We start from the raw sequence: 121,896 nt of genomic DNA, 5'->3' as shown, positions 1-121,896 counted from the left end.
AAGAAAAGAAAAATGCAAATATTTCTGTATATCTATTAACCATCGGAGTCTTTCACCTTTCACTTTATAGCAGCAGCCCTATTATTTTATTTACGTATTCCTTATTTCCATAGCGCGGGGTTCTTTCTTTCTTTTCGTAAAAAAAAAAAAAAAAAAAGCAAACTTCCTTGACGGAGAAGCTCCATTCTGTTTATTGGAGTTGGTAGCTTCTGGCAGAGGCAAAAAAAGCATGACAAAGCAGTTTTTATAAATTCCTGAGCTTCTGCATTTCGCCAGGCAGGGAAAGAGTTGAAGGCACAGCTGGGTCAGTGCTAAGTGTTAATAAAGTTCCTTGAAAAAAAAAAAAAAAAAATCTGCTGAACAGGCTTGGAGCAGAGATGGCAGCACAGCAGGAACAAGTGAGCAGCGTGTGTCGTCGCCATGTGCATAATGTGTTATCAATGACTTTTTTTTTTCAGCACATTCAGTTCTCATTCTTAAAGGGGTCCCGTCAGGGAGCTCCCACTGTTGTCTGATATATATGAAGGTTGTGCTGCTTGTCATTCTGAGCTTTGTTACCGAATGGGTCACTATTATGTAACAAGCATGCAGTCCTTAAACAGTCCTGCAATCTGATATGCAGGTGTTTGTTCCTGGGCTGGGGGGAGGACAGGGGTCTTTAATTGCTGTAGTAAGGATGAGGATGACAGTTCAGGATCCCATAGCGTGATCCTAGCCCAACACATTCCTTCAACTTGCTGTTATAATACAATACTAGGTTGCATAGCTCCCAACTGTCCCTGATTTCGAGGGACTGTCCCTGATTTCGAGGGACTGTCCCTGATTTTGAGGGACTGTCCCTGATTTCGAGGAACTGTCCCTGATTTTGAGGGACTGTCCCTGATTTCGAGGAACTGTCCCTGATTTCGAGGGACTGTCCCTGATTTTGAGGGACTGTCCCTGATCTCGGGAGACTGTCCCTGATTTCGAGGGACTGTCTCTGATTTCGAGGGACTGTCCCTGATTTTGAGGAACTGTCCCTGATTTCGAGGGACTGTCCCTGATTTCGAGGGACTGTGCCTGATTTCGAGGGACTGTCCCTGATTTCAAGAGATTATCCCTGATTTCGAGGGACTGTCCCTGATTTCGAGGGACTGTCCCTGATTTCAAGAGATTATCCCTGATTTCGAGGGACTGTCCCTGATTTCGAGGGACTGTCCCTGATTTTGAGGGACTGTCCCTGATTTTCAGCAATGTCCCTCTGTCCCTCACTCCCCCTCATTTTGATCTGATCTATATAGATGTATATCAAATGCACTTTTCATCTTTCAAAAAGTGTTTCCTGGCCCTAAACCTTTCATCCAAATTCTAAATTGCTGCATTTGTACATTTCATAAGCCAATATAAAGGAATAGTAATGGTTAAAAAAAAGCACTTTGTGGGTTTAACTAATCTTCTTCTTTTTTTAATTTATTTTTTTATAATTCTTCTTTGAGGGGGCATGGCAGGGGGCGTGTCCTATGCCTACATACTTTTGCTAAAAGGCGTCCCTCGTTTCCATCTCAAAAAGTTGGGAGGTATGATGTCGGCATGTGTTAAAACTCTAGTTAAAAAAAGATACAATATTATGTTGGCATTTGTTAAAAAAACAAAAAAAACAAAAAAAAAACATCTACAATATAATGTAGGCATGTGTTTAAAACTTAAATAAATAAATAAAAAAAAAATACTATGTAGGCATGTGTTTAAAACTTATATAATAATTAAAAAAAAAATACTATGTAGGCATGTGTTTAAAACCTAAATAAATAAATTTTAAAAAATACTATGTAGGCATGTGTTTCAAACTTAAAAATAAAAAAAAATACTATGTAAGCATGTGTTTAAAACTTAAATAATAATAAAAAAAATACTATGTAGGCATGTGTTTCAAACTTAAAAATAATAAAAAAAAAATACTATGTAGGCATGTGTTTAAAACCTAAATAAATAAATAAAAAAAAATACTATGTAGGCATGTGTTTCAAACTTAAAAAAAAAAAATACTATGTAGGCATGTGTTTAAAACTTAAATAATAATAAAAAAATACTATGTAGGCATGTGTTTAAAACTTAAATAATAATAAAAAAATACTATGTAGGCATGTGTTTAAAACTTAAATAATAATAAAAAAAATACTATGTAGGCATGTGTTTAAAACTTAAATAAATAAATAAAAAAAATACTATGTAATCATGTGTTTAAAACTTAAATAATAATAAAAAAAATATTATGTAGGCATGTGTTTAAAACTTAAATAATAATAAAAAAAATACTATGTAGGCATGTGTTTAAAACTTAAATAATAATAAAAAAATACTATGTAGGCATGTGTTTAAAACCTAAATAATAATAATAAAAAAAATACTATGTAGGCATGTGTTTCAAACTTAAATAAAAAAAAAAAAAAAAAACTATGTAGGCATGTGTTTCAAAGTTAAAAAAAAAAAATACTATGTAGGCATGTGTTAAAACTTAATAATAATAATAATAATGTTAATAATATAAAAAAAATATACAGTACTATGTAGGCATGTGTTAAAACTCAAAAATAAAAAATACAAATATATATTATTATTATTATTATTATTATTATTATTATTATTTAAGGTACTTATATAACGCTGTCAATTTACACAGCGCTTTACATATACATTGTACATTCACATCAGTCCTTACCCTCAAGGAGCTTACAATCTAAGGTCACTAACTCACATTCATATACTATTATTATTATTATTATTCTGGGTTTATATAGCGCCAACAGTTTGCGCAGCGCTTTACATGAGGGCAAACAGTACAGTTACAATACAAATCAATACAGGAGGGATCAGAGGGCCCTGCTCATTAGAGCTTACAATCTAGACGGGAGGGTCAAGTGGAACAAAAGGTAATAACTGTGGGTGGTGATCAGATGGAGAAAATGAAAATACAGTTGTTAGGTGTGGGTAGGGTAGGCTTCTCTGAAGAGGAGGGTTTTCAGGGATCGTCTAAAAGCTAATAGAGTAGGAGATAATCGGACAGATTGGGGTAAGGAGTTCCATAGGATTGGAGAGGCTCTGGAAAAGTCCTGGAGGCGAGGGTGGGAGGAGGTGCTGAGAGAGCTAGAGAGCAGGAGGTCTTGAGAAGAACGATTTGGTTGGTGTTTTGAGACTGGGTCAGTGATGTAGTCGGAGGCAGAGTTGTGGATGGCTTTGTAAGTAGTTGTTAGTATTTTGAATGTAGTTTGTTGGTTGAGCGAAAGCCAGTGGAGGGATTGACAGAGAGGAGTAGCAGACACAGAGCGATTGGTAAGGTGGATGCGTCTGGCAGCAGCATTCATGATGGAATGAAGAGGTGATAGACTATGTAGAGGTAAGCCAATGAGAAGGGAGTTTCAGTATTCGAGGCGAGAGATGACCAGGGAGTGAATTAAGAGCTTTGTTGTGTCATTGGTTAGAAAGGGGTGTATTTTGGAGATGTTGCGGAGGTTGAGGCAGCAAGACTTGCACAGTGATTAGACGTGGGGCTTAAAGGAGAGTTCAGAGTCCAGGATTTCACCTAGGACCTTGACATGTAGGGATGGCCTTATAGTTGTGCCATCAATTTTGACAGAAAGATCAGGGGAAGAGGTAGGAGGGGGAGGAAAAATGATAAGTTCAGTTTTAGATAGATTAAGTTTGAGGAAGTGGTGTGACATCCAGACTGATATATCGAATAGAAAAATAGTGATACGAGAGGAGACTGAAGGAGTGAGCTGAGGGGTAGAGATATAGATTTGAGTGTCATTAGCGTAGAGACGGTATTGGACCAGCTGACCCAGGGAGGAGGTGTAGATTGAAAATAGGAGAGGTCCAAGAACAGAACCTTGGGGGACCCCAACAGAGAAAGGAAAAGAAGGGGAGGAAGTAGAGTTGTAAGTAACTCTAAAGGTGGGATAAGTAGGAAGAGAACCAGAGACAGTCATGGAGACCAAAGGCGTGGAGTTTTTTGAGGAGGAGGGGATGGTCAATGAGTAGAAGTACAGAATAGTGTCCATTGATTTTGGCCATTAGTAGATTGTTTGTTCGTTTTAAGAGAGCAGTTTCTGTGGAGTGTTGAGGATGAAATCCAGACTGAAGGGGATCAAGAAGGCTATTATCAGCAAGCTGGACGGTCAGTAGACCAAACATTCAAGGAGTTTGGATAAAAAGGGGAGCAAGGAGATGGGGCGTAGGTTGGTAAGATTGGATGGGTCCAGTGAGGGCTTTTTAAGGATGGGGCTGACAAGTGCATGTTTTAGAGAGTTGGGGAAGATGCCAGAAGAGAGGGAGAGATTGAAGATGTGGGTAGAGACTATAGAATAGAGCCAGAGGGTGAATATAGCATTTGCGAGGGAATAGGATCCGGGGGCAGGTGGTCAGATGGCTGTTAGCAAGTAGTTTAGCAACCTCCTCTATAGTGGTGGGGTTGAAAGAGGGAAGTGATGATTGTACCTGTGGGCATGAAGTGTAAAGCGTTGAGGGTATCTGAACAGTAGATATCTCCTTGTGAATTGTATCAAATCTTCTGTTTGAAGTGATTGGCAATCTCCTGGGCAGTGAGTGAGTTGGTGGGTGGAGGCGGTGGAGGACGAAGTAGAGAGTTAAAGGTAGAGAAGAGTTGACGGGGATGGCATAATAAGGTGTTAATGAGAGAGATAAAGTAGGTCTGCTTGGCAGTGAGGAGGCAGGAATTGTATTTTTGAAGGGCAGATTTATGCTGGCTGAAATCTTTCTGGGACTTTGTCTTACACCACAGGCGCTCAAGAGCACGGCCATGTTTTTTCAGACTTCTAATGTCATCTGTTTGCCAAGGTTGAAGTGGTCGGGGCCTGATTCTGTGTGTAGTGAGGGGGGCCAGTGTGTTCAGGGAGGCTAGAAGTGAAGTGTTGTAGACAGAAGTGGCTAGGTGCAGGACAGGGGTGCAATTTTGTCATAGAGGTGGTCAGTAGCAGAGTAGAGAAGAGAAGGTTTTAGATGGTGTAGGTTTCTACGGGTAACCATTAGGCAGTTGGAGGGAGAGGAGGTGGAGGAGAGGGAGAGAGTGAAACTAATAAGGTAGCGATCAGATAGAGGGTAAGAATAGTGGCAGAGGTTGTACGGAGTGTATAGGTGGGAGAAAACAAGCTCAAGGGTATTGCCTTCAGAGTGAGTAGAAGCATGTATCCATTGATGCAGGTCAAAGGAGGAGGTTAGACTAATGCCGCGTACACACCGTCGGACTTGCCAACGGGACAAGCTCCGTCAGCATTTCCGACGGAAAAATTTAGAGCATGTTCTCTAAGTCCGTCGGAAATGCCGACAGAAATGGGGCATACACACGGTCGGATTATCCAACCAAAAGCTTCCATCGGACTTTTTATGTTGGAAATTCCGACCCTGTGTACGCGGCATTAGAGGTTTGGAAGTAGCAGGAACGTTAGTATTAGTAGGGATGTTGAAGTCCCCGAGAATGATAGCAGGGATTTCAGAAGAGAGAAAGTAGGGTAGCCAGGCAGAGAAGTCATCAAGAAAGGTTGATGGTGGTCCAGGGGGGCGATAGATCACAGTTATCCTTAGAGAAACTGGGGAGAAGAGACAAATGCAGTGTGCCTCAAATGATGAGACCAGGGGCCGGACTGGCCTACCGGGATAACGGGAAATTTCCTGGTAGGCTGGCTGCCCTGGGGCCTCTGTCAGCTAGGAGCTGTGAACAGGAGGCGGGGCTGGCTGAGGAAATTATCTCTGGCTGTGGAGTACAAGGGAGTACAAGGGAGGACCTGCTCTTCATCCCTTCCATCCACAGCCAATCAGCAGGCAGTGTAGCCCTCCCCCTTTTCAGCCCGCTCACATTTGACTGTAAGTGCTGGAGCGGTGCTGAATGGGGGCGCCAGGAGGGAGATACAAGAAGGTATGACTACAACAATACAAGTTCTGCAGAACACACAACTCTGGCTGAAAGGAAACCACAGGATCGTCTGGAGCACAGTTACATGTTGCTGGCCAGCTGCAGTGTCTTCCAGATATCTATGTGATCAGGCAGTGTGCAGGTTACCGGTCTGGAAGATGCTGCAGCAGCATTCTATGAGACCAGGGACACATGGCTGTTAACCATTTTAGCTTATAATCAGCTATTTAGCCATAGCTCTGTATGCACAGTTTGTTTGATGTTTGGTTTTGTTTTTGGAGGATTTACTGCTGGATCAGGCTAAAAGCTTCACAGCCCCATTAACTGGTTACTGTCCTCCACTAATCTTGAGCAGTTAAGTGTTTGTAAGAAAATGAGTATTTTGGAAATTGGATGTGATGCTGTCTTCTGTCACTTGCTTGTACGTTCAAAGGAAAATGACTGACTTAGTTACATAGTTACATAGTTAGTATATATAGTTACATGGTTAGTAAGGTTGAGTAAAGACACCAGTCCATCGAGTTCAACCTGAGCAAGTGTCTACAATTATCCCTATTTTTATTTAAGGTACCCATGTAGCGCTGTGTCATTTTTTACGCAGCGCTCTACACATATATCGCACACTCACATCGATTCCTACCCTCAAGGAGCCCACAATGCAAGGTCCCTAACATTCATATACTAGGGCCAATTTTGTGGACAGAAGCCAATTAACCTACCGACTTGATCTTGCGGAGCAGGTTTAAATAGAGTGGAGCAGCCCTGCAATACTATATATACCTGTATACTGACTTCAGCTTTAAATGCAGTCTCTGACCATCTCCTGAATCAATTAAGTCTGCAATTCCTAATCATCCCCTGTACTATGTCTGCAGTCTCTGACCGTCTCCTATAGTATGTCCAAGGCACAAGGCACATTCCACATTAGCAATGACCAAGGCACATCCCACATTGGCTATGGCCAAGGCACATCCCACATTGGCAATGGCCAAGGCACATCCCACACTGGCAATGACTAAGGCACATCCCACATTGGCTATGGCCAAGGCACATCCCACATTGGCTATGACCAAGGCACATCCACATTGGCTATGGCCAAGGTACATTCCACATTGGCAATGACCAAGGCACATCCCACATTGGCAATGACCAAGGCACAACCCACATTGGCTATGGCAAAGGCACATTCCACACTGGCAATAACCAAGGCACATTCCACACTGGCAATGACCAAGGCACATTCCACACTGGCAATGACCAAGGCACATTCCACATTGGAATCCCCCCTCCTCCAAAGGCAATCATTCATTGGGTGCAATATACAGTACATATAGTTGTAAAAATATACAGTGTGTATGTATGTGTGTGTGTGTGTGTATGTGTATATATATATATTACTATATTGGGGGGCAAGAAAGGAGGTGAGAGGGAGAGAAAAAAAACAAGGAGTAAGAGAAGGAATAAAAAGAGAGAGGAAAAGAGGAGAAAGAACAAAGAAAACGGGTGAGAAAGAATAAGAGAAAGAACAAGAAAGATGCATGGAGAGAGAGATGGGGGGAAAAAAACGATAAATTAGGATAGAGAGAGGGATAAAAGGGAAAGAAAGGAGAACAAAGAGGGTGGTAACATGTGGTACATCCTAAAATGTACCATAAGGGGTTTAATACTAGGGATGAGCTTCGAGTTCTAGTCGAACTCATGTTCGACTCGAACAACGGCTGTTCGCCAGTTCACCGAACAGCGAACAATTTGGGGTGTTCGCGGCAAATTCGAAAGCCGTGGAGCACCCTTGAAAAGTCTATGGGAGAAATCAAAAGTGCTCATTTTAAAGGCTTATATGCATGGTATTGTCATAAAAAGTGTTTGGGGACCTGGGTCGCGTGTTCAAACAAATTTTTTGCCTGTTCACATGTTCTGATGCGAACCGAACCGGGGGGGGGGGGGGGGTGTTCGGCTCATCCCTATTTAATACTGTACGTGTGGAAGGAACTCCGGGAGTGTTAAATGTCTGCAGATTAGGGGAGCAAGTTGCTTGCCTTGGGTGCTGACAACCCACAATTTGCCACTGGGCTGCTATGAAATTATTTCCAGGGCTGGTTTTCCTGCCCTGTCCGGCCCTGGAGAAGAGTGACAGAGAGGGTGGTGGGTGAAGTACCTGAAAGATGCTATGTGGGGCTAAAAGGATTCCAACACCCCCTCCTTTGCGTCTACTGGGTCTGGGGGAGTGATTCCAAAGAAGACCACCGTGGGATAGGGCAGCAGAAGATGCAGTGTCGGATTCGTGGAGCCAGGTTTCGATAATGGCAAGTAGATTAAATGAGTTAGCGATAAAGAGATCATGGAGAGAGGGGAGCTTGTTACAGACAGAGCGGGCATTCCAAATGGCACAAGAGAAAGGAAGTCTGGTCTTGGGAAGAAGAGAAATGGGAACTAGAATGTGTGCATTGCAGATAGAGGGTGTAGGGTAATGGGTGTGTTGAGTACAGTTAAATGAAGGAGGCCCAGGGTTTGGGGATACATCACCAGAGGTTAGGAGAAGCAGAAGGGTGAGGGAGGTAATGTGGGAGTGTGATTTATATTAAGGGACATGCCCCAGTGTCCTGGAGTTTTTTTGTGCATATGGATTTAGAATTAGCAGGAGTTGGTGAGTGCAGTTATAAGGAGAGGACAGAAGGGAGGGTGATATATATAAAGTGTGGGGTGGAGGAGAGGTCTGCAGGAGAGTTAGTTTAAGGATAGAGGACACAGCTGCCAGAAGGAGTGGTAGACAGTGCATTTTAAAACATGAAGGAAGAGCGGAGGGTTTAACTGCTTGCCGACCGGCTCACGCCGATATATGTCGGCAGATGGGCACTTACAGGCAGATTAACGTACCTGTACGTTGCCCTTTAAGAAGCGGTTTGCGGGTGTGCGTGCACCGAGACCTCCGTGAGCGTGATTGCGGGTCCCGCGAACCCGATGTCCGCGGGGATACCCGCAATCGTCTTACTGAGAGTAAGAGCGGGGAAATGCTAATGTATACAAGCATTTCCCCGTTCTGCCTAGTGACAGGACACTGATCACAGCTCCCTGTAATCGGGAGCGGTGATCAGTGTCGTGTCACACATAGCCACGCCCACTCCCACAGTTAGAATCACTCCCTGGGACACACTTAACCCCTTCACTACCCCCTAGTGGTTAACCCCTTCACTGCCAGTCACATTTACACAGTAATCAATGCATTTTTAATTGCACTGATCGCTGCAGAAATGTGAATGGTTCCAAAATAGCGCCAAAAGTGTCCGATGTATCCGCCATAATGTCGCAGTCAGGATAAAAATCGTTGATCGGGGCGTGGCCTGGACATGGCGAGGTGAGGACGCTGTGCTTCTGAGCTCCCGGCTTCATCCAGGCTTGCCGAGCCTACTATGCTCTGAAACCTACCCGGAGTGCAAGGCATGTACTCGAGGAGAAGGAGGACAAAGGGGAGAGGTAGATCAGCCAGACAAAGGGACTCTGGAGGAACTATAGACCACTTTCTTACTCAACCCCGGACTCTCACCCCAGACCCCAAGATGGCGGAACCGCGTGGAGAGACGAGCGGGACGCAAGGGAACAGATCGGCATCGCCGGCTGCCTCACTGGACTCGGACTCCTACTCAGATGTTCCGGTGGCTTTGCAGTCCGGATCGGGGACCCCCCTGTTGAATTCCAGGGGCATTGGAGGAGAAGCGGAGCTATGGGCACTGCTTAAAGCCCTCCCCACTAAGATGGACATAGAATCCCTCATCGAACGCCTGGAGACACAGCACCGCAAAGACATGCAAGAAGTGAAGGGAGAGCTGAACACACTATCCACTAGATTGACGGCGGGGGAGACCTCAGTGACATCCCTGGAAAAACGGGTTTCAGAATTAGAACACCTCCAAGAAGCTCATGTGGACGCTGCTACAATGCTCCAACTACACCAGGAAGAAATGGAGGACCGCAGCAGACGCAACAACCTTCGTCTGCGCGGCCTCCCAGAAGCGACGGGACCTGAAGATCTTGCTGCCACCGCGATCGCTATATTCCGCAAGCTTCCGGGTGATTCGCTCCCTCAAAACATGGAGTTTGACCGCATCCATCGAGCGCTGGGTCCAAAATCGCAAGACCCTAACAGACCGAGGGATGTTATCTGCCGCCTTCACCACTATTCCCACAAAGAAATAATCATCCGCAGAGCATGGGAAGCGGGAGATGTAGACTTTGATGGAGCGGTGGTTAAAATTCTACCTGACGTCTCCAGAGCCACCCTACAGAGGAGAGCTATGCTGCGTCCAGTGTTGGAGATAGCCCGCAGACAAGGAGCCACCTACCGCTGGGGATACCCACTCTCAGTGCTTTTCAAGAAAGGACAGAGATCATTCCAGCTACGATCCCAGAGAGACTTACCAGCCCTCTCTATATTCCTGGAGACAACCCCCATCCGGATACCGAACTGGCTGAGATTCCTTCCCCAAACTGGGGGACGGCCAGGCCCACACTCATCGCAGACAAACCCTCAGCCGAGGCCGCAGAGACAACGCCGGAGATCCCGTCCACCAACACCAGATGGGACACGTGAGTCATGAGGGGTCACTGTTCTCCCCTGAGGCAGGACGCTCAGTTTTGTTGTTTTTCCCCCTGTCAGTTGAGATACCCCCTGATCGAGACCAAAGTATGCCTCACGATTGATCCAAAAGACTGCCTGTCCCCTAACAGGAACACTTAAACAAAGCAGCAAGGATGATTTTACCCCTTCTCTCTGGGAGGAGAGAGTTTGAGATGTATAGGGACTGGCTTTGCCACATATATCTCTGTCCACCACCGAGCTCTCGTCCTTCATCCAGACAAGAGGCGGATGAGCCTGGAAGATTTGGGGGATTTGCCCCCTGGGGGACACTGGGTGGGGGGGTTGAAGGGGTGAACGCAAGGTTTACATATGTTAAAGTTGGTAGTTTTTTACCACCCAGGTTGCAGGGGGAGATGATGAAAGCCCCCCCCCCCCCCCCACTCTCCTAGTCCACTGAGATATCCGGGGAATGGTTTTTGTTTCTCCTACTACAGGGGTTTTGTTACTGGTTTCTATTGTTTTCTTTTATTTATGTTCTATTACAGCTAAAGGCACAGATAATTGATGCAATACTTTGGATGTCTCTTTACCACAGGCTGCAAATAGATATATAAGATGATGAGAATACATGATGTTTTTCTGAATATTAGAGCACGGGCTTAACCATGCCAAGTCAGCTGACCAGTTTAAATAATAACTCTAGAGTAAATGTCAAGTTAAACTAAGATAAACTGAGCATACAATACCTATTTAGATTTTCAGATAACTAGTGCAAGATGAAGAGCTGGAATTTACTATGACAGATACTCAATTTTGATGACTAGAGGCGCTAGGCCGGGGGGTTTTTGGGTTTTTTTTTTTTTTTTGACAACTACAGTATTCCACACCTTTGAGTAGGCCTACACGAAACCCTGAGAGTTCTTTCGCTTAGATACATGTCATTGAAATGCATATACAACCCGAGATCCTTGTCACGCTATCTCTAAATGATCTAAACCTACCCGAGACATATATGCTCCAACTGGCTAAACTAACCCATATGAAGAACACGGGGACTACTTATGTATCTCCTAGGGCCCGGGTTGGTCTGGATGGGCCGGGAGCACCCCTCTTTCGCCTTCCCCAGTCACTCCCCCACATAGGCCAGCACATCTCTCGACTGAGGTTCGTAGAGACGTGTAAAAGCAAGCTAATAGCTTGCAGTAGAGTTACCCTACCTACCTAACCCCCCCCCCCCTCTCCTTCTCTTCCCCCCCCCCCCCCCTTTTTTTTTTTTTTTTTTTTTTTTTTTTTTTTTTTCCCTCCCCCTCCCCATTTAGTGCTCTGGTTGAGGATGGACAGCCTGAAAGTATTTTCAATAAACGCAAAAGGCCTTAACACACCGGAGAAGCGACGTATTCTTATGAATGAGTTAAGAAGAGCCAATGCCGACGTGGCCTTCATCCAGGAAACTCATTTTAAAGAGAACAAACTGCCAGTCCTTAAAAATAGATCTTTCCCACTGACCTATCATTCTACTAACAAGACTAAATCTAGAGGGACCTCCATTCTCCTGTCAAGTAAAATACATTGGACCCTTAAGGCCTCTATGGTGGATAGGGAGGGCAGATACACATTTATTAAGGGTCTTATTGGAGATAAGCTCCTGACGCTGGCGACTATATATGCCCCAAATGAAAATCAGGACATTTTTATACAACACACCATTTCTAAACTGACCAAATTTTGCGAAGGCCAACTGATACTAGGGGGAGACTTTAACACACCTTTAGCTCCTAACGTAGATACTTCCTCAGGATCGTCTTCCATATCGATTAAAGCCCGTAAACACATCAACAAAACCCTACATGAGCACCAGCTCATCGACGTGTGGCGCCTCCAACACCCGGGTGAAAGGGACTACACGTTCTACTCATCCCCCCACAGAATACACTCAAGAATAGACTTCTTCCTAATTCCCCATAGCCAACTACATGCAGTTAGGGAATCGACCATAGGCCTAAAGACATGGTCAGACCATGCTCCGATAATGTTGTCTTATGCATTGTCGGACGTCTCTACACATAGGACTCCCTTCTGGCGCCTCAATGAGAGCCTCTTGCAGAGACCGGAGGTCCTAGAAGAAGTGAATAGAGAACTGACGAGTTATTTTCGCACAAACACGACAGCTGACTGCACCCCAGGCTCGATATGGGAGGCCCATAAGGCGGTTATCAGGGGGATATTCATAAAACACGGCGCACGGATAAAAAGAGAGAATGGGAAACAATTAGAGATACTTAACAAACTACACATCATTGAGTCGCAACACAAAAACTCACCAGACCCCCTAATAGAAGCTGAACTAAACTCCACCCGCAGTCAAATAAATGACCTACTTGGGTATAGGGCAAAGGCAGCGTTACAAAGATGTCGCCTCACTACGTATGAGTCGGGAGACAAATGTGGACGAATACTAGCCAGAGCAGTTAAGGATCTTAAAACGAAAACATACATCCCCCATATCAAAACGGCAACTGATAAGAAAGTCAGTTTACCACGTCAGATAGCTAACTCCTTTAAGGAATATTACGAAACTCTCTATAGCCTACCGTCCACACCAAGGGCACAATCGAGGATGGAGGCATACTTGTCCTCCAGCCAGATTCCCACACTGACACCAGAAGATATAGCGGATTTAGATTCCCCAATCACGCAAGAAGAATTGACATTAGCACTCAAATCTGCCAAACCTGATAAAGCCCCTGGACCAGATGGCCTTACCCTCCCATATTATAAAACGCTATTTCCCTCCCTTAACACTCACATGATATCCTTTTTTAATGCAATAGGACCCCAAACTGCATTCTCAAATGATACCACACGAGCACACATTACAGTCATTCCAAAAGAGGGCAAAGACCCTCTAATATGTAGTAGTTATAGACCCATCTCCTTGTTAAATACAGACCTCAAACTATTCACTAAGATCCTTGCGTCCCGTCTAACCCATCACATGCAATCTTTAATTCATCTAGACCAGGTGGGCTTCATCCCCACCAGGGAAGCTAGAGACAGTACAATCAAAGTACTAAACCTGATACACATAGCCAGCCAGACTCATGAGCCCTCAGTTTTCCTAAACACGGACGCCGAAAAGGCGTTCGATAGGGTTAACTGGGAGTATATGTTTACAGTCCTTAGACACATAGGACTGGGAGAGAAGATGTTGGGGTGGATCACCCAGATATACAATACCCCCACAGCTCAAGTCAAAGTGAACGGAATTTTATCGGACCCCTTCCAAATTAAAAACGGGACGAGACAGGGTTGCCCACTGTCCCCCCTACTATTTGCCCTCACGTTGGAACCGTTCCTAAGTAAAATTAGAAATAACCCAGACATCCAAGGCCTAAAGGTTGGAGGGACCCAATATAAGGTCTCTGCATATGCGGACGACCTGATGTTCTCCCTATCAAATCCAGTAATCTCTCTTCCAAATCTTCTTAAGGAATTTGAAGAATTTGGAAATATCTCCAATCTTAAAATTAACTACAATAAATCAGAGGCCATGGGTATAGAATTATCACGACCGACTCAACAAACACTGTGCTCTAGTTTTAACTTTAAATGGACATCCACAGCTCTGACATATTTGGGTGCTCAGGTCCCAGCAAACCTTAACCACGCCTTTAAACTGAATTTCCCACCCTTACTAGCTAAAACAGGAAACATACTGACGTCTTGGGGTAAAGGCCTACACTCCTGGTTCGGGAGATGTAATCTTATCAAGATGTGCATCTTACCCAAATACCTTTATTTATTACAAGCACTCCCAATCGCGATCCCCACATCATATTTTAGAAAGGTACACAGTCAATTCCATAAATTCATCTGGGCAAACAAGAAATCGAGATTACCACGTACACTCCTATCTATGCCCAAAGCTTCCGGAGGCCTTGCTGTCCCGGATGTGAGGAAATACTACCAGGCAGTACACCTGGGCAGAATTATAGACTGGTGTCGCCACCAAGACCTTAAATTATGGACACATCTAGAACAGGCCCAGGTGCAAATACCCCTGCAGGGAGCTCTATGGTGCCACGAACACCTCCGAGCACAAGACAGAAAACACCCACTGATAGGAACGACACTCAGAGTGAGCTCACAAACTTGCCAAGCGCAATCACTATCTTCGGCTAACTCCCCACTATACCCAATTATAGGGAACCCGCAATTTTCTCCAGGTCTAGACCCTCAGGTTAAAAATGCCATGTTGAACCTAAAACGCATACAAGCACGACACTTCCTGACGGGAGATTCATGGCCCTCCGTGGAGACATTAAGCAACCAATCAGGCCCATTCAAGTTGTCATTTTGGACGGCTGTCCAGTTGAGACACTTCCTTGCGTCTATACCTAACTCCCAAGAGTTCTCACAACCTCTAACGACATTCGAAAACTACTGCTCGGAGGAGGGTGCACTCGCAAGAACGCTGTCGATAATGTATAACCTCCTCATTAGCCCGACAGACGACACACATCTAACCTTTATACGTAAATGGGAGAGAGATTTGAGTTGTACATTTACATCGGACCAGATTCAACGTGTAGTAACTTTCTCGCTAAAATCCTCTATTTGTACAAAAATACAGGAAACTAATTACAAACTCTTGACAAGGTGGTACCTAACTCCTCAAGCCCTACATACCTTCTACCCGAACACCTCGGCACTTTGTTGGAGATGTCGGACGGAAAGAGGCACGTTGCTGCACATTTTTTGGTCCTGCTCAAAACTCTCACATTTCTGGTCTACCGTTAGAGCAACCATCCAAAAATTTACGGAATACGATATCCCTAACGACCCAGCCTTTTTTCTGTTACACGTTAATACTATATCAACTAAAAGGTACAAAAAGTCCATTGTGCGACACTTAGTTAACGCAGCTAAATCTTGTATCCCACTATATTGGAAAAAACAATCTCCACCAACCGTGGCGGAGTGGGTTCGGAGGGTGGAGGAGATTAGTAGAATGGAGGATCTGGTTCTAACGGCGAGACACCAGCAGGAAAAATATACAAAGACATGGGCAATATGGCAACAATTTATCTTATCCTCAGAGGGCACCACCCTTAGAACCGCCTAATAAGCTCACTTTTTCAGATAATGCTAAATCTGAGGCTGTCCTGAATCAGCCAGAGCCCCCCCCCCCCCCCCATCCACCCCCTGCAGACTCCCCCCCCTATTTTTTTTTTTTTTTCCGCTTCTTATCCCTTCCTTTATTTACCCCTTTATTTTTCCCGATGAATGTCTGTGATGTCCTCGGCTGCCCTTCCCCTCTTGGTTACTGAGATTCTGCCCAGGTGGGATAGGAGGCGAAGGGAAACCAATAGAGAGAAATGCTAATTGTGAATTTTATCTGCTGACCTTCTACTGTAGGAAATATTCTAATATATAAGATTATCCAGGAAGGTAAACGAATATTCCTCTCTTTATTTTCAATGTATGTATGCATCGTACTGTATTGTAATGTCTCAGCCCATGTTGGGCATGTAAAAAAATAAATAAAATCTATATTTGAAAAAAAAAAAAAAAAAATCGTTGATCGCCACCATTACTAGTTAAAAAAAAAAAAATTATGAAGATGCCATAAAACTATTCCCTATTTTGTAGACGCTATAACTTTTGCGCAAACCAATCAATAAACGCTTATTGCGATTTTTTTTTTACCAAAAATATGTAGATTATTACGTATTGGCCTAAACTGAGGGGAAAAAATGTTTTTTTATATATTTATTTGGGAATATTTATTAAAAAAGTAAAAAATGCATTTTTTTTCCAAAATTGATGCAAATTTTTTGTTTAAAATAAAAACCGCAGGTGGTGATCAAATACCACCAAAATAAATCTCTATTTTTGGGGAAAAAAAGGACGTCAATTTTGTTTGGGAGCCACATCGCACAACCACGCAATTGTGAGTTAAAGCGACGCAGTGCCGAATCGCAAAAAGTGCTTTGGTCTTTGGGCAGCCAAATGGTCCGGGGCTAAAGTGGTTAAACAAGGTCACCTGTAGTCTTTGTGTTTTTTTTTCCAAGGTGCTTTCTTGTGTTCCTTCGCTTTGTGCATTTGCTGAAGTGCAGAGTCAGAAGTGCTCCCAATTATAGAAATACCCCCACTTTGAGAAAGAACCCCCATCTGCCTTTCCCAAAAGATGCATAGTTAAATACTGCTAAGGATAGGGGTGTGTGCTTCTAATTACTAATTATCAGGGAGTTAAAAAAAAATGGCTGGCTATGCAGAGCAAAATTCTCACTTCAGAAACAGACTTATGGCCCGTACACGCGGTCGGATTTTCCGATGGAAAATGTGCGATTGGAGCGTGTTGTCAGAAATTCTGACCATGTGTGGGCTCCATCAGACTTTTTCCATCGGATTTTCCGACACACAAAGTTTGAGAGCAGGCTATAAAATTTTCCGACAAGAAAATCCGTTGTCGGAATTTCCGATCGTGTGTACACAAATCCGACGCACAAAGTGCCACGCATGCTCAGAATAAATAAAGAGATGAAAGCTATTGGCTACTGCCCCGTTTATAGTCCCGACGTACGTGTTTTACGCCACCGCGTTCAGAATGATCGGATTTTCCGACAACTTTGTGTGACCGTGTGTATGCAGGACAAGTTTGAGCCAACATCTGTCGGAAAAAATCCTAGGATTTTGTTGTCGGAATGCCCGATCAATGTCAGACCGTGTGTATAGGGCATTACAAGTGGACAGCTAATAAAGATAAGAAAAGGCCATAATTTAAAGGTAAGGCATATGGAGGAAACAAAAGGAAAGCAATGTGGACATTCTACAGATGGTTAAGCAAAGTAGCATGCCAGAGTTAAAAGGCATAAGGAAAACACTTTTCAGTATTGCGATGAAGAGATATACTGTATATCCACTCTATGGCCCTTCCTGGGGTCCCTTTCCACTCTGTGGCCCCTCTCTAGAGTACTTCTTGGCACCATAGCGACCACTGAGGCCCATCTAGCCATCTATGGACTTCTGTACTGCCAATCATGCTCTACTGTCCTCTGTGGAGCCTGTCATGGCTCTGTGGGAAAAGTGCCCCTAATAACCTTTTCATGGACCTTTAAGTGGGCTTTATGCAGGTAGGCATCACAGCTTCCTGATCACGTAACTTCAGTGATTGTCTCATACCAGCCACATGATCTGGCGTTTGTCCTGCTGGCTCCTGAACAAAAACCATGACCGGTCAGTGTTCTGGAAGCACAAGGTGAGTACATGCTCAGCAAACAACCTCAGACCGCTGTGGATGCATAAATGTGGTGGCTGGGCATTACTTGGTTGGGAAGAGGTTAACAAACATTATGTTGCATTTAGAGAGTGAAGGTGGAAAGTGTCTTTGTGAATGTACATTGTAACTGTATGTGTGATGAGAGTAGCTCCTATTGGCTACAACATAAAATTTGTTATAAATAACAATTGCGGGATGTAGAGTGTACAACAGGTGTCAGGCTTTCACAAACTGCCATTGTATCCCACCAATGCTGCATTATCTGGCCATCTCTGGGGTCCCTCTTTTCTCTCCAGCCCTCTGTGGGATCCCTGATGGTTCTCTGCGGAGTCCCTCACATCTTTTCTGGCCCTCTCGGAGTTCCCTCTTGATGATCCAGCCATCTCTGGAATCCCTCCTGGTTCTCTGAGGGGTCCTTCTCTACCTTCTGGCCCTCTCTGGGTTCCTTCTTGGCCCTACAGCCCACTCTGGGATCCTTTTTGGTTTTCTGAGGTGTCCTTCTTTGCTTTATGGTCTTTTGTGGGCCCCCTCTTAGCTCTTAGGTTCTTACTTGGACCCCTGTCAGCTCTAGAACCACCCATTCTTGGCTCTATGGCCTCCTATAAAGTTCCTATCCTCTCTACAGCCTTCCAGCGAACCCATCCTTGCTCTATGGCCCTTTGTGGGGCCTGTCTTGGATCTGTGGAGAGAGTTCTTTTTACACACATTGGAGTTAATTTTGTAAAATTGGAGAGTGCAAAATCTTGTGCAGCCATTTATAGAAACCAATCAGGTTTATTTTTATTTTTTTGTCAAAGCTTAATTGAACAAGCGGAATTTAGAAGCTGATTAGCTACCATGCTCAGCTACGCCAGATTTTGCAGTCTCTGATTTTGGTAAATCAACAACATTTTGTTGTGTTTACAGAGTGCAGATACAAAGGATCATCACAGATGTAACTGTGTGTGATGTGAGAAGCTCCTGTTGACTACATTGGAATATTTGTAATAGATAACATTGCTGGGTGAGAGCAGGCGGGGAGGACAATCCAGGTGTTGGCATTTCACAAACTAGTTTCCCACCAATGCTGCGTTATCTGTCTCTCTCTGGGATTCCTCTTTACTCTCCTGCCCTCTGTGGCATTCCTCCTGGTTCTCTGGGGGGTTCCTCTCTACTTTGTGGCCCTTTCTGGGGTCTCTTTTGGCTCTCAAGCCCCCTTTGGGATCCTTATTAGTAGTCTGAGGGATTACTCTCTACTTTCTGGCCTGCTCTTGGGTTCCTTTTGGCTCTCCCGCCCTCTCTGGGATCCTTCTTTGTCATCTGAGGCGTCCTTCTCTGGTTTCTGATCATTTGTGGGGTACCACTTGGCTCTAGAACCCTCCATATTGTTCTTCTTGGTTCTACACCATCTGTCAGGTCCCTCTCCACTCTACAGCCTTCCATTGGTCCCATGTATGCTCTGTGGTTCTTTGTGGGGTACGTCTTGGCTCCGTGGAGAAAGTGTCCTTTTTTACACACATTATGTTGTGTTTACAAAATGCAACTGCAAAGTATCATCCTGAATGTAAACTGCAACACTGTTTGTGATGTGAGGGGTTCCTGTTGGATATAATGTAACATTTGTAATTAATATCAATTGCTAAGCATGAGGGGGATGGGGAAGACACAGCAAATATTGCTGTTTCCCAAACTAAAATAAGAATCTCCCCGTCTATTGAGCAGCGGCAAGTCCAGAGTAGGAAACAGTAGCTACAGTGGGTGGGGCAACTGTCTATGGGCCCTTGAGGTCAGGGACCCCAGCTGTGTGCTCAGAGAGCAGGGACTCACTCTTATATTTGCAGCCAGTTGCACAGAAAGTGTGCCCCCCCATTATGGTCATATGTGGAGTTATTGTCTGTAGCATCTCCTGATAGGTTAAACCTCCATTCTGTGTCCATCCTTCAGGTGGTGTCCCTGCAGGGGAAGGTGTGCCTGGTGACCGGAGCCAGCTCTGGAATTGGGGCTGGAACTGCCATCCTCTTCGCTGGCCTGGGGGCCCGACTGGCCCTAAATGGAAGAAACCAGGAGAAGCTGCAAGAGACAGCCCAGCGCTGCGAAGAGATCTCTGGTCTGAAGGTGACGTGACATGTCATATGTACTCTATGTGTTTACACTGTGTGCGTCCTTTATTACGGTTTCCTCATCTATGCCCTCTGTGTGTCACATTGATTAGTGTCTCCTTATCTCCCTCTGTGTCACATTCATTAATGTCCCTCATTGCCATGGTCAGATTTTGTCACCATCGGTTATCTGGTTATCAGACATTTTTTCTTACAGCCCTTCCTGGTCCCTGGGGATCTGACAGATGAGAAGGTCCTCCAGCGGATTGTAGAGGAGACAGTCAGTCACTTTGGACAGCTGGACGTGCTGGTGAACAGCGGGGGGATCCTGGCAATGGGAACGGTGGAGAACACCACACTGGAGGACTATGACCGTGTGATGAACATCAATGTGCGGTAAGGAGAAGCACTCTTCCAGTATGGTAGAGGGGTGGTATGTCATATGGGCGGTGTCTATGTGATATAAAACATTGAATATCTTTGGTTTCAAATATTTACTAATTCCCCAGAATTCCAGAGAGAAACATAAAGCATGCAACAGAAGATCAAGAGCTGAGATGGGAACCATGCAGGGCCATAGAGCCAAAGGCGGACTCCACAAAGCTCAATACAAAGCAAAAAAGAGATCCCCATGGAGGGTGGCATAGCTGAAAGGGTCCCCTCAGAGGGAATAAGAGCCAAGACAGACTTTACAAGGGCCACAGAACTAAGAGGGACCCCTCAGAGTGGGGCCTGCACTTTCCCCATTATTTACAAAACAGGAAGTGAGTGTTTATTGTAAAATAATCCCCTTATCTCTGTACTTTTCCAGGTCGCTTTTTTATCTTACTCAGCTGGCAGTGCCTCATCTCATCAAGACCAAAGGAAACATCGTCAACGTATCCAGCGTCACAGGCCAGAGATCGGTGAGGGTTTTCTTGCTCCTCTATAGGAAATACAGTAGATAAGAGATGCAGAATATTCTTTTTATTTGTCTTCAGAGGTGAGATACTGCATAGCAAAGAATAGTTCTTCTATTATGTGGCTTTTTGTGATTTACCTTCCAAAATTTTGGTTAACTCCTTTCTCAATTGCGAATTGAAATAAAGTCCAAAAAAGTGCTGAAATGAAAAAAATATTAAAGTGAAAAAAATATATATAAATCCAATCTTGAATGAAAATCAACAATAAAAAAAACTATATAGTGAAAAATATAGATTTAAATGCACAGTCCTATGATATGTTCAGCAATATAAACTTATTGGTGAAAGCACAAAGTTCAGTGCAAAAATGTGCACAAAAAATTTGTGGTGAGTTTGAAAAGTGAAGCGGTGATCCAGTACAGTGCTCCAGAATCATCCACCGCACCCCTGTGAAATGGACACTCACTGGAAAATCTGGCAGCCGTTACAGCAGCAAGAACGCACTCTGTGTGGATCCGCCATCTGTTGTGGGAATGGCTGTTCAGCAACTTGCACCATCCAGATGTAGCTGTGGTAAATAAAGCTCACCAGGAGACAGATGAGGTCTCCATACTGTAGTATTTATTGGAGTTGTATGTTACAAGCCAAAATAAAATGAATCATAAAAACATATGACAATAGGTGCCACTGCCGGCCAGGTATCGGACAGTGGCCTTACGTCAGCACTAGTGTCTCCTTTCCAACGCGTTTCGTCCAATAGAACATTATCAAGGGGTCCTCTAGTGTAAGACGTCAAACTAGTTTATATAGCCTCTCAAAACTGCTCAAATTATGGTGTCTCCTTTAGAGAAATTGCAAACAGGAAATGATCCATCTGCCATTTTGCTGGCAAAAGGCCGAAGGATCACTTCCTGTTTGCAATTTCTCTAAGGAGACACCGTGATTTGAGCAGTTTTGAGGGGCTATATAAACTAGTTTGATGTCCATCACTAGAGGACACCTTGATAACGTCCTATTGGACAAAATGCGTCGGGGAGGAGACACTAGTGCTGACGTCAGGCCATTGTCCAATACCGGGTCGGCAGTGGCACCTATTGTCATATGTTTTTATGAATAATTTTATTTTGGCTTTTAATATACAAATCCAATAAATACTACATTATGGAGACCTCATCTGTCTCCCAGTGAGCTTTATTTACCACAGCTACATCTGGATGGTGCGAGTTGCTGAACAGCCATTCCCACAACAGATGGTGGATCTACTGCGTGTTTTCTGCTGTAACGGGAGCCAGCTTTTCCGGTGAGAGTCCATTTCACAGGGGTGCGGAGGATGATTCTGGAGCACTGTACTGGATCACCTCTTAATTTTTCAACCTTTATATGAAGAGGGCAGGGACAGTCAACCCTTGGCACCGCATCCCATGCAAAAATACACAAAGGAAAGGGGAGTGGGGTAGAATTACCCCTGGGACTTTAAAGGTGCTTAAGTACTGAGGTATAAGGAGTAAAGAAAAAAGTGTATGCAACGTCTGACCGTATAAAACAATCTTTTATTAAATCTATTTAATACATAATGTCAAAAATTTAAAAACAAATCTCTCAATATTAAGATCCAATTTAACAGAGGCAATGAAGGAAACCACTTAATAGATACCACTCGACATGTTTCGCTCATTTGTGAGCTTCATCAGGAGTTCTGGTACATACGTGGTATACTGGAGGTAAGAGAAACAAAGTATATATCAAGTAATGAAAAAATGAAATAATTTATAATTAAAGAGCACACAGGTTAGAACAATTGTTGCATACATGAATGAAAAGTTCAATCAACAAATTTTAAACAAATATTGATAGAGTAATTAATTGATCAACATTAAAGAAAATATAATAAATAAATCACAATGACTATATATGAAATTCCAAACAGCAAGAAACACCACTGCTGAACTATTAAATAATCATAATCAAGACAAACTTACCAAGCCACTTTGTAAAATGAAGATAAGAAAGCATTTATTGTCAATAAATGAACGCAATGAATAGCATTCACAGAATTGGACGGGTCTCCCTTGTCCAGATTTCCCAGCAAGTATGGTCACAGAGGGGCTACATAAAAACATATAGCCTAAGCTAGGAGTTAGATAGAAAAGAATTATATATAATATGTGTATGAGGTGAAAAATGGGAGTAGTTTGTTAGAACACTTTGGATATACGAAGAAAATCCAAAGGTCAAACAATAATTACCTTATATTGGATCAAGAATAAGTTGTTGGGGGCTAATAAAGCCTTGTAACAAAGATCAATAATGCAGCTGCTTTGGAGTCCCCCTAGGGTGACACTCAGCACTGACCAATTGTTGGCAATTCATAAGCAGAAGATCAAGAATGGTACAACAATAGTATGCTGCAGAAAAAATAGAAAGTAAATAAAAAAAATATCAATAAGCATGTTACCCACAATATGGTGAGTTGCTTTGATAATAGGCAGAATTGGTGCATAAAGTCAATTTCCTGAATCAGCGAATGGACGGGCATACAGGGAAGGGGAGAGAGAGACACATAGCCTCCCCTTATCACCGAGAGGCCACCGACAGACAATAGCGGCTGATAGCCGCACTATATAGTCCCATCCATCTCGGCGGCGTCTGACGTCACCGCTGGGATGCGGACGCGTGGTGAGGCATTCCACACAGGCGTGTGAATACCAACAAGCGGTGATGTGACGTAGGATACGTCCAAATCTTGGTATTGCGCAGGCGCCAGGGATCCAAGCGCCAGCCGTGCGAGTGTACGTAATGCGCATGCGCCGAAGCCGGAGACAAACAACAAAGACGTATCTATCCAGCTAAGATACCCTTCGCGCCATCTTGGCAAAGGGAAAAACAGACATCCAAGGAGTAAAAAAATAAATAAAGAAAGAAATAAATAAATGAGGAAAGGTATACCTGTTAGATTATCTTTGAAGAAAAAGAAACAGAAATTTAAGGAGTGAGAAAATATTAACTAAGAATCAAATTTCTTCATTTGAAAGAGACATAGGAGAAGATAGAATAAATGCTTTTCTCCTATGGCAAAATGGAAACTGCTAGTGTTGATGTCAGTATAACTACATTCAATATTGTAGTGTCAATGCAATGAAGAATAGATAGGGGTGTAGAATGAGTATAGACTCTTACCTCCAGTATACCACATATGTACCAGAACTCCTGATGAAGCACACAAATGAGCGAAACATGTCGAGTGGTAGCTATTAAGTGGTTTCCTTCATTGCCTCTGTTAAATTGGATCTTAATATTGAGAGACTTGTTTTTAAAATTTTGACATTATGAATTAAATAGATTTAATAAAAGATTGTTTTATACGGTCAGACGTTGCATACACTTTTTCTCTTTACTCCTTATACCTCAGTATTTAAGCACCTTTAAAGTCCCAGGGGTAATTCTACCCCACTCCCCTTTCCTTTGTGTCTTAATTTTTCGAGTTACCACCAATTTTTTGTGCACATCTTTGCACTGAACTTTGTGCTTTCACCAATAAGTTTATATAGCTGATCTTATCATGGGACTGTACATTTAAATCCATATTTTCACTTTATTGTTTTTTTTAATTGTTGATTTTCATTCAAGATTGGATTTATAAATAGTTTGTTTACTTTAATATTTTTTTTTTTTTTTTGCATTTTAGCACTTTTTTTTTTTAGACTTTATATCAATGTGCTTTCCATTTATAACACAGTATTCACATTTCATTGCTGTTCGTTTACTTTTGGCGCTACACGCTTTTTTTTCTTAAGATTATTTATAAGTTTGGTGTATTACTTCTCTGTGTCAGCTGCCGCCCCACCACAGATGCACCTTTTTTATTCCTTTCTTGTTTCACACACCCCAGCTTCATCACATAGCTCCCATGGGTGACGCCTCATTCTTTATTACAGCAAACAATGAAAAAAAAAAAGTGTTGCTTGTAAACTAAGAACTGTCACAGCATTCTTTCTGCTGAAGGTTCTGTCCATCATGTCAGTGGGAATTAGGTCTGCAAACCACAGCATGATGTGATCTATTGGCAGACCAGGGCAGTGTCATATGGTGGGTGGTGGTGTGCCTTGGATTAAGGCCCATATTTGGGAAACTTTAAAATGATCCCTTGCAGTGGGGGGTGCGCTACAGTAAATACCTAAAAAGGATCAACAGAAGTCTGCTGCAATACCCGTCACACCATCGCAATGATTGGGGGTGAAGGGTAAGGTCTAGCACTTTGAACAATGCTGTCAGTCTAATGCCCGTACACACGATCAGATTTTCTGACAACAAATGTTGGATGTGAGCTTGTTGGCGGAAAGTCCGACCGTGTGTACCCTCCAACGAACATTTGTTGGCGGACTTTCCGCCAACAAGTGTTGGCTAGCAGGTTCTCAAATTTTCCACCAACAAAAACTTTGTTGTCGGAATTTCTGATTGTGTGTACATAAGTCCAGGGCCGGACTTACAATTGGGCTTGACTGGGCTCAAGCCCATGGGCCCCGTCCAATAGGGGGCCCCGCAGGCAGGGCCGGATCCACGGCAAACACCCGCCTGCTAGCCAGCCCGTTTCGTCGGTAACGCTGCTTATTTCATGGCGACCGTTCAGGCTTGTGTTTACTTCCACTTCCTGATAGCGGTGGAACGCACCAGAGGGCGGACGTGATGTCATCAGCCAGAAATGATGGCCGCGTTGGCTCCCATGTCTTGCATCATTTCCGGCTGATTACATCACATCCGCCCTATGTTGCGTTTCACTGCTACCAGGAAGTGGGAGTACACAAGCCCGATCGGTCGCCGTGAAATAAGCAGCGGTGCCGGCGAAACGGCTTGCTAGCGGGCGGGAGTTTGCCGCCCCCTGAATGTTAGAAATAGTGGGGCCCCCGTACATCCTACCTGACGGGGCCCCCTTCGACCCGGTGGCAAGTGACACCCTGCATCCCCTGACAAGTGACACCCTGCATCCGCTGACAAGTGACACCCTGCATCCCCTGACAAGTGACCTGACAAGTGACACCCTGCATCCGCTGACAAGTGACACCCTGCATCCGCTGACAAGTGACACCCTGCATCGCTGACAAGTGACGTGACAAGTGACACCCTGCATCCGCTGACAAGTGACACCCTGCATCCGCTGACAAGTGACACCCTGCATCCCCTGACAAGTGACACCCTGCATCCGCTGACAAGTGACACCCTGCATCCCCTGACAAGTGACACCCTGCATCCGCTGACAAGTGACACCCTGCATCCGCTGACAAGTGACACCCTGCATCGCTGACAAGTGACACCCTGCATCCGCTGACAAGTGACACCCTGCATCGCTGACAAGTGACACCCTGCATCCGCTGACAAGTGACACCCTGCATCGCTGACAAGTGACACCCTGCATCGCTGACAAGTGACACCCTGCATCGCTGACAAGTGACGTGACAAGTGACACCCTGCATCGCTGACAAGTGACGTGACAAGTGACACCCTGCATCCGCTGACAAGTGATGTGACAAGTGACACCCTGCATCCGCTGACAAGTGACGTGACAAGTGACACCCTGCATCCGCTGACAAGTGACACCCTGCATCCACTGACAAGTGACACCCTGCATCGCTGACAAGTGACATGACAAGTGACACCCTGCATCTGCTGACAAGTGATGTGACAAGTGACACCCTGCATCCGCTGACAAGTGACACCCTGCATCCACTGACAAGTGACACTCTGCATCCGCTGACAAGTGACACCCTGCATCGCTGACAAGTGACGTGGCAAGTGACACCCTGCATTCGCTGACAAGTGACACCCTGCATCCGCTGACAAGTGACACCCTGCATCCGCTGACAAGTGACACCCTGCATCCGCTGACAAGTGACACCCTGCATCGCTGACAAGTGACGTGGCAAGTGACACCCTGCATTCGCTGACAAGTGACACCCTGCATCCGCTGACAAGTGACACCCTGCATCCGCTGACAAGTGACACCCTGCATCCGCTGACAAGTGACGTGGCAAGTGACAATCCGCAATGTGTGGCAAGTGACAATCCGCATCTGAAGGCAGGTGACGTTGGCAAGTGATACGCTCAGGCTCCGACTGATTCTGCTTATGGTGAGTATAACTATTTTATTTTATATAACAATGTAATAATAGAAATATTGCACTTCAATCATTTTTTTATGCGATACGGCACTGCGTCAATTTAACTGACAATTGTGCAGTTGTGTGATGCTGTACCCAAACACTCAGCTACTCTCAGCACCGCTCGGGACTGCGAGAGGACCCGAGAGCCGCCGAGAGGACCCGAGAGCCGCCGAGATACAGAGGACTCTGTATCTCGGCGGCACCATTTTTAAACTTCAAGACCGCAATGACAAGGCTGCAAATGACAAGGCTGCAAATGACACTGGGGCAAGGCTGCAAATGACACTGGGGCAAGGCTGCAAATGACACTGGGGCAAGGCTGCAAATGACACTGGGGCAAGGCTGCAAATGACAAGGCTACACTGACAAGGCTGCAATGACACTGGACAAGGCTGTAGATGGACGCTGTGCAAGGCTGCATTAATGGACATTTAAATGTAAGTTTTTTCCTGAAACCTCCCTTCTAAAACTGTTTTTCCTTAAAATTCCCTATTAAACTTGGGGTGCATGTTATACGCCAGCGCGTGTTATACGCCGATAAATAGGGTAATGTATAGAAGGTAGGGCCCGAAAGTGACTCAAGCCCAGGGGCCCCCACCACCCTAAGTCCTGCCCTGCATAAGTCTGTCAGACAAAAGTTCACGCATGCTCGGAATCAAGCAGAAGGAGCCGCACTGGCTATTGAATATCCTTTTTCTCGGCTCGTCGTACGTCTTGTACGTCACCGTGTTCCCACGTTCATAATTGTTGGCCAACATTTGTGTGACCATGTGTATGCAAGACAAGTTGGAGCCAACAACCTTCGAACCTTTGTTGTCGGAAAGTCCGATCGTGTGTACGTGGCATAACACTATGAGCAGATTGGCATCGGTGTCAGGGCCCCTCATCTTCATCAAATGAAAACCTAAAACATATAAACAGGCAATACATTCCATAGATGTTCATTGTCTAGTCTATTCTGGAGTCAGAAAATGTCACATACCAATGGGGACTAGGGATGGGCTTTATGTTCGGGTCGACCCCCACAACCACCGGGCAAGGGTTGTGGGGATGAGGCCCTTCTCCCCATCAACATGGCGACAAGATGCTTTGGGGGGCTACCTCAAAGCACCCTCCCAATGTTGAGAGCATGTGGCCTGGTACGGTTCAGGAGGAGGGCCGCTCTCTCGCCCCCCTCTTTTCCTGCGGCCTGCCAGGTTGTGTTCTCGGATAAGGGCCTGGTATGGAATTTAGGGGGACCCCCACACATTTTTTCGAGTCCCATAGACTTCTTTTTGCATTGATCCATGTCTCCTGGGGCAGGACCCAGGTCCCCAAACACTTTTTTATGACAATAACTTGCATATAAGCCTTTAAAATGAGCACTTTTGATTTTTCATGTTCGAGACCCATAGACTTTAATGGTGTTCGCGTGTTCGAACAAATTTTTTGCCTGTTCGCATGTTCTGGATGCAAACCGAACCGGGGGGTGTTCCCCCAAAGCACCCTCCCAATGTTGAGGGCATGTGGCCTGGTACGGTTCAGGAGGGGGGGCGCTCTCTCGCCCCCCCCCTCTTTTCCTGCGGCCTGCCAGGTTGCGTTCTCGGATAAGGGTCTGGTATGGATTTTTGGGGGGACCCCATGCCATTTTTTTAAAAAATTTGGCGCAGGGTTCCCCTTAAAATCCATACCAGACCTGAAGGGTCTGGTGTGGATTTTGAGGGGGGCCCCCACGCCATTTAAAAAAAAAAAATTTGGCGCAGGGTTCCCATTAATATTCATACCAGACCTGAAGGGCCTGGTATGGAATTTAGGGGGACCCCTACGCATTTTTTTTTTTAATTTTGGTTCTGGGTTCCCCTGTGGGGAAATTCAATGCCGTTTTTATCAATTAACTTTTATGTGTATTGCCAGACCGACAATTCATTATAGCTGGCACTAGTGATAGTAGTTTTACATTACTTTTTTCCTTTAGAAATGTCATTTTGCTGTCAGACTGTTCTAAACATGGGAAACATGCGCCACTTTACAGGCATACTATAGACACCCCCCAGGTACGAAATTTAAAGGAATATTACACTTTTATTGTTTCACTTTAAGCATTAATTAAATCACTGCTCCCGAAAAACCGTCCGTTTTTAAAACTTCTTTTTGCATTGATCCATGTCTCCTGGGGCAGGACCCGGGTCCCCAAACACTTTTTATGACAATAACTTGCATATAAGCCTTTAAAATGAGCACTTTTGATTATTCATGTTCGAGTACCATAGACTTTAATGGTGTTCGCGTGTTCGAACTAATTTTTTGCCTGTTCGCATGTTCTGGATGCGAACTGAACCGGGGGGGGTGTTCGGCTCATCCCTACTGGGGACCTCGGTCTCTGCAACAGTCCACACGCGAAGGCACAGCCTAATACTGCTTGACACACCATGACAGCTAAACCACCATTCTCTATGCTTTGGGTTATAAAGTAACATTTGTCAGGGGAAATGCTTTGCTTCCTTTAGACCAAAACTGCTGCAGTCTGTGGGCCGACTTATTTCATCCTTATTAACCGCTTGCCAACCAGTGCAGGCCGGTATACGACGGCACAATGGCACGGCTTGCGCAAATGCGCATACAGGTACGTCCCCTTTAAGATGGGGCGCGTACTCCGTGACCATGCCCGCGGGTCCTCAATGACTCAATGTCCGCCGGTGTCCCGTGATCGTGTCACGGAGAGGCAGATCGGGGAGATGCCTATGTAAACAAGGCATTTCCCCGTTCTGCCTAGAGACATGAAACATAACTGCTCCCTGTCATCGGGAGCAGTGATCGCTGTCATGTCAGTGGTAGCCCATCCCCCCCACAGTTAGAATCACTGCCTAGGACACACTTAACCCCTTCATCGCCCCCTAGTGTTTAATCCCTTACCTGCCAGTGTAATTTACACAGTAATCAATGCATTTTTATAGCACCGATCGCTGTATAAATGACAAGGGTCCCAAAATAGTGTCAAAAGTGTCTGATGTGTCCCCCATAATGTCGCAGTCACGATAAAAATCGCAGATCGCCACCATTACTAATAAAAAAAAAATAATAATAAAAATGCCATAAATCTATCCCCTCATTTGTAGACGCTATAACTTTTGCGCAAACCACTCAATACACGCTTATTGCGATTTTTAATTTTTTTTTACCAAAAATATGTAGAAGAATACATATCGGCCTAAACTGAGAAAAAAAATTTTTATATATATTTTGGGGGATATTTATTATAGCAAAATGTAAAAAAATATTGCTTTTTTTCAAAATTGTCGCTCTTTTTTTGTTTATAGTGCAAAAAATAAAAACCGCACAGGTGATCAAATACCACCAAAAGAAAGCTCTATTTGTGGGAAAAAAAGGACGTCAATTTTGTTTGGTTGCAACGTCGCACGACCGCGCAATTGTCAGTTAAAACGACGCAGTGCCGAAATCTTCCGGGGCTGAAGTGGTTAATGGCATCACGTTGGTGTGTTGGATTAAGTGGATATGGAAAGGATTAACGTGGATCACTTTCTAATCCGGGTAAATTTAATTCTGAAAAGCATGACCTTATCCTCTGGAGAGCTCTAAAAAAACGATGCTTTGTAAATGTCACTGTAGAAGTTTTACCATGTATTCTCCCGGCAGTACTCCTTTCCCTGCGTTCTCCCCAGTCATACTCCCTTCCCCGGCAGTACCCCTTTCCTCATGTCCTCCCCGGCAGAACCCCTTTTCCAGTGTCCTCCCCGGCAGTACCCCTTTCCCCGTGTCCTCCCCGGCAGTACTCCTTTCACCGTGTCCTCCCCGGCAGTACCCCTTTCCCCGGCAGTACCCCTTTCCCAGTGTCCTCCCAGGCAGTACCCCTTTCCCCGGCAGTACCCTTTTCCCCGTGTCCTCCCCGGCAGTACCCATTTCCCCGTGTCCTCCCCGGCAGTACTCCTTACCCCGTGTCCTCCCCGGTAGTACTCCTTTCCCTGTGTCCTCCCCGGCAGTACTCCTTTCCCTGTGTCCTCCCCGGCAGTACCCCTTTCCCCGTGTCCTCCCCGGCAGTACTCCTTTCCCAGTGTCCTCCCCGGCAGTACTCCTTTCCCCGTGTCCTCCCTGGCAGTACCCCTTTCCCTGTGTCCTCCTCGGTAGTACTCCTTTCCCTGTGTCCTCCCCGGCAGTACTCCTTCCCCCGTGTCCTCCCCGGCAGTACCCCTTTCCCTGTGTTCTCCTCGGCAGTACCCCTTTCCCAGTGTCCTCCCAGGCAGTACCCCTTTCCCCGGCAGTACCCTTTTCCCCGTGTCCTCCCCGGCAGTACCCATTTCCCCGTGTCCTCCCCGGCAGTACTCCTTACCCCGTGTCCTCCCCGGCAGTACTCCTTTCCCTGTGTCATCCCCGGCAGTACTCCTTTCCCTGTGTCCTCCCCGGCAGTACCCCTTTCCCCGTGTCCTCCCCGGCAGTACTCCTTTCCCAGTGTCCTCCCCAGCAGTACTCCTTTCCCAGTGTCCTCCCCAGCAGTACTCCTTTCCCCGTGTCCTCCCCGGCAGTACCCCTTTCCCTGTGTCCTCCTCGGCAGTACTCCTTTCCCTGTGTCCTCCCCGGCAGTACTCCTTTCCCCGTGTCCTCCCCGGCAGTACCCCTTTCCCTGTGTTCTCCCCGGCAGTACTTCTTTCCCTGTGTTCTCCCCAGCAGTACTCCTTTCCCTGTGTTCTCCCCGGCAGTACTCCTTTCCCTGTGTTCTCCCCAGCAGTACTCCTTTCCCTGTGTCCTCCCCGGCAGTACTCCTTTCCCTGTGTTCTCCCCGGCAGTACTCCTTTCCCTGTGTCCTCCTCGGCAGTACTCCTTTCCCTGTGTCCTCCCCGGCAGTACTCCTTTCCCTGTGTTCTCCCCGGCAGTACTCCTTTCCCTGTGTTCTCCCCAGCAGTACCCCTTTCCCTGTGTCCTCCTCGGCAGTACTCCTTTCCCTGTGTCCTCCCCGGCAGTACTCCTTTCCCTGTGTTCTCCCCGGCAGTACTCCTTTCCCTGTGTTCTCCCCAGCAGTACTCCTTTCCCTGTGTCCTCCTCGGCAGTACTCCTTTCCCTGTGTCCTCCCCGGCAGTACTCCTTTCCCAGTGTCCTCCCCGGCAGTACTCCTTTCCCCGTGTCCTCCCTGGCAGTACCCCTTTCCCTGTGTCCTCCTCGGCAGTACTCCTTTCCCTGTGTCCTCCCCGGCAGTACTCCTTTCCCTGTGTCCTCCCCAGCAGTACTCCTTTCCCTGTGTTCTCCTCAGCAGTACTCTTTTCCCTGTGTTCTACCCAGCAGTATTCTTTTCCCTGTGTAGGCTGGGCTGGCTGCCAGCACCATAGAAACCAATGGATGCTTAGCAGCCAAGAAACTGCACCATTTGTTACTATGAAACTGATGTCCAGCCTAACCGCACCATAGAAATATATGATGCTAATTTTGGGGGACAGCATCCAGGCCAACCCCAGCATTTAGAAGGGGACCTTCTCTTTTCTGTCCAGACCTGCTGCACCTCCCGCCCAGCGCCTTGCTGCCACCATGGTGAAAGTTGTAAGACAGAATAGAACAGGGTTTAAAATAGGAGCACTGATGTGTGTGTGCATGGGGGGGGTTACGCTATTCTGATGAGGAAGCTTCTAATGTGAATGGGGGACACTGATCTGAGAGGGAACTTCCAATGTGAATGGGGGACACTGATCTGAGAATGAGCTTTCGATGTGAATGGGGGACACTGATCTGAGAAGGAGCTTCTGATGTGAATGGGGGACACTGATCTGAGAGGGAGCTTCTGATGTGAATGGGGGACACTGATCTGAGAGGGAACTTCCGATGTGAATGGGGGACGATGATCTGAGAAGGAGCTTCCCATGTGAATGGGGGACACTGATCTGAGATGGAGCTTCTGATGTGAATGGGGGACACTGATCTGAGATGGAGCTTCTGATGTGAATGGGGGACACTGATCTGAGAAGGAGCTTCCAATGTGATGGGGGACACTGATCTGAGATGAAGCTTCTGATGTGAATGGGGGACACTGATCTGAGAAGGAGCTTCCAATGTGAATGGGGGACACTGATCTGAGAAGGAGCTTCCAATGTGAAGGGGGACACTGATCTGAGAAGTACGCTTCTGATGTGAAGGGGGACACTGATCTGAGAGGGAACTTCCGATGTGAATGGGGGACACTGATCTAAGAGGGAACTTCCGATGTGAATGGGGGACACTGATCTGAGAGGGAACTTCCGATGTGAATGGGGGACACTGATCTGAGAGGGAACTTTCGATGTGAATGGGGGACACTGATCTGAGAAGGAGCTTCCAATGTGAATGGGGGACACTGATCTGAGAAGGAGCTTCTGATATGAATGAGGACACTGATCTGAGAAGTACGCTTCTGATGTGAAGGGGGACACTGATCTGAGAGGGAACTTCCGATGTGAATGGGGGACACTGATCTGAGAGGGAACTTCCGATGTGAATGGGGGACACTGATCTGAGAGGGAACTTTCGATGTGAATGGGGGACACTGATCTGAGAAGGAGCTTCCAATGTAAATGGGGAACACTGATCTGAGAAGGAGCTTCCGATGTGAATGGGGGACACTGATCTGAGAGGGAACTTCAGATGTGAATGGGGGACACTGATCTGAGAAGGAGCTTCCGATGTGAATGGGGGACACTGATCTGAGATGGAGCTTCTGATGTAAAGGGGGGGGCTCTGATCTGAGAAGTACTCTTCTGATGTGAAGGGGGACACTGATCTGAGATGGAACTTCTAATGTGAATGCGGGACACTGATCTGAGAAGGAGCTTCCGATGTGAATGGGGGACACTGATCTGAGAAGGAGCTTCCGATGTGAATGGGGGACACTGATCTGAGAAGGGGCTTCTGATGTGAATGGGGGACACTAATCTGAGATGGAGCTTCTAATGTGAATGCGGGACACTGATCTGAGAAGGAGCTTCCGATGTGAATGGGGGACACTGATCTGAGAGGGAACTTCCGATGTGAATGGGGGACACTGATCTGAGAGGGAACTTCCGATGTGAATGGGGGACACAGATCTGAGAAGGAACTTCCGATGTGAATGGGGGACACTGATCTGAGAAGGAGCTTATGATGTGGGGGGGTACTCTGATCTTAGAAGGGGCTTCTGATCTAATGGGGGTACACTGATCTGAGAAGGGGCTTCTATTTTGAAAGGGGTACTCTGATCTGAGAAGGGGCTTCTGACGTGAAGGGGGAATTCTGATCTGTAAAGGGGGGGACTCTGGTCTGTAAAGGGAGCTTCCGATGTGAAGGGGGTACTCTCATCTGAGAAGAGGCTTCTGATGTAAAGGGGGTAATCTCATCTAAGAAGGGTCTTCGGATGTGAAGGGGGGACTCTGATCTGAGAAAGGAGTTGTTTGATGTGAGGGTATTTCTGAGTCATTCATTTATAATACAGATTTTTTTGGTAAAATATGATGTGATGTGATCATCATACTTAAAACAAGTTTAGAGACCCCGGCTTTGATCCCGGCCCCGGATCGATAAGTGTTTGTTTCTTCCCACACTTCAGCTGGGGAGTTTTGTGCAGCAATGTGATGGAAGTATTTTCTTTCTTTACAGAAATGCAGTTTCAAAAGTTTCCTTTGTATGGTCGGTTCCCTTTGATCTATTAATCCAGTAAACCAGCTTGACATCTGTCTTCTGTCAATTAAAATAATTACCCCTTCAGGGTGAATACAGACTAGCATTTCTTTTACAGCAGCTTTCAGAAATCCAATTCTTCTGGTTGGTGTGGCTCTGTGATGACACAAAGGTGTAGAACAGGTTTTGGAACTTGAGATAAACCCGTCAAAGGTGCCGTTATTCCACTCTCGTAATTATCCAACCTCAGCCTGGTCACTGATTTGTGTTCCAACCTCAGAAGTTCTTCACCTTGTAACTGTCTCTCCTTGTCTGGGATTTTGTATTTGTTTCTGGAATATAGTACCAAAAGGGGGTGCCCATAAAAAAAAAAGAGCAACAAATTATTTAGAGTGGTTGTAAAGGAAAACGTTTTTTTTTTTTTTGTTTGTAGATCGATCCGGGCTCTGTGCCCGGCTTCAGTTCCTCTCCGCTTGCTCTTACAGACATGGCTGAGAGCAGCAGTAGCCATTGACTCTTGGCTGCCGTCAGTCAAATCCTCTGAGGAGGGGGTCAGGGTCGAGCTGTGCTGCATGTGTCTATGAAAGCACACAGCCTGGCTTGGAGGGGGGGGGGGGCACACAGAAGAGAAGGAGAAAATGGGGACCCCAGAAAAGGAGGTTCAAGACCGATCAGGTAAGTATAACATGTTTGTTATTTTAATAATAATAATATAAAAATAATAATAATAAAAAAAAAAAAAATCAGAATCACTTTAATTATATCTAAGTACTTTAAGTCCTCAGCCCTCAAGAGAAAAAGCTTTACAAAAAAAAATACTTTGACATCACGTGGGGGCGGTGCCACCAAGTGACGTTGCCAAGTGGCCCCGCCCCTTACCTATATAAGAACTGTCAAAAGGCGGAGCCTGCAGTTAGCGGTTAGCCTTCGTGATGGGCCAAGCTTTTCTTTTTTTTTTCTTCTTTCTTCTGGTCCGGTGGTGGTGGTGGGCGTCGTGGTTGACGATGGATCTACATCGGGTGACTTTATTATTATTTCTTTTAATAAAGGAATTGTCAAAAACTGTTTTTTTTTTTCAATTTCTTTTTGACACTTTTTTGGTGAATTGGTAGGGGTACTCATTCACATTGGGGGGGGGGGGGGGGATCTGGGGGCTCCCTTGTTATAGGGAGGCTTCCAGGTTCTGATAAGCTCCCCACCCACAGACCACCACAATCACGGCCCAGGCTTGTCTGAAAGAGGCCCTTGCCCCCATCAACTTGGGGACAAGGTGCTTTGGGGTGGGGGGCAAAACACTCCCCTATGTTGAGGGCATGTGGCCTGGTACAGTTCAGGGGGGGGGCGCTCGCTCTCCCCCCCTTTTCTGGCCTGCCAGGCTGCATGCTCGGACAAGGATCTGGTGTGGATCTTGGGGGGGACCCCACACCGTTTTTTTTTTTTCTTTTAATTTTTTTGGGAGTGGGGTTCCTCTTAAAATCCATACCAGACCCAAAGGGCCTGGTATGGATTGGGGGGAGGGGGGGGGACGCCCACGCCACTTTTTTAAAAAACATTTTTCTATTGCCGGCAATGGTATTGTATTGCCAGCAATTTAAATGTCATTTTCTTTTCTTTATAAATGGCGGTTTTGCAGCAGCAAGTTCTATACATGGTAGAGATGCGCCACTTTACAGGCAGACCCCCAGGCACGATATTTAAAGGAATTTTTCATTTTTATTGTTTCACGTTAAGCATCATTAAAATCACTGCTCCTGTAAAAACAATCTTTTTTTAAATTTTTTATTTTTTTTTGCATTGAGACATGTCCCCCAGGGCAGTACCCAACCCCCATACCCTTTTTAGGGCCAATAGCTTACATAGAAGCCTTCAAAATGGGAACTTTTGATTCTTCAAGTTCGTGTCCCATGGAGTTTAATAGGGTTCGCAGTTCAGTTCTGAACTTTTTCCAATTGGTCTTATGTCTTTTAAACATTGTCTAAATAAAAAAATGTGTTTTATTCAAAAATACTGATGAATTGACATTCCCTTATCATTTTATATATACACCATTAAAGTCCCGAGGCTAGTTACCTCAAAGTCCATTTTCTATAAATCCATGTTCAGGAGTTCTGGTGCGAACCGAACCGGGGGGGGGGGGGGGGTTGGCCCATCACTAGTCCTTAAGTGGGTACTCTATCCAAAATTTAATGACAGTTCTACTTTAATATATTAAAGTCACACCAATAGTTGTGTTTGGTCTTTTTTAAATCAACAGTTTTCCATGTTGATCCCGCCGTGATGATCCTTGCTTCTTTTATGAGGTATTTGTGCTCCTGCACTTTCACCGTGTCCACATTCTTCTTGGTGGAGATAATAATTATTTATTTATTGCAGGTACAGTACTTGTATAGCGCTGTCAATTTTACACAGCACTTTACATATATGTTGAACATTCACATCAGTCCCTGCCCTCGGGGAGCTTGCAATCTAAGGTCCCCATCTCACATTCATACATACACAAACTAGGGCCAATTTGGACAGGAGCCAATTAACCTACCAGCATGTCTTTGGAGTGTGGGAGGAAACCTCCGCAGACACAGAGAGAACATGCAAACTCCAGGCAGGTAGTGCCGTGGTTTGGATTCAAACGGATGATCTTCTGCTGGGCAGAAGTGCTAACCACTTAGTCACTGTGTTTCCCCATGCCATGCTAACACACATTGTGAAGGTATGGACCAGAATAGTCACCATTTATGAAGCCAGGATAGGCAACTGGCACTAGAGCTTCTGCATGTAGACCCGAAGGGGCTGAAGGAAGATGAATGTGATACACAGTGCTTAACGCGGAATTTCAGACACACTCTAACTGAGCCTAAACCTACTTCCACCCCCATTCTAAGACTATTCTAACTACCCTGTGAAAGAAAAAGTCTACCTAATCTGAGGACTTTCTCGTCTGGTCAAATGATAGGGTCCCAGCGCCAGCTTTAGTGTAGAGCAGTGGTCATCAACCCTGTCCTCAGGGCCCACTAGCAGGCCAGGTTGTATGTATTACCTTGGAGAGATGCAGACTAGAATACTGCAATCACTGAGCAGCAAATGATATCACCTGTGATGTATTTCAGTTATCTTGCAAACCTGGCCTGTTAGTGCGTCCTGAGGACAGGGTTGATGACCACTGGTGTAGAGGACAATGGCTATAGAGCCAGGGTGATGATGGCACCCATAGTCTTACTATGGGACATCCGTTGTTGGCTGTTCCACCTCTACACTGAAGCCGGCGCTGGGATCTGATCATGTGACCAGACTGGAGCGCCTTCATCATAGATCATAGGGTAAGTATAGACCTCTTTCCTTTTACAGGGTAGTTAGAATAGTATTAGACTACCCCCCCCCCAACTCAAGCAAACCACTTCTGGCTATGAAATGCTTCCACAACATGGCATTTAAGGAGCTTAGGGATATTAGGGCGAACAACAACACACCAGACTTACCACTGTGGACCTATTTCCAAGTCCGCAGTTACCATAACCATGCCTCCAGAAAAAAACAACTTCTGCAGACAGACGACCGAATTGGAGTCAGTGTGCCTGGAAGGTGACCCCCTACCAAAAGCTTCCTCAGTTTCTATTCAGAGAGAGCTGGTCCGAGGAACTTGGATTTAAATCTAGGATAAGCAATGGCAACAGGCTTGTATTCTTACTCACAAATGCTCTCTCAGTACTAGAATGCAGGAAACAGCATATAAGCTCCTCACCCACTGGTACGCCAAACCAGTGAAATGACATGCCTGGTTCCCGCTAACCTCTGACCCCTACTGGCAGTGCCAATCTGATAAAGGCACCCTCTTTCACATTTGGTGGCAATGTCCAGTACTTTTCTTCATTCTGGTCTAAGGTTGACCACTTCAGCCCCGGAAGATTTGGCTGCTCAATGACCAGGCCACTTTTTGCGATTCGGCACTGCGTTGCTTTAACTGACAATTGCGCGGTCGTGCGACACTGCACCCAAACGAAATTGATGTCCTTTTTTTTCCCCACAAATAGAGCTTTCTTTTGGTGGTATTTGATCACCTCTGCGTTTTTTTTATTTTTTGCGCTATAAACAAAAGAAGAGCGACAATTTTGAAAGAAAAAACACATTGGGGGTTATTTACGAAAGGCAAATCCACTTTGCGCTACAAGTGCCTTTGGAAGTTCAGTCGCTGTAGATCCGAGGGGGACATGCAAGGAAAATAAAAAAGCAGCATTTTAGCTTGCACATGATTTGGATGATAAAATCAGCAGAGCTTCCCCTCATTTCAGAGCTTCCCCTCAGATTTAAAGCGACTGCACTTCCAAGTGCACTCGTAGAGCAAAGTGGATTTGCCTTTCGTAAATAACACCCAATATATTTTACTTTTTGCTATAATAAATATCCCACATTTTTTTATTAAAAAAAAAAATGTTTTCCTCAGTTTAGGCTGACATGTATTCTTCTACATATTTTTGGTAAAAAAAAAATTGCAAAAAGTGTACAGTGGAACCTTGGATTACGAGCATAATCCATTCCAGGAGAATGCTCGTAATCCAAAGTACTCGTATATCAAAATGAGTTTTCCCACTGAAGTCAATGGAAAAGAAAATAATTTGTTCCGCATTGACTTCAATAGGATGCAATACCGCATGCGGCCAGAGGCGAGGGGGGGGGGCACCGGAGAGCCTCAGAAACGGCTAAAAAGGCCCGAGCACACTTTGGCTGACCTTGGCAAACCTCAGAAAGACTTCCTACTCGAGATTTGCCGAGGCCAGCTGTGCTGTCTCGGGCCTTTCTGTGCATTTCCGAACTACGCCGATCGGCGACGTTCAGCTCTGCTCGGCTCCGGCGCCCCCCCGCCTCAGGCCAAAAGCGGTACTGCACACCGCTTTGGCCTGAATCGTGTTCGTTTTGCGAGACAACACTCGCAAACCGAGTTACGATTTTTAAAAATATAGTGCTCGTATTGCGAAACGCTTGTTACTCACAATCCGAGGTTCCACTGTATATTGATTGGCGCAAAAGTTACAGTGTTTACAAAATAGGGGGATAGATTTACAGCATTTTTATTATTATTTTTTATTTTTTTTTTACTAGTAATGGCAGCGATCTGCAAATTTTTATCAGAACTGCGATATTGCGGCGGACATATCGGACACTTTTGACACATTTTTGGGACCATTGACAATTATACAGTGATCAGTGCTATAAAATGCAGTGATTACTGTGTAAATGTCACTGGCAGGGAAGGCGTTAACACTAGGGGGCGATCAAGGGGTTAACTGTGTTCCCTCACTGTGTTCTAACTTTAGGGGGAGGGGACTGTCTAGGAGGATAGAGAGATCGGTGTTCATACATAGTATGAACACACGATCTGTCTCTACTTCCCTGAAAGAACCGGGATTTACACACACAGATCCCGGTTCTCCCTCTGTCACGAGCGATCGCGGGTGCCCGGTGGTCATCGCGCCCGCCGGGCACTTGCATCGCCTCCGGGCACACGCTGTGGGCGCCCCTGGTGGCAGAAAGGCGAAGCGGCATGAAGTACCGTCGTTTCGCCCAGCCGTGCCATTCTGTCGCAGTAAAACTGCGGCGGCTGGTCGGCAAGCGGTTAAAGGAATTATCTCCCAGATCACGGAGACAAAGCTGAAACTTGATGCGGCATGTTGCCTGCTCCATATCACAGATCTCTCATTCAAGAAATATAAAAATTCCTTGAACGCAGCCAAATCCCATTCCACTTTTCTGGGAACCCTCCCGCATCCCAACAATTCAGGACCGGCTGTGTGAAATGAAAGATATATCTGTGAGATGGAGGAGACCAATCAACTGACAAACTCTGACCGCTACCACAAAACCAGGGCCCCCTGGTTTCTGTTCAAATATTCCCAGGCCTATGAAGTCCTGAAAAATATACATTAAGAATAAAGAAATGATCCCACCCTGTGAAGGAAGGATCTCTGGACAAACTATAGAAGCAGGGCCGGTACAAGGCAGGGGCGGGAGGGGCACTTGCCCTGGGCGGAGTCTTTTAATAGAAGACTCAAAATCTATAACTACTGCTGCTTAACTATAAACTTGTAGTTGTAACTGTTTTAATGATGAAAAGCGGTTTATGTTAGGAATAAGGACGTACTCCCCCCCCATCTCCCTCCCTGTTGCTAACTCTTCTCCCCACTTCTTTCATTTTTCACTAATCTACTATCGACCTACTGAAGGTGCTCTCTCCCTTTGAGTTAAACTCTAGAGACTTGAGCAATATCCTTTCAGTTAACCACTTCAATAACGGGCACTGGCAGGCAATGGGGATGGGCACTGGTTGGCAGAGTCCTGGGCACTGATTGGCATTTCCCTGGTGGTCTAGGGTGGCATACCTGATGGTCCAGGGTGGTGCCAATCCCTGGTGGTCCTGGTGGCATCCTGGTGGTCCTGGGTGGGCATCCGAGGGGGGGGCTGTGCTGATAAACAATCAGCACAGATCCCCCACCCTGTCAGGAGAGCAGCCGATCGGCTCTCCTCTACTCGCGTCTGTCAGACGAGAGTGATTAAAAGCCAATCAACGCCTCTTCCTGTTTACATCGTGATCAGCCGTGATTGGACACGGCTGATGACGTGGTGAAGAGCCTCCGTCAGAGGTTCTTTACCAAGATCGGTGTAGTGGTGTGTCTGACTGACGCCCCGATCCACCGATCGCCACGAGATGCAGTCGTTGTGGGTGGACGTCATTTGACGGCTGGCAGGCTAGAGGTGGTTAAAGAAGCTTTTCACTCAAATCACTCACCAACTTCAATTATTGCTTAAAAGACTTGTTTACTTATTAATAATGATATAGTTCATGTTATTCATGCAAGCCACCGTATTGATTTACCGCATACATGCTACTTACTGACTTGGAGCTGCGACTCCACATTTGTACTTTCTCTTCAATAAACGTTGATGTTAAAAAAAAAAAAAAAAAAAGAATAGTATTAGAATGGAGGTAAGAGTAGGTTTAGGCTTACCGTATATACTCGAGTAGAAGCCAACCCGAATATAAGCCGAGGCACCTAATTTTACCACAAAAAACTGGGAAAATTATTGACTCGAGTATAAGCCTAGGGTGAGAAATGCGCAGCTACTGTAAGTGGAAAAGAGGGTCAACAATGCCCATTTGCAGCCTCACTGTGCCCATTTGCAGCCATAGGTCCCCCGAACTTCAAACTCAGTAGTTAAGGGTTCCTAGATGCCCCCCTAGCTGTAGCCAAAATTTGGGGTCTCTGGACCCAAAAGGTCCTGAAATGACATTGCTGCAGATGGACACAGATGACCAAATTTGGGGCCCCGTATCTCGGGGCCGCTTGGTGCTAGGAACCCCACGTTTGTGGTGCAAACCCAGTGGAACTAGCACTACAACATATCCATGCTGGGGTTCCTAGCACTAAGTGGTCCCGAGATACGAGGCCCCAAAGGCGGTTCGGAAAATGTCATTCTCTGCTGAAGAAAAGTGCTTGACATTTTCCAAACCAAATTTGGGGCCCCGTATCTTGGGGCCACTTAGTACTAGGAACCCCAAGCTTTGGCACCTGGTGGCTCAGAGATACGGGGCCCCAAAATCAGTTCGGAAAATGACATTCTCCGCTGCAGAAAAGGGCTTGACTCGAGTATAAGCCGAGGGGGGCATTTTCAGGACAAAAAAAAATGTTGAAAAACTCGGTTTATACTCGAGTATAAATGGTAGTTAGAATTTGACTGTAATTCCAAACCAGTAAATCCATGAAGAACACAACTACAAATAGATACAGAGATGACAAAACAATCATCCAAACTGGCATTTGATTATCCATGTGTAAGCCTTATGCCGCGTACACACGAGCGGACTTTACGGCAGACTTTGCTCGGCGAACTTTTCGACAGACTTTACGACGGACTTTCTGAATAAACGGACTTGCCTACACACAATCCAGCAAAGTCCGTTGAATTCGTATGTGATGACGTACGACCGGACTAAAACAAGGAAGTTCATAGCCAGTAGACAATAGCTGCCCTAGCGTGGCTTTTTGTCCGTCGAACTAGCATACAGACGAGCGGACTTTTCGACCGGACTCGATTTCGACGGATTGATTTAAAACATGTTTCAAATCTAAGTCCGTCCAACTTTTGAGAAAACAAAGTCCGCTGGAGCCCACACACGATCGAATTGTCTGACTAAATCCAGTCCGCCGGGCAAAGTCTGCCGTAAATTCCGCTCGTGTGTACGCGGCATAACTACTATTACACTTGGGGGGTTATCTACTAAAGGAAAATCCACTTTGCACTGCAAGTGCACTTGGAAGTGCAGTCACTATAGATCTGAGGGGGACATGCAAGGAAAATAAAAAACAGCATTTTAGCTTGCACATGATTGGATGATAAAATCAGCAGAGCTTCCACTCATTTCAGATCTACCCCTTAGATTTAGAGCGACTGCACTTCCAAGTGCACTTGCAGTGCAAAATGGATTTGCCTTTCGTAAACAACCCCCTTGGTGTACTTAATGAGAGATGAAGTCAAAAAATGTACATTTTCAAAGAATAATAAGCTACATGTTGGCCTTTTCAAATCTCCCCATATTTTCCAGTTCCCGGGCGTCCTGGCTTACTGCATGTCAAAGTCAGCGGTGGATCATATGACCAGATGTGCCGCTCTTGGTAAGTAGGATACAATCTCTATTTAAACGCTGAAAATTTTCTTCTCAGTCAAGGAGAAATAATCCTAAATATGAGATGTGCTTGTGGTTAGTAGTGCACAGATTGTGCTTGAAAATTCCCTCAAGATACAAATGGTAGATAATTCAGTGGCGGCCCATCCATAGGGGGCGCACGGGTGCTGCCCCTCCCTTCCCAAGCAGTAAAAAAAAAAAAAAAATCACGAGATTGCAGACGAGGTGCTTCATTTGCAGGCTTTTGTCCCACCTTGCGGCGCATTCCATTGCGCAGGACAACTTCCGCCAGACGCCCGTAGTGTGTATCACTACGGCCGGGTGCTTTGATTGACATTGGCACCGCCCTAGGACATGGGCAGTGCTTTCCATCCGAGTTACATCACTTCCGGTTTTCCCTGTGCCAATGATAAACCGAAAGTGATATCACAGCTCCGTGGAACGCATGGCCCGAGCGGAGACAAACAGAGCAGAGGAAGCATGAGATATTTAAAAAAATATATATATATTGTGTTCTTACTGGGTGAAGCCAGTTATACTCCTCAACCCACCATCCAGGTCTCTTCCTGAAAACTATTTCCACCTGCGGGACAGCTAGTCCAGCGCCGGTTGTTGTTCTTCTCCAGTTAGTCACCTTCACTCCCCTCAATCCAATGTTGGACTTCTTCTGGCTCCTGAGAGTTTTGAAGTTTTAGTAGCTAGTCTTGCCTAGGGCATAAACTAGACTAGCACCTGCCCTGGTCTTGGGGAGATGCCATTTGGGCAGGATGGACCCTCTATCCTGATTGTCTGCCCACACCCCTTATCTGCTCCACCCTTCTGTTGTACAATTGTGCTTATTGATAGTGATGTCTGATGGGGAGGTTGCATGTCCACATCCTTGGAGGGCCATAAAAAAACCTTCTATAAACTGTCCTGTTTACCAGTCTGTAAGCTGCCAACTGGGCTGTACCAGTCTGTAAACTGCCAGCTAAGGTCTTTAGGATACCAGCTTATATGTCTGAGGGACCATTGTACTGTATATCTGAGTTTATTACTTGCTGTAATTTTTGGAAAAAGAGTATGTAAAACAAAGATCTGATTTTCAGCATATAGTAATACCTCGGATTGCGAGTAACACGGTTTACGAGCGTTTTGCAATACGAGCCAATCCTTTTTTTTTTTATTCTGACTAGATTTGCGAACGTTGTCTTGCAAGACAAGCAGGATTCAAGCCTCTGGGGTGTGCAGTACCACATATGGCCAGAGGTGCGGGGACGCCGGTGACGCTAGGAGACGCTCCGTCTCCCCTCACACCCCTCACATTTTTGTAAATATTTTCTTCTATCTTTTCATGTGATGACACTTTGCTACAATGTAAAGTAGTGAGTGTACAGCTTGTATAACAGTGTAAATTTGCTGTCCTCTCAAAATAACTCAACACACAGCCATTAATGTCTAAACCGCTGGCAACAAAAGTGAGTACACCCCTAAATGAAAATGTCCAAATTATGCCCAATTAGCCATTTTCCCTCCCTGGTGTCATGTGACTCGTTAGTGTTACAAGGTCTCGGTGTGTTAAATTTGGTGTTATCGGTCTCACTCTCTCATACTGGTCACTGGAAGTTCAACATGGCACCTCATGGCAAAGAACTCTCTGAGGATCTGAAAAAAAGAATTGTGGCTCTACATAAACATGGCCTAGGCTATAAGAAGATTGTCAAGACCTTGAAACTGAGCTGCAGCACGGTGGCCAAGACCATACAGCTGTATAACAGGACGGGTTCCACTCAGAACAGGCCTCACCATGGTTGACCAAAGAAGTTGAGTGCACATGCTCAGCATCATATCCAGAGGTTGTCTTTGGGAAATAGACGTATGAGTGCTGCCAGCATTGCTGCAGAGGTTGAAGGGGTGGGGGGACAGCCTGTCAGTGCTCAGATCATACACCGCACACTGCATCAAATTGGTCTGCATGGCTGTTATCCCAGAAGGAGGCCTCTTCTAAAGATGATGCACAAGAAAGCCTGCAAACAGTTTGCTGAAGACAAGCAGACTAAGGACATGGATTACTGGAACCATGTCCTGTGGTCTGATGAGACCAAGATAAACTTATTTGGTTCAGATGGTGACAAACGTGTGTGGCGGAAACCAGGTGAGGAGTACAAAGACAAGTGTGTCTTGTCTACAGTCAAGCATGGTGGTGGGACTGTCATGGTCTGGGGCTGCATGAGTGCTGCCGGCACTGGGGAGATACAGGTTCATTGAGGGAACCATGAATGCCAACATGTACTGTGACATACTGAAGCAGAGCATGATCCCCTCCCTTCAGAGACTGGGCCACAGGGCAGTATTCCAACATAACGACCCCAAACACACCTCCAAGATGACCACTGCCTTGCTAAAGAAGCTGAGGGTAAAGGTGATGGACTGGCCAAGCATGTCTCCAGACCTAAACCCTATTGATCATCTGTGGGGCATGCTCAAACGGAAGGAGGAGGAGCGCAAGGTCTCTAACATCCACCAGCTCTGTGATGTCGTCATGGAGGAGGGGAAGAGGACTCCAGTGACAACCTGTGAAGCTCTGGTGACCTCCATGCCCAAGAGGGTTAAGGCAGTGCTGGAAAATAATGGTGGCCACACAAAAATATTGACACTTTGGGCCCAATGTGGACATTTTCACTTAGGGGTGTACTGACTTTTGTTGCCAGCGGTTTAGACATTAATGGCTGTGTGTTGAGTTATTTTGAGGGGACAGCAAATTTACACTGTTATACAAGCTGTGCACTCACTACTTTACATTGTAGACAAGTGTCATTTCTTCAGTGTTGTCACATGAAAAGATAGAAGAAAAGATTTACAAAAATGTGAGGGGTGTACTTACTTTTATGAGATACTGTACGAGTGCTTTGGATTACAAGCATGCTTCTGGAACAAATTATACTTGTAATCCAAGGTACTACTGCATTTGGCTTCAAGATTCGGTCTATAAAGTTTTCTTAAGCAAATATTTTTTTTTTCAGAATCTGTTGTGAAGTTTTAGACTTGGAGATCCTACCATTTTACAGCACTTCCTATTGCAGGCTGACAACACCAAACCACTGCCCCTTTCGGTTAGCAGCAGTATTGTCAACCTGGGGAGCAGACAATTTCTTTTGTTCCTTGGGCTGCCTATTCGGTCCGGAGGAAACCTAAGCCAACCACAGGCAGTCCAACGACCCAACCGAAAGAGTCTGCACAACAGGCTGATAAGACTATTGCTAATTTGAGAGGTTGCAGCTTAGCATTGTCAGCCTGTAATAAGACATATTGTAACTGAAAGGATCTACGGGTAACAAACTTTACAAAAAATTACTAAAAAAAAAAAAAAAAAAAAAAAGCTTAAGAAAATTGTGTACATTGAGACATGATGCAGGTACAAATAATAGAAGTCTTCCATTATTATCACATTTACGGTGTTTTCCTTTTATTCCAGAATTGGCCAGTAAGCAGGTCAGAGTCAATGCCGTTTGGTGAGTAGAATTATTTTTATGTTGCGAGATGTTCTATCAACATACACTATATTGTCAAAAGTATTGGAACGCCTGCCTTTACACACACATGAACTTTAATTGCATCCCAGTCTTAGTCCGTAGGGTTCAATATTGAGTTGGCTCCGCCCTTTGCAGCTATAACAGCTTCAAATCTTCTAGGAAGGCCATCCACAAGGTTTAGGAGTGTGTCTATGGGAATGTTTGACCATTCTTCCAGAAGCCCATTTGTGAGGTCAGGCACTGATGTTGGAAGAGAATGCCTGGCTCAAAGTCTCCGCTCTAAATCATCCCAAAGGTGTTCTATCGGGTTGTGGTCAGGACTCTGTTTCTTCACCCGAAACTGGCTCATCCATGTCTTTATGCACCTTGCTTTGTGCACTGGTCCGAATCATTTGGTGGAGGGGGTATTATGGTGTGGGGTTGTTTTTCAGGGGTTGGGCTTGGCCCCTTAGTTCCAGTGAAGGGAACTCTTAAGGTGTCAGCATACCAAGACATTTTGGACAATTTCATGCTCCCAACTTTGTGGGAACAGTTTTGGGGATGGCCCCTTCCTGTTCCAACATCACTGCACACCAGTGCACAAAGCAAGGTCCATAGATGTTTGTAGCGAGAAACATTTGTCATGTAGTATTGTCTCTACTCGACAGAACGATGACAAACTGAAAGGTCACTGTATCTATTTAAAATGACTTGTGCCTCTCTTTAAAGAGCTAAAATGGCATTGCCTCTATTTAAAAAAGCTAAAAATGTTAAAGTACGCAAGAAATGTGCTTAGGTTTTTGTGTATCTTTCGTTTTTTTCACCCTAATGCCCCGTACACACGATCGGACTTTCCGACAACAAAACCGTGGATTTTATGTTGGAAAGTTGTTGGCTCCAACTTGTCTTGCATACACACAGTCATACAAATGTTGGCCAACAATTCCGAACGTAGTGACGTACAAGACGTACGTGATATCTCCATTACGAACGCTAGTTTTACAAGACCGAGCGCTTCCGGCTCGTACTTGATCCCGAGCGTGTGTGGGCTTTTGTCCGACGGACTTGTGTACACACGATCGGAAAGTCCGACAACAAACATTTGTTGGCGGAAAATTTGAGAACCAGCTAGTCAACACTGGTTGGCGGAAAGTCTGACAAAAAATGTTCGATGGAGCGTACACACGGTCGGACTTTCCGGCAAAAAAGAATTGGGGTAGTCCTATGTAGAGCGAGTTTGCGTAGTCGAGTCGGGAATTAATGATTGTTCCAACTACTGCTGCTTTGTCTTCTTCTGGCATGAAGGGGATGAGTCTACGTAGCAGGTGGAGGAGATGGTGAGATCCACTGACAACTGATCCTATTTGTGCATCCATTGACATTTCTGAGTCAAAGATGACTCGGAGACTCTTGGCTTTGGTGCTTGGAGAGCTGGTCTGTCCAAAGATGGTGGGAGGTGTCCATGGGGTCTTAGTTTTGGAGTTTTGGTTTGTGAGTAGGAGAAGAAGCTCTGTTTTTGATCCGTTGAGTTTGAGGGAGCTAGTGGTCATCCAGTCGCCTGTCAAAGTGAGGCATTTTTCTAGTCGCTGATGATGGCCTTTTTTTCGGTGATGCAAAAGTAGAGTTGAGTGTCATCAGCGTATGAGTGGAAGCAGAGGCCCGATATTCTGATGATATTGAGGAGTGGGCGGATTGTGATGCAATTACAATCAGAAGACTCCGAAAATAGAAGTAGGAGGAATAATGTGCTAGCAAGGGGGATCCCAGAGATGGTCAGATATGGTCATTTCTAAGGAAAGCAGTAACTGAGATTTTTAACCAATTGTTGGAGAAATCTCCGGATAACTGGATTGAATTGGATTGGGTACACAGGGTCCCCATGGCTCACAATTTAGACCAAACTACCCCTTGAGATGTCTTATGCCGAGTTCATTTTTTTAGAACAAGGGAAGACGTAATTAGGGCAGCATGGCAAAAGGGAACAGCGGGTTTTGAAGGCGTGGAGATACAGATATATTCAGATCTGTGCAGCCATACAAAGAACAGACACCGCCTGCTAAAACCCTTACTGGACTTGCTACGTTCCAGGCAAGCTACTTATCGATGGGGGTACCCACTATCGTTGCATATTAAAAAAGAGCAACATAGTTTTAACTTATACGATCCTAATCAACTACCGGACTTGTTCAGGGCTGCACTGGGACAAAAATTTGGCCCTGGACTTCATCCAGACCGGCCCAGGGCACAACACATCAGGGTACGGTACATCAGGGCACAGCACATCAGGCCACATCAGGGTACAGAGCCCAGCACATCAGGGCACAAGGCACATCAGGGCACAAGGCACATCAGGGTACAACACATCAGGGTACAACACACCAGGCCACATCAGGGTACAGGGCCCAGCACATCAGCGTACAGGCCACATCAGGGCACAACACATCAGGGTACAGGACATCAGGGTACAGAGCCCAGCACATCAGGGTACAGGATATCAGGGTACAGAGCCCAGCACATCAGGGTACAGCACATTAGGGTACAGGACATCAGAGAACAGGACATCAGGGCACAGGTCACAGTACATCAGGGCACAACACATCAGGGTACAGGGCACAACACATCTGGGCACGTCAGGGCACAGTACATCAGGGTACAGGACATCATGGCAAAGGACATCGGGGCACATCAGGGCACGGGGCACATCAGGTCACGGGGAACATCAGGGCATAGGACATCAGGGCACAGCACATCAGGGCACGGGGCACATCAGGTCATGGGCACATCAGGGCACATAGCACATCAGGGCACGGGGCACATGACACATAGCACATCAGGGCATGGGGCACATCAGGGCATGGGGCACATGGCACATCAGGGCACATCACGGCACGGGGCACATCAGGGCATGGGGCACATGGCACATCGGAGCACATCAGGGCACGGTGCACATGGCACATCGGGGCACATCAGGGCTCGGGGCACATTATGGCACATGGCAAATCAGGGCACATGGCACATTATGGGGCACATCAGGGCACATTATGGGGCACATAGCACATTAGGGCACATGATGGGGCACATTATAGGGCACATCAGGGGGCACATCATGGGATCTTACTAGCCAGTATGCAGAGTAGCACAGTAGCACAGGAAACGTCTGTCTGTAGTAAGTTCTCTCTCATGTCACGCAGTGCTTCTCGCTTCCCGGCGGCCCCTCCTCTCTTCTCGTCTATCCCAGATGATGTCACAAGCCAATGGGGATAGACGAGAAGAGAGGAGGGGTCGCCGGGGAGCAAGAAGTGCTGCGCGACATGAGAGAGAACTTACTACAGACAGACGCTTCCTGCGCTACTGCGCTACTCTGCATGCTGGCTAAGTCTCAATCTACCCATCAGGCGCCAGATGTCGGTGATTGACTGATAGATACAGTAGCCGAGTACCGCAGATGCGGCTGAAACCGGCCCACTCTGAGCCATCGGCCCACCGGGAATCTCCCGGTAGTCCCGATGGCCAGTCCATCCCTGGACTTGTTTCACTTTCTGGGTACAGGACCTACTGAAGTTCCCATATGTACAGAACTCCCAACTATGGGGGATTGGGAGCTCCAACAGCAGAGGAGGCCACAATGGAGAGAGAGGGAGTTCTCCCAGAATGCCCAGGCAATTAGAGAAGAATAGAGAATGAATGATATAAAGGGTCCCGCATCCCTTAATATTGACTGATTTGATATTTTGATATTTTTGTTTTTATATTGCTATCATATGAATTTTTCTTGGGAGATAAAGGTAATAATAAGGAAAATGTATACCATAAATAAACAATGGAAGTACAGATATTGTGGTAAAATTGGAAAACCCACCTGCTCAGAATGGACTATAGTTGTAAATGGTTATCATATTTAGATGAATTGAGTATTAAGCCTGGAGTGTGGGATATCATATTCTGGGGTCTATTAATGCGCGTAATATATATATACTAGTGATTAGAGATGAGCCGAACACCCCCCGGTTCGGTTCGCACCAGAACCTGCGAACGGACCGAAAGTTCGCACGAACGTTAGAACCCCATTGACGTCTATGGGACTCGAACGTTCAAAATCAAAAGTGCTCATTTTAAAGGCTAATTTGCATGGTATTGTCCTAAAAAGGTTTTGGGGACCCGGGTCCTACCCCAGGGGACATGTATCAATGCAAAAAAAACTTTTAAAAACGGCCGTTTTTTCGGGAGCAGTGATTTTAATGATGCTTAAAGTAAAAAAAAAAAAAGTGAAATATTCCTTTAAATATCGTACCTGGGGTGTGTCTATAGTAGGCCTGTAAAGTGGCTTGTGTTTCCCGTGTTTAGAACAGTCCCTGCACCAAATGTCATTTTTAAAGGAAAAAATCTCATTTAAAACTGCTTGCGGGTTTAATGTCATGTCGGGTCATGGCAATATGGATGAAAATCAGTGAGACAAACGGCATGGGTACCCCCCAGTCCATTACCAGGCCCTTTGGGTCTTGTATGGATATTAAGGGGAACCCCGCACCCAAATTAAAATAAGGAAAGGCCCTATATACTCTGAACAGCAGTATACAGGCGGTGCAAACAAGACAGGGACTGTAGGTTTGTTGTTAAGTAGAATCTCTTTGTAATTTTGAACGGGTAAATTTTTAAAGCGTTTAGCTCCAGCCAAAAAATCTTTTTTAAGCTTTTTGGAAAACATAGGGAAGGGTTATCACCCCTGTGACATTTGTTTTGCTGTCTTTCCTCCTCTTCAGAAGATTTCACCTCACTTTTTGTCCCAATGAAAAATGTTTTTTGAAAATTTGGGTTTTTTGTGGAACAAGGATTGGAAAGCATCAGTGGAAAGGAGAAATTGTTTTCCCATATTAACTCTTACAGGAGAGAATTTCCCTTCCTAGGGGTAGATTTCATCTCACTTCCTGTTGTCTCCTTCCGTTTGCAAGTAGGAGTCGTTTGTAAGTTAGATGTTTGAAAGTAGGGTCCTGCCCTATATACTCAGCAGAAATTTGGGCCTTAGGTGTTGCTGTGGCCACAACACTGTAAGCCCTCACAGGGCCCTGCTGTGAAATATTAGATCAAGAATTGTAATTACATGCCCCTGTTGAACAGGAGCTGAAAAATTAGGCCTTAGGCACTGGTGCTGGTGCCACAACACTGCAACCCCTTACAGACACTCTAGTTGGAACGCAGGAACGAGCCCTGCTGCAAAGTATTGCATCAAAAATTGTAATTACACGCCCCTGTTAGACAGGGGCAGAAAAATTGGGCCTTAGGCACTGGTGCTGGTGCCACAACACTGCAACCCCTCACAGACACTCTAGTTGGAACGCAGGAACGAGCCCTGCTGCAAAGTATTGCATCAAAAATTGTAATTACACGCCCCTGTTAGACAGGGGCAGAAAAATTGGGCCTTAGGCACTGGTGCTGGTGCCACAACACTGCAATCCCTCACAGACACTCTAGTTGGAATGCAGGAACGAGCCCTGCTGCAAAGTATTACATCAAAAATTGTAATTAACACGCCCCTGTTAAACAGGGGCTGAAAAATTGTGCCTTAGGCACTGGTGGTGGCGCCCAGAACCAAAAATGTTCTTACAAGCTATCAGCGTGATGATTGAGGAGGAAGAGGATAATTACTCAGGGATAGTCACTCAGCATCAGCATAGGCAGTCTTTGAAGGGATCTGAGATTTCAAAAAAAATTATTCGGTTACATCAGCATCAGGTGCTTGGTAGCTGGTGGTGATCCAAGACTCATTCATTTTTATGAAGGTCAGCCGATCGACCGAGTCGGTGGACAGACGCACCCTGTGATCGGTTACCACGCCTCCAGCAGCACTGAATGTGCGTTCCGAAAGAACGCTGGATGCAGGACAGGCCAGTAGCTCAATTGCATACTGTGCAAGCTCTGGCCAGTGATCCATCCTCAAGACCCAGTAACCCAGAGGATTTTCGGTGGGAAAGGTGTCCAAGTCTGATCTTGCCCCTAGGTATTCCTGCACCATGTAAAACAGACGCTGGCGATGGTTGCTGGAACCGATCATACCTTGGGGCTGCGGACCAAAAAATTGTCTGAACGCATCGGTCAGACGGCCACCTTCTCCACCGCTCCTTCTTTGACTGACCGAAGCCTCAGCAACACGTTGTCCAGAAACAGGAGTTTGTAACCTCCCAGTCTCTGGGAACGCATTGCACAGACCTTTCTGCAAGGCCTCCCGAAGATGTTTCATCCTCTGCTCCCTCTGCGATGGCAAGATAAGGTCCGCAACCTTACCCTTGTAACGTGGATCAAGGAGGGTTGCCAGCCAGTATTGGTCCTTCTCCTTGATACCACGAATACGAGGATCCTTACGCAGGCTTTGCAGGATCAGGGAGGCCATGCAGCGTAGGTTTGCTGAGGCATTCGGTCCGGAGTCCTCTGGGTCACTAAGGACGACATGGTCCGCAGCCACCTCCTCCCAGCCACGTACAAGTCCATGTGTTTCTTGGGACTGATCCCTTAAAGACTGCTGCTGATGCTGAGTGCCAGGCTCCACCTCCATACTGACACAATCTTCCTCCTCCTCCTCCTCCTCCTCGTCCTCTTCCTGTGTGATCGGCGGGCACGCAGGAACACTGTCTGGATAAAGGGGGCCTTGAGAGCTAAGGAAGTCCTCCTCTTCCTGCCTCTGTTCTGCCTCAAGTGCCCTGTCCATTATTCCACGCAGCGTGTGCTCCAACAGGTGGACAAGGGGGACAGTGTCACTGATGCATGCACTGTCACTGCTCACCATCCTCGTGGCCTCCTCGAATGGTGACAGGACAGTGCATGCATCCCTGATCATGGCCCACTGGCGTGGGGAAAAAAAAACAAGCTCCCCTGACCCTGTCCTGGTGCCATAGTCGCACAGGTACTCATTGATGGCCCTCTGCTGCGTGTGCAGCCGCTGCAGCATGGCCAACGTTGAGTTCCACCTGGTGGGCATGTCACAGATTAGGCGGTTCTTGGGCAGGTTAAACTCCTTTTGGAGGTCTGTCAGCCGAGCACTGGCATTATATGACCGGCGGAAATGCACACAGACTTTCCTGGCCTGCCTCAGGACATCCTGTAAGCCCGGGTACCTGCCCAAGAACCGCTGCACCACCAAGTTAAGGACGTGAGCCAAACAGGGCACATGGGTCATTTGTCCCTGTCGGAGGGCAGAGAGGAGGTTGGTGCCATTGTCGCAAACCACCATTCCTGCCTTAAGTTGGCGTGGCGTCAATCACCTCTGAACCTGCCCCTGCAGAGCTGACAGAACCTCTGCCCCAGTGTGGCTCCTGTCCCCCAAGCACACCAGCTCAAGCACCGCATGGCATCTTTTGGCCTGCGTACTTGCGTAGCCCCTTGAACGACTACGGAGCACCGCTGGTTCCGAGGAAGAGGCCATGGAGGAAGAAGAAGAGGAGGGGGTGGAGGAGAGAGGTGTGTCACAATCAGCATTTTGGAGGCGTGGTGGCGGAACAACCTCCAACACTACTGCATCTTGTCCTGCATCCTTCCCAGCTGCCAGCAGAGTCACCCAATGTGCCGTGAAACTTAGGTAACGTCCCTGTCCATGCCTGCTGGACCATGAGTCAGCGGTAATATGCACCTTACCGCTGACCGCCCTGTCCAGCGAGGCATGGACATTGCCTTCCACATGCCGGTAGAGAGCCGGAATCGCCTTCCGTGAGAAAAAGTGGCGTTTGGGTACCTGCCACTGAGGAACCGCACATTCCACAAACTCACGGAAGGGGGCAGAGTCTACTAACTGAAAAGGCAGCAGTTGAAGTGCTAGCAATTTTGCCAAGCTAGCATTCAACCGCTGGGCATGTGGATGGTTGGGAGCAAACTTCTTTCGGCGGTGCAGCAGCTGGGGCAGGGAAATTTGCCTGGTACAATCTGACGTCGGTGTACCAAAAGCAGATTGCCCACAAGTACTTGGCTGTGACACACCTAATTCTACACCTTCATTTCTCTCACTGCAGGTCTCAGAGAGGACTGGAGGTCTAGTGGGGTTGGAAATCTCAGCTGATGAGGAGCAAGGAGAGATCCTCTTTGTTCTTTGGTGTGGGTCTTTTAGATACGCTTGCTAACGAACTGCATGGCAGGTCAACATATGTCTGGTCAAGCATGTGGTACCCAAGCGGGAGATGTTTTGGCCACGTGAGATACGCTTGAGACATATGTTGCAAATAGCAGCGGTGCGATCTGATGCACTCGTCTCAAAAAAGGCCCACACCAAAGAACTTTTTGAATAACGCGCAGAGACTGCAGCGCCCTGCACATGTGGAGCTTTGGGGTGTGATGCAGTCAATGTGCTGCCCTTAGGCTGGCCCCTGGAGGGCATCCTGCCTCGTTGGTGATGTGCCGCCTCCTCCTCCTCCTCCTCCTCCTCTCTCCTATCAGGCACCCACGTTGAGTCAGTGACCTCATCATCCCCTCCCTCCTCATCACTGGAGCAAACCTGGCAGTATGCTGCAGCAGGGGGAGCATGACTGCCAGATTGCTGTCCTTCTTGGGCACCCCCTCTGTCCGTGCTCATGTTACTGCCTTCATCGAGCTCAGTATCATCATCAGAGCCTTCCAAACGCTGGGCATCCTCCTGGAGCATGTACCCAACACTGTGGTCAAACAGTTCGAGGGAATGCTCATGAGGACATGGTGGAGCTAGGGAAGGAGTCACTGATGACATTGAGCTGAGGGAAGAGGCCGCTGCTTTGCCAGACAAAGCACCCTGGGCATGGGTGAGAGAGGATGAGGAGGATGAGGACGGCTTGGTCATCCACTCGACCAAGTCTTCCGCATGTTGCGGCTCAACACGACCAGCTGCCGAAAAAAAGGCCCAGCGTGTCCCATGGCCACGTGCTGATGAGGATGCACCGTCTCCGTGACCAGCACTAGACACAGAGCCTGCTTGCCCTCTCTTATTGGCTTGTGACTGTCTGCCTCTCCTTCTTGGCCTTCCAGACATACTAATGGCCTGTAGCTGCACTAAGCTGGGATAGAACACCAGTAATTTTCTTCAGGTAGCTTTATATACTGTAACCAGACAAGCCTGCCTGTCAGTAGGAAGATAACAGGAACGGATCTAGCTGTACACTGTGAGCAGGACGCACTGTACTAAATGTAAATAGTCTAGCTGCCTGACCGTGGTACTAATAGGATCAAATAGAACACCAGTAATTTTCTTCAGGTAGCTTTATATACTGTAACCAGACAAGCCTGCCTGTCAGTAGGAAGATAACAGGAACGGATCTAGCTGAACACTGTGAGCAGGACGCACTGCACTAAATGTAAATAGTCTAGAAGATAACAGGAACGGATCTAGTTTTACACTGTGAGCAGGACGCACTGCACTAAATGTAAATAGTCTAGAAGATAACAGGAACGGATCTAGCTAAACTGAATACAGTGTATATATATATATATGCAACACCTGGGATGCATATATATACACAATACACTGTAAGTGCAGCTAACTGACTGACTGTTCTGCCTAATCTATCTAACTCAAATCAAATGACACTGTCTGTCTCTCTCTCTCTCTCAATGAACGCTGGAACACACACTACACAGGGCCGCCGTGCAGGCGGCCTTATATAGTGTGGGGCGTGTACTAAATCCCCTGAGCCATAATTGGCCAAAGCCTCCTTGGCTTTGGCCAATTATGGCTCTCTGTTCAGGCGGCGCTGTGATTGGCCAAGCATGCGGGTCATAGTGCATGCTTGGCCAATCATCAGCAAGCAATGCACTGCCATGCCGCAGTGAATTATGGGCCGTGACGCGCCACACGAATTTGGCGCGAACGGCCCATATCGTTCGCAATTCGGCGAACGGGCGAACAGCCGATGTTCGAGTCGAACATGGGTTCGACTCGAACACGAAGCTCATCCCTACTAGTGATGGAAGAAAAAGCGTGATTTATAAAGTAGAGGTATGAAGATGACCAGGAATGCACAGGGGTTAGTATTACATCTCAACTCCTTTCTTGCTTGATCACTTTCCCCTTTTTTTCTTAAACGCCTGTCCTCCGGTGGGAGGAAAGATAGAGGTGTTTCTTTTTTTTTTTTCCCATTTCCATTCGGCGACCCGTCTTGCTTTCCCTCCCTCTCCTCTCTCCAGGGTGTAAAAATGACAAGGATAACTCTGACCTCGTATAATGTGAAAGGGTTAAATAGTCCGGAGAAACTGACAAAATTACTTGATGAGCTGGGGAGATTGAAAACCCACATTATTTTCCTCCAGGAGACACACTTTAGAAAAGATAAAATCCCTAGACTGGGAAACCATAGATTTCCGACAGTCTATCATCATGGTGCCTCGCAGACTTCCAAATCAAGTGGGGTTTCAGTTCTCATCTCAAAACAGATTTCATGGAAGGAACAAAAAGTAATTTCTGATGAAAAGGGTCGCCTATATATTGTTAGGGGCAGGGCTTTTTTTCTCAGAAAATAGGTGCAGGAACACCCTGCTCCTGAGTCACCCTTCGTCTCTGCCCCCTACCCACCTCTGGGCACTGTCTCTTGGCTCCAACCCTTACCCACTTCCCAAAATTGTCCCTTTTAGAGAATACAAAACCAAGTATCATTTTGTGCTACTAAGTAATTTGTATGGAATTTGATAGACCCCACCCTAGCAACAGTAGACCCTCCAGAAACAATAGATCCCCCACACAACAACAGACCTACCCCCCCCAGCAACAATGGGCCCTCCCGCAACAAAATACCACCCCAACAACAATAGACCCCACCAGCAACAACAGATCCTCCAGCAGCCAGCAACAGTAGACCTCTCCCTCAATAGTAGATTTTTCCCAGCAACAGTAGACCTCTCCCTCAATAGTAGATTTTTCCCAGCAACAGTAGACCCCCTGCCAGCAACAATAGACCTGCCCAATAACAATAGACCCCCCCCACACACACACACAAAAATAGACTCCCAACAATGACAACAGATCACCAGCAGCCAACATCAATAGACCCTCCAGCACACCCCAGCAATCCTTGCCAATAAATACATTCAGTTGTGGAGGTGCCAGAACTGTGTTCCCCCCGCATGCTGTGTACACACGACCGGAGTTTCGACGGACTGAATCATGTCAGACTTTTCGATGGACTTTCGACGGACTGAATCATGTCAGATTTTTCGACTGACTTTTGACGGACTGAATCATGTCGGACTTTTCGACGGACTTTCGACGGATTGAATCATGTCGGACTTTTCGATGGACTGAATCATGTCAGACTTTTCGATGGACTGAATCATGTCAGACTTTTCGATGGACCGAATCGTGTTGGACTTTTCAATGGACTGAATCATGTCGGACTTTTCAATGGACCGAATCATGTTGGACTTTTCGATGGACCGAATCATGTTGGACTTTTCGATGGACTGAATCATGTCGGACTTTGATGGACTTTCGACAGACTCCCGTCAAATCGGACTTGTCTACACACGATCACACCAAAGTCCGATGGATTCGTACTTGATGACGTACGACGGGACTAGAATAAGGAAGTTGATAGCCAGTAGTCAATAGCTGCCCTAGCGTCGTTTTCCATCCGTCAGACTAGCATACAGACGAGCTGACTTTTCGACCGGACTCGAGTCCATCGGAAAGATTTGAAACATGTTCCAAATCTAAAGTCCGTCAGATTTTCGACAGAAAAGGTCTGCTGCAGGTCCGATGGAGCCCACACACGGTCAAATTATCTGACGAACAAGTTTGGTTGAAAAATCTGGCTGTGTGTACACCGCATTAGAGGTAGAGCCAAGATTCCTTCTTGGAAAGAAAAAAGTGAAAGCGATGCTACTATGGTATATTTAAGGATTGTTTAATAAGAAAATGAATATGTGAAATAGTAAAAAATGCATATTGGTAATATGAAGATAAGAAATATAATTGATGTGATATATTAGATAAAAGAAGTCCTATAATATAATTGTAATACTGATTTCATGTATAGAAATAAAGAATTTACATTATAAAAAAAAAAAGAACAGTTTTGGGGATGATCCCGTCCTGTTCCAACATGACTGCACACCAGTGCACAAAGCAAGGTCCATAGATGTTTGTAGCGAGGAACATTTGTCATGTAGTATTGTCTCTACTTGACAGAACAATGACAAACGGAAAGGTCACTGTATCTATTTAAAATTACAACTTGTGTCTCTCTTTAAAGAGCTGAAAGGGCATTGCCTCTATTTAGAAAAGATAAAAATATTAAAATACAAAAGAAATGTGCTTAGGTTTTTGTGTATCTTTAGTTTTTTTTCACCCTAATGCCCCGTACACACGATCGGACTTTCCGACAACAAAACCGTGGATTTCTGTTTCGAAGGGCGTTGGCTCCAACTTGTCTTGCACACACACGGTCACACAAATGTTGGCGAACAATTACGAACGTAGTGACGTACGGTACAAGACGTATATGATATCTCCATTACGAACGCTTCCGGCTCGTACTTGATTCCGAGCGTGCGCGGACTTTTGCCCGAAGGACTTGTGTACACACGGTCGGAAAGTCCGACAACAAACATTTGTTGGCGGAAAATTTGAAAACCTGCTAGCCAACATTTGTTGGTGGAAAGTCCGAAAACAAATGTTCGATGGAGTGTACACACGGTCGGACTTTCCGCCAACAAGCTCACATCCAACATTTGTTGTCGGAAAAACTGATCGCGTGTACGCGGCATGAGATAAAACAAACATAGGAGGAAAAAACTCATACTTTGCTAAGCAATATGGAAAGGTTTGATTTTTTTTTTCTCATAAGGTATTTTGCATAAATGTTTAATTTGGTAAAAAAAGTATAAATATCTTAACCACTTCAATACCGGGCACTTAGACACCTTCCCGCCCAGGCCAATTTTCAGCTTTCAACGCTGTCGCAATTTGAATGACAATTGTGCGGTCATGCTGTCTGTACCCAAACAAATTTTTTATCATTTTGTTCCCACAAATAGAGCTTTCTTTTGGTACTTGATCACCTCTGCGGTTTTTATTTTTTGTGCAACAAATAAAAAAAGATTGAAAATTTTGAAAAAAAAACATGTTTTTCTTTGTTTCTGTTAAAATTTTTTGTAAATAAGTACGTTTTCTTCTTCAATGACGGGCACTGATATGGCTGCACTGATGGGCACTGATATGGCGGCACTGATGGGCACCGATGAGGTGGCACCAATGAGGTGGCACTGATGAGGTGGCACTGACGGGCACTGATGATGGGCACTGATAGATGGCACTGATGGGCACTGATAGGTGGCACTGGTATGCGGCACTCATGGGCACTCATAGGCGGCACTGATGGGCACTCGTAGGAGGCATTGATGGGCACTCGTAGGTGGCATTGATGGGTAGTTATGGGTGGCACTGATAGTTGGCACAGATGGGCACGGATGGGCACTGATAGGTGGGCACTGATGGGCACTGATGGGCACTGACAGGTGGCACCGATGGACACTGATGGGTGGCACTGATGACACTGATTGTTTGCACTGATGCCCCTAAGGGTGGCATTGCTGGGCATCACTGCAACATAATGGTGCCAATCAGTGCCCATTTGTGGGCACTGATTGGCACAGATTGGGCACTGACTGGGCACATGTGGATGGCCATGGGGTACATACCTGGCCATCCACATGTTGCCCCTTCCATGGTGATCCTAGTGGCGATCCCTGGTGGTCCAGTGTGGTGATCTGAGGGGGGGGGGCTGCGCTGATAAACAATCAGCACAGACCCCCCCCCCCGCGCCAGGAGAGCCGACGATCGGCTCTCCTCTACTGGCGTCTGACAGACGCAAGTGAGGAAGAGCCGATCAACGGCTCTTCCTATTGACATCGTGATCAGCCATGATTGGACACTGCTAATCACGTGGTAAAGAGCCTCCGCCGGAGGCTCTTTACCAAGATCGGTGTATCGGTGTGTCACACTGACACACCGATCGCCGCGATGCGCGCCCCGCGGGAGCGCGGCGGCATGTTATCCTACTGGACGTCATATGACGCCCAGTCAGGATAACTGAACCACCGCCCGGCCGTCATCTGCTATGGGCCGGGCGGGAAGTGGTTAAATAGGGCTATTAAGGAGCCTGATCCACAGCATCATCTAAAGGCCCGTACACACGATCGTACTTCTTGACAACAAACATGCAAATTACCTGTTTTAAGGAAAAATCTGACCATGTGTACGCTCCATCGGACAAACTTTTTCATTTTTCATTGGACAAATGTTCGCTGTGCAAACAGACAAACTTTCCGGCAACAAAAGTCCTATGGTGCAAAATCCTATCCTATATTTAGTCCAAAGTACAAGCACGCATGCTCAGAGCCAATGCAAAAGATCAGACAACAATACAGAAGTTGACCAAAGGGTGGCGGTAAAGAGCTGAAAAACCACGTGATTTGGTGAAAGTTGGCTGAAAAAGTCCTGCCGTGTGTATGCATACCAAGTTCAAGGCCAACGCCCTTTGGACAGAAATCCACAGAAAAGTTTGTTTGAAGTCCGATCGTGTGTATGAGGCTTCAGATAAGTAAATTTGTCCAAAAGAGGATACATTCCTTGGAAAATATATATATATCTTTTTATGTATACCATTATGTATTTTAAAATCGATGAAATCAATTTTTGCAAGATTTGTTTTGTTGGCTAAAATTTTGTCTGGGATGCCATATATCAGAAGGCCGTGATCATGAAAGCTTTTGCATCATTCTTCCCTTGCATGTTCTGGCTGACAATGTTTCTGCTTCTCTTCCAGTCCCGGGGTGATTGTAACCGAGGTTCACAAGCGGGGTGGAATGAGCGAAGAGCAGTACCAGGAGGTACGTAGCTGGAGGAGCTTTCACTCTCTATGATAATTAAGAAACATTCCATTTTTGTCGAGGGATTATGTGGAGCACACTATGGTGGCTGTACCACACCTCCGCGACTGGATGCTATTGGATGCAGAGAGAGAGATGGGAACCAGATCTGTTATTCTATTTTTTTTTTACAGATCATAAAAATAGAAATGGGATGGGCACTGTCACTGCTGATTGTAGTGGAAAAATAAACCAAAAATGAAAAGTTAGAAAGTGGATAATTGGCACTGATAAGACCAGTGGCGGCCTGTCCATACGGGGCATATCCTAATCTGTGCATCCGGTCTCTAATCTACATACAGGGTACCGGACACATGGATTCCAACAGGGTTTTTTTTTTGTTTTTGTTCTTTTTTGAAGCACCTGATTAGAGCCTGAGGGTCTAATTGGCTAAAAAATAAAGGGTGGCAACCCGGTTGTGTTACCATAGTGAATTTTATATTCACTATTGTCTTCCTGATTCTCCTCTCGGCCAATCAGGAAGCGGGTCCCTAAGACTCGATTAGCCAGGGAATCCTAGGAGAAGCAATGGCCCCGGAGTGAGATCCTTGTCATCTGGCATCTGAGGTAAGGAGGCCTCTGACCGCCACTATCCCATCCGTCTCCTGTGCGGGGTGATCAACGCTATCCTGTCCAATGCTATCCTGTCCGATACCCCCCCCCCACGTGCGATTGGGGGGGTATCGTTGGTTTGACCCTCCCCCAAAATATTGAGCACCAGCCGCCACTGGATAAGACCTAAAAATAGGCAATCCCCCATAGTTCAAATTCCTTTGTGTTTAAAAAAACTAAGCTGAACTCCAGACAGATATAATGCCGCGTACACATGAGTGGACTTTTTGACCGGACTGGTCCGATGGTCTATCCAACGGACTTTCGGCGGACTCTCCCAACAAACGGACTTGCCTACACATGATCACACCAAAGTCCGACGGATTCGTACGTGATGATGTACGACTGGACTAAAATAAGGAAGTTGATAGCCAGTAGCCAATAGCTGCCCTAGCGTGGGTTTTTGTCCGTCGGACTAGCAAACAGACGAGCGGACTTTTCGACCGGACTCGAGTCCGTCGGAAAGATTTGAAACATGTTCCAAATCTAAGGTCCGTCAGATTTTCGACCGAAAAAGTCTGCTGGAGGTCCGATGAAGCCCACACAAGGTCGAATTGTCCACCGGACTCGGTCCGTCGGACCAGTCCGGTCAAATGTCCGCTCGTTTGTACGCGGCATAAGGGACACAAATTAATGTAACGCTGCAATTATTTACACATCACATTTATACAACATTAACGCTCTGCATTTGACCCGATATCTTCATCTTGCAATATAGGGAGCCAGTCAGTTGTGTTGCAGTGTTCTAACAAAGGACAGTGGGCTAACAAAGGACATGATGAGAGCAGCGAGAAGAGCTCATCTTTCTTCTGCCTCTCTGCCGTTTGCTGGCCAAGGTGGGGGAGGGAAAAGATCTGTAAGTGTAGCTGTGTAATTCACAAGACTGGATGGACGGAAGGACAACTCTACTGGCAGATAAAACAGCTCCTACAGATGTATTCACCTGATTTATATAGCTGTTTGCCTAGAGTTCAGCTTTAAAACTCTTTTTGTTTGTTTTGGAGCTGGTGCCGCTATTGGAAGATTTTCTTGTTTCTTCTCTCCTATTGCCTTATCCTTGATCTCTCAGCTCTCTGTTCTCGAGTCTTGGCATTGACCTCACAGCTCCTTCTCTCCTTGTCACTTGGCACTAATGTCTCAGCTCCTTCTCTCCTCATCTTGGCATTGATCCCTCAACTCTTTCTGTCATCACCTTGTCCTCTTCCAGGTCTTTTTTTCTCCATGTGCCTTGGCATTGATCTCTTTATTCTCTTCTTGTGTCTTATCCTTGATCTTTGGCAATGATCTCTCAGCTCCTTCTCCCTTTCCGGTGTCTTGGCTCTGACCTCAGGGCTCCTTCTCTCCTCGTGTCTTTGCGCTCCCCTCTCAGCTCCTTCTCTCTTTGTGTCTTGGCAGTCTTCTCTCAGTTCCTTCCCTCCTCATGTCTTGGCTCTCCTCTCTCAGCTCCTTCTGTCCCTGTGTCTTGGCTCTCTTCTCTCAACTCCTTCTCTCCAGGTGTCTTGGCTCTCTTCTCTCAACTCCTTCTCTCCACGTGTCTTGGCACTCTTCTCCCAGCTCTCCTTCTCACCTTGCTTCTTGACATTGATTTCTCAGCTCTTTCTCTTTGTGTGTCTTGGCATTTTTCTCTGTTTTTCTCCCCTTGTGCCTTGACATTGATCCCTCGGCTCCTTCTCTCCTTTTGCCTTGACCTTGACTTTTTACCTCCTTTTCTGCTTGCATCGTGACATTGATCTCTCAGTTCCATCTCTCTCTGCTTCCAGTTCCTGAAGCGCACAAAGGAAACACACGCTCTGGGGCGTCCTGGCAAAGTGGAGGAAGTGGCACGGACAATCGCTTTCCTGGCTTCGGATGCAGCATCTTTTATCACTGGAGTCACCATGCCCGTGGATGGCGGCCGTCATGCTATGTGCCCACGATAGATCTACAGACAACAGAGAAAATCGTGATATGTTTCCTCTAGGGTTTATATCAGTAGATGTGCAATTAATAAATCTCTAATTTTCCATAAATCGGTCTGTACAATCTCTTTAATATTTACCACCTTTCTATCTGTCTGTCTGATTATTGATGAGGAAGCAGTTCACCAATGGAGCATTGTATACTTTTTATACTTATGTTTATAACTATGTGTCCAATAACAACTACCTGTTCACTTAATTTAGTCGTCAGTCGACTCTTCATCCATCCTTGCACTGACTACTTTCAAATTTTACCTGAATGCTATGCGTAGTGAAGAAATGAGTAGCCTCAGAGGAGGAATGGTACATGCAGAAGTGTTTGAATTTTATATGGTTAGAAACATCAGAATTTTCACTGCTGATATCGAAATCACACACACTTGTTAATAAAGAGTTAGGGTTCATCAATTTATGCCCAGCTAAAAATGGGTTACAGCCCACTCAGTAACATGCTTTCCTCTCCAATCAAGCTATGTTCCCTGTCTTAGCAGGGCCCTGATTTACCACCAGCAATGGTTATGCTGGCTGAGGGTCTCTCCCACCATCCGAGTGCAACAGGAATGTAACGGAGTACCAAACACCTGAATTGTGTTGGAACTCCACCATCTTAAGCTGGCCATACACTATACAGAAAATCGGCCGAACCCATTTTCGAAAAACGAACGTTCGACCGTGACCGCAAACGATCGTGCCATCATATAATGTCCGATAATCTGTTCAGTGGACATGAATAAATAATTTTGTGTTCGTTTTTTTACATATACCTAGTGCAGGCAGTTCGGACGGGAAACACATTAACCTTGCAATTTATCGTACGTTCGGCAGAAATTTTCCAAACATGCCGTTCGTTTTTTTTCCACAAAAACGTCATAAACGATTATCGATTTGTACCCACTAACTTGCCGAAAAACGAACGAAGTGTCCATACGAACGATTTTTCGGCCGATTTTTCGTATAGTGTATGGCCAGCATTAGTTACTCGCATGCTTCAAACCAAGGGCCCAACTCCAGAAATAAAGGAATGTCCACACAATCAGTCTTAACTGGAACACAGTGCTCTGTTCTTTCCCATACATGAGTGCACCTTCTCCTTCTACCTTTATTTATTTATTAAAATGCTTAACCTACGCAGTCTTACCCGAAGACCTCGATGCGCAAAAACAAAAGGACATTGACATTAAAAAAACCTTAAGAGAACCAACAAACCAGCATAGCAAGATTCAGAATAAAAGACAGGGAGTCTGTCCATCACACCCCAATTAAAAATTAGGTGACTCCAAGAGCTTGTACAAAAAGTACACGTACAGGGCATTACAGTAGTCCAATCGACTGCTGATAATGGCATTGACCATGGCGATCTTGTCAGAGTCTGCGATAAAGCGAAAAGTCGACCTCAGGAGTCTCAGGTAGAAGTGACATGAACTCACCACCTGATTTATCCGAGGGCGCAGGTTCTACCTGGTTAAAGTATAACACTGCAGTCTGAATTCAAATGTAACACTGAGATGCCAGCTAGGACTTCCATACTCCTCGGTTATAGGTTCCCTTTGATAGGTTGTCCTGAATGGGGGCCTATACTGGGTCAGCCCCAAAAAACGCACTCCACTAATTATACCCTACAGAGTGTCTTGTAGGCCATCTCTTCCTATCAACCTCTCTTCCGACTCAGGTTAAGAAGATAAACAAATTCAACCCATAATGCATGCCCAGGGGTGGAGTTTCCCCTAATGGGGTACTAATTCATGCTTACACCCTCTGTGGGCCTGCCTAGTGTTCACAAAGATAACCTTCAGCCATGTCCTCCTTTATCCTGCCCCATCATTCTTAAAGGATCAGCTGTTCAAACAGTATAGCAAGTTGAAGTTGTCCTTCAATTTACCCTTCCCCATTGACTCCAATGCATTTTTCAAAACTGCAAAACGTTGCTGAAACATCTTAATTTTTTTTAAAGAAAAAAACTTGCTTGCTCCTAGTATCTTATTGCACTTGAGGAATGTTACGGCATTGTCATCTTACCAATATGCTGAATACAGATAACATAAATACAATACACATTCCAGAGATATACACATAGTGATAATCAAGTAGAATGGAAATGCCCACTTGTCCAGAAGTGGTTCTCTTGTTTTTACAGCAACCCACACCCAGGCCGGGGGGGGCGGGGAATTTTTCCTATGTCACCTTGTCATTATGCCCTATACAGAACTGGTATTTTGACATTCAGTAATCTTGCAATCACCTATTTAATAGCTACAGCCTAAATAGTAAAGGGCTTGCGTGCTACAAAAACAAAATTCCCCTATCTTCAAATAATATGATGACAGCTGCTAGCACTAATCATGTCCCATACTAACGCGTGAGATACAAAGAGATAGATAAATCATGACAAAGTTGATGTGCCTATAAAATCAAATCCAAGAACTAAATAATAATACATAAGCGACTAACGTTGTCATACAGCTTACAACATCGTGTAACGTGAATGAACACACAATTCATATAATAGAAATATTGATACAAAAGTGATCCATAAAGTGCTCAGGTGCATATAAGTCTGTGATACTCTGACCACCCAAGGGTCCTTAATACAGAGATAATAAACGTGACTTGATAGGTGACTGTGAATATAGCGATCTGCGGCAGTGATTACACTCAGGTGCTCCCCACCCCAAGGTAATGGTAAGGTAATGGCCGCTCACCTCAGAGTGTGTGACCTCACATTTAAGCTTGGTCAATACACACTTGTGAATCATCAACACCGATTCCAGGTCAGGTTGCAAGGTCCAAACACTGCTCAAAGCTATAGCCTCCTCATATAAAAATATCAAAAAGAAACTTCCATAGAGGTGATACTGTTTTAAAAGATTTTACTTACTGCAAACAAAAGCCCTATTATAGGGTACTCACATGGGTCTGGTGCGTTAGTGCACCACTCTATAGCATGCCTTAAATCACACCAAGCCATGGATGAGATCGTGGGTTCCTACTCCATAAGACAAACCAGCTGCCTCCTGCGCCGTCCAGTCCCCTCCCCTACGCGTGTCGATACAAGGGAAATGTCATATCTTCATCAGGGTGATGCTAATTGGACGGTGGTGCTGTCTGTTAAATACCTGGCAACGTCCATTTTCCTGCAGTTCAAAACATATGATTTTCTTGCATGAACATGTCCGGCATTAGTGTAGTGCAAGAACTTTCAAATGCTCATAAGCGTAATTCCTCTCGCTAAACTACCCTAACAGGTGACACCAACAGAACTGTCTATGCTCCTTTCTGCTAAGTATAAGTAACTTAAGGGCTAAATCAGCCAGAAAACGAGACCGCAATAAAGATCCAGTAACTGAGACCATACTGTGGTGGTGCACCGGGAGGAGACATATGGATCTGTAAGACCTCCAGGTGGGCAACATATAGGAGGGGCATGCACCCAACCTCTTCACAATGCCCCCGGGACACCAGAACAGAGGGTCCTGGCATAGACAGATATATATCATATTTAAAGACATAGGCACAGGCCAAGTAACCTTCAGCATTACCATCGATATGTAAGGGGTACAGCCACTGGGCAGGCCCTGCCGCCCCACCCTCAAACAAAAATAGGAACTGGCGGGGCAGGGAGGGAGGCTAAAAAGACAGTGGGCGTACAGTGTGCAGGGTCCTCACCAGGCATCGCCATGCAGGGCCAGCACATCAAGAGCCAATTCTGGCCTAGGTGTTGTAGAGGTACCAGGGGCCAGGGCCTGTCTGCAGACCTCCGCTGTCCGCAGACCGGTCTCCCCACCCGCAATCCAAAAAAGATGGCGGACAGAGGAGAGAGTCACATATGGCAAATCATAGTAATCACTACTAAGTTAACTGAGCCTGGCGGCACAACTCAATGAGGACATGTCCCTGGAGTCCCCCCTCCCCTGCTGAGCATCCCTCAGGTGAAACCACATGGTTGTCCAAGTTAGAGACTGCAATATGCCGACCCAGGAGACCCAGAAAGTCAGTGGATAGCAGAGGCAACAGAGACACCATTGGGCCTTAAACTGTCTTACCCGCCAGATCGATGCAAGGAAAAGTCAGGCTTGAGAGGATGTTGGGTGGGGCCTAGGGCCCTCTTGGCTAGAGGGGCAAGACCTGGGTCGTCGGATCCATTGCTGTCTCAGCATGAGAGGGCCAGGAGCCTCCTGGGTGAGTAGATAGTCATACCAGTTATGCGCGCTGATAGCAGGCTTGACGATAAAGCTGAACAGGTCAGGGAGTTGATCTGGGGAGCGAAGGTAGAATTCAGATCCCTGCTTCCGCCAAATTAAATGGAAAGGGTGGCCCCCAGCGGTAAGTGGCTTCTGCTTCACGGATCCATGAGTGCCTGGAGACATCTGGGTAAATCCAGATAAGAGCTCAGTCAAAGTCAATAGGGCCCTTCGACCATACCAGATGTAGGATGGATATCGCTTGGTGGGTCTGTAGGAGCACGGCCTTGGGAGGATGGGGCAGGTGCCCTAGGGCCTGGCACACTGTGAACCCTGTCCAGCTACAGCTCAGTAGTACCATGTTTGGCCAAGACCTGATTCAGTATAGCTGTCACTGTGGCACAGAGGTCTATGCCCATGGGGGCCCCCGGGATGACACGGAGTCGAAGATTATTGCACCTGCTCCGGTTTTCTCCATCATCCAGCCACAGATGAAATTCCACAAGATGGCGGCGGAAGGTATGATGTTCTACCTCTAGGGTGGTGATGCGAGCATCTGCAGCATGTGGTGGAGGACTCCAGATCTGTCACCCGTTCCTCTACAGTGTCCATCTGCTGGCAGATATCATGCAGCTCCCTTGTAAGGGCATTCACTTTAGAGGCAGCCAAGGCCTGGAGGTCCTGCTTAGTGGGCAGGCCCACAACTATGTCCCAGGGGGTTCCCTGTGAGCAGCCACCTGTCCCTGTCGAGCCCTCCTACTCCAGCCGTGTATCCGGGTACTGCATATCTGGGGACAGTATAGGGGAAAGCGGCCGATCCATGTGTAAGTCTCCTGCTGCTGGAGCCCTTGCCTGTGTGTTCCTCTTACTGGTAGTTGCGGCGGCACTCACCGGGGTGACTCGCAAGGATGCCATTTTGTTCTGGGCTGCGGAGCAGGAGATGGCGTTCTGTCTCAGAAAGTAGTGGGTTATCTCGGGCCCCCTCAATTCCCCCGGTGGTCAGCGGATACTTTCGGTCCCCCGACATGTAAGTAAACTTGGCCTGTGCAAACTCAGCCCATGCAGAGTTCCAGAAAGAGCAGGCTCACTTTATGTGCCCCTCCACAGACACACATACTGACCTTCACTCTTTTGCCAATCCGTTCAGTCACCGTGTTGTGAATAAAGCGTCCTGTGTAAGCTCTGAACAGGGATAAGCTTTGGGTTTGGGTCAAACACATATTCATTCTGAACCCATATAGTTTGCAGTTTGGGGATTAGCCAACCAAACTGCCAGTTAACTTTGAAGAATCTTCAGGGGCTGTTTGTAAAAAAACCATCCTGTGTTCCTGGGTGACGTCAGTGACCAACTATGGTCCATCCTAGGTTCCTTGGTGATGTCAGTGACCAAATATGGTCCATCCTAGGTTCCTTGGTGATGTCATTAGCCAAATATGGTCCATCCTAGGTTCCTGGGTGATGTCAGTGACCGAATATGGTCCACCCTAGAATCCTGGACGACGACAGTGACCAAACATGGTCCATCCTAGGTTCATGGAAGACGTCAGTGACCAAATATGGTCCCATCCTAAGTCCCTGGGTGACATCAGTGACCAAACGTGGTCCATCCTAGGATCCGGGGAGATGTCAGTGACCAAATATAGTCGTTTCTAGGTTCCTGGTGATATCAGTGACCAAATATGGTCCATCCTAGGATCCTGCGTGTTGTTAGTGACCAAATATTGTCCATCCTAGGATCCTGGGTATCGTTAGTGACCAAATATGGTCAATCCTAGGATCCTGGGTGTCGTTAGTGAACAAATATGGTCCATCCTATTATCCTGGGTTAGGTCAGTGACCAAATATGGTCCATCCTAGGATCCTGGGTGACGTCAGTGACCAAATATGGTCCATCCTAGCATCTTGGGTGATGTCAGTGACCATATATAGTCCATCCTAGGATCCTGGGTGAAGTCAGTGACCAAATATGGTCCATCCTAGGATACTGGGTGATGTCAGTGACCAAATATGGTCCATCCTAGGTTCCTGGGTGATGTCAGTAACCAAATATGGTCCATCCTAGGTACCTGGGTGATGCCAGTGACCGAATATGGTCTATCCTAAAATCCTGGGCGACATCAGTGACCAAATTTGGTCTATCCTATGTTCCTGGGTAATGTCAGTGACCAAATATGGTCCATCCTAGGATCCTGGGTGTCGTTAGTGGCCATATATGGTCCATCCTAGGATCCTGGGTGACGTCAGTGACCAAATATGGTCCATCCTAGGTTCCTGGGTGACATCAATGACCGAATATGCTCCATCCCGGGTTCCTGGGTGACATCAATGACCGGATATGCTCCATCCTGGGTTCCTGGGTGACGTCGTGGGTCATTGAGGTGGCAGAGAAAAATCAACTGACTTTGCTGAATTGTATTTTTTTATTTTTTTCATTGGGACGTGTCCCCCATGGCAGTGCACAGATTCCCATGCCCATTTTTAGGAGAAAAAGAGACTGTAAACTCACATATATTTGAAGCTTCCTGATGACGCAATTGGTTTTGCGAAACGCGTTGAGGCTGCTGGGAAAGAACACAACGTCACTACGTCACTTACTGCTGGGTGAAAACGAGGCTTGCACCACACGCCGGGCATAGGAGATACACTACGACACCTTCATCCATTTAAACTGCCGGATAAGCTTGGTGCCGGCTTATGAACACTAATATATGTGAGTTTACAGTCTCTTTTTTAAACTTTTATAAATAAACAGTGTTTACATATTGCTCAATGATCGCTGTTTATTTTTTAATGAGGACGGATATTTCTTGCACATATTTTCATTGGGATCAGCATAGACAAGCAATCCGAGTGGAGTGGTTATCCCTCTTTAATGAACCAAAGGTGTGCATACACCATTATCTGGTGAGTGGCCAATCCTTATGGTGGTGGTGTCACTAAAGTGGTGGAAAAGTCACATGAAATCACTGATGTGGGATTAATATGTACAGAAAACAGCATACTCACAGTGGAAGGTCCACACTGGGACTAATTAGCTGGCACATTTAATTTACCAGCAACACTGGAAACTACAATATAATATTGTGATTGATTTTTTGATTGTGTTAATTGGATGTATACGGGATGTTATTTAGTACAACGTTAAGATACAATAAGTGTTATTTATACATGATTTAAATGCTTGTAGATCGTGAACAATTTTTTCACTGTCTCAAATTATTTGATATTTTTCTCATTTATACCAAAAGTGGGGTATTTATTAATATATGATAGGGGTTAGCGCAGTCAACATTCTTTTCTATTTTGTACAGCTTGCCATCAGCATTTTTCCCTCCCGGTCCCGGCTCCAATGTGTCCCCACAACATGGCAGATCAGCTCCTCCCGGTCCCGGCTCCAATGTGTCCCCACAACATGGCAGATCAGCTCCTCCTGGTCCCGGCTCCAATGTGCCCCCACAACATGGCAGATCAGCCCCTCCTGGTCCCGGCTCCAATGTGTAACCCACAACATGGCAGATCAGCTCCTCCCGGTCCCGGCTCCAATGTGTCCCCACAACATGGCAGATCAGCCCCTCCCGATCCCGGCTCCAATGTGCCCCCACAACATGGCAGATCAGCTCCTCCTGGTCCCGGCTCCAATGTGCCCCCACAACATGGCAGATCAGCTCCTCCCGGTCCCGGCTCCAATGTGTCCCCACAACATGGCAGATCAGCTCCTCCCGGCTCCAATGTGTCCCCTCAACATGGCAGATCAGCTCCTCCCGGTCACGGCTCCAATGTGTCCCCACAACATGACAGATCAGCTCCTCCCGGTCCCGGCTCCAATGTGCCCCCACAACATGGCAGATCAGCTCCTCCCGGTCCCGGCTCCAATGTGTCCCCACAACATGGCAGATCAGCTCCTCCCGGTCCCGGCTCCAAAGTGTCCCCACAACATGGCATATCAGCTCCTCCCGGTCCCGGCTCCAATGTGTCCCCACAACATGGCAGATCAGCTCCTCCCGGTCCCGGCTCCAATGTGCCCCCACAACATGGCAGATCAGCTCCTCCCAGTCCCGGCTCCAATGTGTCCCCACAACATGGCAGTTGCTCCTCCCGGACCCGGCTCCAATGTGTCCCCACAACATGGCAGATCAGCCCCTCCTGGTCCCGGCTCCAATGTGTCCCCACAACATGCAGATCAGCTCCTCCCGATCCCAGCTCCAATGTGTCCCCACAACATGGCATATCAGCTCCTCCCAGTCCCGGCTCCAATGTGTACCCACAACATGGCAGATCAGCTCCTCCAGATCTCCCGGCTCCAATGTGTCCCCACAACATGGCAGATCAGCTCCTCCCAGTCCAGGCTCCAATGTGTCCCAACAACATGGCAGATCAGCTCCTCCAGATCTCCCGGCTCCAATGTGTCCCCACAACATGGCAGATCAGCTCCTTCCGGTTCCGGCTCCAATGTGTCCCCACAACATGGCAGATCAGCTCCTCCCGGTCCCGGCTCCAATGTGCCCCCACAACATGGCAGATCAGCTCCTCCCGGTCCCGGCTCCAATGTGTCACACAACATGGCAGATCAGCTCCTCCCGGTCCCGGCTCCAATGTGTCCCCACAACATGGCAGATCAGCTCCTCCTGGTACCGGCTCCAATGTGTCCCCACAACATGGCAGATCAGCTCCTCCCGGTCCCGGCTCCAATGTGCCCCCACAACATGGCAGATCAGCCCCTCCCGGTCCCGGCTCCAATGTGTCCCCACAACATGGCAGATCAGCTCCTCCAGGTCCCGGCTTCAATGTGCCCCCACAACATGGCAGGTCAGCTCCTGCCGGTCCCGGCTCCAATGTGCCCCCACAACATGGCAGATCAGCTCCTCCTGGTCCCATCTCCAATGTGCCCCCACAACATGGCAGATCAGCTCCTCCTGGTCCCGGCTCCAATGTGTCCCCACAACATGGCAGATCAGCTGCTCCCGATCCCGACTCCAATGTGTCCCCACAACATGGCAGATCAGCTCCTCCCGGTCCCGGCTCCAATGTGCCCCCACAACATGGCAGATCAGCTCCTCCCAGTCCCGGCTCCAATGTGTCCCCACAACATGGCAGTTGCTCCTCCCGGACCCGGCTCCAATGTGTCCCCACAACATGGCAGATCAGCCCCTCCTGTTCCCGGCTCCAATGTGTCCCCACAACATGGCAGATCAGCTCCTCCCGGTCCCAGCTCCAATGTGTCCCCACAACATGGCATATCAGCTCCTCCCGGTCCCGGCTCCAATGTGCCCCCACAACATGGCAGATCAGCTCCTCCCGGTCCCGGCTCCAAAGTGTCCCCACAACATGGCAGATCAGCCCCTCCTGGTCCCGGCTCCAATGTGTCCCCACAACATGGCAGATCAGCTCCTCCCGGTCCCAGCTCCAATGTGTCCCCACAACATGGCATATCAGCTCCTCCCGGTCCTGGCTCCAATGTGCCCCCACAACATGGCAGATCAGCTCCTCCCGGTCCCGGATCCAATGTGTCCCCACAACATGGCAGATCAGCTCCTCCCGGTCCCGGCTCCAATGTGTCCCCACAACATGGCATATCAGCTCCTCCCGGTCCCGGCTCCAATGTGTCCCCACAACATGGCAGATCAGCTCCTCCCGGTCCCGGCTCCAATGTGCCCCCACAACATGGCAGATCAGCTCCTCCCAGTCCCGGCTCCAATGTGTCCCCACAACATGGCAGTTGCTCCTCCCGGACCCGGCTCCAATGTGTCCCCACAACATGGCAGATCAGCTCCTCCCGGTCCCAGCTCCAATGTGTCCCCACAACATGGCAGATCAGCTCCTCCAGATCTCCCGGCTCCAATGTGTCCCCACAACATGGCAGATCAGCTCCTCCTGGTCCCGGCTCCAATGTGTCCCCACAACATGGCAGATCAGCTCCTCCAGATCTCCCGGCTCCAATGTGTCCCCACAACATGGCAGATCAGCTCCTCCCGGTTCCGGCTCCAATGTGTCCCCACAACATGGCAGATTAGCTCCTCCCGGTCCCGGCTCCAATGTGCCCCCATAACATGGCAGATCAGCTCCTCCTGGTCCCAGCTTCAATGTGTCCCCACAACATGGCAGATCAGCTCCTCCCGGTCCCGGCTCCAATGTGTCCCCACAACATGGCAGATCAGCTCCTCCTGGTCCCGGCTCCAATGTGTCCCCACAACATGGCAGATCAGCTCCTCCCGGCTCCAATGTGTCCCCTCAACATGGCAGATCAGCTCCTCCCGGTCACGGCTCCAATGTGTCCCCACAACATGACAGATCAGCTCCTCCCGGTCCCGGCTCCAATGTGCCCCCACAACATGGCAGATCAGCTCCTCCCGGTCCCGGCTCCAATGTGTCCCCACAACATGGCAGATCAGCTCCTCCCGGTCCCGGCTCCAAAGTGTCCCCACAACATGGCATATCAGCTCCTCCCGGTCCCGGCTCCAATGTGTCCCCACAACATGGCAGATCAGCTCCTCCCGGTCCCGGCTCCAATGTGCCCCCACAACATGGCAGATCAGCTCCTCCCAGTCCCGGCTCCAATGTGTCCCCACAACATGGCAGTTGCTCCTCCCGGACCCGGCTCCAATGTGTCCCCACAACATGGCAGATCAGCCCCTCCTGGTCCCGGCTCCAATGTGTCCCCACAACATGCAGATCAGCTCCTCCCGATCCCAGCTCCAATGTGTCCCCACAACATGGCATATCAGCTCCTCCCAGTCCCGGCTCCAATGTGTACCCACAACATGGCAGATCAGCTCCTCCAGATCTCCCGGCTCCAATGTGTCCCCACAACATGGCAGATCAGCTCCTCCCAGTCCCAGCTCCAATGTGTCCCCACAACATGGCATATCAGCTCCTCCCAGTCCCGGCTCCAATGTGTCCCCACAACATGGCAGATCAGCTCCTCCTGGTCCCGGCTCCAATGTGTCCCCACAACATGGCAGATCAGCTCCTCCCGGCTCCAATGTGTCCCCTCAACATGGCAGATCAGCTCCTCCCGGTCACGGCTCCAATGTGTCCCCACAACATGACAGATCAGCTCCTCCCGGTCCTGGCTCCAATGTGCCCCCACAACATGGCAGATCAGCTCCTCCCGGTCCCGGCTCCAATGTGTCCCCACAACATGGCAGATCAGCTCCTCCCGGTCCCGGCTCCAAAGTGTCCCCACAACATGGCATATCAGCTCCTCCCGGTCCCGGCTCCAATGTGTCCCCACAACATGGCAGATCAGCTCCTCCCGGTCCCGGCTCCAATGTGCCCCCACAACATGGCAGATCAGCTCCTCCCAGTCCCGGCTCCAATGTGTCCCCACAACATGGCAGTTGCTCCTCCCGGACCCGGCTCCAATGTGTCCCCACAACATGGCAGATCAGCCCCTCCTGGTCCCGGCTCCAATGTGTCCCCACAACATGCAGATCAGCTCCTCCCGATCCCAGCTCCAATGTGTCCCTACAACATGGCATATCAGCTCCTCCCAGTCCCGGCTCCAATGTGTACCCACAACATGGCAGATCAGCTCCTCCAGATCTCCCGGCTCCAATGTGTCCCCACAACATGGCAGATCAGCTCCTCCCAGTCCAGGCTCCAATGTGTCCCAACAACATGGCAGATCAGCTCCTCCAGATCTCCCGGCTCCAATGTGTCCCCACAACATGGCAGATCAGCTCCTTCCGGTTCCGGCTCCAATGTGTCCCCACAACATGGCAGATCAGCTCCTCCCGGTCCCGGCTCCAATGTGCCCCCACAACATGGCAGATCAGCTCCTCCCGGTCCCGGCTCCAATGTGTCACACAACATGGCAGATCAGCTCCTCCCAGTCCCGGCTCCAATGTGTCCCCACAACATGGCAGATCAGCTCCTCCTGGTACCGGCTCCAATGTGTCCCCACAACATGGCAGATCAGCTCCTCCTGGTCCCGGCTCCAATGTGTCCCCACAACATGGCAGATCAGCTCCTCCCGGTCCCGGCTCCAATGTGCCCCCACAACATGGCAGATCAGCCCCTCCCGGTCCCGGCTCCAATGTGTCCCCACAACATGGCAGATCAGCTCCTCCCGGTCCCGGCTCCAATGTGCCCCCACAACATGGCAGGTCAGCTCCTGCCGGTCCCGGCTCCAATGTGCCCCCACAACATGGCAGATCAGCTCCTCCTGGTCCCATCTCCAATGTGCCCCCACAACATGGCAGATCAGCTCCTCCTGGTCCCGGCTCCAATGTGTCCCCACAACATGGCAGATCAGCTGCTCCCGATCCCGACTCCAATGTGTCCCCACAACATGGCAGATCAGCTCCTCCCGGTCCCGGCTCCAATGTGCCCCCACAACATGGCAGATCAGCTCCTCCCAGTCCCGGCTCCAATGTGTCCCCACAACATGGCAGTTGCTCCTCCCGGACCCGGCTCCAATGTGTCCCCACAACATGGCAGATCAGCCCCTCCTGTTCCCGGCTCCAATGTGTCCCCACAACATGGCAGATCAGCTCCTCCCGGTCCCAGCTCCAATGTGTCCCCACAACATGGCATATCAGCTCCTCCCGGTCCCGGCTCCAATGTGCCCCCACAACATGGCAGATCAGCTCCTCCCGGTCCCGGCTCCAAAGTGTCCCCACAACATGGCAGATCAGCCCCTCCTGGTCCCGGCTCCAATGTGTCCCCACAACATGGCAGATCAGCTCCTCCCGGTCCCAGCTCCAATGTGTCCCCACAACATGGCATATCAGCTCCTCCCGGTCCTGGCTCCAATGTGCCCCCACAACATGGCAGATCAGCTCCTCCCGGTCCCGGATCCAATGTGTCCCCACAACATGGCAGATCAGCTCCTCCCGGTCCCGGCTCCAATGTGTCCCCACAACATGGCATATCAGCTCCTCCCGGTCCCGGCTCCAATGTGTCCCCACAACATGGCAGATCAGCTCCTCCCGGTCCCGGCTCCAATGTGCCCCCACAACATGGCAGATCAGCTCCTCCCAGTCCCGGCTCCAATGTGTCCCCACAACATGGCAGTTGCTCCTCCCGGACCCGGCTCCAATGTGTCCCCACAACATGGCAGATCAGCTCCTCCCGGTCCCAGCTCCAATGTGTCCCCACAACATGGCATATCAGCTCCTCCTAGTCCCGGCTCCAATGTGTCCCCACAACATGGCAGATCAGCTCCTCCTGGTCCCGGCTCCAATGTGTCCCCACAACATGGCAGATCAGCTCCTCCAGATCTCCCGGCTCCAATGTGTCCCCACAACATGGCAGATCAGCTCCTCCCGGTTCCGGCTCCAATGTGTCCCCACAACATGGCAGATTAGCTCCTCCCGGTCCCGGCTCCAATGTGCCCCCATAACATGGCAGATCAGCTCCTCCTGGTCCCAGCTTCAATGTGTCCCCACAACATGGCAGATCAGCTCCTCCTGGTCCCGGCTCCAATGTGTCCCCACAACATGGCAGATCAGCTCCTCCCGGTCCCGGCTCCAATGTGCCCCCACAACATGGCAGATCAGCTCCTCCCGGTCCCGGCTCCAATGTGTCCCCACAACATGGCAGTTGCTCCTCCCGGACCCAGCTCCAATGTGTCCCCACAACATGGCAGATCAGCCCCTCGTGGTCCTGGCTCCAATGTGTCCCCACAACATGGCAGATCAGCTCCTCCCAGTCCCAGCTCCAATGTGTCCCCACAACATGGCATATCAGCTCCTCCCAGTCCCGGCTCCAATGTGTCCCCACAACATGGCAGATCAGCTCCTCCTGGTCCCGGCTCCAATGTGTCCCGACAACATGGCAGATCAGCTCCTCCCGGTCCCAGCTCCAATGTGTCCCCACAACATGGCAGATCAGCTCCTCCCAGTCCCGGCTCCAATGTGTCCCCACAACATGGCAGATCAGCTCCTCCCGGTCCCAGCTCCAATGTGTCCCCACAACATGGCATATCAGCTCCTCCCGATCCCGGCTCCAATGTGCCCCCACAACATGGCAGATCAGCTCCTCCCGGTCCCGGCTCCAATGTGTCCCCACAACATGGCAGATCAGCTCCTCCCGGTCCCGGCTCCAATGTGTCCCCACAACATGGCATATCAGCTCCTCCCGGTCCCGGCTCCAATGTGTCCCCACAACATGGCAGATCAGCTCCTCCCGGTCCCAGCTCCAATGTGCCCCCACAACATGGCAGATCAGCTCCTCCCAGTCCCGGCTCCAATGTGTCCCCACAACATGGCAGTTGCTCCTCCCGGACCCGGCTCCAATGTGTCACCACAACATGGCAGATCAGCCCCTCCTGGTCCCGGCTCCAATGTGTCCCCACAACATGGCAGATCAGCTCCTCCCGGTCCCAGCTCCAATGTGTCCCCACAACATGGCATATCAGCTCCTCCCGGTCCCGGCTCCAATGTGCCCCCACAACATGGCAGATCAGCTCCTCCCGGTCCCGGCTCCAAAGTGTCCCCACAACATGGCAGATCAGCCCCTCCCGGTCCCGGCTCCAATGTGTCCCCACAACATGGCAGATCAGCTCCTCCCGGTCCCGGCTCCAATGTGTCCCCACAACATGGCATATCAGCTCCTCCTGGTCCCGGCTCCAATGTGTCCCCACAACATGGCAGATCAGCTCCTCCCGGTCCCGGCTCCAATGTGCCCCCACAACATGGCAGATCAGCTCCTCCCAGTCCCGGCTCCAATGTGTCCCCACAACATGGCAGTTGCTCCTCCCGGACCCGGCTCCAATGTGTCCCCACAACATGGCAGATCAGCCCCTCCTGGTCCCGGCTCCAATGTGTCCCCACAACATGGCAGATCAGCTCCTCCCGGTCCCAGCTCCAATGTGTCCCCACAACATGGCATATCAGCTCCTCCTAGTCCCGGCTCCAATGTGTCCCCACAACATGGCAGATCAGCTCCTCCTGGTCCCGGCTCCAATGTGTCCCCACAACATGGCAGATCAGCTCCTCCAGATCTCCCGGCTCCAATGTGTCCCCACAACATGGCAGATCAGCTCCTCCCGGTTCCTGCTCCAATGTGTCCCCACAACATGGCAGAATAGCTTCTCCCGGTTCCGGCTCCAATGTGCCCCCATAACATGGCAGATCAGCTCCTCCTGGTCCCGGCTTCAATGTGTCCCCACAACATGGCAGATCAGCTCCTCCTTGTCCCGGCTCCAATGTGTCCCCACAACATGGCAGATCAGCTCCTCCCGGTCCCGGCTCCAATGTGCCCCCACAACATGGCAGATCAGCTCCTCCCGGTCCCGGCTCCAATGTGTCCCCACAACATGGCAGTTGCTCCTCCTGGACCCAGCTCCAATGTGTCCCCACAACATGGCAGATCAGCCCCTCGTGGTCCTGGCTCCAATGTGTCCCCACAACATGACAGATCAGCTCCTCCCGGTCCCAGCTCCAATGTGTCCCCACAACATGGCATATCAGCTCCTCCCAGTCCCAGCTCCAATGTGTCCCCACAACATGGCAGATCAGCTCCTCCTGGTCCCGGCTCCAATGTGTCCCCACAACATGGCAGATCAGCTCCTCCAGATCTCCCGGCTCCAATGTGTCCCCACAACATGGCAGATCAGCTCCTCCCAGTTCCGGCTCCAATGTGTCCCCACAACATGGCAGATTAGCTCCTCCCGGTCCCGGCTCCAGTGTGCCCCCACAACATGGCAGATCAGCTCCTCCTGGTCCCGGCTCCAATGTGTCCCCACAACATGGCAGATCAGCTCCTCCAGATCTCCCGGCTCCAATGTGTCCCCACAACATGGCAGATCAGCTCCTCCCGGTTCCGGCTCCAATGTGTCCCCACAACATGGCAGATTAGCTCCTCCCGGTCCCGGCTCCAATGTGCCCCCACAACATAGCAGATCAGCTCCTCCTGGTCCCGGCTCCAATGTGTCCCCACAACATGGCAGATCAGCTCCTCCCGGTCCCGGCTCCAATGTGTCCCCACAACATGGCAGATCAGCTCCTCCTGGTCCCGGCTCCAATGTGTCCCCACAACATGGCAGATCAGATCCTCCCGGTCCCGGCTCCAATGTGTCCCCACAACATGGCAGATCAGCTCCTCCTGGTACCGGCTCCAATGTGTCCCCACAACATGGCAGATCAGCTCCTCCCGGTCGCCGGGTAGTCACCATCCGGTTCAGCTGGTTTCCCCTTCGTTGCTATCCACCTTCCTTGAGACACACCCCAGACCAATCTCAGTGGAGTACAGGTCAGCCTCTGTTTATACACACCTCTGGCACTGGTATTGCTCAAGCTTTTTATCCTTTATCAATAAACATTAAGCTTATTACAAGAGGACTATGTGTGGTTCACATAAGTATCGGTTTCACCATTGACTACATTTTTTTTTATCTTAAGGAATGTTTGCTGCTTGTTCTATTTGTCATACTCTCCCAGGAGTACTTCCCAGCCGCTACGATCTACAATACTGACATTGACTTTCGCTCTTCATATAGCAATTTGTTGCTCTTCAGCAGGCACCTGATTTCTTTCGCTTCTATTTACATATCAATGCAGGTTATTTACATGTAAAACACAGGGTCTGCAGGGGGGCCATCTATACAAGGCAATAGGCAGAGCTGAGAAGCATTAGTAACAGAACTTCACACTGAGATATCGAGACACAGCACGGGACTAAAGGGAATTTCAACTGGGATAATTGGCAAATATGAGGCAGCTGCTTTGGGCCCTACAACAATGATGGGGCCCAGGGCAGATGCTCCTTTTGCCCTGCCTTAAAGGCGGCCCTGGTCTGGGGCCGCTTTGCAGCCTCAGGACCTGGATGGCTTTCCATCATTGATGGGACCATGAATTTTGTGCTCTACCAGAAAATCCTGAAGGGGAAGGTCAGGCCATCAGTTCCTGACCTCAAGCTGCACTTGGATTATGCAGCAGGGCAATTATCTGAAACATACAGTCAGGTCCATAAATATTGGGACATGGACACAATTCTAATCTTTTTGGCTCTATACACCACCACAATGGATTTGAAATGAAATGAACAAGATGTGCTTTAACTGCAGACTTTCAGCTTTTTAGGGTAATATCGATGTCCCAATATTTATGGACCTGACTGTACCAGCAAGTCCACCTCTGAATAAAAAAAAAAAAAAAAAAAAAAAAAACTAAATTAAGGTTTTGGAGTAGACTAGTCAAAGTCTGGACTTAAATCTGATTGAGATGCTGTGGCATGACCTTAAACAGGCTGTTCATGCTGGAAACCCCCCCCCCCCAGTGTGGCTGCATTAAACACTTAGGAACCAAGCCTCTTTTTGAGATTTGTTGTTTACAAGTTAAAAACAGTTTTTTTTTGCTAGAAAATTACTTAGAACCCCCAAACATTATACTTTTTTTTTTGAACTCCCTAGAGAATAAAATGGCGGTCGTTGCAATACTTTCTGTCACACCGTATTTGCGCAGCAGTTTTACAAGTGCACTTTTTTTTGGGGAAAAAAATACAAATTTTTTAATTAAAAAAATAAGACATCAGTAAAGTTCGCCTAATTTTTTTTATATTGTAAAAGATAATGTTACGCCGAGTAAATTGATATCCAACATGTCACGCTTCAAAATTGCGCCCGCTCGTGGAATGGCGACAAACTTTTACCCTTAAAAATCTCCATAGGCGACGTTTAAAAAAATTCTACAGGTTGCATGTTTTGAGTTACAGAGGAGGTCTAGGGCTAGAATTATTGCTGTCACTCTACCGATCGCAGCGATACCTCACATATCACCGTTTTCATATGCAGGCGCTACTCACGTATGCGTTCGCTTCTGCACACACGAGCTCGGCGGGACGGGGCGGTTTACAATTTTTTTTTTCTTATTTATTTTACCTTTTATTATTTATTTTTACACTGTTCTTTAAAAAATGGGTCACTTTTACTCCTATTACAAGAAATGTAAAACATCCCTTGTAATAGAAAAAAAAGCATGACAGGACCTCTTAAATATCTGGGGGTCAAAAAGACCTCACATCTCATATTTACACTAAAATGCAAAAAAAAACAAAACAAAAAAAACAAAAAACAATTTGTCATTTAAAAAAAAAATGGGCCCTTTAAGAGCGCTTTGACGTCGCTTCCACCCTGCAATGATATGGAGACGGGTGGGGGCCATCTTCCCCTCACTCGTCTCCATGTCATACAGGGGACAACATCCGATCGCCTCCCCGCTTTCGACATCTCCGGTAAGCGGCGGAGGGCACCGGAGCGTGGCAGGAGAGGGGGGGCCCTCTCCCACTGACGATAAAAGTGATCTTGCGGCGAATCCGCCGCAGAGACCACTATTATCGGAAACCGGAACCGCCGGCCGAAGAAGCGGATACCGGGGTTATGGCAGCAGCAACGATATAGGGCTTTTTTTCTCAAACAATAGGTGCTGGAACTTAACCACGACCCCCAAAAACCCCTCCCCCCACACACACCCTCCAAATCACATCAAATAGTGGGTGTGCTCATATTTCACAAACAGTAGGAGGGTCTTAAAGGGGCATTAAATATCAGGATTGCATTACATACAGAATGCAGAGTTCATGGGGGTTACACACAGAGTGCAGAGCTGTCACTTGTAAACACAGAAACCAGACTTCTGTGTTTACAAGTGATTGTGGTGAGCAGGCACCAAAGGGGTCTGAGCCGAAGGTGGTGGAACTGAGTTCCACCAAGTCCCCCCCTGAAAAAAAGCTCTGATCGATATTCCTCTTCAAAAGTTAGGACGTATATCGGCCTGTGGCGGTCCGGAAGTGGTTAAAAAAATTCAGCAAAAATTCTGCAAAAAAAAAAGAGTGGGCCGAAATTCCTCCACAGCGATGTGAAACACTCATTGCCAGTTTTTGAAAACGCCCGGTTTGCAGTTGTTGCCGCCAAGGAAGGTACGGCCATTTATTGGGTTTAGGGGGCAATTACTTTTTTTCCCCATAGGGCCGGGCGGTTTCGGACAGCTTTTTCCCCCCTAATAAATGAGATCATCAATTAAAAAAATGCATTTTGGATTTATTCGGGTTATCTTGGTGTAATATTAAAATGTGTTTAATAATCTGAATCATTTAAGTGTGACAAATATGCAGCAAAAAAAAAAAAAAAAAAAAAAAAGAAGAAGAAAAAGAAAAACACAGAAAAGGGGGGCAAATACTTTTTCACAGCACTGTATACTTGGTTTAAAATAATAACATACGCAGATTATTCGCAGAAGACTTTCACATCTGAAATCATAAAAGGGACAACCAGCTCTCTCTAAGCTCAGTGTCGCCATAAAAAGTCCTGCTAAAGGGTTAAGGTAAACTTGTATTTGCCTTCGTGTTTGTTGACCGAAGGCAGAAAAGCAGCAGAAATCTAAAGCTTTTCCAAGTAGATACTGTAAGAGCCAGTTTACCAAGCAGGAGGGTCTGCCAATTCTTTCCTATTTAGCTATTTGCTCCAAAACTCGCTCGTGTCAATACGACCTAGGCTGGGGCTCTCCGGAGTCCTGCAGCTCCCGGGGGTTGGGCTGTTTTTTTTTTTTAAACTAATATTTGCAGTATTTGCAGTTTTTCTCAGCAGCCTGTACGGAATGAGCGACAATCGTCCGGTGTTGGCACAAAACCTTCTACCTGTCCCGTTGCTGGGAAGCAATTGATGTTGCGTGAAAAATGACAACCGCGGTGTGAGCTCTGATGAGATCCACGGCACCGGAGAACCTGGCACCTGGAAGGCATTGTCTTCAGGATTGACCGGTGGCAGGAGCCCAGGCAGGTAAGGAATGGGTACTCCTCATGTTTTCATTGGGCAGGACTGTTAAGGGTTCATCTTCAAAAGAGTAATCAAATACAGTGGAACCTCGGATTGCGAGTAACGCGGTTAACGAGCGTTTCGCAATACGAGCACTGTATTTTTAAAAATCGCAACTCGGTTTGCGAGTGTTGTCTCACAAAACGAGCACGACTCAGGTCAAAGCGGTGTGCAGTAGCGCTTTTGGCTTGAGGTGGGGGGGGCGCCGGAGCCAAGCAGAGCCGAAGGTCACCGATCGGCGTCATTCGGAAATAAACGGAAAGCCAGAGTACAGCACGGCTGACCTCGGGTAGGAAGTCTTTCCGAAGTTTGCCAAGGTCAGCCGAAGTGTCCTTGGGCCTTTTTGGCCGTTTCCAAGGCTCTCCGGCGCCCACCCCCCCGCCTTTGGCCGCCTGCGGTATTGCATCCCATGGAAGTCAATGCGGAACAAATTATTTTAGTTTCCATTGACTTCAATGGGAAAACTCGCTTTGATATGCGAGTACTTTGGATTACGAGCATTCTCCTTGAACGGATTATGCTCGTATATATAAAATGCTTGTTTTGCAGTGGCGGCTGGTGCTCCAGCTGTGGGGGGGGGGCTTTGGGTGGCAACTCTTTTAGAAAATACCACGAGTCAAAATCATCCACCTCTGTGCAAAAAATCACAAGAACTATGATATATCGCCCGTGCAAACCTCCACCTGTGCTCTCTGGCCGCTCACCTCCCGGTATGACTCCTGTTTCACCAGTGAGTCAAAACTCTCTGTTCCCCTTAGTGGTATGATTAAATTATGCTGGGGTGTGGCTTGGTATCCTTCCATTTCAGTGGCGGCTGGTGCTCAAACCTTTTGGGTGGGCGCAAACAAACTGAACAAAACCCCATCAATTGCAGCCTCACTGTACCATCAATCGCAGCCACTGTGCCCTCAAACGCAGCCACTCTGCCCATCAATTGCCACCACTGTGCCATCAAACGCAGCCACTGTGCCCATCAAACGCAGCCACTGTGCCCATCAATTGCCGCCACTGTATGATCAAACACAGCCACTGTGCCCATCAATTGCCGCTACTGTGATATCAAACGCATCCACTGTGCCCATCAAACGCAGCCACTGTACCATCAAACACAGCCACTGTGCCCATTGATTGCCACCACTGTACGATCAAACACAGCCACTCTGCCATCAATTACCGCTACTGTGATATCAAACGCATCCACTGTGCCCATCAAACGCAGCCACTGTACCATCAAACACAGCCACTGTGCCCATTGATTGCCACCACTGTACCATCAAACGCAGCCACTGTGCCCATCAAATTCCGCCACTGTACCATCAAACACAGCCACTGTGCCATATCAAATGCTTCCACTGTGCCATCAATTGCTGCCACTGTGCCCCATAAAATGCTCCCACTGTGCCCCATCAAACGCAGCCACTTTGCCATATCAAATGCTGCCAGTGTGCCCCCCACCCGCCGTCTGCACTTACCCTGTCTAGGTGGGACAGCCCCTCGATGTCTTCTCCCATCCTCTGCTATGACTGGATGCCTGATAGGCATCCAATTACAGCGCCTGTCGTTTCAGCCAATCAGGTGACGGGTAACAGATCCGAGCACCTGATTGGCGGAGAGGCGGTTTAGTGTCAAATTCATTTGCTTTTCTAACACAGCTGAGTGACCTGCGAGCGCCATGCTGGTCACCTTTTTTACGCCCATTAGAGCCTATGGCTTTAATCAAGTGATTCAAAAACATCCCCCCCGCAGCTGTAATTCAGGCGCCCGGCACTCGAAAAGGGACCGGCACCTGAATAAGGGGTGGCAGCGGCGGTCATAGAAAGATTCATGCAATGCATGAATCTATCTGTTGGTGCTAGAGGGGGTGGCAGGAGAGAGGGGGCGGCGCCCGTCCACCCTTATGGACGCACCACTACTGTTCCATTTTCGTAAAACCAGCTCTCTCCTTCACAGGGGCTTTTCCAGAATCACTGCAATGTAAAACAAAAAATACAGCATCTAGTGCTCTCTGTCTAAAAGTTTATTTATTGTTACTGTATTTAAAACATATGCAATCACATTCACATAAAAGGCACTAGAAGCCTTGCCAGCTGATAACAATTTAAAACAGATAAACGGGCTTACCGCTGTGCAGAGAGGAATGTCCGCGGGATAACGTCCAATGTTCAGCTACTTACTCCATTCATGTTGCGTCCTGGGTGTGGACTTCTTCAGTGGAGTGGAGCTACATCATGTACCTGCTGCTTAACAACTCAGCGACCGCCCACCGTAGATTAACTGCGCCAGGGCGAACGTTCTGCGCCAGATCACGTACCTGGACAGTTCCGGGTCTGGGGGCACGTGCGGCCCACTCCCACTGTGATTGGACACAGCAGGAGCCAATCAGTGGGTCTGGCGGACACAATGTCCACGGGGGCCCGCCGATCGTGCGCGAGAAAAGGCAGAACGGCAGTCAGCCTATGTAAACAAGAGAGGGGAATGTGCCGATCTTGTGTTCCTGCTAAGCAGAAACAAGGAGCTTTACATTCCCCCAGTCAAAGCACCTCCCCCACAGTTAGTATTCACTCCCAGGGAACACATTTGACCCTTTGATCGCCGCTGATGTTAACCCCTTCCCTGCCAGTGTCATTAGGAGTGGCGGTTGGTGCTCGAAATTTTTTTTAGGGGGACAAACACTCCTGCCCCCCCCAGTTGCACTACCTCCTTAGCGCTCGCTCGCACCAACCCCACCTCCTCCCCGGCGCTCGAGGGAGCAATTGGGAGGGTGGAAATCCATGGCCTTACCTTATTTGGGGAGGAGGTTGCGTAGGGAAGAGTCGAGTCGGGGGCCGTTGCTTCTCCACGTGGCCCAGCAGAAAGTGGGTCCTGAGACCCGATTGGCCAGGAGTCCTAAGACTACCACCCTTTTTGAATCTAATTAGATTCTCCGGTTCTAGTTACGTGCTTCTGAAAAAAAAAAAAAGCCATTGAAATCCGTGCGTCCGGCACCCTGCATGGAGATTAGGGGCTGGGCTCGTGGATTAGGGGGGCGGCGCCCCTGCGCCCCTAACGAGTGGGCCGCCACTGGTAATTAGTACAGTAGCAGTGCGTATTTTTTTACCACCGATCACTGTATTGTTGTCGCTGGTCCCCAAAAAGTGTCAAAAGTGTCCGTTAATTGTCCAATTATTCGGCCGCAAAATATCGCAGTCCCGCTGTAAGTCGCTGATCATCGCCATTACTAGTGGTAAATAAATAAATAAAAAAATATATACCATAGTTTGTAGACACGATAACTTTTGCGCAAACCAATCAAAAAAACGCGTATTGCAATTTTAAAAAAATTGATGAAGAAATTATTTTTTTTTTTTATTGGATGTGTTTTATAGCAGAAAAGTAAAAAATATTGTTTTCTTTTTTTCAAAATTTTGTTTATAGCGCAACCCTTTTTTTTTTCCAAAACATTTCTTATTGGATAACAGTAGCAAGATTACAATATTATCATATAGTCGTTTAGGAATCAAAGAACATTGGTTGTTGCGGGTAAGACAAATGCATCGAAAGCCTGGATATCACAAGAAGTCTCTTGAGTAAACAGTTTAAAATCCAGAGGAAGATTAAGTGTTATGCAGGGTAAAAGGTCAACAGTAGTTAAACGTTAGAGTAAATATTACTAAATACTACAGCATGTCTTTCTGTCTTGTGGTAAAAATAGTCAAGGGAGATTCCATATGTGTGAATAGTGGTGTGGGTGTTTGTATGATAATTTAATCCAAAGGAATATGATGTTGCCAACTGGGTGTTCTGCCTTGAACATCCGATTAGCGACGGGGAGTAAAACGGGGTCTTAGTGGATGGTGGAAGACAGAGAGGTGAAGGGATAGGGGGGGAAGGCAAAAGGAGGTGAGGCGGGGAGGAGGGGGTGAGGATGGAGGAGGGTGGTCAAGAGGATTGGTGGGTTAGTGGTTATCTCCTCAGTCTCCGCTAATGGTTAAGTGGTTAAGGTGAGATATCTTGGTAAGGTGGTGGGAATTAGGTGTATTAGACACCTGGTACTGGAAAGTCGCGAATGGAAAAAATCGAAATGGGGCCTCCCGAACTTGTCCATTGGGTAGGGGTGGGAGGAAGAAGAGAAAAGAGGGGCGTTGGGAGGGATACGTGATGTAATCAGTAAGTGTTTATCTTGAGTGGGCAGATCATGGTAAGGGATTATCCCAATAATGTCAGATATCTGTTGGTTGTTCAGAAGTGGTTCCAACAGGCCCATGTCTTTGAGAATTTAGCTGGGGAGTCTCGGGCAATGAAAATGAGTTCTTCCATTTCAGCTATTCTGTTGATTTGTTTGAACCATTCTGGGATGGTCAGTATATGAGGAGAGCCCCAATATCAGGGAATGCACATGTTGGCTGCATTGATTAGAGGTAGGATTAATGTCTTACGATAATGGTGTGCTGGTATATCAGAGTGATAAAAAAGGCATTGGGCTGGGGTATGATCTAAAGCCTATGTGGATATCGACTCTGTAAGTTCTCGGGCTTGTGACCAAAATGGTTGGATTAACGGGCATAACCACAGGATGTGTAAGAAGGTGCCTGGTTCTCCGGTGCATCTCCAGCATTTGTTGGGAGAGGAAGGATTGTGCTTGTTTAGAATCGCTGGGGTTCTGTACCAGCGAGTCAGGGTCTTGTAATTGTTTTCTTGAATGGAGATGTTTAGGGAGCCTTTATGGGCAATCGTAAATATACGTTCTCATTGGTCGTCTGATAATTCTAAGTGTATTTCTTTTTCCTATGTCATGTAAGCCTTTCCAGCCTTAGGGGAGATATCTGCAACAAGCATAGTATAGATAATGGAGATCAAATGTTGTTGGGGGCTAGATTGGGAGCATAAATGTTCAAATGGTGTGAATGTTCATAAAATGGAGGAATCCCGATTGATTTCTTGTAGAAAGTGACAGATTTGGAAGTAGGTCCAGAGCAGGAGAGGGTTGTTGGTGAGAATAGGCACTAGCGCAAGACATTCTAGGAGAGAGCCGTTGCGAAAAAATCGATGTGCTAATATTTCTGGGTGTTGCCATTGATTTGTTAGGAATCGTGCGGAGATAGCAGGGAGGAAGGCAGGGTTAAGTCTTATAGGAGTTAAGGGTCCCAGAACAGAAGAGATGTGCAATTTTTTAATTCAATGAGAGGATGTTCCTTGAGTGTGGAGGGGATATGGTTAAGCAATAACCAGGGTGCCGATCGTAATGGTAAAGGGGACAGTGAGTTTTCTAGTCTAACTCAATCTTTGCAGTCACTATGTAGTGTCCAACCAACAATTCTGGAAAGATGGCAAGCCCAGTAATATTTCTTGAGATCTGGAAGACCAATGCCCCCTTTCGTTTTGGGTCCTGTTAGAAGGTTATATGCTATTCTCGGGTGTTTTTGTTTCCATAAAAATCCTGTACATATCCTTCTTTAATATAGTAAGAAGGATGGGGGAGTTTAATGGGGATAGTTTGTAGGATATATAAAATACGGGGTAAGATATTCATTTTTAAAATTGTGCACAGCCAAACCAGGAAATTTGTGGTTTGTTCCATTTTTTAAGATCATCAGATATAGTTTTGAGAATGTGTAGTTTTTGGTGAAAAGATCTGAAAAGTTCGCTGTTAGGAAGATCCCTAGGTATTTAATCGCATCGTGTCGCCATTGAAAGGGGAAATTATTTTCACAATGTGTAACCGTCTCTCGTGGAAGGGTTATATTAAGGGTGTGGGATTTTGAAAAGTTGATTTTGAAATTAGAAAGGTGCTGGAAGAGTTTGAAATATTTCAATAAATTTGGGATTGGTATATGTGGCTCGCTTAGGGATAGTAAAATGTCATCAGCAAAAGCTGCTAATTTATGAGTTCCACCCGCTATGGGTATACCTTTGATGTTGGTGTTATTCCCGAGACAAATTAAGAGTGGTTCCAGGGTTAGTACAAAAAGGATAGGGGATAGTGGGCATCCCTGCCTCGTCCCCTTGGTTATGGAGAAGGCGTTTGACAGATAGCCATTAATCCGGACTCTGGCAGTTGGTGTCGTATATAAGGTCGTGATTGAGTTGAATATTTGGTTTTGAAGTCCTAAGTGTCTTAATACTGCTCCTATGTAGTCCCAGGCCAGTCTGTCAAATGTCTTCTCCACATCCAATGATAGGAAGAACCCTTTATGTTTGTTGGTGGTCATCCAGTGGTAGAGATTTATAGCCTTAGTAGAGTTATCTCTTGCTTCTCGTCCCGGAATAAAACCAACTTGGTAATTTTCTATTAGGGATGGTAGGAGAGGAAGCGAGGATTTTGGCAGAGTTTTATGTCGACGTTCAATAGGGAAATTGGCCTGTAGTTAGTAACTTATGTGGTGTTTTTTTCTTCCTTTGGTATAACTTTAATATGTGATTCGAGAAGTCTGTGGAAGGGGAGTGTGGAGGAAGAGAGGGAGTTAAAGGCCCTGAGGAAAGGTCCAGTAAGTACATCTGTAAAAGTTTTAAAATAGGTGGCTGTAAACCGTTCTGGGCTGGGGCTTTTTCCAGCTTTTAGCTGTTTGATCGCTTTTTTGAGTTCATCTTCTGAGATGGGATTTTTGAATTGGCGGGCATCTTCTTTGTCAATGGGTTTAGGACAGTGTTTTTTTAGAAAGTTCTTAATAAGAGAACTTAGAGTGTTGTTTGCGTAGAGACCAGCTGATTGCATATTGAGGTTATATAGTGTGGAGTAATATGCTTTGAATTGGGACGCTGTATCTGGAGCCGTGACTTTAGGCCTTCCTTGGGAGTCATTAATAGTATGAATGTCGGTGTATGCTTTGTTCGTTTGAATGGTTTTAGCTAAGTATTTTTCAAAATTCATAAAATAGTTTTTGTTGTAAAACAAATTTACATTTCGTTTTGTGGTTTAATTCTTCAAGTAGGAGTTCCCTGGTCTGTGTAAGGTTGTGGTATGTCTGTTGAGCTTGAGTCTGCTTATGAGCCAGCTCTAGGGCTTTAATTTTTTGGATCAAGTTTGTGGTTCTGACTTGATGGGCCTTTTTCCGGGAGGTTTTTAAAGCAAAGAATTTTCCCCTTAGGACACATTTGTGGGCCTCCCATTGTGTGAGCGGAGCCATTTTCTTATTGTCGTTGTCTACGAAGAATTTGTGTATGGCTTGACCAACAGAAGACTCAAAACTACATTTTTCACGACACTGTAACCTACTGGAGTCAGGAAAAATGTTCAAGAAAATCCTCTTTAACTTGTCCTCAAGAGATTTTATCTTTTGCACTCTCTGTGGGGACGGGATGAGTTCTGAGACCTTCCCCTTATAACGATGGTCAAGGAGGGTTGTCAACCAGTAATCATCCTTCTCCTTTATGCCACGTATTCTTGGGTCCTTTCGCAGGCTTTGAAGCATGAGGTTACCCATGCGCCTCAAATTTGCCAAGGATTGATGAAGCAGACTCCTCGGGGTCACTCAGGATGACAGCATCTGGAACTTCCTCCTCCCAGCCACGTACTACTCCCAAGGGTCCTGGGGTTGGAAGGCCATTGCTTACAGATTGACGCATGTCTTCCTCTTCTTTTGAAGCCTATGAAAGTGACAGAATCCTCCTCCTCACCCTCCTCCCTTATCTCCTCCTGTGTGTTCTGTAACATAGGAATGATGGTGTCTGGATAAAGTGGGCCTTGAAAAGAAAGGAAGTCCTCCTCTTCCTCCTGCTGCTCTGCCTCCAGTGTCCTGTCCATAATGCCATGCAGAGTCTGCTCCAGCAGGAACACAAAAGGGATTGTGTTACTTTCCCATGCACTTTCACGGCTCACCATCCTTGTGGCCTCCTCAAATGCTGACAATACAGTATATGCATCCTTAATGATCAGCCATTGGCGTGGGGAAAAAAAAAAACGAGGCAGCCTGAGCCTGTCATTGTGCCATACTCGCAGAGGTACTCCTTGACAGCGCTCTGCTGCATGTATAGCCGCTGCAGCATTGCCAAAGTCGAGTTCCACCTGGTGGGCATGTCACAAATCAGGCAGTTTACGTGCAGATGGAATTCCTGCTGAATTTCAGCCAACCAAGCACTGGCTGTGTATGACCACCTGAAATGGCTACAGACTCTTCTGGCTAGCTTTCTTGCAACCCTGGGTATGTATTTAGGAAACGCTGCACCACCAAATTGAGGACATGTGCCAGGCATGGCCTGGCACATGTGTCAACTTTCCCTGTCTAAGGGTGGACAGGACGTTTGAGCCATTATCGTACACCACCATTCCTGGCTCCAGCTGGCGTACTGTGAACCACCTCTGGGCCTGTCCCTGCAGAGCTGCAAGAATTTCAGCTCCAGTGTGGTTCCTTTCCCCTAAACACACCAGCTGAAGCACTGCATTGAACCTTTTAGCCTGACTAATGGAATAGCCCTTTAAATGCTTACAGGGTACCTGATGTTCATAGGACAATTCTGCAGAGGAGGGCATGGAGGAGGTGGAGGAGGAGGAAGGAGTAGAGCTCAGAGGTCTGGCATCATCACCACCAGCAGTATGGAGACGTGGGGGCACAACAAGCTGCAGCATCGAGTCCTGTCCTGCATCCTTTTGAGTTGCAAGCAGCGTTACGCAGTGTGCTGTGAACGAAATATATCATCCCAGCCCATGCTTGCTGGACCACGTGTCAGCAGTAAGGTGGAGTTTATGGCTGACTACCTTCCCCAACAATGCCAGAACATTGCCTTCCACTTGAAGGTGGAGAGATGGAATGGCCTTACGTGAAAAGTAGTAGCGACTGGGAATCTGCCATTGTGGTACAGCACATTGTGCGGATTCACGGAAAGGGCAGAATCCACCAGGCTGAAAGGCAGAAGTTGGAATGCCAACAGCTTTGACAAGCTCACATTTAGACGCTGGGCATGTGGGTGGCAGGGTCTGTATTTTTTTTCCACTGCAGCAGATGGGGCAGAGAAATTTGCCAGCTACAGTCTACAGTTGTTGGTGTGCTGCTGACAGATGTGCTGCTAGGACCTGGGACACCCTGTGCTATACCATCATCCCTGTCAGTGGAGGCTGCTGAGAGGTAATGACTCGGTATAGCAGGGGCAGACTGAAGTGGGTAAGGAGGAGAAGGAGAAGGAGGAGGGACAGATTTGTGCCCTTTTTGTGTGGCTTTTAGGTGCTCTTACCAATGGGCTGAGTGGTTGGACATTAAATGCCTTGTTAATCATGTGGTACCCAAATGGTTGGTGTTTTTGCCATGTTTGATGTGCCTGAGACACAGTTTGTAGATAGCAACAGTGTGATCTGCTGCAGATGTGTTGAAAAAGGTCCAGACAGCTGAGCTTTGAGGAAAGGACTGGGAGAAAACAGCTGCATAATGTGATGGAATAGGGTGGCTGCTTTCTACTCTCTTGATGTTGGCCTCCTTGGAGATGTGCCGCCTCACCTTCAGTTTCCTCCTCTGCTCTATCTGGCACCCAAGTTGCATCAGTGACCTCATCATCCTCATCTCCATCTCCTCTATCTTCATCGTTACCACTGGAGACAACTTGGCAATACGCTGCGGCTTGGGGAAAATGAATGCCAATTTATCTACCAGTGTTCCTCCCTAGGCTCATGTTCCTGTCATCCTCAACCTCTGAACCAACATCTGAATCCAGTAATGGCTGGGCATCATCAAGGAGCAAGTGGCTGATGCTGTGGTCAAATAACTCGGCTGACTTCTCAATGGCTGATTTTGGGGCTATGGCAGGAATAGATGTGGACAAGGAGGCAGGTTTATCCACTCTGGCAACTGCAGGGGACTGCACACTTGTCTCTGCTTGCGTGACAGAGGATGAGGAGGATGAGGAAGGTTTAGTAAGCCAGTCCACCACCTCCTCTGCATGCTGTGGCTGGATAGCACGGGCAAACTCACTAAACAGAGGAAATGATGCCCTGCCTGAGGACTGACCACCACATCCACCTTTGCCTGTGGACACATTTGTTCCTGGCCCCCTTACAGTGCCAAGGGAACGTCTGCCTCTCCTTGTTTTCCTCCCAGACATTATTGGGAGGGAGGGGGCGGTGCTTATAAGCAAATGTAAAGAAGAAGTTGAAATCTGTACGTAGATGCACTTTAATCATGTAAAGTGGTGTTTGGTGCACTTTAATTTGAGTACTCACACTACACAGACTCACTCCATGGATACACTATAATATACTGCAATATAATATGCCAAATGTACAGTGACGCACAGAACTATATGGCGTTAAACTGGCAGTAACGCACACAGAACTATATGGCGGTAATCTAGCAGTAAAGCACACAGAAGTAAATGGCGTTAAACTGGCAGTAACGCACAAAACTATATGGCGTTAAACTGGCAGTATCACACACAAAACTATATGGCATTAAACTGACAGTAACGCACACATAACTAGAAGGCGTTAAACTGGCAGTAACGCACACAGAAGTGAATGGCGTTAAACTGGTAGTAATGCACAAAACTATATGGCGTTAAACTGACAGTACCGCACACAGAGCTATATGGCATTAAACTAGTAGTAACGCACACAAAACTATATGGCGTTAAACTGGCAGTAACGCACACAGAAGTGAATGGCGTTAAACTGGCAGTAACGCAATCAAATAGACGGTGTGCAACTGTCACTACACTGACGCTATCTGAGCTGTCACTACTCTAACTATACACTAATGTAAAGATTACTGACACGGTCTCACTACACTACACTGAATCTATCTGAGCTGTCCCCACTCTACACTAATGTATGTATGAATGACACGGTCTCACTACACTATAGTGAAACTATCTGAGCTGTCCCTACTCCAGCTGCACACTATACAAAGCTGAATGATGGTCCTCCTCACTACACTCACACCATGGGCATCCGCAGAACTTTTTCCAGGGGGGGGGGGCAGGTGGGGGGTGATATGAAGGGTGCTTCAAAAACACCCCCTGCCACTGTAATTCAGGTGCCCTGTGCCCGAAAAGGGTCTGAGCGCCTGAATAGGGGGTGGCAGCGGCGACCATAGATAGATTCATGCAATGCATGAATCTATAGGTGACAGAGGGATGGCAGGAGAGAGGGGGCGGCGCCAATGCGCCGTTAATGCACGGGCCGCCATTGTGTTCTGGCCATATTTTGATCTTGATGAAAACAGCTATACGGTCTGTATAGCTGTTTTCATCAAGATCAAAATATGGCCACAACAGATGTATTGCAATACAAAAAGATGTACATTGCATTCTCTAGGCTATATAAATTATATGGGCATGGACTGATCTGGTACGCCTGGCCTGAGTAGTAACTTCTAATACAAAGTGAAGAAAACATGAATTATCTCTGTATTTTAGTCATGATAATAACAACATAATACACTAAAGAGACATATCTTTCCAGCAAATTAGCAATAAATAAATCAAAATGCTCTTCCTCCTGGGAGTCCTCATTGCTACTAACTGCTGTAGTTCCTCGCTGTTCTTATGTTGCCTAGGCACAGGTAGCATATCACTGGGCGGCTCGCACTTGAGTGGGCGGTGGCAGTGTCGGCCCGGATCTACATAGTGGCAGACTGCCAGCATATGACTCGGCGGCTCGCACTTGAGTGGGCGGATCCATCTACAACAACACACCTACACACTACACAGGCAGCCAATCAGCGAGGAGGAGCGCGGAAAGGCCGAGCTGCCGAGCGGAGGACACAGGACAGTGTCAGGAAAGAGCAGAGAGCAGCGTAGTAGCAGTTGCAGACCTAGAAAAAAAGTAAGCGGCGGCCGCGGTGGACATTTCAACACAACACACAGACACAGTGCAACTGCAAGCCAACACCTGATGATTCCGGTGGGGGGGGGGGGGGGGCAATTGCCCCCCTTTGCCCCTATTTGCGGACGCCCATGACTCACACTATCCCTAGGCTGACACTAAACTAATATTCTACACTGACAATTGAAGCAAAATAGCACAGTATAGAACACTAACTAACTGATAGCAATGAACAGAGCCCTGTTCTATCTCTCTCCACACCAAAATCACACTGAAAATGGCTGCCATTGAAACAATACTTTTATACTGCGGGGCGGGAATGAGCCATGATTGGATAAAGTCATGCTGACAGTGTCCAATCATGACTCTGACAGTGCTCTGTGCCCTGATTGGCTGAAGCTTTCACTGCTTCAGCCAATCAGGGCTTGCAATGAACTGTTCAGCGCCGCGATGCATTGTGGTCGGTTTGGGGGGCTGAACAAACGGTCGAACTACCGTTTTTTGAACACTCTCTCTTGCTCAGTGTCTTATCATTACATATAACCATTCTCTTCCTCTTATAGTTCTTCATCAGCAAGCCTGCTTTAAACTGCCCGAATACCAACCTATAAACCCCCCATGACAAACCTACTCTCCCAAGCTTTTTCCTACATTTTCTACATGAGAGTGTCTTCATGACCAAATCCTAACACTTTAGGTCACCACTGTGAATTATAACAAGAAAGTCAATCTTTTGTTTAGCACACCTGTGACCTGACATTTTTATATTGTAGTAACTTCATGGGAGAAAGAAATTAAACAATTGAAGTCCTTGATGGAAATAAAGTACGTCAACATTATTACTTTATAGCCCTTTTAGGTGTCATAAATAATGTCAACCAGAATGTTTCTGTAGTAGCAAGTCAATTATACACAGAATTGTTCAGGTAAATTTTGAGACGTCTTTTTTTATTTACAGATAACAATGAGTTTCTGGTCAGGGTTCAACAAACTCAAAACCACGGCACCATAGTCTGCATATAGCTTGAATGATGAAAGGAATGAAGTTAATCACCTGGCGTTATAAAAACTATTAAAAGCTGAAATTTTATTTCTTGCCATAAACACTGACACTCAAACCTTTAAAAAAAAAGCGTATCCATAAATTTCCACCACTGTGCCCATTAAACGCAGCCACTGTACCATCAAACGCAGCCACTGTACCCATAAATTGCCACCACTGTGCCCATCAAACGCAGCCACTGTGCCCATAAATTGCCACCACTGTGCCCATCAAACGCAGCTACTGTGCCCATAAATTGCCACCACTGTGCCCATTAAACGCTGCCACTGTGCCCATCAAACGCAGCCACTGTGCCATCAAACGCAGCCACTGTGCCCATTAAACGCAGCCACTGTACCTTCAAACGCAGCCACTGTACTATCAAACGCAGCCACTGTACCCATAAACTGCCACCACTGTGCCATCAAGCGCAGCCACTGTAACCATCAATTGCCGCCAGTTTGCCCCATCAATTGCCATCAGTTTGCCCCATCAAATGCTGCCAGCGTCCCCCCTGCCCAGCACTTACCTGTCTCGGGTCAGCGCATTCCTCCACGCTCCCTCCGAGTCCTCGATGTCTTCTGCCGTCCTCTTCTGCTATGATTGGACACCCGATAGGCATCCAATCACAGCGCCTGTCACTTCAGCCAATCAGGTGACAGGTAACCAGACCTGGTGCACCTGATTGGCTGAGAGGTGGGTCAGTATTAGGGAAGCAATTTATTCGCTTTCCTAACACAGCACTAAGTAAGCAGCGAATACACAGCAGTGCGCCCGCTGTTTACCAATTTGAAAGCCTATTAGAGCCCACGGCTCTAATCAGGACGCCTATTAGAGCCGACGGCTCTAATCAGGCACTTCCAAAAACACGCCCACCATTGTAATTCAGATGCCCGGCGCCCGACAAGGCCGGGCATCTGTCACAAGGTGACAATAGATAGATTCATGCAATCAGCGGTGACAATAGATAGGCAGTGGTGACAATAGATAGATTCATGCAGTGCATGAATCTATCTATTGAAGATTGACAGGTGCGGGAGAGAGGTGGCGGCGCTCCCAGAGTCTTGTAGAGCGGGATAATTACAGTTTTATCTCTGAAGTTGATCCCCTTTTAATGCCAATATTCTGTTTGCATTGTTAGCAGCAGCTTGGCATTGCATGTCATTGCTGAGCCTATCATCTACTAGGACCCCCAGGTCCTTTTCCATCCTAGATCCCCCCAGAGGTTCTCCCCCCAATGTATAGATTGCATTCATATTTTTGCAACCCAAATGCATTATTTTACATTTTTCTACATTGAACCTCATTTGCCATGTAGTTGCCCACCCCATTAATTTGTTCAGATCTTTTTGCAAGGTTTCCACATCCAGCGGAGAAGTTATCGCCCTGCTTAGCTTAGTATCGTCCCCAAATACAGAGATTGAACTGTTTATCCCATCCTCCAGATCGTTTATGAACAAATTAAATAGGATTGGTCCCAGCACAGAACCCTGGGGAACCCCACTACCCACCCCTGACCATTCTGAGTACTCCCCATTTATCACCACCCTCTGAACACGCCCTTGTAGCCAGTTTTCAATCCATGTACTCACCCTATGGTCCATGCCAACGGACCTTATTTTGTACAGTAAACGTTTATGGTGAACTGTGTCAAATGCTTTTGCAAAATCCAGATACACCACGTCTACGGGCCTTCCCTTATCTAGATGGCAACTCACCTCCTCATAGAAGGTTAGTAGATTGGTTTGGCAAGAACGATTCTTCATGAATCCATGCTGATTACTGCTAATGATACCGTTCTTATTACTAAAATCTTGTATATAGTCCCTTATCATCCCCTCTAAGAGTTTACATACTATTGATGTTAGGCTAACTGGTCTGTAATTCCCAGGGATGTATCTTTGGCCCTTTTTTAAATATTGGGGCTACATTGGCTTTTCTCCAACCAGCTGGTACCATTCCAGTCAGTAGACTGTTCATAAAAATTAGGAACAATGGTCTGGCAATTACTTGACTGAGTTCCTTAAGGACTCTCGGGTGCAAGCCATCTGGTCCCGGTGACTTATTAATGTAAAGTTTTTCAAGTCTATTTCTAATTCTGTCCTCTGTTAACCATGGAGGTGCTTCCTGTGTTGTGTCAGGAGGATAAACACTGCAGTTTTAGATACTGAAGCCCCCCGATTCCCTCGTGAAGACTGAGGAGAAGAAGAAATTCAATACCTTCGCCATCTCCCCATCCTTTGTAACCAGATTCCCTTCATCATTCTTTATGGGACCAATATGATGTGACCTCCCTTTCTTACTATTCATTTACTTAAAGAATTTCTGTGGATTCTCCTTACTCTCCTTACTGCCTTTCGTGTTATAAAAATGATCATTATTTATTATTAACTAAAAGATTTATGGATTCCCCAGTGGGGCTTTAAAACAGCAAGGTACAATGTTACAAAAATCATTGATATTGATGTTGTAAAGACAATTTATTGACAAAATGTCCAATAATGTCATGTACTTATACAAAGTCTGATCCAATACAAGATGATACAAGTTACATAAAACGGTAAAAATGCAGTTATAATCCATAAGGCGGTAAAAGTGCATTGACACATCATTTACATTACATAGTACAGTAAAATACCGAAGCCCCGACGCGTTTCAACCTGTATGCGGTCTCTTCAGGGGGCACATTTGAATCTATAAAAAATATACTACAAATATTCAGAATTATAAAGATTTTGTTAGAAAAATATCGCAATAAATAAATCAAGGTGATGAATTTTACCGTTGTGGATGAAGTAGGTGTTTCTAATAGAAATATTAAGAGCTGTAGAGGGGTCCAAGTGGTACGCAGGTGATCCCCACCTCCCCGAGCGGGGGTAGAGAGCCAGCCCCTAGGGGCTTACAAGGAGCCACACAAATCCACGCCCCCCCGGAGGGTGAAGGCGTGCACACCTGCGACAGACATCCATAGTTGGCCATTAATAAAGTGGTAAACTAGTATTTACGTCATCATTGTAAATGTTTGTTTTTAGTTATATATATAGACTGAAGGTGTGTACATATTTTAGAATGTTGATTGTGTCACATGGAGTAGGTGTAAAGATGAACATGAAAATATAACAGAGAAAAGTGAATGATCCAAATAGATTGGTGTTACTACCAAAGACAATAGGTACACAGAAAGTGCCCAGTCTGTGTGTGAAATTGTGTGCAGTGGATGGGGTTATAAACCCCTAGGAAAGTGCATGTGGTGATGAAAGCATGGTGTAATAGCCGAGTGTTGGCAAAGGGTGAAAAGTGAGGAACAAAAACAAACACAAGCAAAAATGTGAGAAATAAAAACGTGAAATGAGTGAAGAGATTATGACAATGTATGATAGTGTGGTGTGTGAGGTGAGATGATATGATAGTATTACCTTGTGCTGTGGCATGACCCTTGTAGGTTGTATGACATGTATGGAGCATATTGGTTGACAGAAACCAGGCTGTGTACCTATTGTCTTTGGTAGTAACACCAATCTATTTGGATCATTCACTTTTCTCTGTTATATTTTCATGTTCATCCTTACACCTACTCCATGTGACACAATCAACATTCTAAAATATGTACACACCTTCAGTCTATATATATATAACTAAAAACAAACATTTACAATGATGATGTAAATACTAGTTTACCACTTTATTAATGGCCAACTATGGATGTCTGTCGCAGGTGTGCACGCCTTCACCCCCCGGGGGGGGGCGTGGATTTGTGTGGCTCCTTGTAAGCCCCTAGGGGCTGGCTTTCTACCCCCGCTCGGGGAGGTGGGGATCACCTGCGTACCACTTGGACCCCTCTACAGATCTTAATATTTCTATTAGAAACACCTACTTCATCCACAACGGTAAAATTCATCACCTTGATTTATTTAATGCGATATTTTTCTAACAAAATCTTTATAATTCTGAATATTTGTACTATATTTTTTATAGATTCAAGTGTGCCCCCTGAAGAGACCGCATACAGGTCGAAACGCGTCAGGGCTTCGGTATTTTACTGTACTATGTAATATAAATGATGTGTCAATGCACTTTTACCGCCTTATGGATTATAACTGCATTTTTACCGTTTTATGTAACTTGTATCATCTTGTATTGGATCAGACTTTGTATAAGTACATGACATTATTGGACATTTTGTCAATAAATTGTCTTTACAACATCAATATCAATGATTTTTGTAACATTGTACCTTGCTGTTTTAAAGCCCCACTGGGGAATCCATAAATCTTTTAGTTAAACTAATTTCGGGGCGTGCAGCTTTTTTGGTCTCCTTACATATGTCTCCCGTTAGTTGTTATTATTTATTATTATTAATTTGTTACATTCCATTCGAATCTACAAAAATTCTGAAAAATTTGTTAAACGGGTTATTGTTAATTCGGATATTTCTGAATTAATGAATTTATCGAAATTAGTTAAAAAACGATTTTGGAACAAAAAAATTGCACATGTTTAGTACTCTGACACATTTAGTTCTCAAGGTGCACGGAAGTTCTCACTGCCTATCTCTGTTAATATCGTAAATGGATGGTTCCTGTTTCTTAACTCTAAAGACGGTGTCATTTAAAATTAAAAGATGTAAAAGCTAGTCATTATCTCTCTTTATATACTGTTCAATCCTCCATGCATTCTAGTAGCACCTTTGTACCACAGAGCAAAAACTGTTTTAACCTCAATGAAAAGCAAAAAAAAAGCTAAATTATTTTCAAGGCTTTGTTAAAGTCATTGTTGACTTCTTTCCTCAACAATCATTTTTTTCATTTTCTCAAAGCCCCAGAAAATAGTTGCCTTAGGTTATTGTTGTGCAGGTCCTTACAGTAATTTAAAAGTGGTTGTTTCTTTATTACTCCCCCTACTATGTTATACATATTCTATAGGGGAACCATTGAGAGCGTGCTGACTAGCTGCATCATTATCTGGTATGGAAACTGTAGTTCTGCTGACCGCAAGACCCTGCAGCAGTTAGTGAAGACAGCTGAAAAGATCATTGTTGCCCCTCTCCCTTACACCCGGGACATTTTCCACACACGATGCTCTAGCAAAGCTATTAGTATCGTGAAGGATCCTACCCATCCCTCCCACAGTTTCTTTCAGCTCCTGCCATCAGGTAGAAGGTACCCGGAGTATTTGTCAGGAACCATGAATCAGACGGAGACAGAAGATGCAGTAAAAAGCACACCTTTTATTACAATGATAAAAAAATGGTACAAATCAGTAAACGTAGTCAAAACATAGCCAGGGTACGGTAGCCAAAGTCGGTACTCAAGCCAGTAAATCAGGAAGCCAGAGATCAGCGTAGTCGGGGGCAGCAGACAGGGTCAGGAACCAGAAGGGACATCAGCTGGGCAAGTCTTCTACAGGAACACAGCAGAGAGTCTCCAGATATGTTTGACCAAGGCAAAGGCACAGAAGGAATGAACCAGGCAGTTTAAATAGCCAGAAGGGGCTGGCTGACGAGCAGGAAATCATCACCAGGTGAGCCACTGTGGAAAGACGAGTACTGGCAATTAACAGACAAGCTGAGCGACCTGAGCACTGAGAAGGGAGGGCAAAACCCGGTCCGTCAGATTGTTCAACAGCTTCCCCCCCCCCCAGGCTGTGAGATCTCTCAACTCTAACCTCCTCTGAACTTGCTGCTACAAAGACTGAATAAGAAATATGTAGTGCTTGGGCAGTACAATACAAATCATCTTGCACTTTGTACCGATTGCCCTGAAATATCTCTTTTGCACAATTTCATGTACAGTAATTATGTAGAATCTTATATATAGCCATTCACTCACAGTAGATGTACAATTACATAGGAATATAGTTTTTTTTCTTTTTATTCGCTGTTCTATTTTTTTATATATACAATTATGTTTAATTAATATGTAGCTCTGTGGTTCTGTGAGATACTATATTTTGTTCTACTGTGTGTCCTTACGTGTAGGAGAATGACAATAATGCCGCGTACACACGAGCGGATTTCTCGTCAAGAAAAAGATATGACGGCTTTTCCGACGAGATTCTGCTCAAGCTTGCCTTGCATACAGACGGTCACGCAAAAGTTCGCTGAAATTACGACCGCCGAGAGCGCGGTGACATGCAACACTTCGACAAGCTGAGAAAATGAAGTTCAATGCTTCCGAGCATGCGTCGAATTGTTTACGAGCATGCGTAGGAATCTTGCGCGTCGGAATTGCCACAGACGATCGCATTTTTGGGATAGGAACTTTTCCCGACCGAAAAATTGAGAACCTACTCTCAATCTTTTGCTGCCTGGAATTCGGCCAGCAAAAGTCCAGGGTCGCATTTTCCCACCAAAAGCTCTCAACGGTCTTTTGCGGGCCGAAATTCCGATCGTGTGTACGCGGCATTAGACTTGACTTGACTTGACATATGTTTACATATCCTAGTTTAAAATTGCCTTATGGTGCATCTGCCATACTATTTTTTATAGGGGAACTCTATCATTAATATTACCCTTTGGTATTACAAATTAGGGTATCCTTAATATAAAAATGTCATTTGTGCTGGCTTTATTATTATTATTATTATTATTATTATTCTACAGGATTTATATAGCGCCAACAGTTTACGCAGTTCTTTACAACATGAGGGCAGACAATACACTTACAATACAAATCAATACAGGAGGGATCAGAGGGGCCTGCTCGTTAGAGCTTACATTCTAGAAGGTTTAAAATCTAGAAGGGACATTACAGTTACATTACAATTTGGTACAAGAGGAATCAGAGGGCCCCGCTCGTTAGAGCTTACAATCTAAAAAGGGAGGGTCAATTGATACAAAAGGTAATAAATAGCTGTGGGGGGGATGAGCTGATGGAGGAAACAGTGTTAGTTAGAAGCAGGATAGGCTTCTTTGAAGAGAAGGGATCGCCTAAAGATGGAAAGATTAAGGGACAGTCGAACAGATTGGGGTAGGGAGTTCCAAAGGATGGGTGAAGCTCTGGAGAAGTCCTGGAAGCGAGCATGGGAGGAGGTGACAAGGGAGCTAGAGAGCAGGAGGTCTTGGGATGATGGGTGGAGCCAGTGATTCTTAGAGCTACTATTTATTTCAAAGTTTCATGTCTGCAATGTAGTTATGACTAAGGCCTTATAGGCTGAAACGCGTCAACTGTTCTCATTTGCGTTTGGTCACTGTGGCTTGACAATAAATACAACACATTTTAAGAGCAATCAGCGGACTGCGGATCATCTTTTTCTCAGGTCTTGGGATGACCCAGAAGAGAGCGGCTTGGTTGGTATTTTGGGACTAGGTTAGTGATGTAGCTGGGGGCAGAGTTATGGATTTATGTTTGATCATGTCGTGTCTCTCACTTGGGTTGCACCTATTACATTTCATGAACCCATTCAAATTGGTTCCATACCAGTGTTGCTTCTTTTCTCCATTCTTGATCCTTTGGAAATTTGCGGGGTATCATATTGTATTTTATCACATAACTTTTGGAGCCCTTTTACAGTGGGACCGCCAGACATCGGCGGTAGAGCGGCGCTATTTTTAGCGCTGCTTTACTGTCGTTTTAGTGGCGCTATTCGGCCTCTAGCGGGGTGCTTTTAAAGGGGTTGTAAAGGTCCGCAGATCATTTTTTTTAAAAACCAAACATGTCATACTTACCTCCACTGTGCAGTTCGTTTTGCACAGAGTGGCCCCGATCGTCCTCTTCCGGGGTCCAACTGCGGCTCTCGCGGCTCCTCCCCACAAGAGCTAACCCTCTCTGGAAAGTGAGTCTCCCAAGGGGATTAGCTTGTGTGCGCGCTCCCGTGCCATACAATCGGCATCCATAGCCGCCAATTGTATGACTCGGCCCTGCCCCCCCCCTGGCGGCCGCGTCATTGGATGTGATTGACAGCAGCAGGAGCCAATGGCTGCGCTGCTATCAATCATCCAATGAAGAGCCGTCAAGAGCTGCGGGAAAGCAACGCGGGATCGTTCCACGGAGATTCTGGGCTCAGGTAAGTAAAACGGGGGCTCGGGGGGGGGGCGACTGCAAGGTGTTTTTTCACCTTAATGCAAAGGATGCATTAAGGTGAAAAACACGAGGGTTTACGACCACTTTAACCCCCGCTAGAGGCCGAAAAAGGGTTAAAACCGGCCACAAAGCGCCGCTGCAGCAGCATTTTGGCGGCGCTGCCTCATTGCTTTCAATGGGCAGGGGCACTTTATGGTTTTGTATTCAAGTTCATGGCATGTGTATACTGTTTATGCTTATAAATACTTTGCAAAATGAAGAATGGTTCTCTATAGCTCTGTATTCAATCTCAAATGTAAAATCTTTTCATGGCGAGAGGAAATAGATCATTTCTTATCACCTTGTAATAAAGTCCATTACTTTCTAATAACATTTTGAATCAACAGGGCTTGTAAACTGTATCTTCACCACTTACGGACCGCCGCACGCCGATATACGTCCCAACTTTGAAGGAATTTGAGGAATATTGTTGTTGTGTTAGCAGCTAGCTGCCATAACCCCAGTATCCTCTTCTTCGGCCGGCGGTCCGCTTTCAGATAAAAGTGGTCTCTGCGGCGGATTTGCCGCTAGATCACTTTTATCGGCGGCGGGAGAGGGGCCCTCCCACCATGCTCCGGTGCCCTCCGCCATATACCAGAGCCGTTGGCAGTGGCGGAGGCGATCAGATGTTGCTCCTTCCTTGGCATGGAGACGAGTGAGAGGAAGATGGCCCCCCACCCGTCTCCATACCATTGCACAGCGGAGGCGACATCCAAACGTCACTTCTGCCCATAGCTCTTAAAGGGCCATTTTTTTTTTTTTTTTTTTTTTTTTAAATGACAATTTTTAATTTTTTTTGCACTTTAGTGTAAATATGAGATCGGAGGTCTTTTTGACCCCCAGATCTCATATTTAACCCCCTTGCCGCCGAGCGTACGCAGATATGCGGCCTCGGCTTTAGTACCATTTTTTAGAGCGGGCGATTGGCTATGCGGGGATAACAACAGATGCGGCTAAAAGCCGCTCGGTTGTTATCCCGGAGGAGCGGGAGGGGAAGCCCGAAATGGCTTTGTGCCAGTCTTCTCTCTGTAAACACAGAAGTGACGGTCACGACGTCACTTCCTGTTTACTCGACTGCCAATGGCGCCGGTTTTTAAAAAATTTACAGTATTTACAATCGTCGTTTTTGGCAATCTGAATGCTTTGAAGTGCAAAGGAGGGATTTGAGGTCTTTTAGACCTTCGATCCCTCCATAAAGAGTACCTGTCACCACCTATTACTGTCACATGGGATGTTTACATTCCTTGTGACAGCAATAAAAGTGATCATTTTTTTTTTTTTTTTAAACACAATGTAAAAAAATTTAAATAAATGAAATAAAAAAAAAAAAAAAAATTAAAACGCAGCCGTCCCCGCGAGCTCGCACAGCAAAGAAAACGCATTCGGAATTCGTGCCTGCATATGTAAACGGTGTTCAAATCACACATGTGAGGTATCACCGCGATCGTCAGAACGAGAGCAATAATTCTAGCCCTAGACCTCCTCTGTAATGCCCCGTACACACGGTCGGATCTTCCGACGGAAAATGTGTGATAGGACCTTGTCGGAAATTCCGACCGTGTGTGGGCTCCATCACACATTTTCCATCGGATTTTCCGACACACAAAGTTGGAGAGCAGGATATAAAATTTTCCGACAACAAAATCCGTTGTCGGAAATTCCGATCGTGTGTACACAAATCCGACGGACAAAGTGCCACGCATGCTCAGAATAAATAAAGAGATGAAAGCTATTGGCCACTGCCCCGTTTATAGTCCCGACGTACGTGTTTTACGTCACCGCGTTTAGAACGATCGGATTTTCCGACAACTTTGTGGGACCGTGTGTATGCAAGACGAGTTTGAGCCAACATCCGTTGGAAAAAATCCTAGGATTTTGTTGTCGGAATGTCCGAACAAAGTCCGACCGTGTGTACGGGGCATAACTCTAACCTGGTAACCATTAAATCTCACCTATGAAGATTTTTAGGTACTGTAGTTTGTCGCCATTCCACGAGTATGCGCAATTTTAAAGCCTGTCATTTTTGGTATCTGTTTACTCGGCGTAACATAATCTTTCACATTATACAAAAAAATTGGGCTAACTTTACTGTTTAGTTTTTTTTTAAATTCATGAAAGTGTCTTTTTCCCCAAAAAGTTGCGTTTAAAAGACCACTGCGCAAATACCGTGTGACATAAAATATTGCAACAATCGCTATTTTATTCTCTAGATTCTATGCTAAAAAAATATACATAATGTTTGGGGGTTCTAAGTAATTTTCTAGCAAAAAATACAGATTTTAACTTGTAAACATCAAATGTCAGAAATAGGCTTAGTCATGAAAGGGTTAAGAGATGACAGAATTATTTTTTTAAAAGAACAGTGTAAAACTAAAAAATAAAAGGCAAAATAAATAAGAAAAAAAAAATCTTTAAACGCGCCCCTTCCCGCCGAGCTCGCGTGCAGAAGTGAACACATACGTGAGTAGCGCCCGCATATGAAAACGTGTTCAAACCACACATGTGAGGTATCGCCGCGATCGTTAGAGCAAGAGCAATAATTCTAGTCCTAGACCTCCTCTAACTCAAAACATGCAACCTGTAGAATTTTTTAAACATCGCCTATGGAGATTTTTCCACGAGCGGGGCGCAATTTTGAAGCGCGACACGTTGGGTATCAATTTACTCAGCGTAACATTATCTTTCACAAGATAGAAAAAAACAATTGGGTTGACTTTACTGTTGTCTTATTTTTTAATTCAAAAAAGTGTATTTTTTCCACAAAAAAAAAGTGCGCTTGTAAAACCGCTGCGCAAATACGGTGTGACAGAAAGTATTGCAACGACCGCCATTTTATTCTCTAAGGTGTTAGAAAAAAAAAATGTATAATGTTTGGGGGTTCTAAGTAATTTTCTAGCAAAATAAAACTGTTTTTATCTTGTCAGCAACAAATCTCAGAAAGAGGCTCGGTCCTTAAGTGGTTAAAACGAGGGACTATTCCCATTTGTTGTCAGCCTCTGTTTTTCTTTTGCCCTTTAAGTAGTTCTTTCTTATCTTTAAGATAAATCTCCCCTTCTGATTAGTTTAGCTGGGTGAGACCCACCATACCCGGCGTGCGGTACATTGGTGGATCTGTAAAGTACCATCTGGGAGAGCCTGACGAGTAGAGGGAGACCTCTTGTAGACCCCCGGCTCAAGGACCCAACTTTAGTTGCAACAGTGGCTGCAAGAGCACGGTGCGGTAAGAGCGCCTGCAAAGTCCTGCGTTGGTAACGGTAGTGGCAGCTGATGAGTAGAAGGACCAGACTGGATTGCTGAGCAGCAGAAGGTAGCAGGAACAGTGGATGAAGGTAAGCTGTAGATGCAGGAACAGCGGATGAAGGTATGCTGTGGATGGAGGACAGCGGATGAAGGTATGCTGTGGATGGAGGACAGCGGATGAAGGTATGCTGTAGATGCAGGAACAGCGGATGAAGGTATGCTGTGGATGGAGGACAGCGGATGAAGGTATGCTGTAGATGCAGGAACAGCGGATGAAGGTATGCTGTAGATGCAGGAACAGCGGATGAAGGTATGCTGTAGATGCAGGAACAGCGGATGAAGGTATGCTGTGGATGGAGGACAGCGGATGAAGGTATGCTGTAGATGCAGGAACAGCGGATGAAGGTATGCTGTGGATGGAGGACAGCGGATGAAGGTATGCTGTGGATGGAGGACAGCGGATGAAGGTATGCTGTAGATGCAGGAACAGCGGATGAAGGTATGCTGTGGATGGAGGACAGCGGATGAAGGTATGCTGTAGATGCAGGAACAGCGGATGAAGGTATGCTGTGGATGGAGGACAACGGATGAAGGTATGCTGTAGATGCAGGAACAGCGGATGAAGGTATGCTGTAGATGCAGGAACAGCGGATGAAGGTATGCTGTAGATGCAGGAACAGCGGATGAAGGTATGCTGTGGATGGAGGACAGCGGATGAAGGTATGCTGTAGATGCAGGAACAGCGGATGAAGGTATGCTGTGGATGGAGGACAGCGGATGAAGGTATGCTGTGGATGGAGGACAGCGGATGAAGGTATGCTGTGGATGGAGGACAGCGGATGAAGGTATGCTGTGGATGGAGGACAGCGGATGAAGGTATGCTGTAGATGCAGGAACAGCGGATGAAGGTATGCTGTGGATGCAGGACAGCGGATGAAGGTATGCTGTAGATGCAGGAACAGCGGATGAAGGTATGCTGTGGATGCAGGACAGCGGATGAAGGTATGCTGTAGATGCAGGAACAGCGGATGAAGGTATGCTGTGGATGGAGGACAGCGGATGCAGGTAAGCTGTAGATGCAGGACGGCAGTACCGGAGCTACACAGGCTGGAAGCAGAAGACTGGAGCAGAGTCGGACAAGCCAGGTCATACACGAAGGATGAGTCTATCATAAACAGCAGGCAGAGAATGGTCAGAGTTCAAGCTGGGTTTGGCAACAGGAAATCAGGCAGACAGGTTGGAATAATTAGGGTCAAGGCAAGCCAAAGGTCAGGACTGGAGACAGCAGCGTGGTCAGAAAGCCGGGTCAAATACTGGATCGGATACAGGCACAGGATCAGAACACAGGGTAAAGCTGCAGATCCTATATAGGCCATTTGGCGCCAGCATTAGTGGCTAATTTGCACGCGTAGTTTCGCCCATGCACGTATGCGTTCTCCTGTTAGCGCTAATGTTTAGCATATGCCCCGCAAGACGGGCACCTGCTAATGCACGTCTGCGCACGCCATGTCCCTGACATTGTCCCCTCCCAAGGGGCAGCCTCCGGATGTCTAACTGGCCCTCTTTTTCCGGGTGAGCATGGAAGAAAGGACGGATTAACCCTCTTGCATGAACATTACACTCGGGCTCCCAGGAATTGTCTTCTGGACTGTAACCCTTCCACTTAATTAAATATTGCACCCGATTTTGCCTTTTTCTGCAGTCTAGAATGGCCTCCACTTCATATTCCTTGTCACCATTAATCAAAATTGGTTCAGGTGGGTCAGACCCTCTGTCGGGAAAGGGGTCTGGTACTGCAGGTTTTAACAGTGAGACATGAAACACAGGGTGAATCTTGAATGAATCTGGTAAGGCTGATTCATACGATACCTCATTCAGTCTTCTCTTTTCCTGGCATGGACCAACAAATCTGGGTGCAAGTTCCTTGGATGGGCATGCTAACTTGAGGTTTGCCGTGGATAGCCACACTCGATCCCCCAACTGGAGATTCATCTCCCCTTTTCCTCCTCTTGTCAAAGACTCGTTGGCTGTCTGCTTGTGCCTTTGTTACTGCTTCCTGTAGTATCTTGTTATTACCGTTCAGGAAATCCACTGTACTCTGGAGAGCTGGTGCTGTGGAATCTGAAATAAGATCAGGCAGAAATGATAAATGGAAACCATAATTAGCAAAAAACGGTGGATTGTCCTGTGGCTGAATGGCTAGCATTGTTATAAGCAAATTCCGCTGATGGTAACAAAGACACCCAATAGTCCTGAACAAAAGATGTGAAGGATCGAATGTACTGTTCGAGTGTCTGGTTTGTTCTTTCAGTTTGCCCATTAGTTTGAGGGTGGTAAGCTGAAGACAGAGATAATTCAATCTTTAGAACCTCACATAAGGCCCTCCAGAAGCGAGACGTGAACTGCACACCGCGGTCAGATACAATATTTGCCGGAATTCCATGCTACCTCACGATCTCCTTGATAAATACCCTGGCAGTCTCTATGGCAGATGGTGTGGTTTTTTTTTTAAAGGCAAGAAGTGGGCCATCTTGGAAAAACAATCCACCACTACGCTTGCCCCTAGTGGCCAAAACATGAAACGACGTTACCTTACGTAACCAGCTGACCAGCCACCCAGTAAAACTGCGGCGGCTGGTCAGCAAGCAGTTAAAGAGCCCCCACTGTCCCCGCGAGCCTCGCGCAGCAAAGAAAACGCATACGTAAGTCGCACCCACAAATGTAAACGGTGTTCAAATCACACAGGTGAGGTATCTCCGCGATCATCAGAGTGAGAGCGATAAATCTAGCAAAAGACCTCCTCTGTAACTGTAAACTGGTAACCGTCAAATATTTTTGAAGCGTCGCCTATGGAGATTTTTAGGTACCGTGGTTTGCCGCCATTGCACGAGCAGGCGCAATTTCAAAGTGTGACATGTTAGGTATCTATCTACTCGGCGTAACATCATCTTTCACATTTATGCAAAAAAATTCGGCTAAGTTTACTGCTTTCTTTTTTTTTTTTTTAATTCACGAAAGTGTCTTTTTTTTGCCAAAAAAATTGCGTTTGAAAGACCACTGCGCAAATACAGTATGACATAAAATATTGCAACAATCTGAATATCAATTTATTCTCTAGGGTCTCTGCTAATATCTATCTATCTATGTACATTATATATATATATATATATATATATATATATATATATATATATATAAATAAATAAGACCTAGCGTGATTGTCGGTGATGGCTGCAATATAAGCCCTACCCCCCAAATAAGTCCTTGTAGGTCTTATTTTCAGGGTAGGGCTTATTTTTGGGGAAACAGGGTAGGGCTTATTTGGGGGGTGGGGCTTATATTGCAGCCATCATCGACAATCACGCTAGGTCTAATTTTCGGGTAAACAGGGTATATGTATATATATATATATATATATATATATATCTATCTATCTATATATATATATAGATATAATAAATGTTTGGGGGGGTTCTAAGTAATTTTCTAGCAAAAAAATGTGTATTTTAACTTGTAAGCAACCAATGTCAGAAATAGGCTTAGCCATGAAAGGGATAAGTAGTGCATTTTATATACAAATATATAGATCAGACCAAAATGAGGGACAAATGAGGAGGATAGAGGAGGGACAAAAGGGACATTGTTCCAAACAAGGGACAGCCCCTCCAAATCAGGGACAGTTGGGAGCTATGCAGTAGGTTACACAATCTTGGGGGAAGACTGTTGATTTGACAGTTGTCCATATTTACAGGGGCGGAAGTATAGGGGTTGCAAAAGTCGCCATTGCGACTGGGCCCCATGCTGCAGGGGGCCCGTGTGCCCCCCTCTCCCCGAGCGGTGGCTGCATATGGGACGAGCTCCCTGATCCTCAGCCGATGCGTAGATCGGCAGTGCAGGAGCTCGGGTCACGCTGTAATTACACTGAAAGTGAAAGCAAGGGAGACGTGTCTAGCACAGTGTGTGCTGTGCTCTCTGCCTCCCCCTACAGTGCAGTACTCAGCATGGAGAGTGAAGGTACAGAGCTGCAGATTTTTAAAAAGGCGATCTATATATGTTTGTATGCATGTGTGTGTGCTTATATGTGTGTGTCTGCATGTTTGGGTGTGTGCATGTGTGTGTGCGTTTATTTGTGTGCATATGTTTACGTGTGTGTGTGTGTTTACTCATGTGTGTGCGTTTATGTGTGTGCATGTGTGTATGTTTGTATGTGTGCATGTAATTATATGTATATGTGTGTGTGCGTTTACTCATGTGTGTGCGTTTATGTGTGTGCATGTGTGTATGTTTGTATGTGTGCATGTAATTATATGTATATGTGTGTGTATTTGCGTACGTGTGTGTTTACATGCGTGTATGTATACACATTACTTGTAATCCTGACCCCCTTTTTCTTTACGATCAGAACAGATTTTTTTAGAGTGGGTTCAGTGGCGGAATTATCAGGGTCGCAAATGCGACTGGGCCCTGTAGTTCTCCGCCACTTCAGGGGGCCCACCAGCCACCCACCTGCCGTGTGAGGGGCCCGCCTGACTGTCCGATGTGTGTGTATGTGTCTCACTGTCGGCTTCATGCTCCGCCCCCGCCTATCCAGAAACAATGAGACTGTAAGGGAGGCGGGGCGGACACTAAAAAAAACTCAGCAGACCAATTCAGTGAAGGCGGAGGAGGAGCTCTCCCCTCTGCGATTGCGCAGTGTGTGGAGTACCTACGGTCACGGTCTACGGTGTGACCTGAGGCAAGCAAGGCATTCCTGGAGGAGGCACGCCTTAAGGATAATTTCTGAGGAGGGGGAAACTATCGATCACCATTTTGCACTGCAATCGATCGATCCCAACCTCCACCACCCTCTGCGGCTCTGCTTCTTACTGATTCCCATCCCCCCCACCACCACCACTGATCTCATCCCTATCCCGCCACCCCCATCACCTCTACAACAGAGGTGATGGGGGGTGGGGGGGATAGGGATGAGATCAGTGGTGGTGGTGGTGGGGGGGTTGGGATCAGTAAGAGGTCCCCCTCCAGTACCACCACCACCCCCCTCCAGGCTGCACCGGTGACACAGGTTGCATTGGTGACACCGGCTGCACTGGGGACACCGGCTGCACTGGGGACACCGGCTGCACTGGGGACACCGGCTGCACTGGTGACACAGGTTGCACTGGGGACACCGGCTGCACTGGGGACACCGGCTGCATTGGTGACACAGGTTGCACTGGGGACACCGGCTGCATTGGTGACACCGGCTGCACTGGGGACACCGGCTGCATTGGTGACACAGGTTGCACTGGGGACACCGGCTGCACTGGGGACACAGGTTGCACTGGGGACACCGGCTGCATTGGTGACACCGGCTGCACTGGGGACACCGGCTGCATTGGTGACACAGGTTGCACTGGGGACACCGGCTGCACTGGGGACACCGGCTGCACTGGTGACACAGGTTGCACTGGGGACACCGGCTGCACTGGGGACACCGGCTGCACTGGGGACACCGGCTGCACTGGGGACACCGGCTGCACTGGGGACACAGGTTGCACTGGGGACACCGGCTGCACTGGGGACACCGGCTGCACTGGTGACACAGGTTGCACTGGGGACACCGGCTGCACTGGGGACACCGGCTGCACTGGGGACACCGGCTGCACTGGGGACACCGGCTGCACTGGGGACACAGGTTGCACTGGGGACACCGGCTGCACTGGGGACACAGGTTGCACTGGTATCAAAATCATGCTTTTTTTGGGGGAGGTTTCTAGTTACGCCTCTGGTCCAGAAGACAGTCATTGACACCTCCCCACACACACACACATACACACACACACACACATACACACACACATACACACACACATACACACACATACACACACACGGGCTTTGCAGAACCGGGTTTCTTTGTCTCGGTTTTTCTTTTTTTTTTTTTCATGCAAATCATTTTTCAGGTACACCTGTTGAAGGTAGTTCTACCAGTTCAGTTCACATGTCAGTGTGGATCTTTATGGACCGGAATGACATTTACATTTCTGCTATGTGACGATTTATGAGGCAATGCCCTTGGCAATAATTTCATGTTATTTATTTATTTATATATATTTTTTTTTACTAAGACGAATGCGGCTTTTTTCTTTTGGTGATATTATCTCGCACAAACATGTTTTTTTATTTTTTTTTAATGCAATCCATGTGCATAAAACCATAAAAGAACACTTTTTTTTACTTACTTTAATCAGTATTATTGTATAAAAAAATAAACTTATTTATTTATTTATTTGCAACATTAAAAAATTAACAAACAAAAAGAATAATTTAAAAAAAAAAAAAAAAAAGGTTTAGGTATCAATTGTTATAAAACATATAGAAATAAAAGAAATCAGCAAAAAAATAAAAAATAAAAAAAATAGTTAAGAGTAGAGGAAGAGGAAGCAGTTATCTGGGGCTGATGAGGGTTAACTAGCAAATTTTTAGGGTTAAATAGAACACGTTTTATGATTTTTGTTTCCTTTCCTTATAGCGGCGTTCCACCCAAAAGTGGAACTTCAGCTCATTTATCTCCTCTCCCCCTCCGGTGCCACAATTGGCACCTTTTGGGGGGGGGGGGGGGGTGACAGGATACTTAACTGCACCCGGCAGCTGATGGAAACATGAGCTGTGGTGCCGACATCACTGGACTCCAGGATAGGCTAGTGGCAGATTGAAGCTTGTGATTGCAAATGAATAAAACAGAGAAAGTACAAAAGTAACAATGTTACTTTGTATCTCTCTATTTCCTGTCTGATCAATGTTTATAAACATTGTTACTTTGTATCTCTCTATTTCCTGTCTGATCAATGTTTATAAACATTGTTACTTTGTATCTCTCTATTTCCTGTCTGATCGATGTTTATAAACAATGTTACTTTGTATCTCTCTATCTCCTGACTAAACCATTTTAATAAACAATGCTATTTTGTACAACATCTCTATCCCCTGTATGAAAAATGTTTACAAACAATGTTACTTTGTATCTCTCTATCTCATGTATCTCATCCTCCCCTTTTTCAGCTTCCCCCCCCCATTGCTTTATCTCAGTGCTGCTGATCTCCCGCAGCCTCTTTGCAGGCTCTTCCTGTCTACATGCACTCCAGCGATGACTGCGTGGCTCCAGACTCGGGCATCTGTCCCTAACCGCAGGAAATGGTTTGGTGTGCGGCACTAAAAAAAAAAAAAAAAAACTAAAAACGATTGCTATGTTCTATTCACATCACATGAATGGTGAGAACGAATGTAGACATGCTGCATTTTTTTTACATCACGACAAAACACAGCACAGCACGGCACAACACAACGCAACATGACACAACACAACACAGCACAACACGACACAACACAACACAGCACAGCATAACACAACACGACACAAGACAACACAGCACGACACAACACAGCACGACACAACACGACACAGCACGACACAACACAGCATGACACAACACAACACGACACAGCACGACACGACACAACACAGCACGACACGACACAACACAGCACGACACAACACAGCACGACACAACACAACACGACACTGCACGACACGACACAACACAGCACGACACAACACAACACGACACAGCACAACACAACACAGCACGACACAACACAGCACGACACAACACAGCATGACACAACACGACACAGCACGACACAACACAACACGACACAGCACGACACGACACAGCATGACACAACACAGCACGACACAACACAGCACGACACAACACAGCATGACACAACACAACACGACACAACACAGCACGACACAACACAGCACGACACAACACAGCATGAAACAACACAACACAGCACAACATGGCATGACACGACACAACACAGCACGACATGACGCGATACGACACGACACAACATAACACGGCACGACACAACAGGACACAACACAACATGGAATGACACAACACAGCATGACGTGACACAACACAACACGACACGACACAACACAGCACAACACAACACAACACGACACAGCACGACACAACACAACACAGCACGACACAACACAGCACGACACAACACAGCATGACACAGCACGACACAACACAACACGACACAGCACGACACGACAACACAGCACGACACAACACAGCATGACACAACACAGCATGACACAACACAACACGACACAACACAGCACGACACAACACAGCACGACACAACACAGCACGACACAACACAGCACGACACAACACAGCACGACACAACACAGCACGAAACAACACAACACAGCACAACATGGCATGACACGACACAACACAGCACGACATGACGCGATACGACACAACATAACACGGCACGACACAACAGGACACAACACAACATGGAATGACACAACACAGCATGACGTGACACAACACAACACGACACAACACAACACAGCATGACACAGCATGACATGACACAACACAACACAGCACAACGTGGCATAACACAACACGACACAACACAACACAACACAGCACGACACAACACAAAACACGACACAACACAACACAGCATGACATGACACAACAAAACACAGCATGACACAACACAGCATGACACAACACAACACGGCGAGACACAACACAGCATGACACAACACAACATGACACAACACAGCACAACACAACACAGCACGACACAGCATGACACAACACAACACAGCATGACATGACACGACACAACACAGCATGACACAACACAGCACAGCACGACACAACACAACACGGCGAGACACAACACAACATGACACAACACAACATGACACAACACAGCACAACACAGCACGACACAACACAACATGGCACAACAACACAGCACAGCACGACACAGCATGACACAACACAACACAGCATGACACAACATGACATGACACAACACAACGCGACACAACACAGCACAACACGGCATGACACGACATGACACAACATGACAGAACACAACACAGCATGACACAACACAGCACAACACGGCATGACACGACATGACACAACACGACACAACACAGCAAGACACAACACAGCACCACACGACACAACACAGCACAACAGGGCATGACACGACATGACACAACACAGCACAACACGGCATGACACGGCATGACACAACACAACACAGCACAACACAGCATGACACAACACAATACAGCACAACACGACACAACACAACACGGCACAACACAACACAGCAAGACACAACACAACACAGCACAACACGACACAACACAACACAACACAGCATGACACAACACAGCACGACACAGCATGACACAACACAACACAGTATGACACAACACGACATGACACAACACAATGCGACACAACACAGCACAACATGGCATGATACGACACAACACAACATGACACAACACAACACAGCACAACACGGCATGACACAACACAGCACCACACAACACAACATAGCATGACACAACACGACATGACACAACACAACACAACACAGCAAGACACAACACAGCACCACACGACATAACACAACACAGCACAACATGGCATGACACGACATGACACAACACAACACGGCATGACACAACATGACACAAGACAACACAGCACAACATGGCATGACACAACACAACACAGCACAACACAGCACAGCACAACATGACAACACAGCACAACACGGCATGACACGACATGAAACAACACAACACAGCACAGCACAACACAGCATGACAGGACACAACACAGCACCACACAGCACAACATGACACGATACGACACAACACAACACAGCACGACAGGACACAACACAACACGGCACGACAACACAACACAGCACAGCATGACACAGCATGACACAACACAACACAGCATGACACAACACGACATGACACAACACAACGCGACACAACACAACACAGCACGGCATGACACGACACCACACGTCAGAACACAACACAGCATGACACAACACGACACAACATGACAGAACACAACACAGCATGACACAACACAACACAGCACAACACGGCACGACACGACACAACATGACACGACACAACACAGCAGCACACAACACAGCAAGACATAACACAGCACCACACAACACAGCACAACACGGCATGACACGACATGACATGACACAACACGGCATGACACAACATGACACAGCACAACACAGCACGACACAACACAACACGGCACGACACAACACAACACAGCACAACACAACACAGCATGACACAACACGACATGACACAACACAACATGACACAGCATGACACAACACGACAGAACAAAACACAGCATGACACAACACAGCACAACACGACATGACACGACAAAACACAGCACCACACAACACAACACAGCAAGACACAACACAACACTGCACAACACGGCATGACACAACATGACACAACACAACACAGCACAACACAGCATGACACAACACAACACGACAACACAACACGGCATGACACAACATGAAACACCACAACACAGCACAACACGGCATGACACAACACAACACAACACAGCACGACAGGACACAACACAGCACCACACAGCACAACATGACACGATACGACACGACACAACACAGCACAACACGTCACGACACAACACGCCTATAAAAATGAAAAGAAAAAAAGAGGTTATTATTTGAAACGGTATATATTAAAAAAAACAAAAAACATTAAAAAGTATATCAGCGATTGTAGTGTGAACAATCCTTTAGGCCAGGTTCACACATCTGCGAATTGGATGTGGTTTTTAACCGCATGCAATTCGCATATCAGGAGAATGTGACCGGCTCTCTATGGAGCTCTCTATGGAGCCGGTTCACATATCTCCGGGGCGGCTGCGGATCGCACTGCACTGCGTCTTTAGCTCCATTTCAGGGCCAAGTTCAGGCGAAGATTCGGCCCTGATTCGTCCCTGAACCGGAGAATTGGGGACACACAGCGTTCCTGTGCGATCCGAAGCCGGTTCCAGTGTGAAAAGTACAATCCTCTACTGCCCTTTACTCCACTTTGACCCAATCTTAGCTCTATTATTAACCCTTTTGATGTCAGCTCTGTATGTCATATGGACCTGACAGCAGGGAGGTTTCACACACTCCAGAGGGCCAAAGCGGCTGACAAGGCAGTACAACCAGTCAGGGGCGGTCCGTCCATTAAGGGCATATGGGTGCCACCCCGCCGTCCATCGCAACCCCCATCCATGCGTCCGGCCCCTTTCAGGACACCAGGCACATGGATTCCAATGCGGGGGAGGGGCTATTTTTTTGAAGCCCCAATTAGGGCCAGAGGCTCTAATAGGCTTCAATATAGGGTGGGCTCGAGTCACAGAGAGTGCACTCCGATCCCACCCAGCTGTGTTACAACAGCGAATGTATATTTAACACTGATCCTCCTCCCGGTCAATCAGGCAGCCGGCTTTGACACTGGTCACCCAAATGGCTGAAAGGACAGGCAATCCTATTGGATGCCTAGGAGGAAGAGGGGAGGAGCTGGAAGCTGCCATGGAGGACACGGAGTCGCTGCACCACGCTGCCTGCCACCCGCCGCTGCTGATGGGGTAAGTGCCGGACCGACTGGCAAACAGCGTGGGGGTGGGCTCCGCTTGGGGGGGGTTGCCGCTTAGGCCAAAGTGAGAACAATTATTCTACAACAAGACCTCCTCCGTAACACGAAACTAGAATAAGGCTTACCTGTAGGTACAATGGATATCTCATACACGTGCACCGTTTAGGAGATATTCGTTATTTCTGCAGCCGGTGATGTCAATGGCGCATGCACAGTGCGAGCTGGAGGGGCGGCATACTGAGCTCCTTCTGAGTGCTGTGTGCTGGTCGTGGCTCACGTGACGCAGCCTCTAGGAGAATCGCTCTCCCGAGGGGGCTACCTTGCGGGCGCACTCCAGAGTCCAGCATTTGCGTCTACAGACACGAATGCCGGACTCGGCCCCGCCCCCCCCGGCGCCCGCGTCATTGGATTTGATTGACAGCAGCGGGAGCCAATGGCTGCGCTGCTATCAATCTATCCAATCAAGAGCCGGGACCCCATGGAGAGAGGGACAGCACGTCCCCGCCGAAGAGATGAAGGGGTTCAGGTAAGTAAAACGGGGGGCTGGGGGGGCCGATTACTAACAGAAGTTGTTCACCTCCATGCATAGGATGAAGGTTTACAACCCCTTTAACCACTTACCGACCAGGATTTTTCTGGCACTTTTTTTTAAATCAGTATTTTTCGGTAGAAAATAACTTAGAACCCCCAAATACTATACTTTTTTTTTTTAAACAGAGACCCTAGGGATTAAAATGGCGATCGTTGCAGTTTTTTATTCATTTTTTTATTTTTTATAAGATATTTGCACAGCGGTTTTTTCAAATGCACTTGCCGACCAGCCGCCGTCATTATACCGTGGCAGGTCGGCTCTCCTGCGCAATCCGCCGTAGCTGTACTGCCGCCGGTACATGGGAGATAGCGGGCGCGCGCACACTGCGGGAGCATGCCCGCTGGTCTGGCAGACATCGATGTCCGCCGACGACCCGCAATCGCGGTGTACTGAGGCAGAACTGGGATCTGCCAGTGTAAAAACAAGGCGGATTCCCCGTTCTGCCAGATGACATGACAGAGATTTTCTGTTCCCAGTGAATGGGAACAGCAATCTCTGTGGTGTTCCCAACAGCCCATCATCCCGCCTACAGTTAGAACACGCCCTGGGGACACACTTAACCCCTTGATCGCCCCCTTCCCTGCCAGTGACATTTATACATTGATCAGTGCAGTCGGTGGGAGCAAGGATTGGGGAGTACATAGATTGGTTCCTGGAAATAAAAGGTGGTATAGGGCGCACAGGACTAGCGTAGTCCAAATGATGTCTCTATTAAGGATCGGCAGTCCAAAAATGAACGGGAGAAGTGTAGGTAGGAAGGGATGAAAGGATGGTGATCTTCAGCAAAAAGGGCTGCAACTTTAAAAGACTTGAAGCAGGGTCTAAAATGACATAAAAACAAACAAAGGCGCCTCTAAGTGCAGAAGATAAACAATTTTAATACCCCAACTGGGTTAAAAACACTTACAAAATAGAAGTAAAAAACAGGCACATCGTGGGTAAGGCTGCATTGGAAGAGGTCACGATCAGAGGAAGCCTTCAGGAGGATGGATGTAGTCACTGTCAGCAGCGATGTAAAACACAGGGAACAGCTGTGAAGCCGGCGTCGTCAGCGTGTGAGGGCTGCGAACCCGGAAGTGATGTCATCCGCTGGGTGGCTCTGTGACCAGCCTGAACCGCAAACGAAAGGCCAGAGAGGGGATGTGATGTCATCAGTGAGGGACGCGTTTCAGAACCGTCATTCGTTCCTTTCTCAACCTCGGATTGCACTGATGGCTGGGGAGGATATATACAAGCACACTGGCAGTGGATTGGCCGGGGGGCGGGGACAACTAGATTAAATAAGCACACTGGCAGTGGATTGGCCGGGGGGCGGGGACAACAAGGTTAAATAACAATAGGTCTAGTAAATACATGTGAATATAGACACACACCTGCAATAACATGCTGAGAAACAAAAGAACAACAATGGAAGAAAATAAAATCAAGGATGGTGATGTTGAAGATTAAAAACGATCTGTATAACAATCCAAGTGCCCAATGTGTGGGTCTGACAGATCATAGGAAATGTTGCACATAATAAATTGTCCGCAAATGGGTAACAAGAAAAGAGGGGGGGGGGAGAAAAGGGAAAAAGGGGGACCATGCATAACATTAGTCATATTAAAATAAAAATGTATAAAAA

General features: G+C 46.9%; 2 protein-coding genes across 2 annotated transcripts in view; both read left to right on the top strand.

The window, feature by feature from the left end:
* The first annotated feature begins 255 nt into the window (after positions 1 to 255).
* On the top strand, positions 256 to 64,151 carry LOC141148170 (3-oxoacyl-[acyl-carrier-protein] reductase FabG-like). The gene is made up of 8 exons (XM_073635359.1): positions 256 to 398; positions 19,684 to 19,854; positions 20,056 to 20,234; positions 20,650 to 20,743; positions 43,091 to 43,160; positions 46,626 to 46,662; positions 61,428 to 61,491; positions 63,903 to 64,151. Exons 1-8 carry the CDS (start codon positions 378 to 380, stop codon positions 64,059 to 64,061), a joined length of 795 nt encoding a protein of 264 aa, XP_073491460.1. The 5' UTR covers positions 256 to 377; the 3' UTR covers positions 64,062 to 64,151.
* A 19,141-nt stretch (positions 64,152 to 83,292) lies between these two features.
* The window catches only part of LOC141148169 (CD276 antigen-like), a 258,830-nt gene continuing 220,226 nt past the window's right edge, over positions 83,293 to 121,896 (top strand). The window contains exon 1 of the mRNA XM_073635357.1: positions 83,293 to 83,996. The gene's annotated coding sequence lies outside the window, so the exon portion shown is untranslated. The remainder of the gene's footprint in view (positions 83,997 to 121,896) is intronic.

This window comes from Aquarana catesbeiana, linkage group LG06 (genome assembly GCF_042186555.1).
Source record: "Aquarana catesbeiana isolate 2022-GZ linkage group LG06, ASM4218655v1, whole genome shotgun sequence".
NCBI classification, from domain to species: domain Eukaryota; kingdom Metazoa; phylum Chordata; class Amphibia; order Anura; family Ranidae; genus Aquarana; species Aquarana catesbeiana.
The sequence above is the reverse complement of the archived record's forward strand: the minus strand, read 5'-3'. Positions and strand labels throughout refer to the sequence as shown.

Bases quoted from the DNA above. Each gene is read 5' to 3' on its own strand.
- LOC141148170 (XM_073635359.1), top strand. From the start codon at position 378: ATGGCAGCACAGCAGGAACAA. The intron at 399-19,683 runs GTGAGCAGCGTG...TCCATCCTTCAG, and splicing joins TGGCAGCACAGCAGGAACAA to GTGGTGTCCCTGCAGGGGAA. The intron at 20,235-20,649 runs GTAAGGAGAAGC...GTACTTTTCCAG, and splicing joins GTGATGAACATCAATGTGCG to GTCGCTTTTTTATCTTACTC.